At 41.0% G+C, this 144,179-nt stretch overlaps 1 protein-coding gene across 1 annotated transcript; it reads right to left on the bottom strand.

Moving 5' to 3' along the window:
• Positions 1–21,716: 21,716 nt before the first annotated feature.
• On the bottom strand, positions 21,717–121,006 carry LOC121952282 (protocadherin-16-like). The gene is made up of 29 exons (XM_042498854.1): positions 120,515–121,006; positions 103,138–103,983; positions 102,829–103,026; positions 101,788–102,561; positions 49,062–49,250; positions 46,091–46,322; positions 44,976–45,212; positions 42,872–43,924; positions 42,442–42,629; positions 41,986–42,082; positions 41,049–41,206; positions 37,690–38,127; positions 36,896–37,191; positions 36,649–36,764; positions 33,949–34,188; positions 32,808–32,933; positions 32,436–32,645; positions 31,611–31,867; positions 31,268–31,474; positions 30,755–31,151; positions 30,510–30,623; positions 30,163–30,374; positions 29,894–30,045; positions 29,260–29,390; positions 28,527–28,813; positions 27,874–28,015; positions 27,002–27,173; positions 26,507–26,916; positions 21,717–25,712 (listed from the first exon to the last, which is right to left on the bottom strand). The coding sequence occupies exons 2-29, from the start codon at positions 103,963–103,965 to the stop codon at positions 23,665–23,667; spliced, it is 9,909 nt and encodes a 3,302-aa protein (XP_042354788.1). The 5' UTR covers positions 103,966–103,983; positions 120,515–121,006; the 3' UTR covers positions 21,717–23,664.
• Between the last annotated feature and the right edge of the window lie 23,173 nt (positions 121,007–144,179).

Raw genomic sequence — 144,179 nt, forward strand, 5'->3', positions numbered from 1 at the left:
CACTGACCTGTAATACCAATTCGAGACAGCCAGTTAGACTGCACCTCAGCAAACAGAATCTCCACATAAATATACAGTAAATGTCTCTTTGGGAGATGTGGTCACCATCAACCACAAATTCACCATAATGTCTTTGTTCAGCAGATGCCTCTCCAGATCCGTGTGGACTTATGGAGTGTTTCATTCATTTTATGAATTATTTGTATGGATGAAGGAGTCTTTGTTCAGTGCCCAGCAACTCCAATCCCTTCCTTTGGTGCCTGTTATCTGAGACTCAAACAAATCTAACATCAAAAATGGACAGTGTTTGTTTAGACAAACAAAAACATGGCCTCCGTTGGCGACGGGCTGCAGCGCATGCCTGGGAGTTAGCCCTGTGATTGCATTGGCTGCAGAGTGTGACAATCTAAACCATACCATGCAGAGGGAGGCGGAGGGAGGGCAGCATGCTGGAATGACATTAGCAGATGGATGTAATTCACCGTGTAGGAGCTCCCTTGGTCGACGTTTAAAACACCGACACTTAAACGTGGATTCATCAGGTCTTTCTCGCCAGCAGCACCAGAGTTGCAGTGTTTTTTTTATCCCAGTGAGAATTTAATGGGACTTAAAATTGTGGTGTAGACTAAGTCAGATTGCCTTGGTTTATTGTGGTAACTATTCATTATGGTAGGGCCCTGTGAGCTCAGACGGTACTCAACAATTCTGTTTGTTGAACTGATTGGAATATTTAATGCTGCTGTGCTACTCTGCGGTTGTTTGCGCTGCTGGGAAGTGCACAACTTAAAAAGATGTCTTTGATAAATGCCGTCTTGCCCTCAGAGACGAGAATTTACAGCATGGCATCCAACCTCAGAAGAGTGAAGAGAGTTATCCGTTACTTAATCAAATGATGATCTTAAAGGCACTTAAATGACAGGATGATAAATTATGTCTTTGTCCCAGAAAACATGTTTTCTTTGTTCCCTGTGACTCAAACATCATAAGCAAAAAAAGTATTCAGATGTTTTTTTGGCATCTGCCTTTTGGCGCATCCCTTTATTGCCCTCTTTCTTTTCCCATATCACATATATAAATGAGTGTTCAGTATTGGAGGAGAGAGAAAGTGGCCATGACTACTGATGCAAAACACATATGTACAGATACAAACTGTATAAACATATGAAAAAATGCAGTAAATAAAATTGCCTACCACGAACTTTTTAATGAACAGGATGGAAGCCCTTTCTTTTAACTGGATAAAAATGGAAGATGAAACAGACCAGATGTCAGAAGAAAATGTTGGCATTGTATGTTTCTGCAAACCGAGAATATATATATCATATCAAAAAATTTAAAGTGACAAAAGCGTCGCCTGCCAAGTTGCAGATCACTGACAGACCATAAAACAGCAAAACCAGTTGTGTTTTTCTGACATGTCAGTGTTTTACAAGCAGCGTTTTCTGCCCCAATGGTGGGAGTCTATTGGTGACCCGTTTTTGTTATTTCCAGCAGGGATAATGCCACAAAAAGTGGTTGTGAATTCCGGAGACTGCGTTTTCTGCTGCAATGTCTAGGTTTTTCACATAGACATCACTGCATTTTCTGCCAGAATAGTGCACCAGAAAGTGGTTGCTTTTATTGAGCCATCACTCCTACTCCTGCTAGGATAGTGCAAATTTTTAAGTAAATTTATTACCAAGACATCACTGTGTTTCCAGGTGGTATTGTACCCCTAAAAACCAGGTATTTAAGCCAAACACCATATTTTCCTAACCAAGTAGGTTTTGTGCCTAAACCTAACCACACATTAATCACAGCGTTGTTGAAATGTAAAATTTCAATGGATCTGCTACATAATGGCATACAAATCTATTGTATCTGTGGTTTGCAAAAATGTATACTGCCAGCATTTTTTCTAGCAACTGGGTTGTAAGACTAAAAAAAAGATGCGCTAAAATGTAACAAAGGACATCTTTGTGTTTGAGTTTTTTCTTTAACCCGCCAACATACAGTTGCCCCTCAGTAGATTTAACTACTTGTACCTTATAATTATTCTCCTGAACAGTTACAACGGTTAAGTTACAGTATATCAAAACTTGCAGGAGGCACAGACGCTGGCCATTACGTATACACCCGTAATAACAATAACAATGCATTTTAAATGAGATGAAGGTTAAAGTTATTTCAGTACACATCAATAAAAAATAAACTCCAAGTGTCGCATATGAAAGGGAATAGATCTAGCCTTTACTGGGGACATTTTAACTCATAACACCACGGGACAGTTTTATTTGCGACCAGAGGGAGAGAGGAGGGAAAAGATACAGTACAGCCTGCTCACATTCAACTCTCTGAAGCTCCCACAAAGTAACAATAAAGAGAATCTGTGCTCCGAATAGGAGATACTGAGAAAAGACTACGAGAGAAGGATGGATAGAAAGAAAGAAAAGGGCAATAAAAGTGTTCAGGAGGGATCTTTATTTAGTTTAGGACTCAGACTCTAAAGTGAAAGCAGATGGGACTTTAGTCTGGAATAGTTTCCACTTGAAGTCTTGGACTTGTGTTTGCTCTGCTCGGCGTTTCTGAGCCCATTCCAGTTTTTCTTCAACCTGTGTTTCTGGGCCTTCAACAAGAGGTTTTGAACCACAGATAGGAACATACATACAAATCTGGCCTGCGCTTACAAGAACGTAGATATGCTCATTTGTACACAGACATTTGAGCATTCCTTGCTTTGTGTACAAAGATGTGCATAATGCTTCATAACAAAATCAGAGTCCGCTGTGTGAGGTCAGCCGAGTCGTATTGGAAAGACCCTCCTCAGTGACAGAGTGAGCGTGAGAGAAACTACAAAAGCAAAAACAATGACATATCTGGCTCGACGCTGCGGCTAAACAATGCGGGGTGAGGTTCACGAGAGGTCAGTTGACAGTGTTGCCATACTGCCACACAATAACTTACAGTAACAGCTTACAATACTGAGACAGTTTATTTTTTTTTCACTCTCAAATGACAAGAATGATGTTTGCAAAATTCATGTCTGTAATGTGAACCTGAGAAGCAAAGTCAGGCAAATAACTAACAATTGTATTTTTCTTAGTGTAAATGCACAATGCTTTGGCATCAAGCTAAACAAAGCGTGCAAGCTTATTTCGTGATCTCAGCTCACAGAAAACAAGTACCTATGATGTGTCCTCCGCCTGCATCTCCATCTGACAGGGAAGCGGCACTCCCATTCCTTAACAGGCCTGAGTGTGAAGAGCTTGTGGGTGTCTGCCGCCTTCAGTTTTGAGAAGACTGTAAAAAGATCCGTATATGTATTTATAGTTGGCTGTAAATAAAGTACAATCAGCGCCATGTTCTCCAAACACACTCAGTTTGGACCATGAGTGATAGTCTCGCTCTCCAGTTTGGCTCTTTGAAACACATTTACTGTATATGCATTATATAGACTCATGCACACACAGGCAGACACACACATCCATACATTGTGGGGAATGATTAAGCTGTTTTCAACATCTCTAGCTGTACTCTCCAGAGAGTCACTGTTTTGGTCACCTTCTCCATCACTTAGGGCTGTACTTGTGTGAGTTTTATTTTTAGCTCATGATTAATGACACAAGGTTTTCTTTTGTGCCCAGTCTCATATGCCCATTATTCAGTGGAAAACAAGAGCACAGGAATGAAGTATTTCTACTGCTGTGGGTCTGAATTCAACTCTTTTCACACACTATACAATTCACAAGGTCGGTCAACTTGGATCTGGTTCAAGCGTTAACCTCATGATACGCGTATTTCACAAATCTGAGAGTGTCCTGCCCTGAGGATTACTTTGTCCTCCACGCTCAATCTTGTTTCCATGTCAAGGTCCAGAATTTGATGCCAACCTTGGTTCTGGCTGTCCTCTGTAACTCTTTCATTTTAACAGATTCAGAAGTTAAGTAGTTTAGTTGAAGAGGAGGATTGTGAGCACTGGGAAGATCTGGAGCAATAATTCAACAAAAGACTTTTTAAGGTTTGTATCATGCTTGAATATTTGGTTTAATTATTACTTTATTTAAAAAGATTATACTCAACTTGACTCAAGCTATATCAAATTTGTATTATAACTAACATTTGAAAAAATATACAGGTACTTAAGTATTAGCCTTAGGGTGCCATTAACCATGTAATGTTCTTTGAATGTGATCATGTACAATGGAAAATAATGACTCTGCAACTATTTTGAACTCTGACCATCAAATTCATATCAGGTCATCCTTGACTCAAAGTTGATGCTTCTGCCAAATAGAAACAAATTCCCTAAATGTGTTCCTGAAATATAGCGGTCATGAGAATGAGACAGAAGAGGTCACAGTGACCTAGACTTTTGGCCTTTGTTGAACAAAATCTAATCAATTAATCCTTAAGTCCAAGTGGATGTTTGTGCCAAATATAAAGAATTTTTTAAAGGCTTTCTTGAGATATCGCATTCAGGAGAATGGGACAGACATGTGAACAGACAACCTGAAAACATAATGCGTCTGGCTACAGCTATATTGCTACAAACATGGCTAGAAATATCCTGAACTCTTGTTAAAAATACATGCTCCTGTCATTACCAATTCTCACTAAAAAAATACCTGCTTTTGTTGGTCTAGAACAGTGGTCTGCAGCCATCTACTGTTTTGCAGTTTTGCCTCTGCAGGCCATCCACCGTGCCCTCCTGATGAGAAACTCAGTTTCTACACATGAAATCTGAGCTATATCATACACATGAAACGTACAAAGGTAACATATCTGTGGTTTGCAGAAATATTCAATGCTAACATTTATTCTGGCGACTGGATTGAATAGTCATACTAGAAGTAATAGTTTGGCACATACCCCTACATGTCAAAACATAATATGTCAATTTTACAGTTTATTATTTTTTTGTACTCATTTTAGAACAGATTAAAAAAAAAACACAACATATAAAGCCATTTCGTGTTGTTAGGCAGATTTGTTGTCAAGTATTGAAACATCACATTTAAATAATGATTTTTTGCAAGTTAGACAGTGTGCAGGAGTTTTGCTCTGCTTGGAGGGCAGACTTGTGACAGAGCCAGGCCAACGATTTCTCAGCTAATATTTAATTTAACAGATATGAAAGTGGTATCGATCCTCCCATCTTGGCAAGAAAATGAGGTATATTCAAAATGGGAAATTATTGCTTTAAAGTCATCACTTTCATGGATCTACATAGGTCTCAGTCTCACTGGCTGTTGACTTAAATGCTGGAATTGCCTGATGTTGAAACACAGCTGCTCATTTAGACATTTACAACCTGCAAATATGGAAAAGAATTCATAGTAAGCAGAAAATTTTTTATGTCAAAACAGCTGAAAAAAATGAAGCTTTTTTTTGCTCTGAATGGCCTCTATAATGAAATGGAATTCTCACCTCATCCATCTTATTCCAAGACACAATCTCTAGGGCAAGTTTTTCTTCTTCTCTCTCTCTCCCTCTTCATTCATGGCTCGCTGGCCTTGACATCTTACTGTTCCTCCGAGTGACATGCCACGCTGCCAGGAATTCAGTTCATCTGAGCTATGTACAACCACAACCCATATCCTTTACAACCTGGAAGGCTCACGCCGCAGGGGCCAAGAGAAGCGAGAGAAAGAGGCGGACTGAGGTTCGGCGCTAAGCGAGGGGTGAGCGAGCCAAAGCAAAACTTGCCTCCTGTCAAAAAATCCCCCCTGTAGTTCTTCAGAAAGTGAAGGGAGACAGTGTTTTGTATTTACTGGTATGTCTACAAATAGCAACCGCAGTGCTGCTGAGTGCTGCTGTTCTGACTGCTGCTAAACAGAGTGTGCTGGAAAGAATGTCACAGGCTGGATGTTCCTCTAAAGCTGGGAACACTGCACGATAAAGACAAATGGTGCCCTGACGTGGCCATGATAATTGTTTTTCAAGATCACGGTAGGGCTTTTCTGTAGAATATAGTCGCAAGTTAACATGGAGGATCAGTAAATGTTATCTTGTAGTTTGCAAGAGTCTAAGATTCAGATCTCTGACCTTTAATAACTTAGCAGCAGATCTTCTCTTCACGATTATATCAAAACTAATGATTGTACTTAAGGATGGACAACACCTCTCCACTTCCTCACACTGTACAATAATTATGTCAAAATATCGTAGTCATCTTGCACTGGTGACATCATTTGGAGCCAGAATCCGTGCAGTAGTGTCTCAGCAGCACCAAGTTCCCACCCAAAAACCCATACGACAAATCACAAGCAGTTCCACTGATCACACGAACACCGATTGGCACACTAAGCTGTCAATCATGATGCCAAAGTTCCATATTCTCTAACCAAATGAAAAAATAAAAATCCAAAAATATCAAGAATAACAAACACATGAACACACATAAACCATATAATAACTACGTAAAATAATAGAAACCATCTTTGTGAAAAATTTGACATTCATTATTAGTTTTTAGTTTGGCCCATCTGCTGACATGGAGGGGCGGGGTTTATGATCCTTACTGGAGCCAGCCAACAGGGGGCGATCAATACTTTTTGGCTCACTTTTGGAAGCTGCCATGTCATCCATCATATTGACATCCAGATGTGCACAGTGGACAGCATGGTATTTATTATATATATACAGCGGACACCCTGACATTATTATTATAATATTGCACATAACCCATTATAAATTAGTATAAGACAATACATAATGGAGCCACCATAATGTTACCTGTTGGTTTGTGGACTCCCACTTTGAAACTTCGACTTTGGCATTTTGGCCGTCGCCATTTTAGATTTTGGGAGCCAAAAGTGACCATATTAGGACGGGATGATGGAGCTGTGGAGGAGCGAGGGTGGATCTAACTGAAAAGCCATAGACAATATATCTGCACACAGCCTGTCTCTCACAGCGGACACCCTGACCCCATGCATAAGCCTTAACAAAATAAAAAATTAGTTGCATAAAAATTAACCCCCCATACTCTTGTCATGAATGGGGAAATTACCTATAGAAACCAAACCTGTTTTTTATACTAGGCTGTAAACATGTAACATGGGAGTCTTTGGGGATTAACTTGCTTTTGGACCCAAACTCATGTTGCCATTCTGGGAAACTGCACTTTTTTGGCACTTCTGCGTTGGCTTCATTTTTCATCCCTGAAGGCTGCTGCTTGATTTTGTCCATGTCAGCATGGCCTACAAAATGGTTTAATCAAGCATAAAACAGATGCATGGACCACTGTGTATCCACTCCCCTGGCATTAAGTCATGTTTATGCTTTACTATTAACGATCTGGCCAACAAGGTCCAAATCTCTCCTGTCTTTCTAGGGGAAAGAGTTGCAGTGCAGCCATCTTTCACACTGACACTGCTGGATACAAACCTTGAAGCTCCGACCATGTTTCATCGTGTAAAGACTTTAAAATAAAATAGAGCTGAGAAGAAACCATCCAGTGTCAAGCGACTGCAGTGAATCAGAAGGAGATAATAATGGTTCAAAATATCGCCGGCAGCACAGTTACACTGACAGTGACTTGCAGAAAGTCATTTTTCTTGCCATATATTTCCTCCCTCCCTGCAGCCAACGCTTGTTTCTCCTCAATCACCAAGTGTTTTTCCACGCATGTATAAGTCAAAATGACAGTGCACTGTAAGTATCATAGAAAAGGGCTTTGGAAAGGTGCAATACCCTGATGCATATCTAAATCTCTATAAGAGTTTGAGGAGGGGAGGTGAAGGGAGGTAGCAGCAGAGGACACAGTATGGGAGGTGGCAGTGATGAGAGTGAACTCTCATGTTGAGGTTATGGAAGGAGTCTATTTTCTGGACATTTCAGGAAATGTGTGGGCCATGGGGGACACTTCGAAGATATCCACACTCCCCCATAAATCTTCATCATTCACAGCTCGCTGTGCCTGATATTTCTATCATGTGGTCTGCGACTGTCATCGGTTAAGAAGCCAAAGCAATTTTTCCAGTGTTCTACCATTCATTATAGGAGTAAACCCAAAAAACAACCATGTTCAAACATGACTCATTTTATCTGCAGCTACACCACCCACATTGACTGGGCCAGTCCGTTCAGATCTATTGACCTCTCAGGCACCTAAATGGCTGTGGAATAAGTATCACGCGATGCTTAATGCTGTCATAAATCACTAAAAGTAATCCAGGTTTTTATCAGCCAGAAAACAACATTTTTGAAAGTAGCAAACCCAAAACCTTGTCAATTTTTATGATTTCACATCCCTGTTGTGCTGCAATCCGTCTTTCTCTCGCTCCTTTCCGTGCAAGAGAGAAGAAATGCGGTTTGGTTACTCATGCGGGCCAAAACACATTGTCCTTTTTTCCTTCAGCCTGTGAGAGACACCCTGGGAGACATTTGGAGCCCTGAGACTCTGGGTTATAATCAAACACAGGAGCCACAGTATCCTGACTCAGCTACTACTACTACTGGCAGCTGCAGTGACTCAGACCTTTGAAAGGAATACTTAGCTGCCATTTACAGTAATAATTTATCATATAATTAGCATCTCGGACCACTCAGCAACCCTGCTGGCTTTCTTGAAGGTGATGCCACATTTTAGCCTATCATCAGTTTTACCTGCATCAATTCAATAATGACATAGACACAACATGTGCAAGAAACTGTGTGCTTTGATTAAACCCACCTGATGGAGTCTGGGCTCAGTGTCTATGACTCATGACCACACCTACATAAATGGATGTGGACCAGCCATCCAATTTTCAACAATTCTATTGATGTCGCCGACACAGGATATGAAAAGCAGGCCACAAAATGCTAGTAATGGTGAAATGTGAATTCTTGCCCTCTTTGTATCACGAGACAAGCACACCCAGCGCTAGGAGACTAATGCTGCAGGAGTGTGAGTTCCACGCTAGAGACAGTTTATGAGTTCACCCACACACACACAGTGACAGGGTTAACTGTATCACATCCAAAGCATTACACGGCTAACGTTACCTAATGATAATTAACAAATCGATCCATTTTGGTGCTACTGGGACAGTTTAAGAGATGCTGCTGTGATAGCTCATGCTAACCTTGCAGATGTTGAATTGGCTATGTCACTTGTCGTGTGCCCATGAGGAGGATAGATATACATATATACATACATACACACACACACATTTATGTGGTAAATACAAGATTTTGAGTGTCGATTATTCTGATATTTTCATATTTTTCAAATTTTAATGTGTCTAACTTGTTGAAAGCATAACAGTAACCGCTAAATAAATTCCCCATGCTTAAGTTACACAGAAAAAAAGTATAATGTTGAAAAGTTATGCCAATTTTCGATTGTCGTTGGCAATCCAAAATGGCCACAAAGACAGTTGCCAAACAGACCTTTGGGACAATATTTTGAATCAGGAAAATCGAAACTTATAAGTTAGAAAATGTATGAATGGCATGCATGGGGACCTCATCCTCCTACCTGAGTAAACGGATGTCTACACCATCACACTTTCAACATCTGCTGGGACAAGAAATGACTACAGTGAATCCTAAATGCTAAGTAATTAGTTATAATGACTGTCATTATAACCTATATCATTCTGAGTGAGATGTATTGTATATAAACTACATAAATAAATATTAAGTATTTGAACCACTGAAATTGGACATTTTGCTCACAAGATCAAAATTCAAATTCTAATACTGCCGATATATTATAGTGTCAGGCTGCTACTCAGTCATTCTCTGTCTTCTTAGCTGTCGACTCAGTCACAGAGCATGATGCTGCTGTAAGTTTCTCTGTCAAAAAGAAACCCAAGGAGTCAATTTATTTAAGTGCAAATAATATGGATATAAGCCATAGTGCTTAGCATTACTTTTTCCCTCCAACTTAATCTAAACAAAGTGTTGAGCAAATTTCTCTGTGCCTAGAGTTCTTAAGCGGTCCAGTGCTTTAAGCTGACATGACAAGCAGTTGGCTTGTCTCAATGATAAGCCTGATCCACGTCTCTTCTTGGCCAAAAAGCCCCATACAACTGATCTTGCTCTTACTGTAAATACTCCTTAATTCCCCATTTTTCTTCTCCACTCTGGGCACACTCATGAAGCTGAGACTTGTCCGTCTTGCAGACAGAGAGATGAGGCAGTTCTTTAACAATCAGAAACAAGAGTTTTTTGAGAGAAAGTTTGGAAACACATTCTGATCAGCAAGTGTGTCAAAACAACAATTATTCATTCTGTTATACGAGAACCGCGTTGAATTTACACCAAAATTTTCTTGCTCTTGCATGAACGTCTCTCCTTCCTGCACTGGCAAAACACCACTACCACCAAATGTAAATCGCTGCAGCAGAAGAGCTGCATATTTCATATGAGATATGGTGTTGAGAAAGACAGGAGACAACAGGAAAATGTCATGAAGAAAGTGAACAAAAATGAAGCAAGGGAGAAAAACATCTGCTCCAATAGAGACCAATTTAGTTGTAATTTTAAGAAAAGCTGAATGCAAATCATCGTAAAATCAGTTGGTCTCAAAGTTAAGCTTCATGTGGTTTGATGTGAAGCAGCATCGCTGTGGCTTTGAAGGATCGGAGAATCAAAGTTAATAAAAAGTAATGGTCTGTTATCAAAGAATATTTATTACACTTGCAAGTTATGATGATTACAGGGTGAACTACTGGCTATGTCTCTGCTAATCTTACTCTCAACTGCCTCTGTATCTGAGCACTTGCACTACAAGCCAAGCCATAAAACTGTACTTCTCACAGTCTCATGGAGAGACTCTTGCATCAGGCGGACGGGCACAAACCGGCCACATTTACAGGTTCAGAAAGAAAAAAGCTGTTTACAAATGCCAGAGAATAAATAATTAGAGAAAAATCACAAACTGAACACAAGTGTCACACTGTAAGCTGGTATACTACTGGAAACTAATTATACAAAGCTTGAATTTCTCTGAATAAATCTTGTCAGATAACAGACATGGGAGCTTAGAGTAAAATGGGAAATTAATTAAAACTTGCAGGGAACGCTGTGACTTTGGAAAGCAGCTACTTTCTGCTATTGTTTTCATTGTGTACGGCCAAGCGAACGCTCTGAGATGGCACGTCACCACTGATTAGCTCTGCTCTTATTGAATCCATCACAAACATGCGTGAGATTTTTGCTCGGGAGTAGCAGACGAATAATCTGAATGGAATGCCGGTTGTAACCCCACAAGTAAAGCTTGCCGTTATTGTTTTTATTTGAAAAACCTGCAGAGGATAATGCCTGACGTTTCCTTGACAGTGAGGGGTCAGTGACCTACACCTCCTTACAGAGCTTTGGGATATGCTTCACACACTGTGGAAAAACATCAGGTGTACACGTGATATGCAGAGCCATGGGGAAATAAACGGGCAACTGTGGTGTTTTAAAATGCTGAAAATGCTCGGTGCAGCATTATAGATTTTTTTTCCATCTAGGAAAAAGCTTGACTCGCAGTCTATCAACCTATCAATCATAAATCAGCATAATGGCCTATAATGTGAAACATGTTTCGCCTCCACCACAATCAATTTTTTGCCTTTTAAAGACTTGGTGTAGCTTCTTTTTTTGTGTTTGTAGCACTGAAAAGGAGTGGTTTTGTTGCCCAGTTGCTTTTCCTCACAGCTTATGATGTTAGTTTAACCTTTCCTGATTCAGGGCCAAGAGTGTTTTCTTAAGTTCAGTATCTCCGTCAGACCTTTGGCTCACATCTTGGACACAAATAGAGAGGGCAAAGAAGAACCGAGGCAAGAGAGGGGGAGGAAAGGGTGAGGTTTCATAACTGACTCAGAAGGATACATCAAGTGAAGAAAAAGAGGCAAGTCAGGACTCCGAACCTTATTGTGAACTTGCACTAAGCTGCTGCTGACATTCTGACAATCCTAACTGACTAACAGGCTGACAGGCAGTCGGATCACGACCAGCTCTCCTGCCGCAGTCGCCTACTGTAGAAACACAGAGCGAGAGAACCAGAGGAGAGTGAACAGAGAAAGAGGAATGGAGTCCATTAGGACTACTGCAGAGCAGGGAAGATTGAATAATCCTGGCAAACGCTCACTCACCTTCCCTCCCTTTCCTCTGTATTCTCCAACTGGGTGCCATCCACATGATCTTTGAACTCCATCTTATTGCCGTAGCTCGTAATTCATGCAAGTAAAAAATTACTAACTAGAAAGGCACCCCACCCTTTAATGGGTTGGCTGGCGACACCACAACCTGCACAGGGTTGAATGGTCCATTCAGGCCCAGAGCATGAGATCATGAATAAATGGGTTATTGCTCTTCATTCTTCACAATCAGTAAAAGCAGTGGTTGGCTGCAACTCAGGACTGTGTTGTCAAAAGAAATCTAGTTGGGGTTCTGCTGTCCCGTGTTGTACCAGCTTTTGTTACCGACCTTGCTCTAGTGGCCAATTAATTAATATGCATAAGTTTGGAGACTGTAAACAGTAAAAGTGAATCATCTCACTCAGAATGCTAGCAATTAAGAAAAGTCATAAAAGTCAGATTATCAGTAGACCATCGAAGCTTAGAATAATGGCTAATAATTTATTTAAGTTCATTATTTCAAGATCACCATGTCAGTATCTTTTCATCCTGTATAATACATGATGCTCAGATTTAGTTGAATAAACTCATTGTCCCTTCTAGACATTTTCATTATGCAGTCACTGTAAAAGTAAATGAAGAGAACATAGCAAATATGTGTTACTGCATACTGAGAAAACTGGTCTTCCTCTTACAAATGAAAAGTTAAAGAAGTATAGGGAACTCTTAGCACGACCTAAAAATAAAATCAAAACGGATAAAACATGACCCCAAGAGGGAGATCAGAGCAGATCATGACACTTCTAGCACATTTGCAGTTGTGTGCACCGTCTGCTTTGTTAGCACCATTAGCTGCTAGCTGCCAGCTCAGCCACCTTCATGCTGAGAGCCGTTTGCAGACAATCAGAAAACTGACGATAATTAGTAAGTCCACTGGATTCATGCCTCTTTTCAATTTGTGCTATTAATACTCAAAGAAATCTTTGGAAGTGAAGGTAAATTTATCGTGTAATTGCTACCTGTTGAGATACAGTTGCTAGTATGTTGTTTACTTTGCGGTATGTGAAAATATAAATGTATATTGGAATTTCCATCTATAAAGTAAAGATACTGTAGCTTGTGTGTTCCCATCCTGAAAATAAACTGGTCAAAATTTTAGCATGTTTGTCACTTTTAAGTCCATCATGTGTCCTTGATATTTCTACTCCCACATGACGCTGCTCTCATAAACCGTGCAAATGCTACAGAGTCTTAACATTTGTACATTTCAAAAAAGGTTCATACAATAGTTCATAAGCACAATTGGTAATATTTCTTGTCTTTCCTGAGGTACTTCCAGCCCTCTAAAAGCCAACAGATTGATTGACTTACCATACACTGAAATGTTTGGGCTCTCAGTAAAATATTTGACACCTGCACATGCTCACACTGAAACACTCAGAAGCTGTGGGGAAATAAGCATTTTTTTAGTTGTATTTTTTCATAAGCTCATACTTTGCAGACTGATTGCTCTGAGATGCAATCCAGAGAACAATTTGTTTTTTTAACATTTAAAAACGTGATTAATGGTGCTATTTTTAAACAATGTTCAAACAATGAACATAAAACGGTACGTCACAATGGCAATTAGAAAACTGCAACAAACTCTCAGTGGAATTATTCTCTTTAATTCTTGTAATTTCTCACTAATTAGCAATGTAGCAGAGTTCAAATACAGGCCTGTTATTTTGGCTCTTTAACACAGAATCTGATTGCATTTCTAAATCCCAACAAGCACTATGGTAAACCAAATGTTGTCTTTCTTTTCCTGTGTATACCTTTCTCCCCTCCATCTCATTCTGCTCCCTCCTGCAGTGTGAAGCGTGAGTGACACTAGTGAGACAGTCCTGTAACGCAAGGTCAGCACAAATGAGAAGCAGGCTCACACTGACTCAGCTGGCTCCTTTCTCCTGTCACTTTTTTCTAAGCTTGACGCCACAGAAAAAAAAGACCTGAAACTCACTAAAAATAGCAATTCTGAGGCCATGAGCCAAAGAGCCCGGTGACTGTTTTTCCTCCATTAATCCTATTGGTCACGCAAGTGGCAGAGCATAAAAGGGATACAGAAATCAGCTTAAATTTTTGTGAATTTGCAGTTTACCTTTTCACTGTGTGTTGAGTGATTTTTGCAACGCTTTGGGTTGACAAAACTCTTTGAAAACCACTTGGATCACAGTGATCAACTGTAAATCAAGGCTGTCTCTCAAATATGTGGACACTGTTAGTGTTAGTCTATCTACTGTCAGCAGTTCTCCTTTAAAATGTTTGTCATGGTTCTGCAACGGTTTTGAAAGAGTATGCGCTTTTGGATGAATGTGTGTAGCAGTCAAGGCACTGTCCTACCACCACGTGAAGTATGCAATGGGTCCGTTCTACGTCCTGTCAGGATCACACCGGGAGGCTCACCATCAATGGAAAGGGATCTTCTGATTGGTTCTCACTCTGTCCATAACAGCTCACCTGTTTTTGCAAGAAGGACTTTAAGTTTTTTTTTCTATATGTCTATGTGTTGGACAACAATCATACTAAAGCATAATAACCGTGTAACGCCAAGCACCACATGCTGTATAATACTCAATGATAACATGTTCAGGCCTACTTATCACACTATAGTTCAAAACTTCACATCTCAGTTCAATTTCTGAATCAACATTCAGTAGAACCAGCGTATACCATCATACACTGTAGTTCTAATAAAATAACAGCCTATACTAACCATCTGCAATAGCATCAAGCTATACTTTATCCTATATTAGGAAAAATGGTAGGCAGTACATGCTAAGAATAGCTCTGCTTATGTTTGCAAGGCTCTTACTGTAATGGAAGTAGGCATGCCAGAAACATGAAATATATCTGCCCACAATAGAATTCAAACACATTTTGGCACTCAAAATAATAATAAAATGAGCATGAAAAACAATGTTGTATTTTTCATTACCTTCTCTTTACTAACAGTGCTGTGAAATTCACTCAGCTGATCTTTAAAACAAATAAACACACATAATGCAGCTGTACTCTGCTAACTTGAGCATCAGGTTACTAATTTCAGTTGTATTAGGATTGCTAATTAACAGCTTTATGCTTTAAACACTATCAAAAATCAATAACCACAGCGCCGAGGTAATAAACGTTCTCACAACAATCAAAAAACGTGTAGGCAATGTAGCACTGCATGCGCAATTAGCAATGTTAGCATCACGCAGTTGGCTAGCTTACCGAGATAGATAGAGGTGGAAAACCGGTGTTTTCCCGAGCTCCCGGTTGCTTCTCCTTAGTTTGCCTTCTGGGTTGGTTCGTTTACTTGTTGATACATTCACTTTTATCTAATCTATTAACTTTAATTCCGTCCGTTTACTTCCTTCTCTCCCGTCGCAATCATGCGTTCTTGTTTCCTCTCTTTTCCTCAAATACACACACGCAGGATCACGCAATGACGTCGTGACCTGTCAATCAAGTTCAGCTAGGGGAGGGACCATCGTTCCTGATTGGCTGATCTTTCACGGTCTGTGAGTAAAGGGAAACTACACTGTTTTAATACATTTTTTGATTTCTTTTAACTTTGTATTGTCACTGGGTCACAAAGGCCAGCGATACAACAAGATACTCAACTTGTTTTGCCTGGGGGGTGTTTTTGCAAAATGACAAAACTAGGGGCCAGGTGCAGCAGCCCTGCACAGATCACGTGTTGTCAAGGGTATTTATAAGATTTGAGAAAATTTGAGACTTAACCCGGACCTCTGTCGGGGGTCCCAAGCACCCTCCCATGGGATTTTTTTTGATAAACAAGATCTATTTTCATGCCTTTAATGCATTCTTGCACCTGATTCATAGTGAAAGTACAAAATATTTCCAGTGTTCATCAGTTTATTTTCATTGCAAATCAGAAATGGTTGGGGTGCCACTCAGCACCCTGTCATGGGACAGATTTGGCCTACAGGCTGTAAGTTGAGTATCACTTGCATACAACTTGTGCACAAACATCGCACTGTCTCAACACACATGTATACAGGACACACATCTTACAAATAACATAGGAAAAAAATGAGAAGCTTTTCCTTTGCCAGCAGAGATAACAGACAAACAGCATGAAACTGGATCTTGGCATCAGGGGTACTGCTGAGAGCCTTTGAATGTCAGTGTGTAGAGAAGTATGTGTTCATGGTAATTTCCTGAGGTGGGGGATACCAGAGAGGGGGAACAGATTCCCTTGGGCCCAGCTGACCTTGAAGCAGACGTTGCCTTAGCCAACCTCTGCAGGTTCTGTTTGTAGCTCTGGGAATCTGTTCAAAGAGATTTTTGGGTGAAGAGGACACAATAAATGCATTGTTGAATTTAGATACTCTTATCTAACCTTACATGGAAATTTAACATTGTTGACTCAAATAAAGTGAAATGCAAAATGGACAACTTCTTAAACCTTCTTTGTGGGAAAGACATTTCAGGGATACTCTGCAGAGATTTAATACAGCACTTCAATGAAGTTGGTGGACTTGCAAGAGATAAACTCTAAACAGAATGATCAAAATCTGTGCAACAGAAGCTGAGAGATTCTGACTTTTAGTTACAATATGGGTGGAGCCTGTCTTTCCCATGACACAATTAGACTCTCCTTGGCTCCTAGATAATTTCTTTTTTTCCCCAACACATCCAATCTCTTCACGCAGGCTTTCTTCTTAAAATCTGACTTTTAAAATGTAGCCTAATAGGTTACAGATTACAAATTACCTTGTTCAAAATGTAATAAGTAATTTAACTATTTAAATCACTTCATCAGAGTAATGTAACTTATTCTATATGATTACTTTTAGATTACTTGGTTGGCTGATCAACTCATCTACAAGGTTTTGTATGCAACATTTAATATAGCAGCAAACCACCATTTTCTATGGAGAGATACAGTGGAGTAATGGCGTCCAGAACAAAGAATGAAGTCACCTTCCCTCTGTGTGTGTTGTAATCTGGGTTTCTGTCCATAGTCGTGATAGATGGTCAGGCCACACATGCATGTCAGTGCATGTGTGTGCTACAGTCTTGCTCATTTGGTGATTACCGTTGATAATGGCGACAGCATCGTCACGAAAGTCGATCACCCACCCTCTGGTCCACCCTCCACTCTCACACTGTTTGCTATTTCAACTGTTTCTGTATACAGACATACTGTATGCTCTGGATGTCATATTCAGCTCATTTATCTTATAATACTTCAAATAAAACCAGTCTTAAGTTTAAAAAGCACCCGCCAGAAATTTTCATCACTATTTCATTAGAATGAATTAAATTTAAGCATTATAAGAAGGGGATCCTCCAAGCAAAATTATTAATATCTTTCACATGCTTTCAGTCTTTTTCATAATAACATCAAACACCCAATACTGAAACACTTGCACAACAGACATTTGGCTCTCACTTTAACATCAGTTTTTCATTAATACATCTTAATGAAAAGTTTCTCTGACAGATAGCTGCTCAAAAAAGAAAAAAAACAATCCTGCAGGACCTCAAGCTCAGTTACAATTACAAATGTTACTTTTAGAGCTGTTGCTCTGCTTGGTTTCTCTCTCTCTCTCTCTCTCTTCATGCACTGACCTACATTCATGAACACTGTATCAACTGCTGTGGTGCGACAATATTTGTCTCTAACATACAGTGCATGATACTTCATACCCAACAGCCGCATGCATATTTTGTGTTTTAGTGGCTGTATATTAATAACTTTGCACTGATTGATCATTGAAGAAACTGATGGAAGTCAGAATAAAAGAGCACCTGGATGTTAACTCCAATGCGGGCCAAGTCTAATAAGATGTTTACAAGCTTGATTCCCAGAGAGTGCAGCTGCAGATTACCCAGACCCACTGGAAAGAAAACATGGTCTTTAGCAGAATGTGCTTTTTCTGAATGTTTTTCCAAGAGGGACATTTGTAGAGAATGAGTTTATCAAAGTACATAATTGTGTTTTTCCAAAGCCTTCACTTCTGCTCCAAACTTTTGCAATGACTTTTCTGGCAACTTTTATACAATTAAACAAATTCCAAAAGCAGTCAGTGAATACGATGCTGTCTTAAAAATTGAAAGTACCACAGAAATTTTGTATGTGTTTTGTATTCATGGATCTTGTATGTCGTGAGGAGTTAGAGCAGTTGTGCTCATTTCCAGGTTGTATTTTAAGTATTTGCTTTTACATGTTTACATGCCCTAATCTTCAAAAAACACTTTATTTTCCTCATGCTATCTGTGCTGGAACACCTGCATTCATCCTCTTTCTGACGTGCTCTATTTTAACACCTGTCTCCTTAAGTTCCCCTTCTGATTGTCGTGAGGTGTTGAACAGGCGGACCGAAAAGCAGGAGAATGCAGGTGACAGGAACTCTGCTAGATCACTCAAAGCAGGGAAACAGCAAACTGCAGCTCTCACAACCAAATCAAATGAAGACTAAACTGAAAACCAGGACTTAAATATAAGCTAGTGTGATGAGGGGATGAAGTGCAGGTGAGGAAAAAAGGTGGAGAAGCACAGGTGAGGGAAATAAGGTGATTAGGCAGAAGAACAGGCAGGGCGCTGATTGGCTGGGAGAAAATGAGGAGTCGGGAAAGACTGGCAAGGCTGATGCAGGGCAACTGCAAAGCAAAAACAGAAACAAAGGAGGGAAAAAACATAACACAGTGAAACCCCAAAACTAAGAAAACACAATCTTCTTAATAATAAACCAAGTAAGAGAAAACAACTACAGACTAACTAATACAGGTAATTTAAATTCTTCTTTCCATCAGGACATAGCAGACTATGACACTGATATGCTCTGATCTGTCAGCTTTTCTGGGTCTCTCGTATCTGTACTCTGACTGTAGCGGAGTGTACTTTCTTCCATGAAAAAAAAAAATCACCTGTAAAGTGTTATGAACATCCAACATAGTAACATTATGCATACATGACAAGAAATAAGGAAAACCACAATAGCTACTCTTTAAAGGAGGTTACTGACAGTTTGCGACAACTGTTTATATCTATTTTCGAGGTCTCAGCTGACTCAGAAGTTGAGCATATTAAAGCCCTGCCAAAATTGGTTTTGAATCTTAAATATTTATAACATTACATATCCCTGACTAAGTATGCATCTATAAAAGTTTAAGTTTGAAAAAGACTTGTGATTAAGACTTATTTGAAATAACCAACTGTTCCAAATTTGGCAGAAAAAAATTTGTAATTTTTGGAAAATAGTATTCAAGGGTCTGTAAAGGATCTGAAAAGCAAATAAATAAAGACTAAAGTTAAACAAGACATGGACGTTAAAGTAAGTACACTGAGTCCATCGTTTGTCTTCATAAATTTATCTTTTTGTTGACAACGCAATGCATGTATGTGTGTATATATGAAAATCAAGACAGATAACAACAGAATTAAAAAATGAAGTTGGGGACAAATAAGGAATGTCATTATTATGTTAATTATTACTTGAACACCTGATTGATAGGATGTAAGGCACTTTATTGTGTATGTCTAGTCGATCACCTCTGTCTCACTGGTTAATGTTACAATACTTCATAAACACACACGCACGCACACACGCACGCACGCACACACGCACGCACGCACACACGCACACACGCACACACACACAAATATCATAGTGTACCAACAATTTAATATTTGGCTTACAAATTCTCCAGGGGATAGAATTCTGCTCCAGACAGATTTCCCCCAGATTTTACTAAATAACCTGCCAAGTATGTGCCTGTAGGACCTGGATCTTGGCCAATATCAGCTGGGGAGATTGTTGTGGGCCATATGTGTGTCACTGTGTAGTAGCCTCTAACCATGTGCATGTGTGTGCTCGTGATTATTTGGAGTTGTGCAGGGTTAGTGAAGGAGTGGGCTGCAAAAGCAGTCTTGGGACAGTAGGCTGTAAACACAGCTGTGTGTTGAGGTGAAAGCTTTTGTTATTGGTTTTTGCAGGCAAGACTATATTTTTAATAATATGTTCCTCATCCTCTGAATTGGACATTTGATCCTTAGCTGATGTGACATGTAGGATTGTTCAATATATGACAATCAACATTCAAATATAGTTAAAATTTGCACTTCGTCATCACCTCTTATTTCACAGTACGTCTTGTGCATGTCTCAGTGGTACTGCAGGAGCTTCTGTCTCTGGCTCTTTTCTTGCACCTTGTCAAAATCCATGTGCAGCTCCTTCTGTATATAACAATAACACAGAAACACTGCACGGCTGTGTATGATGACCAAATGAGGCAGAAATCCCCAGCAGCTATGCAAACATGTCTGTGCTCCATATGAAATAAACATTTTGCAATTATTCAGCTACATCAATATCATATGCCTTTATATGAGCTAGAAGAACTGAATCCAATGATCTTGGCTGGATATCAGGTTTCTCCCAAACTGCTAAACTTTAGGATATCCTTTACGTGTATCTTGTGAAAGACAAATGCATTTTTCTACAACTTTTCCCAAGACACTTGACAGAATGAAAATGGGAACAACAACAGTGTTGTAGTACACATTATTCAGAACTGGAAATGAGAAATCAGTATAACAATTTATGGAATGTTAAAGTAAAATCAAATGTATTGTATTTTGGCTTTTTTGTTTGTCTTTGATACCAAGCTATATACATTTTGTCAAGGGGTTAAATGTACAGACTTGGGTCTATTTGATATCTGTTATGTGCATCATGAGTCATCAATAGATTTTTGTCCTAGCTGTATTTTACGTCTATATTTTATATAGTCTTTTTTTCTTTTTGACTTTCCGCTACATTTTGGCCAGATTCGCACCTGATTGGGATGCTATCACCCCTTTAAATGGCTGTTATCTGTGGTTACAAACCTTGTACATATGAATGAGTAGGGGCCTGCTACACCTACTGGTAGGTTTAAGTCCATTTAATGGCCATTTTTAGTTTGTTGGGTTTCACTTTCCTTTGATTTAGGCACAAAAACAAAAATAGATAGGTACAAAAAAAAAATCATGGTTGGACACAGATATTGGTTTAACATAGGACTGACATGTAAATCCCAAACTCCTTGGTTAATGTCCTGTGTTTGATCCATACATCACCCCCCATGTGGTATTTCTCACACAAGGAAGAAAGTTCAATAAAAGCCCTTTCTGGAGGGAAGTTTCATCTCATGGCCTGATAATGGCCTTTTCACCAAAATGGTTGGTGTGACAGGCCCCATACAAACCCATATCTTTGACACTTACTACTGTAGATAATGACCATTTAATGGTCTGATAACAGCCAAATCAGCTGGAAATCAACCAAACCTAAAGATAATGCTAATATAATGTATTAGCCTAAACAGCAGATAGGGCTACTGTTCAGTTTTACTTTCAGGTTTATATTTGCTGCTCTTGAAAGCCAGATGGTGACCATACTCAGTGTAGGTCTCTGCCTCCTGGCCGACTGCCCTCATAAGGTCTGTTGTGATTCTGCCCGAGCCAAGTCTTCCCCTCCCTTTAGTAATATCCTTGCCTAAAGACTGACGTTAACTTCAGCTCTTCAAAGTTACAACTCCCAGCTAAGATAACTGGAACACTGTTAAACTTTAATTACTTTTCAGTTCTTCCCTCAAAGCCTTGGTGTGAATTCTGAAAAAGATGAGGTCTGACGCCAGTTTGTCAAAAGAGATCAGTAGGAATTTATTTGCTTCAAATGCATGTACAGCTCTTTTTTTTTGTCTGCCACTGATCCAATGATCAGCCTCTGGCAGTCATCTAAAACTGCACTCCAAATGGAGGTCCTCCAACACAGAAATGTTTCTAAGACAGCATGATTATGAGTCGAGAACATGTTGTACTGGAGTTAGGCTCGTGGCATGTGTAGCTTTTAGATGAGCCAGTGCCAGCTTTGTATGAGGCGATTTGTAAGGTTATGTTGAACAAAGGACAGAGGTAGAAGCCATCTTTTGAAAACAAAGTGACATCCAATTGCTGTGATTACCCCTAAAGATTAAAAACAGGCTTTGAGAATAAATACATGGAAGAATGAGAAAGAAACTGTTAAAACTGGTTCTGAACAATGAGAGAAAAGAAAGAAGGTGTAGCTGATGAGTTAAACACATGGAAACCGAAAACACCTCATCATTCTGGTGACAACGTAGATGAGTGAATCATAGCAATAAAATGTACAGAACATAGAGTTAACATGGAAAATAAATACTGCAACGGTTGCTATATCCTTGTACATTCATCCGGGCTCATGCATTCAGGCATTTGCTTCTCACTTGTCAGGCTCCTGTGCAACATTTTTCCAAGTCATGTCATGAGAATCCCAGCCTATACATTGCATGTTTATTTATTTTGTGCTGAGATGAACCACTTCACAGTAAAATGCATTTGAGTTAAAATGACTGATGTTATTGATTTTAGGAAGCACTTTCTATCAAAGACACAGAGGTGATCAGCAAATTGAGTTGTCCCTGAATAACAAAGGGAGTGCTAAACTGCTGGAAAATCAGGCATTTATATAGATGACAAGTTTCCATCCAGTTGTTTTGGATTCAGGATGATCTACGATTTGACAAAAAAAAAAAAATCTTAAGGTAACAAAGCATAGTGTGAGCTGTGCTTCGTTTCCTACTGTCAAATTATGGCAGCAAGTCCTCTTTTTATATAAATAATGCTAAAAACACAAGTCTCCCTCTCACTTACATCAGAACTGTCACAAGAGTCTCTAAAAACCTAGGAGACACATACAGTACATAGCCTGCATACATACAAATATACATATATGCAAATACACAAAAAAACCTCCATGTGGAATAATGGCATTTTTGGATCTGAAATCATAATTTTATATAAAAATATATAAAAATAAAAGTAAAATCAAAAGAAGTGTCATCTCAATTAATGAGAAAAAAAAATCTCCATTGCCTTTCCATCGTGTGATGCATTGCCAGTTCAATGAATCAGTGTCTGTGTGAACACACATCTTTTGTGTGTCCATGGGATTCACACACATGTCCAGAGGCCACTTTAAAAGCAGCAACTAGATGAGTTTAATACTGGAGTGTAAAAATGTTCACGGACACAAAGAGAGGAACAAGGTCCTTAGCTCTCTGGCCAGCCAGCGAGGTAACATGAAAACTACACATCTATCTACACACTAAGGGATCTCCGACTGCAGGGCATGGTAGCTGCACATACCCATGAAGAGTCTACCTCTTAACCCCGTTAAGTTCATGGAGACCTGCGTCACTGATGACATGAAAAGGTGGGCTGGTCCTGTCAACCCAGGCACATGTTCCACTTTTGTGCATTTTTGTAACACTGTCAACCTTTGGAAGTGCTTCAAAGAATGCAAATATCCTACCAAGAGAAGGTTGAGTATGTTTTTGTGGGTGTGTCTTTATTGTCCGAAATTCACATGGCCAGACACTTGAAACAAATGTCACAATCTGGACATTTGTGAAACCTGTGTTTCATGACAAAAACCATGGTTTCTGAGAATGGCATGACACCTCCACTTTTGTTCCATGAAAAAGGAACAGCCAAAAGGCTGCCCTGTCATGCTTTGTTCAGGTTGATTCAAGTTCCTCCTTAAATAGTTTTCTAATTTTTCCATCATATTCTCATCTCGTGATCAGGACTCTGGTCCAGTGAGGGCTCCCTGGTGCTGATCATGGACGCTGAGGGCCCTTGGTTTACTCCAAAGGGAGACACAGCTGGAGATCGAGCTGCCAGGGGGGACAGCGAAGGGGAGAAGCTGGGGGACATTGCTGCTGATGAAATGGATCCCTCATGACTGATAGGGGACCTGCGGAGTGAGGCCAAGTGGGGAAATGTCCGTCCAATCACAGGGACCTTGGGGGGAACTGACATGGCCCCCGGGTGGGCCACTGATGTGATGAGTGGTGGAGGGTCAATTCTAGGTTTGGGATCTATTTTGTGCTTGGGCTGGAAGGGTTGGCGAGGGTTCTGGCTCTGCTGGGCAGTTTCATCTTTCAGCCTGGCGATCTCTGTGAAGACATTTGCCAGAGGCTGGAACTGTGGGCACCAGTTGAGCAGGTAATCCCAGTTATAGCTTCCGCGGAGTTCCTCATCACTGGCAACGATTGCCGTCAGAGAACCATCCACTGAAGGTTTACCGTCCTCAGGGAAGGCGTAATCCTTGGGGAGGGATATGTTGAGGCCGCGGCCTACCCCTAGATACCCTCCTCCTTCGTCTCTATAGACTGGGAGCTGGCCAGAGAGCAAGGTCCCACTGAGACTACCTCCCAGTTTCTTTCCTTTGAACCAGGTGCTGCCCTCCAAAGCTGCGGGCTCACAGGAGATATCAGAGAGCTGGTCAGCGTCCTGCTGAATTCCAGAGTCTGGTCCTCTGGCCGAGATGTGCTCTTGCATGGACGAGGTGATGGAAGCAACGCGAGGGTACTCATTGATCATCCTGATCTCATCATCCTCCGCTGCCTCAGCCGATCCTCTTCCACTTGAGTGTGACGGATCCAGAGAGCCTCCTCTAGTGTAGGGGCCACCACCGGCCCCACCCTGATCTCCAGCATACCCCGGCAAGGCCTGGTGGTAGATCCTCTCCCCTCCTGGTCCTGAGTTGCAATCATCTAATTTCTGTAGAGCCGTTCCTGACGCGACAGTTCTGTTCCCCGCTTCCTGGGCTTTCTTCCTCCTGCGTGACTTGACAAGGAACACCACCACAGCCATGACCACAAGCAATACAATAAAACCAAGAGACACGGCAATGATGCTTATCAGGAGAATGTTGACATCGGGGGCCAGGCCGAAGTTGGTGTTTGTGACATCAATGGAGACCTGGGCCGTTGTGGTGCGAGAAGCATCTAGAGGACTGTGAGCTTTCACTTCCAGGTTCATCAGTCTGGTTTCCCGTTTTGCCCGTCCTGAGCTGCTGCTACTGCTGCTGCCTGAACCATCCACTTTGAGGAAAATGACCCCAGTGGTTTTGTTTACATCAAAGTACTGGGAGCTGGTGGGAAGAGAATAGAGAACAATACCATCCACCCCTCCATCTTCATCATTTGCCTGGACCTGGCCAATGCTCTGACCTTTCTTAGCTCCCTCTGGAACTTCAAAGGAGAAATCAGACGATGTGAAAAGTGGATCATACTCATCCTCACCTGTGACAAACACCTGTACAGTTACGGTGGCTGAGTGATTGCCAGAATCTACTGCCACTGCTACAAAGTTAAAGGAGTTGACCTTCTCAAAGTCAAAGGGAACTTTACTTTTGATTTCTCCGGAGTTCTGATCCACAGTGAAGCTTTCTTTTCCTGCCACAGACCGCTCCACAATGTGGTACTTCAGTTGGCCAAAAACCCCTGTGTCATGGTCTATGGCATGCAAAACAGTCACAGGTGAGTTTGCTGGTTGGTTTTCTCTGATACTGGCTGTTAGGACTTCCACAGGGAAGTATGGATGATTGTCATTTATATCTTTCACTTCAACGATGACAGGAGCAAGTGCAAAGTGACCCTGTCCATCTGTGGCCTGGATGATGACAATATGTGTGGACTGGTGCTCACGGTCAAGAGCTCGCTGAAGCCGCAAGGCTCCAGTCCACTGGTCCATGGTAAACAAGTTCACCTCATCACCAGAGCTGATAGTATACTGGACCTCAGCATTGGGAGTTGAGTCTGGATCTGACAAAAAGACAACAGAGTACAAGTAATGAACTGAGAGACAAAGTAAGAGAGTAATGTTGCAAAAACTGGTAAGAACATGAAATATAAACAGTGGTGGACAGTAACAAAGTACATTTACTCAATTACTGTACATAAGTACAGTTTTTGAGTATCTGTACTTTACTTCAGTATTATTGTTTCTGGAAACATATCCCTTTGACTCCACTACATTTAAAAATACAAATATTGTACTTTTGACTCCACTACATTTCTGGGATGGCTCTTGTTACTTGTTACATTTGCTTTGAGGTCAACAGATGATTTTTTTCTTCACCATATTACCGATGGGCATACCTCAAGTCAATGATCTGTATCGTTTTCAATGTTTGCTCTGTTTACTGTTTATAACCTTTATCATGGACAAAAATTTTCCATCTAACCTGAGAAAGCATGTCAATTTGTGTTTCTATGGGCATTTCTACAGGCAGCGTATTCAACAAGCTTTTCATTGTACAGGTTCTACAAGCGAGTTGGTGGATTTAATGGGTTGTTTTAGAGTCATAAGCTTCTATACATGTATTATGACAATATACAATGCGTTGAGATTTTAAAAAATGTGCTTTTAATAATTATGTTTCTTTTTAAGCAAGTACTCCAGTACTTTAATTCAAGTAATAATTGGACTCAGAAACCTCCACATGTATTGGAGCAATATTTGACCATGATTATCTATATTTTGACTCAAGTAACAGAGTTGTGTACTTTGTCCACTATTGCATATATATAGACAAAAAGAGAAGACATTTGCCCACCTGTAGCAGTCAGTCGGATTATCTCAGTCCCAGCAGCAGCTCCCTCACTCAGTGACACAGTATATTCTGCTCTGCTGAACACAGGAGGGTTATCATTCACATCACCAATGGTTAGCACCGCAGCAACACTAGAGCTCCTCTGGGGCACACCTCGGTCTGACACCACCACAGTGAGGTTGTAAAGTGGCTTGGTTTCAAAGTCGAGCCCCTCAGCCAAAAGTAGAGTCCCAACTGTCTGAAAGCCCCGACCCTCCAGGAACCGCACGCTGCTCTCAATCTGGAATGCATTTCCTTCATTCCCATTGGCGATAGCAAAGTCGAAACCACAGTTTTCTCGAGAGAGGTCACTGTCAAAGGCCTCAAAAGTCAGAACTGTTGACCCCGGGATGGTGTCCTCCGAAACCGTAGCCCTGCAGACAAAAAACATTACATAAGTAAGGACAGCTGTTTAGGTTACGAAATAACACATTCAGAATCTAATGAATGTAGACTGACCTGTACTCTGATTGGTGAAACACAGGAGCGTTGTCATTGACGTCAGAAATTTGGACCTGGACAGTGGTGAGGGAGGAGAGCGAAGGCGAACCTCCATCACAAGCTTCAATGACAATACTGACTGACGGACGTTCAGGGTCAAACTCAGCTCTGTGATTGATGAACAGGGTTCCTGAATACAGAGGAAAGTGAGAGGAAGTCAGTGTGCTGGGGAAGTTACTTTAAAATCTTTCAAAACTGGAATATTATTCAAGAAGCTAAACTTGAGGTTTCCACACATTTTCACAGACAAAATTTCAAAACTTTTCCATCACTTTTCAAAGACCCATAAATAAGTTTCCATTTTGGAAAAGCATGTGCTTCATTGTGTCTGTGGCACTTGCCAGCATGGTTACAATACTTTTCCACACAAAAACACACGTAGGGGAGTCTCACTTCCCATAATAAAGGCTGCCACACTTTGTCACAGACATAACCTGTCTTTAAAGGAGAGGCTTGGCCAGTTTTAGTCATGGTAAATAAGAACTTTGCAAGTTGTTTATTTGTATAAAGCAGTAAATAATTTAATAACCACAATGTCGATGCTGAAACAATATACTGTCCAGCCCTAAGTCGACCACCAGCTAACTTACAGAAGACTAATTTTCCATTATGTTACATTACGTGAATGGGTATCCCTAAAAGATTACTGTAACAATTTCATTACACACAACAAAATTCCATGACTTTTCCAAATGTTCAATTAATTTTACTAATTCCATGACTTTTCCAGGCCTGGAAAATGATACTGTGAAATAATATGAATTTTCCAGGTTTTCCATGGCCATGGGAACCCTGTAAACTATGTCTGGAGAGGAGCCAAAGTTGTCTACCGTTGTTGGGGTCAATGTAGAAGCCTTCCTGGGTTGATGACGTCACTCTGTAGGTGATCTTTCCGTTTTCTCCAGAGTCCCGGTCAGTTGCTGTTACTGTAACGACTACACTTCCTGGCGGTGTATGCTCAGGCAGAGTGACCTGGAGTGCAAAGACAGTATTCGAGCATCAATGCCAAAGAAACACATAAGCCAACAACAGATCACATAAATACTGTAATAAAGGTCAACAGGCACTAAACTCACTCAGGGGAAAATTGCATCTTAAATCATAATTCCTGTTTTTCCTGAATTTGTGCTAATGTTGAGGTCATTTCCTGAGACGAAGAAGTAAATACAGGCTGATCTCTGCAAAATTTCCCTAAGGTAACAATAGGCAGTTAACTTTTATCACTCCAGTCCTGGGCAATGTACGTGTGTGTTTTTTTAAAATATGTGTGCGTCACTACAAGTACGGTTTTCTCCTTCGTCACTCCAGCAGACATGAAGTAGTCTGCTGGAGTGAAACTTAGTTCAAAACTGTTTTTGAACTAAGTTTAATTCCCTATCAAACTTTATAGGGTCTGAGAAAATCAGAAATTTAAACAACTTATTGTATATACCATGCAAAGCATTAAAAAAAAGAAATCAGGTTGATTTATGTACCAGCCTACCTGATAGAGATCATGGGTGAACGCAGGTGCATTGTCATTAATATCCTCCACTAGTATTGTAATGTTAGCCTCAGTCTGATGTTGGCTGTCTGTGGCTCTGACAGTCAGGGTGTACCACGTCTTCTCCTCAAAGTCCAGAGGGGCGGTGAGTGATACGCCTCCACTGTAGCGGTGAATCCCAAACTTGCCTGAGGCTGTTGGGTCCAGTTGCAAGGAGTAGGAGAGAGCAGGACTGGAGTCGACATCGTTACCTGTCACAAGAGTGATCTCCGTGCCAATCAACATATCTGGTAGAGAAAGAAAATGAACAAAAACAATTAACTGTATTATCTTCTTGTGGATAGAATCATTGTTTTAATAGTTTTTATGCCGTTGCTGAGCCATGATGCACAACTACACAGCGCCCAAAGGGTTTTTCTGGTGACATAATTCATTTTGTAAATGTAATATGTTTGCTGTAAACTGGCCTACATAAGATTCATAACTAGAAAGAACACAACTCCTGCAAATTAACCCTTTCAACCCTGAGCAAAGTGGCTTGATCTCTCTGAAAAAAATGGACAGAAGGCAATGAGCAACAAATTAATTAATGACCAGAAATTTCTAAATCTTCTAATATGAGAAACACACCAATTTGCTCATGGTTTAAAGGTTTAAATATTTGTGAAAGACATCTGAATTAAGTAAAAGAAAAGAGATGTCCATTCAGTTTTCAAAGGGATAAAGTACTTACTCTCTGGGATACGGACTTCCTTGGGCAAGGGAATAGTGGGACTGTTGTCATTCTGGTCAACAATGATGACTGTTAAAGTTGCTGAACCAGCCAGTCGTGGACTTCCTCTGTCAGTCGCTGTAACTACTAACCTGTGGTCGGGAAAAAATAAGAAATGGTCCAAAAAGTTGTCTTGTCTTTGATCATATGTGTAGTTCTAAAAGTTTACTTCTTATGTTGGTGATGAAAGAGAAAATGTAAAATAATGCACATCACACTTTTGGTTGCACATTCTCGTGCAAAAGAAGATTTATGGAAGCAACACAAAAAAAATAATGAATATGTTATAGTGAGCAGGGGTTGATTTACAGGATTTGAAATTACAGCTTTGATACATCTGGCATGCTCAGTCAGTTTGCACTGGTGCTTATATCATCAGCAGACTACAACCTCCTCACCAGCTATCTAAACACAAACTAGCTGAGTGAATGATTCATGGTGTGCTATACATGTTTGCCTCTGTGAATACATTAAGGATTTTTTCTGTACCACGCAGGAGCTCAAACATTTATTACAGGTAAAATATATCCATCTTCAAAATGTGTGCATAAAATGGTTCTTGTTGAGGTTAATTCAACCACAGATCTGTTCTCACTTGGTCTGGGTAAAGATCTCACGGTCCATGATGGCTGCTGTGGTGATGCTTCCTGTCATCGGGTCGATCTTGAACAAGCCGCTCATGCCTGACGACTGGATGGAATAAGTCACCTGACCATTTTGGCCCTGGTCCACATCCTCAGCCATCACCTGGGAGAGGGTGTAGGAGAGGAGAATGTAATTACACCTTTAGGAAAACTAGACCAAGCCAATTGACAGACTTTGCTTGTTTTGTTGTGCAGTTTTGGGGGGTTTTTTTGGAAATACCTGTATGATTGGCATCTCGTATCCTTGTGCTTCTCTCATGTAGGCCACATAATTCTGCAGCTGGAAGCGAGGAAGGTTGTCATTGACATCCTGCAGGATCAAATTGATCGCCATGAAAGATGTGGAGGACACAGTTTCAGCCTTCACAACTAGACGGAGTCTGGGAGTATCTTCAAAGTCCAGTCCATTGGGGCTCTGCACCATGATTTCACCTGAAGATTTGAGAGGGAAATAAGGATCACACAATCATCAAATGGCAGATTAAACTGATGTTTACATTTTTTAAAATCCACACCTCAATAACATCTATAGGACATTTAAAAAACAAGTTTTATTGTGAGTTTCACCTGTTGAGGAGCTGATGCTGAAGGCCTGCTTTCTATTCCCACTGAAGAGGCTATAGCTGATCCCCTTGCGTGTGCCGTCTGGGTGTTGAGCCTGAGCCTGAGCCACAGCTGTGCCTACATTTTTGAAGTAGAGCAGAGAAGATATTGCTCAACTGTGACAGCAGAGAGATCTTCAAAGTGTAAAGCGGGACAAATTAACAGAAATGATTATTCTAATCCCTAATAATACTTTAATAATGTCAGACCTTTTACAGCGTTCTCCTGCAAGCTCACATCTCTGGCATTCCTGGAGAAGCGAATGCCGCTGTACTCCACCTCCTTCACATAGATCACCACCACTCCCTGTGCAGACTGAGCTGGACTGCCCTGGTCCATGGCTTCCACTATCAAGGTCCTCTGAGCCTGGGTCAGACTCCCGAGCGGCTCCGTGGCCTGGATCTCCCCAGTGAGGGAGTTGATGCTGAAGCCCTTGACTGGCATAGCGAAACGGTAAAAGACAGAACCATTGGCTCCAAAGTCTTTATCCTCAGCCTTCATGGTGGCCAGAACCCGTTGGGAACGCCTGCTGGACGCTTCGATGACCAGCGGATCCTGGATGAAAAAGGGAGTGTTGTCGTTGACATCTAGGATGGTGACTGTCACCTAGAAAGAAGAGGTCACATGTGGGTTAAGTGCAAAGTCCATTGCTAATGTACTGAGCATAAAAAAACATGTTAATCATGAATTTAAGGGTTTTTTTTCTCTAACCCTTCATTCACCTGAGCAGATGCGTTCCTGGGTTCAGCAGGTGAAAGGTCAACAGCAAACACCTGGAAGCTATATGACGCCCGTTTTTCACGGTCCAGAGGTGCCGATGTGGTGATAACACCAGTGTTCTCATCTACACTGAATGCTCCGTGAGCCTCTCGGCTTAGGAAGTAAAGAACCTTTCCGTTCAAGTTATCATCTACATCCGTGGCTGACACCTATAAGAGATAAATACTGTTTTAGGATTCAGTGAGTACTAGTGACATGGGACGACTTTTGTTATAAAAGTAAGATATACACGATGCCAGGGAGACATTTAAACAGAGCATCATTTAAATTACCATTCCTACTTACCTCCAGAACTTTGGACCCCTCTGCAGCATCCTCCGACACTTCCACAGAGTAGCTACTTCTGCTGAAGACGGGACTGTTGTCATTGACATCTAGCACTTTGACTTCTACTGTGACAGTCGTGCTGAGAGCAGGGCTGCCTTGGTCCGTAGCTACGACCTCCAGAGTGTATTCAGCACTCGTCTCCCTGTCTAGGCCACGTGACGTGGACAGGGCTCCCGTACTGGTGTCGAGATGGAAGTCTCCATCAGGATCACCAGCTGGATAGAGAATTGAGAAACAAAAATCTTAAATCCAAGAATCCTCTATGGACTGAGTGATGAAAGCATTTGTGCCAACTCTGCACTTAAGTAAAAGTTTGAATTTGCTCCAGACAAATATATGGAATGTGCTATATTTGAAATAAGCCAGAAGAAGATGAGGGGCGAGCCTAGTACATGTGATCTTTCATATGGGAGGAATGAGTGCTGTCAGAAGCAATACATTGGTCCAAATGCTGCATGCACACTGTCATTACAAATTCAGATATCACCAAAACTGGTCCAAGAGAATGTAATGACTAATACAAGTTTGATTTAGCTGTAATCATTGCATACACACACATTGAGTGTCAACTGTAATAATCTGTCAGCTGTCTGTAATTTTCCACTCTACCATTTTAAGCCTTAAAATCACCAAAAATGACAAAAATTCACAGTCTCTCCCAGGATATTGTTATTTCCACATTCAACACACCCTCCAAAAGCAATTACAGCAATTGTGGTGAACATAATCGCTCTTTAAATCTATTCTAATAAAATACTTGGGTTAAACAACACTGTTTCTCACCAGTGATCCTGTACTCTAGCTCTCCACCAGGACCTGTGTCGGGGTCTGTGGCCTTGAGGAAGCAAAGCTCTACAGGGGCCTGGTTCTCTGGCACCTCCAGTCCGTACCATAGCTTTGCAAAGACTGGAGGATTGTCATTCACGTCCTGCACCTCCACACGGACTACTGCCTTCGCAAAGTTAGGAGGCAGCCCTCCATCTCTGGCATACACTGATGAGCGATGGAAAATGTTAAACCAATGAGATGTTTAATCCAAAACAAAATTTTTATCAATTGTACTTGAGGTGTTCTGTGGGTATAAATATGCTATAGCTCCATCAGTATGGTGACAACAAGGAAAATAGAGTTGTGTAAATAGTAAAATAGTAGTACCAGTGAGTGTGTAGTGATCCTGTAGCTCTGTGTCCAGTTCCCTCGTGGTGGTTATGACTCCTGTCATAGGGTTGATGATGAAGCCTTCCTCTGTCACACCACCATATGTTACTTGGCCATTAGTACCTGCATTTAAACACAAGTCACGCAAAAAAGCAAACTGCTTAACTGGCAATAAAGAAAAATAGCCTAAGTTGAATGTAAAAATGCAGTGATATTAATTAATTCAATGCACATAAAGCTGCAAACAAGTCCAAATGAAAGCTCCAGAAACATGAGGCTCTGGACGATTGCTGTAAGCACTCATATTCATTAGCATGAGGTTGTGGTTTGGATTTTAAAGTAATTTGGTTTCTCAAAACCATTTATATGTCTCTTTTGTTCTGTTCTCTGGCCTTCCTACTGGAGGCAATCAAGATTCAAGAATTGTTTTGTCATTATGCAAGCATAACACAATTGCAAATATGTATCCTTAAATGGTGCATACTATTTAAGAAAAATGAACAAATATTTTACATTTAGAATAAGGCATGCATTTAAGAGATAAGAAATATTTAATAATAGAATCTCACTAATAGACGTACAGAACACACTCAATAAAAATAAGAAAAAGTAGTTGTACAAAGTACAACTAAGGAGGGTGCAAGTATCAGCAGTAGCAGCAAAATCCAGTAAAGGTGCAGTAAGACAGATGTGGAGTTAAGTCAGTTGACTGACATGAACTGAACATTGCACGTACAGAATAATGGCAGAATTCTGTATACCAGATGTACCTTTTTATATCTTTCTCATTCTTTCTATTGTGAATTTTGGAACTTTTCTTTCTTTTGATGCCCTATAATCTTGACATTGTCCCAAATTCATCCTTCCTTGACTTCATCCATAATTCTTACTGACCAAAAAACACAACTTTGTTCCTCATATGGAATCTACAGACACTGTTTTGATATTTTGTGGAATTTTTAGTCTGGAAAATATGTGTACGACTTGTCTTTCCTGAATTATAAGACACTTATCTGGTAACATAACATCTTTTTAAAGTCTTTGTATATCCAAAAATATAGTTTGCGCCTGCAGTACTGTATGTCCCCTTATGCAGCATCCTGATCACACAGTCTTAAAATAATATATTTCAACCAACCTTGGTCGCGGTCTGTGGCAGTAACTGTCAATACAGTTGTTCCTGGCCCTTGGTTTTCCATTACCAGAGCCTCAAACTCTGTTCGCTGGAACAACGGAGCTTCATCATTCACATCGATCACCTGCACACACAGCACCTGAGATGTGGAAAGCTGAGGTATCCCATGATCCTCTGCCACAATGGTCAGATTGAAGACTTCCTGCTCTTCTCGGTCTAGTGCTTTCAGGATAGAGAGGGAGCCTGCAAGAGAGGAAAGAAAAAACACTGTAAAACTGACCTTATTTACTTCACTTGAAATGTATATCCTCGTTTGGGTTCTTTTGGTCTTGATGTGTGTGCATTTGTGTTTGGATTATTCTTGTGACTATGTAATTTTGTGTACCTGAGAAAGGCAGTATTTATATGCCTGGAAGGACCAGTAAAAACAAAACTTTTACAGCTTTGCTTTATGAGAGTTTCCACACTGAGAGGCCAGAGCCGAGCTGTCAAATTCTGGCACTTTGAACATGCATTCAAATGTACATCAGCGCTTTATGAGTGAACATGTATGATTATGTTTGTGCAGGCATGCAGGCAAACACACGCAGGGTCCAGACTACAACCTGGAACTATAGCTGCCAACTCAAATCAGCCTATGAACTCTGCTAAAATTAGCTCATTGTTTTTTTCTCTGTAAATCAAAACAGTATCTGTTAGCCTTAAAATCTGTAAGGCATTAGTTAGTGTGTGTGTATGTGTGTGTGTATGTGTGTGTGTGTTTTATGTAAATCAAGCTGGTTCACATAGAGTCTGTGAATAAGACCACCACTTCTCTGGCTTCAGTTACTCTGCTACCTTTTATGTTTACACCCCACACCCCTGTCATCACCCCAACTACATGGAGAGTCAGTCAAAGTGAGAGGAAATATGAATTGTGTGTGTACTGTTTACAGCAGTGCACAAGCTTTGCTGGCATGTGGTGCCCGAGAGACGTGTATAATTTATAAATGCCACAGCATGCCAAACACACATACACACACACACACACGCACGCACACACCGTGTGTTGACTGTTGTGTGAGTTGAGGCTCTGATGTTCCTGTGGGGTTTTCTGACTCCCATGTTTCAGCCAAACAGATGCAAAACATTTAAGGGTTCATTCTCCTCTGCAGCCCATTTAGTGATTACTGATTCAGCACCAGCCATATGATGAAAGTGTTCTTATGTTGTCTGGATAAGCTTTGCTCAGATTCACATGAAATCTTATTTAAGTTCTACTGAAGATTTTAAGGTATCTAAAAGTAAGAAATATGACAGAAAAAGTTTTTCATTTAATGCAATTCTGCAGCAATAAAAAATGGTGTCTGATATGATGTTTTACTTCTCTACTAAGTCTGACATGGCTTAAATGATAAAACAAGCTGATATAAAAAATGATTTCTTTATAGGACTGGGGACAAAATCAAACATCATGATATGCCTGTCACTAATACCACTTTTGACTGATGATATACTATCCCAGAAATAACTGTGATAAACAATATTACTGTCATTTTGAGACATTTTGAGAAACTATATATTTTTTTTCAAATAATGTACACAAGATAATATATACAAGAACAAAACAGCCTTTAAAATCAGTAAAAAACAACACTTACCATATAACGATATCACCACCATATATAGTCTCATATCACGATATTGATATTGATATTGATATATTGCCCAACATTGATATCTATGTTCTCAAATGGCATAAATAAAATGTTTGAATTTTGAAGCTACTTGTGGAGAAATGAAGGGACATATAAAACACATTAGTGGTTAATAAAACAACCAGTAAAGCGGCCATCAAGAGAAATAACAGAAAGTTCATATTGGCAGAGCCCACGTATAATTTATAAGCGATAATCAGGCTAATGATACCCTCACATCAGCCAGGAAGTTTGGTAAATGTCTTGGCAAAACAATCCTAATCTGCTATTACAGTTTTTATTAACCATAAGCTTAACACCACACAGTCTGAGAAACAAACCAGAAGTGAAATCAAGCCCCGCATATGCACCAGACACTTGACAGTAATGAAGTAAAGACTTTCTTCCATCTGGAAGCTGCATTAAGTGTCTGTCTTACGGTTCTTAATCCCATCTCAGCCGGAGCTAAGCACGCCCACACCAACCAGCTCCAGTGATGAAGAGATTACACATACACATATATAACATATCAAAGGGTGTCTTCATCCCTAGCCCAAATTAAGATCGGTTCCCATGAAGAAATACGTCAAAAAAAGAACACTGAGGCATTATTCAAGTGAAATATTGCTCTAAGGCATTGAAAGGTCGTCTAGTAAAGATGGTTATGAGGGTTATGAGTGTTTTAGCAGTTGAGACCCTGTGGACACTGCACTTCAGTGGGTAATTACGACCTTGTGGAAAGTTTTGTTCATCCAGGGGGGCTTCAACGGGTGGGATGCTGATTATCTATCAATCATGAAACCCTCTCAGAGAAAAGGCCACATACAGTACTACTCCTGCTGTGTTAAATCATTCAAAGCCAGATTGTGAATGCACAAAACGATGTGGTGAATTTTACCCTCATCATCGCTTGATGGAGTGTAAATTGGGTATTTATGGGAAATCCCCAGTCTCCACAGACCCTGTTATATTATCGGAACATTACGATATTTTTAGATGTTGTATCTCACCCTAAAATTACTCTTACCAGTATTGGGGTTGAGACTAAAGCGGCCAGCGCTGTTGCCTGCCTGGATTCTGTATGACACTCGACCGTTTTCTCCTTCATCTTCATCCCGAGCCATCACATACAAAATCACAAACCTGTCAATAAAGATACAAAAATCCAACATTAGGACATGTCAACCACTTGATATTTTTTAGGTTTTCCACCTTGGAGCCATGAGAGTAAATGCACTTGATTTTTTTTTTTAAACAGACTTCTTGCCACTCACCCTACAGGCTGATCCTCCATGACGCTGACAGCAGACGGAGAGCTAAAGACTGGAGCGTTGTCGTTTTCATCTGTCACAAAGACCCGGGCAGTGACTGAACCCCAGCGTCTCTGAGAATGATCCTCTGCTTGATCTGTGGCCCGCACCACGAGGTAGAGGGACGGTGATGACTCACGATCTAACTTCTGCCCCAGAGTCAGGACTCCACTGGAGGGGTCGAGGGTCAGGAGGTCAGGTGTGTCAGGCCAGTAGTGTTCAATGGAGTAACGCAGTTCGCTATTGGGTCCACTGCCATCCTGCATAAAAGATAAAATGGATGAATTAAACGGAAAATTGAAATTTTGATTTAGCAAAGAATAACATAAAGGAGCAAACTGCTGACAATTGTTCATTCTTGACCTTGAAACTATAAGTTTTCTCAAAAACTGGGTGTAAATGAATTATTTTAAAATGATTATTTGATAAATAGTTACACAGAAAATGTTTCTTAAACAGTTTTGATAATAAATTAATCTTTGAAATCATTTATAATCATATCTTTTAATATGATCTTCTAATATCATATCTTGTAAATATGATGGTAAAATGGCCAACTTGGGCTCTGGGAAATTGTAGTTAACTTTTTTCTCAGTTTTTGTCATTTTATGACTTAATTATAAATCTATCAGAAAAACAATCAACGGTGAAAATGACCAAAGTTTAGTCTTATTTATGGTGTTTGGTTGAAATTATATCATAAGTAACAGTCATTGATTACCATTATAACTTGTCTAAGACAGAGAATGATTTCCCACCTGATCAAGAGCCTGGAAAGTATATATGGAAGCCCCTGGTTCCATGTTCTCAGGGACCACAATGGTAACGGGGTCTTCTGTGAACTGGGGAGCATGGTCATTGCTGTCCTGCACATTGATATCCAGCTGCACCAAGTGGCTGCTGGGAAATGCCTGGGAGAAGTCCGACACCTCAATGTGCAGTGTGTACCTTGACCCCTTCTCATAGTCCAGCTCGCGCACCAGGTACACATCACCCTTTAAACGGTCTACCATGAAAGTCCCATCGCGGTCCGTCCCTCCCACAACCAGATAGGTCACCTGACCTTCCAATGTGTTGTCATGCTGGTCATGTGGGCGAACAGAGCCGATGATGGAGCCCGGGGCAGCTCCTTCGACTGTATTTAGGGTCATGGAGAGCATGTTGGGCTTAGGGTTGGACTTAGAGGAGCTGAGAACCTGAAGGAAAGAAAAGAAGAGTCAAACAAACTGCGTCAAGCAAGTAATTACTTGGAAATTTGTTTCTTTAATCATCCATGTATTTCTCCCAAAATAGTGAAAAAAATGTGAAAACAATTTAATAAATACTAATATTTCAATAAAGTATAGGAGAAAAGTGTCAAGGTGAATGCTGTGTATGTTACTGGATCTGATTTCCTTCAGAGTTCTGCAGACAATAAAGCTATATGGTTCTCCCCCCAGCCCATCCCTAAACATAGCCTTGGGCTGTAATCTGTTTCTGTTTTGTTGCTATTACTATAATAACCCTCACAGGCATTCTCATTGTGCATGAAGACATTATGTACAATCCTTCCAGTAAATATCCTGACACTGCGACTTTCTGGCTTCAAGATGAGAATCAGAATGTGTGACCTGAGACAAAATAATAAGGGTGTAATGTGAGGGAAAACTGTAAATACTCCAGTTCAAATAATGCAAAGCAATAAGTGCAGCCACCATATGTCACAGTACGGTCAGATGAGAAACAAGTGCATGCCAGGGGGGCTTTTGCCACTCCGAGCAACAGCCTCAGGGCTCGATATTGTTCTGGGACAGATCAAAGAGCTCTGAAGACAGCAAGCATAAGCAGAATTTAACAAGCTCTAGTTTCATCATCAAAAAATCCATACACACAGAATACCTTTCATTACCAAGATCTGTTGCAATGTATTGCATGTTTCTAGTGGCTTGCTGGAATGTGAACAGCAGGAATAAACCTACAAGAGGAGTGGATGCAGATAATGTGCATAATTTAACCTCACGTGCTGACTAAAAAGACTGAACCTTATGTGCAGGCAGCTGCAGTTAAAATGTACTACAAAACACATGTCAAAGAAGGGTCACCTGTTACTGATTCCAATTTTTAAAAAGCTAGAAAATGGGGTGACATGTCATTGTTCTGACGGCCAAAATTTCTGAAGCCCCATTAGTCTGAAATATGTCCCATTGGACCAAAAGCTTATTTCTCTGACAGCAATTATTCCCAAAATTTACGCCTATTGTGCCAAAGTCCTCTAAAAAATACATACTCCCTGCAGTTAGTTTCGGTTTTCCAGCTGCATTTGAGCAACCTCTCCCAGGAGTTTTCACTGATCCTTCACGGTATTTCCCAGCGGCATCTGAGCAACAACACCCAGTTGTTTTTCACCAGCCGATTCCTGCTTTTCCAGCTGCTTTTGTGCTACCAAACATGGATGTTTTTTTAGCCAAAGCATGATCTTTTCCCAACCACAACCAGCTGTTTTTTGTGCCTAAACCTAACCTTACATTCGCCAAAGCGTAAAGAGAAACATAAAGTTTCAACATATCTGCTACAAAATAATCCAGGCTACAAATATAACGTGTCCATGGTTTACAGAAACATCTTTTCCTAGTTTCTTTGGTTGTCTAATTATAGGGAGGGTGCATTTTTGGAGAAATTGGACTTTGGAGCAATGAACCTTTGTTTTTGGGATAACAGAGTGTTGGAGAAAAGGACTTTTGTTCCAGTGGGACATTTTCAGACTAATGGGGCTTTGGAACTTTGGGTTGTTGAAACAATGGCTTGGCACCCAGTTTTCTAGCTTTTAAAAAATTGGAGTCATTAACATGTGAACCTTCTTTTACATGTGATTTGTGGTGCATTTAGCTGAAGAAGTCAGAAAATGTTGGTCCAATGGGATATTTTTTGGACTAATGAGGCTCAGAATTTTGGGCCGTCAGAACAATGGGCAGTCGCCGAAAATGTAACCAGGTCCTATTTTTTCTCTGCGTTTTTTCTATTGCAGTTCCATTGCAACAAGCCAATCACCACCATATTAGGTTGAGATCTGTTTTAGACACAAATCTTTAAATGTAGGACTACAAGTTCTACAAGTTCTCGAGCGCATCCAAGTGCTTCCATTTTCTTGAATGTGATGCCTTATCACACAGCGCAAGCAACTATTATGTACTATTTGTATTTTAACCTTGGTATTACCTAATACCTGCAGTACAGATGCAAGCTAGCTAGAGTGCAGACTGTAGTACTTGTGGTGTACAACAAAATCCCTGTGTCTGATTTTACCCACAGCTATGTGAAATGTTATCTCAAAATCATTATCTGGAAATGTTACCTCATGAGAGTGTTTGAATGTGTAGTTACAGTGAGTGTGCTTGTGTGCATGCGTGTATGTATCACCGCCTGCTACCGTACAGTGGTGCATTCCCTTTCTCTCTCTGTGTGATTTGATGCAGCTGGCTCTCATCAAATCTCATCTGGGAGCATTTGATTTCAAGGTGCCTGTTTCCCCTCTGTCTAATCTCAGTGTCGCACAAGCGGGGCGCAGGCGAAATCTAAGGCAAGCACTCCCGCTGTAATTAGCATCCTTTTCCTTTCTGAAATCACATCACATAAAAACACGGAGCTCAAAGCTCCACAGTCAAAGCAAACCACCACCCTTTTCTGGCTAAATGCCTCTGTGGCAGGCTTTTTTTCTCCTGCTGTTGAATTCCTGATATTGTATGTTGATATGCAGGATTGACCCCCCTGCAGAAAGTTCACAACAATAACTCAGTCCAGACCGGCTCCCTCCTGCAGCTCAGGGTTTCTCACCTTGGGTTTTGGTTACCTCACTAACCTTTGGGGCAGGAAACACACATGCTAGATTGGATAGATGCTTTTGTTTGTACAGGCACAGGTTCAGCTTCTCTCCTTCTCATATTTATCTCTCTTCCCAATTCCTCTGACAGTTATACTGTTCACTTTGTGCACAGTTTGAGGAAATTACTCGCAGCAAGGAATGCAAAAGGACTGAGGTAATATGTAGATGTGACAGTTGTAGGTTTTAACCATCAGATTGGCCTTTGTTCCCTATTGCCCGTTGCATTAGAAAATATTAAAATCTACTGATTTTTTTTACCTGTATCCGTAGCTTGCAGGTTGAGCTGAGGCCTGGTGTGCCATGGTCAGCGGCAGTCACGGTGAAGGCGTACTCAGCGCGCTCCGCCGATCTCAGAGGGGATGCGGTTCTCAGTTCGCCACTGGTGGGGTTGAGGGTAAAACGTTCTGCTCTCGCGTCTTCGAGCGACGCAACAGTTATAAATAAAAGCTTAAATTCAATGTATGATTGAATGGTAATTATGATGAAACAGTGCAAATAAAGAGAGAAGTCATTTAAATATTCTAAGTGTTATTATATCATTTTGAATATAAAATCGAGTCATTATTTTATTTCAGATTTTTGTGTGAAATTTTGTCATAATTAGCTTGAAGTTTTGAGTAATAGTAAAAACATGCTTTGTGAGGTCACAGTTACATTGACCTTTAAACACCAAAATGTATATATTTACACAGGTATATTTTAAATTTTATATTTTATACATTTAGGGATGCTATTGTACATACTTTAGATTTTTATACATATATATATTTTATAATGTTAGAGAAGCCACATTAAGGATCTATCTATCTATCTATCTATCCATCCATCCATCCATTCATCTATCCATCTAATCAGTTCATCCTTGCGTCTAAGTGGACATCCGTGCCAAATTTGAGGAAATTCCCACAAGGCATTTTTGAAATATTCACAAGAATGAGATGAATGTGAGGTCACAGTGATCTTGACCTTTGACCAACAAAATCTAATCAGGTCATTGTTGAGTCCAAGTGAAAGTTTGTGCTAAATTTTAAGAAATTCCCTGAATGTGTTGTTGAGATATCGCCTTGATGATAATGTGACGAACGTACTGAGAGATTGAGAAAATGTAATGCCTCCAATGACAGCTGTTGCTGGTGGAAAAATGTAGCATAACAAGGCATAAAAATATGTCGCCAAGAGGATTTACAACACTCACCTGATAAAGAATAGTACACTGTCCCGTTCTCTCCCTCGTCTGGGTCCTTAGCCATCACTGTCCCTATGACTGTCCCAGATGGAAGCCCCTCCATTACCTGCAATGGAAGAGTATTTTTATTCATGTTAATGTCTTTCTTCAACATGACTTTTCTATTTACAGTAACTTCTTCATTCTTTACCTTGTCTTTGTTCCTTCTCCAGCACTATTATTGTTATGACTGTTGCTTATACATCATGAGATTTCACATTAGACCCCTCAAAAATGAAAAGCAACTTTAAGAAAACATTTTGCTTTCAAATAGTTATTAGAAAAATCAAACAATATATGAAGAGTCATTTGGCAAGAAAAGTAACAAAACATAATTTTGCTGTTATATGGAACCCTGGCTGGAGTAACGTCTCTCTATAGGGTGAGTTATGGATCTCTGCCCTGTCTAATATCCCTTCAGCTTACCTGATGGAGTAGCTCCCTGTCCGGCCTGGCATGAGTGAAACTGGGGGCGTGGTCATTTTCATCCAACACTGTGATATGAGCAGTGCCGGTGGCGCTGCGAGGAGGCGTACCCCCGTCCTGAACGACCACAACAAGCTGGTAGCTGGACTGCTGCTCTCTGTCCAGGGCGAGGCGGGTGCTGATCTCACCTACAGAGAAAGGGAAGGAGAGAGGGCTTCAGGGCGCAGTACTTGCAATAGTTGGAGAATAATTGCCATGCAAATTCTATTGACAAACAGCAAATCATTAATTGCTCACGGTAAATCATGCTGGTACTGGTGCTGCTTATGGAGTAACTACATTTCAGCCAGTGTAACACAATTACAACACACTGCTTCGAATGTTACTGCTCTCCAATTCAAATCAAAATAGCTGAGTCATGGTGTTTTACCTGTTTGTGAGTTGATTTGAAAGTGCCTGTCGGTGTGCAGCAGCCTGTAGGTGAGCCGCGCATTCAGTCCCGCATCTCTGTCTGTTGCAGACACCCTGCCGAAGCCTGTCCCTGCCAGCAGGTTCTCCCTGACTGCGAGGAACACCCTCTCCTGGCTCAGCCTTGGGGAATTGTCATTCTCGTCTGTTACCGTCACCCTGACTGTGGCACTGCCGGTCCTCCCCGCCCCTCCTGGGCCTGAAGTGGCCAGAACGGTCAATAGGTACATGTCTTTAACCTCTCGGTCCAGAGAGCTACGAACAAACAGCCAACCACTATCTGGCATGATGCCAAAACCAGCAGCGTCACCGTCAGGCCTAAGGCGGTACGAAATAGAGGATGATGAAGAGGAGCTTCCACCATTCCCAGAAGCCTCTCTGTTGAGTGCTCGAACCTGCAGGAAACGCGTGTTGAGAGGTGTGTTTTCCCGTAGTTCCACACGGTACGTCAGGGTGTCAAAGTTGGGGCCTTGTGCATCTTGCGCTTGGATGTGGACCACAAGTGTGAAAGTGGAGCTAAGCTGAGGCGCTCCACCATCCTTGGCAACCACCTGAAGGTCATAGCGTGGGACACTTTCATATGACAGACTCCCAATCAGACGTACTTCGCCACTACCGCGGTCAACACCAAACGTCCTCTGGCCACTGCTGCCTGCAGCCCCAGCAGAGACCAGGTCGAAGCTGAGCTGACCGTTATGACCAGAGTCCTTGTCGGTGGCCTGAATGCTGTAGATAACGGTCCCCATTTTGGTGATCTCAGGTAGAAGCAGGGACTCTGATGAGGAGGGGAGGAAGGTGGGGGCGTTGTCATTGACGTCTGAGATGGTTATTCGTACCCGGCTGGTTCCATATGCTGGAGGAGAGCCGGAGCGTGCCTGGATCTCCAGGTCAAGACTGGAGCAGGTCTCATGGTCCAGAGGAAGGGCGGTGCGAATGGTACCAGAGGCACTGTCCACTGTGAAGTAACCATCAGGGTCTCCAGAAGAGATGGAGTAAAAGATATCCTTAGAAACACCTATAAGGAGGACGCACAGAGAGAAAACAAAAGAAAGAATAAGACAAAGAAAAAGACAGTGACAAAGGGACTAGGGCTGTAAAATATCATAAATTAGTGTAATTCCATGTCAAAATTTTCAAGAACTTCAAAGACTTTTCCAGAACTTTCTGTGATTTTTACTAGCTCAATGACTTTTGCCAGGCTTGGACAATGAAATTGTGGAAATCCATGACTTTCCCAGCTTTTCCATGACTGTGGGAACTGTTATATACATGTATGCAATGATTCAAAACTGAGAAAGACTACAAATAATCACACTCGAGGTGCTGGAACCAGTAGCAGATCTTTGGTATTTTTGCTTGATAAATAATAATTGAAAAAAAAAACAAAAACAGAGATTCACCACTAGTATAGACGGAAAGAGTGTCAATATACTGTACAGCAGTTGATTTTCCACTCATCCTTAGCTAAATGAATACATATCCATGCATGAAAAATTCACATGACAGATCCATATCCGCTCTCAGTCAACAAGGATATGGTGTGTTTATCTCAGATAATATCTCATGTAAGTGTTAATGAAGAGCTGGAAACACTCAAAGAGTGTGAGTGGATAGAATTACTGAAAGCCTCGTACAGTTACACAGACAGAGATAAGTGTTACTCCGTCCACCGCACAAAGAAGAACACTTTATTTTGACTCCCACTCCACATTACAGCCCCCATCCAAATTCATTTCTCCATCCATAACACTGAGAGAAAAATAAAAGTCTGGCCACAGTGAAAATAATCCCCAGTGAAGCCGACGCTGTGTGATGGATGTGGTATCTTAATGGCGTGTATGCTCTCTTGCTTGCATATTTGTACAACTGCTGGAGTGAGAGGTAAGACATCATACACTCTCAGGCCCAGTAGTGCTTTTTTTATCCTGGTACTTGTCAGAAAGGTGAAACCAAGCAAATCATGTGAAGTAAATTCATAAAAGCAAGCCTGAAATTAAGGTAAAATAGACATCCACATATAGTAAAGCAAAGGGAAAAGGGGGACTTAAGAGAACAGATGTCCTAACCTGTTTTAGTAGCAGCTCGGACCACTCCCACCGCCGTCCCCCTGAGGACATCCTCAGACACAGTGAAGAAATACTGAGCCTGGTCAAACACAGGAGACGCCACCGAGCCTCCCACCACACTGATGTTGACCCTGGCATTGACCGGCGCCGTCAGACCACCGCCGTCCTCGGCTGATATCACCATGGAGATTACTGTGTTGGCTTTGCCATGGAGCGAGCGAGAGAGGGAAATCACACCTGTAGAGGAAGAAAGATAAGGAGAAAAAACAAATTACTATTATATCATTTTTGGTTTTTAAATCGCACACGTCTCGAGCTGTTGCTCAAACTACAGGCTGTACTTCTGCAACTTTGTATTGCTTGCTACCAAGAGACAGACCATCCCCCCCTCTCTTTTAACCTCAGAACGAAATCCAATCACATGGTAAAACTAGGCACTACTGATCAAATATAAATACAAATTTTGTTACTGCCTTGCCTATTTCTCACTGAAAATGTTTTCGGAACTTTTTTTTGCACTGTTGAGCTGTAATAGTGAGAGTTTGTGAACAGGAAGTGGGCACCATGCTACCACCAGAACAGTGAAAACATAGGCAGACAAAAACTCAAGTTGGTAAAACTAAGAAGCACTGATGAAATATAAATCATGATTCTGTTACTGCATGGTCTAGTTTTCGACTCATTTTAGCTTTCTGTTTGTCTGTAATACACGATCAGTTGTTACCAGCCATTGTGTCGAACAGACAAGTTTGTATTAAATCATCAACCAGCGGGAAGCCTTTATTGGTTTGGTATGATGCAGTGCATTGTTGTAGTTGTAGGTTTTCTACCTCTTGAGAAAAAGCAAATGCTGCAGCTTATTTTCTATCTTTTCTCTAATCATAAATCTCTGATTTCAAAAGTATTTGTCTTTCTACTGTCTAGATGACCTAGTTCTTTTTGAGGACCTTCTTTATATCGATGAAATACTTCTTTAAACACTCCATAGCAGACAAGTTTCACAATAGCTCATCTTTGCTTGTAAGTTATGTGTATGTGTTAGCATACACATAAAAACACACACACACACATATAGTTGCATCACATAGCTGTAGCGATGTGTTACACACACATACCTGTGTCTTTGTTGAGAGTGAAGAAACCAGAGCCTCCTGCAGGTACTGTGCGGTAGGTCACCCTGCCGTTCTCCCCAGCATCAGGGTCATTTGCAGTTACCTTGACAACAGAGGTTCCTGGGGCACTATGGGTATTGAGGCTGACCATGTAGAGGATTGGATAGAAGGTGGGCCTGTTGTCATTGATGTCTATCACTGAGACCCGCACGCGTGCTGTGGAGCTCAGGCCGCCCTAAAAAATAAAGTAATGATTTTTCATGACAATATAATGTCAGCAGGTCACATCAGCAAGCACCAATGTTGTACTAATATTCTGGACTTTTATGACACGTCTATTGAGACAAAGAGAGGCTAAATCATAAGAATAGCTATTTTAGTTAAACCACACCCTCCCTCCCTTCCTGCACTGTATATCCCCAAAGACAACATTCAATTTGTTTTCCATCCCTTGGTGAAAAGTGACAGTCCTGGACTTTCATGTTATGAAACTTCAACATTAGATTTATGTCAAAGATAAAGCAGCAGCAGAGGAACACAGAAAGATGAGTTCTCCACTGAAGATCCCTGAAATATGGAGCCAATCAACTGCTGAATGCATTTGTCAGTGAGGAGAAGAGGTTGCACTCATTACACCGTATCTGCCGGCTTCGTTTTATGAGTCCATTAAAAACATGGATAGCCGAGCCAGAGGGAACAGACACCAGCGCAACTGAGCTGGGAATGTGTTGGGGCCCGGGGGGGTGCATTGTCGGGGTAAGGTGGTAAATTATAGACCTGAATTTAATCTTTACTTAAACAATGGTAAATAGAGAAGAGCAAGTATGTACACTACCACTACTATGACTCATGATAATACATTTTAAACAATGGTTATGGTATGTTGTATTTCTTTACCTGAGCTAAGTATACACAAGAGAATGTATGCTTTATTGCACCTTGTGTGAAATTCCAATGTCTATTAAAGTGCATCCAATGTGATTGATATTTAAGATGTGCATGGCTCTACTGGGAAGAGGCTAGAGCAGAGAGTGTATAAATATGGTCAAGAAGGCATTGTATTTAAAGGGACAGTTCACCCCCAAATAAAAAGAACAGATTTTTATTTTTCCCTGTAGTGCTATTTAGCCATCTCGATTGTCTGGGTGGGAGTTGTTGAGTGTTGGAGATATCGGCCGTAGAGATGTCCACCTTCTCTTGAATATAATGGAACTAGATGGCACTCGACTTGCGGTGCTTAAATTTGAAAAACTCAACAGAAATGTCTCTTTCTTGAGACCATGACCCAGTTACTCAAGATAATCCAGTCCTTGTTGTGAGCAGTTACATGTAGGAACTTTTTTTTTGCAGAAGGAAGCGTGCATCTACTCATGGATGAGAGGCATATGACAGTGTGAGATGTAAACATTAATATTGTCATCCTTGGCCAAGTGCTCTCTAGATCCATCATATAGGAGAGAAGGCTGCCATCTCTACATCTGATATCTCCAATATTCGGGCACTCACTCCCAAGGAATCTAGACTGTTAAACAACATGTAAGAGGAAAACTATGTATTTTTTGATTTTGGGGTAAACTGTCCATTACTTTAACTTAAATGACATCCTACAGTAAAGGGGTTATTCAAATTGAATGTCTAAATGGATCTGTTTTCCTACTTCTTTACCTTTCTTCCTCCACACACCGCCTCTCTGTTTGCTCTGATTGCTTTGCCATGCTGTTGCGGTTCCTCTTGATTCTTTTGAAGACACACAGTCAAGAGACAGGACGCTGTCTTCTTCAAACATGTCCCGAATGTCTCTTTGATCAGATTTATTTGTGTGCAGCTGTACACATCTTTAATTTGCCTTCTGCTTGAAGCTTTGATCAGCAGGAGCATCACATACTCAGTGGGCAATGTGTTTGGTCATGGAGCAACATGATGAAGTGACGCTTTGACTATTGTCTAGTTCAATGTTTTGGTCTCCAACTGAAATGATTTCAGATACTGTTAATTAGACTTTGACTGTACAAAATTGCAATGGTTAAATTAATAGTTTTTGGCGAAATACACCTATTTGCTTCAATGAGGCAGATGGGAAGATTGATACTGCTCTCATATCGACTTAAACTTAAAGCTCCCACCAGCAACAAGTTAGCCTAGCTTAGCAAACAGACTGGAAACAGGGGAAAACAGCTAGCCTTTCTCTGTCTGAAAGTAACGAGTCAACCTCTAAAGCTAATTATCGATTTTAATCACCGAGTCTCACTTGTTTATATGTAGGCTACAAAAGCACAAGTATGCATGCAATAGAGTGCAGGTGTCCACTAGGTGGCCAAGCTGCAACTTGGCTCTCTTACAGTCAAGATGGTGGTTAAGATAACAAAAACGGGTTGTTTTTATTTCATCTCACATCTGTCTTAACTGTAGTGGATCATAACATATTGTGCATGAAATTAATCTGCAGATACTCTGTTTAAAAATGGGACCAAATATTCTTTAAAAGACCCGATTTCTGGAAATGCCTTTTACTCCATGCCTTTGCCACATGATTTAGTTCATCATAGACTTGTGGCTCCTACATGTCGGCAAAAAGGAGTGAGGAGTCAGCAGTCAATGACAGTGTAAAACATTCAAGGAAATGTGAATATATTAATAAACACACTCTCTTGCTCTCTCCCTGACACGAAACACACACACACATAAATGACATATTATAGTCTTACAGGGATTTGGCTACCTTTCTAGGCTAGATGTTTCCTGCTTATTTCAGTCTTTGCACTAAACAAAGCTAATCTGCAAGTAGTAGCTTCATATTTATTTTACAGATAGACTGGTAATGTATTAATCCTCTCATCTAACTCTTTGCAAGAGATAGAATAAGTAGTAGTATATTTATCAAAAGGTCAAACTATTCCTTTAAGTTTCAACTTGTCTGACACAAATTACAACCAAAGTTATTCATTGCTCTTCCCTTATAATTTAGTGTTCTTACCCCATCTGTTGCAGTGACGGTCAAGTCAAACTTGTCCAGTCCCTCATCTCGGTCCAGAGTTGTGCTGGTGCAAATCTGGCCAGTCTGCTTGTCTATGGTAAAGTGGGTCGGTGCTGCACTTCCAGAAGCAGAGCCCAGGACATAGGATATAGCGCCAAAGGAACCACGGTCCTCATCTGTGGCTGACACCTGGGGGAAAAGAGACACAAGGTAAGACATGGACGGTCCAGCGATGCCAAACGGCCCGTGAGACATGAGGATTTCAGAAAGCATCGCACCAACACACCCAGCAGGTCCCGAAATCTGCATGAACGAAAACCTACATGTGGCATAATTGTTATATACGAGCTGAGAGCCTTTCTGTTATCACAATAATGTCCCATAATACAGTCACCTCACAGACCCATACATCTGCACTTGTCATAATATCACACACCATAGCACTACTTGTTATGGTTTCCAGAGTACTATAAAAACCGAGCATCTGTGAGAGCAATTCACTTTTATAGATCACAGATATTCTGTATTTTACAAAAAAAAAGAAGGGGGGGGGGGCTTGTAGGGCGGGGGGTAGATTTTCCTTATGGTGTTTTTGAAAAACTGACAAAGGGACAGGTGGTGCAGTAACCATGGCTACAGAGGGAGAGAGCTGACAGGTAACCTTTAGGAAAAAAGAGGAGCGTTTTGACAGAGGTTGTGAGTTTAGTTCAGGGGTTAACAGAAGCACTTTAATGAATGTTGGAAGGTCAAACTGGTTTTAAACTGACATTTAAATAAGATACACAGTGACAGAGAGAGCCACTTAACCACACAACTCTAATCCGTACTCCATTTTTCTCCTACGAAGGACTTAAAACTGTTTCCACTAAAATATAAAACAGACACAGGCCCTGACCTAACCTTTGACTTTTTGTCTCATCTACCTAAAAATCCTCTTTCCCCTGCGTGCGCGGACACAGACACACATACACACGCAAACACTAAATCTATTAAAACACTAAAAAATCCCATAACACAACAAAGATTTCCTATCAAAGCAGAAAAGGGAAATGTCGCCTGTGCTCCAGGTTCCTGCCTCTGACTGGAGCTTCACACTGGTCCATAACATTGTTTTGTGGCGTTTATAGTGCTTGTTAAAAAAGCATTCTCCTTTAGATCTTGAAACCTTGAAGGCGAGCCAAAATCCAGGAGGCCTCATGACATCACTCGCTTTCTGTCATAGTGTTCCTCATGAGGCAACAGCAAGATATCCCAAGATATCGTGTTTGATTTCCAAGAAACTTTTATATAATAATCATCATAATCATTTTTGGAAAAAAGTCTTTTCATGTGGAGAATAAAAGCTGAGGTGCAAGAAGTTCCGAATTATATAATGATATTTTTCTTGAAATATTTAGACTTTTTAGCTAAATTTGACTTTATTCACTTAAAGGATGACTATTCTACATAACTTTGTTGATTGTGGGATGAATATTGTTTCATTATCTTAAAAATGCCATTGTGTTTTCCTTTTCAATAGTGTCCCCAATATCCTGTTGTATTCATTAATATAGATATATATCCACATACAGTTTAAAGTGCATTTAAGTCTGCTTTCTATACATCCATTGGTGTTGTCACAGTGTTTTCTACAGCTATTGACTTCCCAAAAAAGGATTGAAATTGAAAAAGAAAGAAATAAATTACCCGTCTCTTCTCATGCGCTTGTTGTTTGATGATTTCATCATCAAATCCTACATGTGAACTTGCCCTGGCCCCGAACCCCCCAGACCACAGGATCACCGAAGCAGACATCCGGCAATGACCCTCCTTCAGTCCCACCAACACATGTCTTCACCATTACGCTGGCTTTAGACAGACAGAAAGACATAAACACTACTACCTTGACTCACACTGTTGCTCCTATAGGACATAGAAAGATGTCAATATTAGAGCTGTCCCTTCAGGGTTTGTAGTCACGTTACCGTGGCTAGACGGCTATGGTTTCTGAGGGGTCATACTGCACTTCTTGCTTTGGTCCGTGTTTACAGCTGGGGATTTTAGATCATCTCTGCGACTTCCTACAGAGTACAGTGTTGAGACTAGCACTATCTTTTGGGATCTATGCTCATGTCTGGGTGTTCGTCATATCTTTCTGTCTGTGATGGATTAGCCACCTGTGGTGATGAGAACTGGACCAACGTTTAACACACACACAGACACTTGCAAAATGATGACCCCATCCTTTTCACTAAATCTGATTAAAGAGGCTTTAACACCCGTGACCGCCCACCTGGTCATAGGGTGACTTCATCGACACCTCTATTTTTTTCGCCCAATAAAGTCTGCTGTAGATCACAAACAAAGGCAAGGGGAAAAGTTCTTTCCTCTCAGTGAGGCAGCAGAGGAGACATCATTGGGTTTGTTAAGTTGATATAAAAATGCACAGGTTGGGAACACGGTACAGAAATATGCTTGGAAGTAGTATTTAAATGGAGTCTTGGACTGGAAAGGGCTTGCATAGAGGCCAGGAGCAAGAAGGAGAGCAGGACATTGATTCTCCACACACTGTAAAATGTAAAAACCCACAGCAGTATGGTATGGATTCTTCATGCTGGAAAAAAATATGCAAGACAAACACTAAGAAAACGCCTATCCAAGCACACTTTCATGGAAACCTTGGGAGCTATAAAATAAAAGATGTAATGATTCGGGATTTTTTGCTGTAACATACATATACACAGCACAGTAGTTTTGTGGTTACGGACTGGATTTGCAAAAGTAGAACAAAAAATATATATAGAGGGACAAAACAGGAAAAGAGACAAACCTCCAAGGCTGGAATACATGACAGTATTGTCAAGGCACAACAGTTTGAAATGTGTAGCAGAAGAAAATCATATCAGCCCTCGAGAGAAGACAGGAGCTTGTAAGGATCAACTCTGTCATCAGTACATTTCCCTCCTGTCAATCCGTCTGACAGCTCAGCACCAATGTTCAGTTTACACAGCACAGGCCAGAAGGTGGGATCAAACTGACATGTCAATTCAATACCAAAAACTCCTCTTCCAATTTGGTGCACTATCTGGCATTTACAGCACTTATCTCCACTGAAAAAAGTAGCAAAAGTTTTGAAGCCAATAAGGTAATCTAGTAAACACACACACAGTTGACATGTCTTCTTAAATCAAGAGATCTGGTGGGCCAGACGGGGGTGTTTGCCAGGGAGGAATTCATCTCCTCGCCAGAGCCTGCTCTCTGATGCATGACTGGCCAGCCAGCCTCGGCTCTGCACACCTATTCCTCATCGTACTCTCCGGAGGTTTCCAGCTGCGATAAACATACAACAACATAGCAACACATACACAGTAAGCCACTCATACCTTTCAACAGTTAAATCTCTCTGGCTCTTACGCTTGCATACAGTGCTTGTCTCCGTCATATTTGTGAGATCTTCCGCATTTGCATAGATTTTTGGATGTGACTGTAGGTGGCAGGGTGGTCTAGACACAAGGTCAAAACATTGATCCCCATGTTTTCGTAACTCTCTAGAGCATGCCACTGAACCTCTTCAGTGTGCCATTACTGTAAATTATTCTGGATGTTGCAGCCTTTACAGATTAAAAAAACACCCACATCCTATGGTGGCCATTATTTTATTAAAAGGCCATAATGGTGGTTTTGCAAGTTGACTTCCATACATTATGGGCATGAACTGAAACTAATGGTTGCCTGGAAGGTGCCTGGAGTGTGGTTCACTTTGGAAAATGGTCTGCAGTAATGCTAAGTATACACGATTTGTAGTAAATGGGCTTAAACGTACAAAACCACCAACATGGTTCTTGCCTGTAGGAGCTCTGATATCCCACCTGATGTCAAAAAAGTGTCCTATCAAAGCAACATAGCTCAAATATGTCTGGTAATAATAACTGATCTACAGACAAAGCATTTAAAGTTTATATCCACTTCTAACATGCATTATCTGACATACCAGCTGTGCAGTTTCCTTTTTGACTTTGAGGATATGTTCTGGCCTTTCAGAGCATTTATCAGCCGAAAAATCATCAAAACAAAGGCAGACTAAAAAATGCTTTAGTTAAGCATCTGCTAACCATTTGAACTTGTAATACTTGAAACATAAATTCACCCAGCATGCTTTCAGCTTAAGATTTTCAAACAGCGCTTTGATTTACCTATCATGTAGTTCACTGACCGACTCTTATGTATTTGTTAAAGGACACAGCCTAAGTCTCACAAAGCACACGTCAGCCGGGTAAGCACTATGTGAAAAACAGTCAGGAAGAGCGTGCCGAGGATTGAATTCAGCCAGGACTCATGCCTGCAGCTTTTTGTCCATAGAGAGCCATTCATCCCTGGCCAGGACAGCAGAGGAGCGATCACTCACTGGAGCATTAGCAAAGATCCAGACCTCATCATTCATTTGCCTCACTTTTCCTCACAATCACTCGCTCTTTCTGTTTCTTTGCATCTCTACCTTTCCACTTAGCCTTTCTCTATTGTATGCTCCCACTGATTCTCCTTCTGCTGATACACCCATTTTTCCCTATCTGCAGCTCAGTGCTCTCACACACACACACAAAAGTTGCTTCCCTGTGGAAACCAAAAAAATGCAGGTTTTCCTTAACCTGAAGTTTCAATTGTGATGACATCAGTCTACAGGTTGGAAAAAGAGGATGGAGTCTTGCACATTATAGTCTGCTACATCTTTAATCAGTAATAGCTGGTCTATGCTTGTTTTTTGCAGAAAACTATTTGTCATAACATAATAAAAGCTGGCAGGTAATCAATGCCATTCGCCATCTTGTTACTGTTAACTTGTGTTGTCCATTGTGCAGCGCCACTTATTGATGACACATTTTTTATTACAATGGCTCTTCTCAAAACTGTAGGCTGATTCACAACATAGTACCAAGGTGCCAAGAATCTTAAACACCAGTGGTTCAAGAAGCAGAGCTACTTCGGTTGAAAAGGGGTAAAAGAGTCATCTAACAGCGTTATTTAATGCTGCAGAGAAGAATGGATCTTCTGTCTTGGACATGGTGCAGAATTAAGGCCCAGACACAACAAACCAACAACCAAAAACTAATGGCGATGAAGGCTGACTGTTGCATCACCTCAAATTGCATGTGTCTTGTCCAAAAAAAATGCACATAAACACAAAACAATGACTACAACCAGCCGCCAGCCACCAACCAGCCAAATACACTGCACACCTGCATGAGAAGACTAACTCGCAATACCAGCAGGCTATATTTGTCATTAAAGAAAAGAAAACCAGAAGACCGACAGGATGGATTCAAGATGCTGGTTAACCTGTTGGCACATTTGCAACGTATGACACAACACAATGTCGAAAGAACAAATGATATTTACTCTGCGTTTGTGAACAGTAACACAAACAATTAGAACCGTTCCTGCTAAAGAGCTCAAAGCTAGAAACTTAATCTTACCTAATACCAGAAATTTGTTTTAATCTCAAGCCCTCCAGACTTTAGTAATTTGTTTGCCTACCTTACTTCCATTTCTTTTCTCGTGCACTGAGCTGAACTTCCAATCACAGTAATTTCTTCACTAGTGGGCTCTGTCATCTCTGATGCCATTTCAGCATGATGTATTGGACAAAAAAAAAGCCAACAGCTGACTAGTACCAACAGTGTGGGACACACCACAAAAACTTGCACAATGGATGCTCACCGACAGCCCGAAATTGACAGACAGCTGACCATCGGCCCTAGCATGTAGTGTCTAATAATACCAATAGATCAACATCTACCCCAAAGCCTTTGCGACTGTACCCTCAACATCTTATCAACCATCAGTGACCGACCGCTTTGGCATCAACTGAGATTTTATTTGCTTTAACTTCTATCCTGGATCATGTTTTTCCTCTTTTCCCCTAGTTCACCCCTTTCCCTTTCTGTCCTTCATTATCCTAATGTCTTCATCCTTTCTGCTGTTCTGCATCTCCTCTCTCCTCTCCTCTCCTCTATTCTCAGCATCTCCAGATGTGGGCGCTGGTCCAGGTGGATCCTGCTGTTCTCTGCAGTTTGTCTCTGTAAAACATCAGTTAGTGTCAGTAGGAGTCTGCGCATGGCTTTTCGGACGCAGCTGCAGCTCTGCTGCGGCTCTGGACTTTTATAGCTTCTCATGAAAGAGAGGGAGAGAGATTCTATGGGTTTCAAGAGTAAAACCTGTAAAACACAGAGAGTTGTTCCGATCTAATCTACTCTTCCACTGACTGAAGCCAGGCCCGGATGTTTATAAAGCAATCATCATCTATGAGGTCAAATAGGCCAAGAAGAAGGCTAATATTATGCCGTTCCACCATATGCAGAATTCTAGGATGTTTTTACATCTTGGAGCTTTAGTGGTATCATCATTTCATTTCGGTTACACAGCAATGATGACTGTGTACTCATGTAATGAACTGGCATTGATTCTTGATCTTGTTGACTTACTCCTTAATCATATATTTCCTCATTTAAATCATAATTTTGGTCATTTTAGAGAATTGTTTTTGTCATGTGCCTTCATGTTTTAAACTGGGAGTTGATTGCTCACCATGATTGCACGTTTCTTTCTCTATCTGACTTATTTTTGAGGGATGTGACTGCCCTCCAAGATCTCACATATTAACAAGCCTATTATTACTGATATAAATAATGGAAGAAACTATGATAATTAGACCAAAGCTGTAAAAAGAAAAAAAAAGAAAAAAAAACTTTAAAGCAGCAGCAATGACCATAAAAGAGCATGATAGATCTAGAGTTGGTGAACTAAATGCATCATTGCTGAATAATTGCACACAAGCTTGAGGTTATTTACAACAAACTGAAATCGGAGTCTGGATTTAAAGGCAATAACTGTGTTGGAGTGTCGGATCAAGCTAAAATATTCATTTAACTTTGTTGCTCAGTTTCCACTGAAACATTCCTCCTGCTCTCCTGTGAGCCACATTCCTCATATTAGGCATTCTCAAGTCTCCAAATCAATTTCTGCTTTTCTGTTGCCAATGAGTCGAGGCACTATGGGTACAATTAAGATATATGGCAGGGAAGGAGAGAAGGGAGGGGAAGGTCGGAGTGCGGGGGGAAATAGTTTGGCAAAGGAACAAAAGGCAGGGCTAATGATAACATGAGACCTTGAGATGGAGGCGAGGAGGATCGAGACTTCATCTCTTTTCTCGTTCAATCTCCATTCCTCCCTTGACCTCCCCTTTCTCTTTTAGCGTCTCCCCTCTTTTTGTCCTCTCCCTCGCTCGTTCTTTCAGCACCCTATTACGGCAAGTGCTTGTTGTCTTTCATGTGGAGTTCACGGCTGGAAATGATTAGGAACATCAAACCACTGAAGGGAAGCGAAGGGGAGGGAGGTGAAAGAGACATAGCGAAAGAGCCTCTGACTTCTATATTTGGAAGAAAAGAATGCTAATATTATTAATGAACATAATAAGGGATGATGGCCACTAGAAAGCCTCTTTCTCTTTCTGCCTCCTGCAAATGTGAATACTTATTTACGCACAGCAGGACACATTTGTAGATGTTACACCCTCAAAGCTAAACAGTAAACTATACCATAGAGCTACAGCTTTTAGCCCACAGAGTTTCACATGCAGACATGTGGTGTGTGTTAGGAAGTTTATCTTTGGGCTGCATCTCATGTTAAAGGACACAGGAGCTGTTGTTCAGGCCGAATCATGTCACATGTGTATCTGATGTTTGGAGTTTCCCATCCCTGTTTTTTTTTTCAGTTATACATGTTTACTGTGTTTTACCCTTCACATACTAAGAACACAGTAAATTTCAGTATGTAATTAGATAAGAAAATAGTTGTACAATCCCTCCTGAACTACAAATCTATAGCACTACAACCCAGCAATTATACTAAGGGTCTTATTTTACACCTGGCACAAAGCGGCACACAGCGTAGCACAACTGTTATTGCTAGTTTCAGACAGACATAGCTTTCACTTTCACAGCCAGCGCCCACATTGTGTAAAAAGCAAATCTTCTTGCGCCGATCTATGTGTCCATGGGCATGTAGGTCTTAAAATGAGGTGTGGTCTTGTGTATGTTTTGGCACTGGCCTATTTTGAGGCAGTGGAAAGCAATTGTGCCACTGACCAACATAAATCTGGTCTAACGTCAGAATGGTGCAGTTTTTCTTGCTATATAAAGGGCACATTACTCAGACAATAAAATGCGCCTACAGAAGCAGGTTCACAACACACATTCACTTTGCTTGCTCATGCAGGGACACATGCATGGGGTTCTGGGTGGGTGAAATAATATGTCGTTACTGTGAAAAATATGAATTGCATTCTCTAAAATGTGAACATAGTAGAGAGTAGAGACGAGCTGCACAGCTGCGCAGCTGCTGTCCGACTCCACAATAAGAGAGACGCTGTGTGTTTACGCATGTGGAGCAGCGTAGCTTCATTGATTACTTCAGAAGCTTAGGCTTAATTTAGTTAGAAGTTTAGTTGTGTTTCCTCTGTCTAGTTTAGAACTTAAGTTTTAGTTGTGCTGCTTAAATTTTTGCATTACTTTCAGCAGAAAACTGCTCACTTCTCCAATTTACATAATCTGCCATGTAAATAGCATTGTGCACGCTATAGGCAAATCCAGTTTTCTGATTGGTTTAATTTATGCTATGACCAGTACACGCCAATGATTAATTAAGTGTCTAAATAGAACCAATTTGTTCATTGTGCCAACTTTGCACCCAGATTATACACAATTTAACGCGCATGCATCCTAAATGCAGCTATGTCATGCACTTTAGACCATGCCCTATAGGTTGTTTAAACAAGGCCATCGGTCTGTCACCATTTATAGGTTGAGAACAAGCTGCCATCTATTTTGTGAAAACAGGTAGGGGATAAAGGAGAGGGAGTCGCTGTGCATGGAGGTTAAAAGTGAGGTCTGAGGGAGATAAAAAGCTAGTTACAGGGATGGACAGAGGGATAGAGGGAGCACAATGAGGGATGACATCACCCTACTGGCCTCTGAAGAGTGATAAGAGACGCGGGGGATTTAGCTAGTAGCGATCCTATCTTGTGCAAAGCCCTGCAATGTGGCAACCCTTAACCCGGGTGTGCATTTGTGTGTGTGCCTGTCTACTGTATGTGTGTGTTGCTGCCTTCCCGCCCCCTCTTTTTAAAGATTCTTTTCAAAGTGAATCCTGTGGACCCTGAGTGACAGCTGGTTTAATCAACGCAGAAATCTATTTTTTACTTACTGTTTAATATTTATAGCCGTTTAAACCCTGTCTCTGTCTGTGTCCGAGGCCTCAGCAAGACTCACTCTGGCTGGTGCGGCAGCTGAGGTGCATATCTGTGAAATGCCATGGATTTTATTGTGGCTATCTGCTAACAGGGAGGATAATGAGGAGCTTGGGGTCCGGCGTTAAAGTTGAAGGGTGAATGTGCACGTTCACCACCCACAGAGACGAAAAAGGCTGTCACCGTATTCACCGTCGGGGTGATTAAATGGTCATAAGTCTGCACGCAATAGAGGCGATATGGTCCATAATTATCAGAAACATCAGCTGAGAAGGAGAGTTATTTTTTTAAAGCATAATTAGAGAAATCAACTTTGCACCCTTGTAACTGATCCTTGATCAGCATTCAAATTCAACCATCTGTGAGCTTAATGAGGCTCAACGCTGCTCCATTGTTGTTGGGCAGCGCAACTCTTCTGTTTAGTGTTTTCGGAAAATATCAAAATGCTACTAAAGTGAAGTAAAAGCTGCTAAAACAGAGACACCAAAAGACAAAAAGAGGTTTTCTCCAGGCAATCTTTGATTTGCACAGTGAGGTCTGTAATATAAAGTGAGCGATGATTATCACTCTTTGTGTTCCAGTTGTAATTTAGCTCCACAGATGAAGAGAAAACAGTAATTAAGGAGCGAGAGAGCACAAAGACGGACGGGAGTGGGACCTCAGACTGTCTGAGCTGCTGGATGAGAGGATAAATGATTGAGAGAGAGTGGCCCACGGTTGCTTTGGGGACACCGCTCTGGGTTATTTTAAATCCTTTAACTTGCTAAACCGGCAGTATGTTTTTAGGGAGGATGCATCTGTGTTTCTGCTGCAGCATCTATCCCAGAATGGGAGCAGACGTGTGTGTGTGTGTATATATAAATTTTGGGCATTTCAGTGGTTTATCCAATAAAAACATGACAAAGAGAGAGAGAGAGAGCGTGTGGAATCTGTTTTGTTTTTTTTCCTTCACTGGGACACCACAGGATTTTATTTTCTCTTTGACGAGTATATGGGACTCTCGGGCTGCTGCTAAGAGTATATCATTGGGAGCAGGCGCTTGGAATTTGAGGGTGAGCATCTTGTTGATGGTTATTGTTTCCAGTTTGTGTTTTACGTTTAAAGCATGTCAAAGGAAGGGGGATAAGAGGATAAAAGAGGATAATAATGGTTCATACTGAAGCACACTATATCTGTCTACACTGCTAGCAATATTTTACTTTGTGGGTTTAACAAATTGGCAAATGTGTTATGACATGCAATCTGTGTGTGTGTGTGTGTGTTTGTGTGTGTGTGTGTGTGTGTGTGTGTGTGTGTGTGTGTGTTTCATGGAAAGACACAGTGAGCAGTTAGTTCTGATTATGGATATTGATTACTCCATCTGTGAGAGCAAAAAGCACAGAAAAGGGGAGATCAATAGGTGTGATCTGGACAATCTATCATGTAGACAGCTGCTAAAGGAGTGTAGAAAGTCAATGTCAACGTTCTCCAGAGATCAGAATGTTTCTAAATAAGATTAAGTTGTCAGCAAGACTTTGAAATCTCATCAAAGCAGACAAAAAAACAAAAAAACAATCACCTAAACCTTTGAACTGTAGTAAATCAATTTTTAAGTATATGTTATGTCAAGTATTTTCTGTTAAAACTGATGTTTTATTGTCTTTAAATAAACATTATAATATCACTACATCAGTTTAAGTTTGTCGGACATAGTTCTCTAATCTAGGGCCAATGGGAAAACGTGCCCTTTCGATAACATGTTTCAGGTTGACACACAAATAGAGATACATACAATACACCTTCTAAACATGCTACACAAAGGTGCAGGCTTATCCCTGTTGATTGCATGGTTTCGCTCCACTTAACAAAAATAGTGTCTCTAAGCCTCTGTAGCCCTCCGCCCGTTTCGTCATGCTTCCTGGATGTGATCCCTGAGGTTGTAGGACGTTTTGATCATGGCCTCATCAGTCACCATGTCAACAGTGAATTGTGACACTAGTGACAATGAGTGAGAATTAACTAACACCAGACTCCAGCCAAATAATGTAGGATTTTGGTTGTGGACAGCCGTAATGGTGGTAACCTAACCAGTCAATATTATCTTTAATTGGCTTTTAGTGATATCATGTTGTTTGCCTTTGCTTTCCAAAGTCAGAGCAAGAATTGGTTTCTATCTTTCACCCACTCTGCAGAGCACACAAGGTTTGCAACAGTATGAGACTTTCACGGTACGATAACAGTCTCAGAAGATATCATGGTCTTAAAGTTTCACGATATTACAGAATTATTATAATCAGTCCGAATGACTCATAAAAGAATGAAAATGGAAGGGTTATTTTTGGTTGAACAAATGTTTTATTACTATAATTGACACCTGAAATCTTTTTTTTTTTTTAAATTAAAGTATGTATAAAAAAGTCTCCTATTTAAAAATAACTAATATAAAGGTGACATTCTTCATCCAGTAGCATTTTTTTCTCCAATATCATAGATAAGAAAATGTACATGATATGATAACCGTCTACTTTCATATCACTGTATACTTTAAACCAGTAAAATTCTCCAAATACTTATTATGGCGACTTAATCTACAGGTTTGCCACCAAAAATCTTCTCAATAAACTGGATGTCATCTACCATACTGCCATTCACTTTGTCACAGGTGTCCCTTTCAACACTCATCACTGTAACCTGAATTCTCTATGGCCATCCCATCACTCCATACCAGTCAAAAGATCCACTGGTATCAGTTCACTGATAAAACTAACACTGGCCCCTCCATATCTCCACTCACTATTCAATATCTCCTATAGTTACTGCAGTTTCCGCTCTAGCAAATTCATTAGTATGGACATTCCTAAAGTCTGCACTTCCTTTGCTCATCACTCGTTGCATTTTGCTTCTCTAATTGGAATAAGTTGCAATAGATGTTAAACTCCACACATTCGTTACCCTTCTTCATACATCATCACAAGCGATAACTTATGATCACTGCTCTTGTTTTATGATTTGCTTCTCTGCAACACTGTTCATACTGTTGTTGTACGCACTGTACATTTTTTTTCTATTTTTTAGTGACTGGCTGGTAAAACAGTGAAGCAACCTGGGAATTTTTGGGTGTATCATTTGACTTTGGCCACTGGGGCATTTTTCTTGTGAGGTGCAGACTTGTTTGAGCGGAGAACGTAAACAGGACTCACTGAAAAGCCACAAACGTCCCCCTAACACTCCCCTCTCTCCACCAAAAGCTCAAAACATGGCAGATAAAAATGGCTGACCTCATACAAACACAAAGGTAAACTCCAAAAATCATTTGTCACTGCCACAATGATTCCTTGTATCTTACGCTCCGGGGCACTCCGTTGGTTAGGGCATTGTCATACGCTGCCAGATGGAAGCCTTTAACTCAAAGACTTATTACATTATTTATCTATTACTTTCTCTGCCTTGGGGCTAAGAGTACAATAAATCTGGCCAAACTTGAGTTAAAGGATTCTATACTGACATGTTTCCAATTCAAACTAAATCACAGCTTTATAAAGTAAATCTGATTGAAACCAAGTCCCCCTCTGTGGAGCAGCAGTCTTTTTTTAGAGATGCATACAAGGTTCCAGGCAAGTTGAAGCCTGATTTTCCCCATATAAACATTTATGTTTCAGTGTCATTTTATTTCTCAATCTGTAAACCAACACACGGCTATGTGGGAGGTTCACACTAATAAGACGGAGTGTGTTTATCATTATAAGTAAGCTAGGCTTTATTGGGGGACAGACTAAACCACGTTTTTCTGCCCTGCAGAAATGGTCTTACAAAGAGCCAATACTGATCTGACAGTATTAGTTTCAGGGATGAGGGTCATTACAGACGCATGTGTATGGCTTGTGTGTGTGTGTGTGTGTGTGTGTGTGTGTGTGAGATCAAATCAGTGTGAGTGGAAAGGGTCAAAGGTGAAGCAAACTTCCAGCTGTGCCTCTCCTTTCTTGACCCCTAGAGATGACTTTGTGTGTGTGCGTGTGTGTGTGTGTAAAACAGGTCACAAGTAATGCTGCATGAACATGACAGTACAGGAGAAAGCAACACCTGCTATCTTTGTACAAAAGTATGACTACAGGGAATCACACCACTGTGTCATGTGACTCTCTAAGGTTCAACAGGGTTAATCTCACTTTTTGTTTTGCTTTCAAGAACATCAGATCAGCACACAGAACAGATTAAACCAACTCTGTGTATGTCATCTTTCTCAGCTTTTTGTGCCTGAATCCATCCTCTGTAGTTTCTCCAAGTTGCTCCGTCTTTTGCTCCTTCTGCCTGAGGTCAGGCAGTTAGGGACGTCTGCGTCAGGGAAGTGACAATAGTAAAAGATAGCAGGAGCACCCCCTGAGCTTTGAGCTTACATCTGGTGTTGGGTTACACAGATATCTGTTGACTGCAGAGAGGTGCAGCAGCTCCAAACCAGAGGGTCCATGTGTGTGTTAATGTGTGTTTTTGTGCATAGTTTTAGTCTGCACAGTTCAACCAGTAAAGCAGAGCACATAACAGAGTGGATCTGTAATCCTATAGCGCCTGTGTATCAAAGCAGTCACATTGCCAGTAAGAATATACAGAGTATATAGTGTTATAAAAGTGGCTGTCTTAAACAGGGGTGAAACTCAGGACAGCAGAAAGACATAAACTACTAACAGGCCTGTATATGACAGCAGCTGTCATAGCTCACTCTCTCTCTCTGTTCCCGCAGAAATGCCTGTTTTCATTTTAGCAAAAACATTTCAGATATGAGAATTATTTTGCTTGAAATAAGCAGATTTGGCTCTCAGTGATTCCCTGACTTTTTCACCAGCTCCACCAGGAGGTTGACCTTTGTGGTTGATGTAAAGTTTCAATGTGCTTTTGCAGAGTCAAGCACATCTGCAGTCATCTGTGTCATTATGTCCAGTTCTGGTTGATATAATTTTCATCATCAAAGAAGTGGGAGAAGTCAGGGATTCATGAGCACTTGGATGTTTGACAGACTGACCTGGTATGTACTGGACATCAAAGATTTGCTTGTTCATTTTTGTCTCAAGAACAAGCTCACAATATACCCTGGCAAAAGCCAAAAGACTAAAGCTCTAAAAAACATGTTTTTATTTTAAAACTTCAGATCTTAAAATGAGTGTTAAAGCTTACTGGAGGAGCTGCAACAGACATGTCTTTGAACAAATCCCGCCAAACAAAAAAAAATGGTATTTGAGAAAAGGTATCGGGCATTAACTTGAATTAAGTCAAAAAGCCTTGGGTAGCTAGAAATAGAATATCCAATCTAAACTCAAATCAAGTTAGACCGAATTTTAAATCAATTTATGACATTGTCTCACTTTCAAAGACTAGGAATGCCCATTTCCATGTGACATTATTGGTGGAATGCTTCTCTGCACAATTTAAACATTTTTGGAAGGTGTTCTTTCAAGCTGCTGTTGATGCCTCCGCTGCTTCCCTCCAGATGTTTGTATTCTGAATGAACAGAACATCTGTTAAGATCTTCACCAGCTCCCAGTAATGCTGTATAACCACAAACTCATGTGCATTCATGCGTATCTGATCGTTTCTGTTCAGTCTCCAGCACTAGACATCACTGTATACGTCCTCGATCTTGGGCATTTTCTGTAGTCATGTGCACGAGGGTCAAACAACAAGCAGCAGAGATTACCGGCTGTTAATATTGGACCTCTGACTGACAATGGAGCTAAGTTGATTGTGCAGTTAGGAGTAACAGGCAGCTATGATAACTGGATTAGCCTCTCACTGACCCGGGCCTGAACCACAGCCAGAGTCAGAGATGTGTCACCTGCCCGATGTCCGTTGAGAGAAACATAGAAGGTTCTTCTGTCTGCATTAATGCTCATTACCAGCAGGGTCGACAGCAAGATGATTCTAAAACACAGTTAGCAAATTTAACGCTGAGAAGGTTAAAGTACTTTTTGCCCCATGCAAGACCCAAGTGGTCATGAACTCCAGCGGTGTGTGCTGGCAATTTAAAGACTGATAAGTACTGTTAAAACACATAATTCTTGAGAACTCTCACATGCAAAGACACACACACACACACACACACACATGCACGTATGCACTCATACTGACACATAAACTGCTGAATGGTCAGCTTGCAGTCAAAGCAATTAAATCTTAATGAATTCTATTGATTAACTTTATTCTGCTGAAGGTTCAGGAGCCGAACCCGTGTCTGCTCTACACAAACACACACGCTTACAGTATAACTAAATTCAGCTTAATTGAACCACAGAGACATAAAAAAAACCCTCCATGTGTATTTGTGGGCGAAGATGTTAGAGCCTGCGATTCCATTTTCATACACAGCCTGAGGGGGTGAAAAACTAGCTTATCCTTGTTAAATTAATTTCCTGACTCTGCATATGTGAGGTGAACACGAGGAAGTGGCGGGAAACACAGTCCTGATTCCTAAAGCACCTGTTAAATCAAAGTGCTCGTAGGACCAAAGCTTGATACCTAGAATTTTGATCGCGCTCAGAAGAGGCAGCCAAGTTCTTTTCGGGATAAACCGTTCTGTCTGAAGCAACTCTCGCTGCTTAAATCATCTTTGTCTCTCTTTGTTGTTTTTTCCTTCATTTGATCCTTTTCATCTACACTCATCAGTTCCTGGAGAGAGGATTGAAGTTAATTGTTTCTCTGAGTCGGCAATTTGTTTCTCAGCCCGTCTGATTTCAGCGCACACAAAAGACAGTCAGTGTGGACAGTGATGGCTTGGCCAAACAGCAGGGAGCCTATCAGATTAAAGCAAGCACCGGAGACCTCATAAAAACCCCAAAACACGCTTGGTAAACCAGGTTGTCAGTGATGTAGAGGATCCATTAAAGATACATTGGTGCACGCAGAGGTACAACACATGTGCGCAGTCTGCCTTCCCATTATCATCCCATCCTCCACGGCTAGCTCAGCCAACTGGAATTTCCAAGAAAAACAGGTTGGCCAGGCATGATGCAGCCCCGGGGTCAGAGACACGGCCAACTCCTGCAGGGAGCAAATCAGGCAGGGGATGAAGAAAAGGGGAAAGGGAGAGAATGTGAGGGAGAAAAGGGTTGCACACCTACAGACGTGTGGAAAGAAGTCTTAAATCAGCTGCACGTCCGCACTTCATCAGTCAGCTCCCTGGGAAATGACTTCTCAACACAAAGACCCACAGCAAGCCTCGTACGGCACGGTAGTAGCTCCAAAAAACAAACACTGCAGACATGAACTGGGCAGACGAGGCCTGAGCTGCAGATTGCTCCATTGTCTCCAATAAAAAAAGTAGAAAAGCACACCACAGGTATTCAACGGAATGTTGAATGCTTCGACAGTCACTTTATCTGAGTGTTGGGAAACTGGAAATCTTAATTGCTTGAACAGAGGCGAAGAAGCAGAGATAAGCTGGAATGAAGATTAATTTAAAGCTGAATAGCCTCCACATAGAGATTTTAGCTTCAAAGATAGAAAATAATGAGACTCCAGTGATTAATTGGGGGGGGCTTTTCTATCTTCATCACTCCATCGTTTTCTGCTATCTCTGCTGCTTTCGTTCACTGTGCTGAATCATTACAACATGACGTCACTGGAGCAAAGACACAAAGAAAAGCACTGCACTTATTACCTCATACAGAAAGTTTTGGCTAATTTATGTTCACAGTTGAGTAGAAAATTGTAAAAGTTTTACAATGTCTCCGGCAGAGCAAAGCAGATGCTATTTTCCAACATTTCCAATGCAGTCAACGTCCCAGCGGACGTGATGAGCCGCACTCTGCTGTGTAAATCATGATGCACCTGTCATTGCCTTTGCAGAGAGAAAGAAAGAAGGAGGTGTAAACAGAAGTCGGGGCTGAAAGGGATGAAAGAGAGATTCCACTAATGGGTTTGATACTGAGAGATGAGGTGAAAGTGCTTGGTACAGTATGCGAAGGGAATGGTGGAGAGGATAAAAAGAAGTGTGTGTGAGGAAAGGTGGATAGCAAGGGAGGGGGAGAGGAACTAATGTGGTGTTTTGGAGATGTGTAGCAGAGGGTTCAGGAAGGCAAAGGCGAGGGGATAGAGAGAAAGTCAAAGAGAACAGATGTGAATTAACACTTCGCCAAATAAAGATGACGACAGAACCGTATATGCGGTTTCATTCGAAGTGACAAAAAATAGTCATCGTTAGATGTCTATTTCGGTGTCATTTTTCATGCATTGAGTAGGGGAGGACAGGCGATGAGAGGTTTAGCCGGGAGTTAGCGGGGAGATTAGTTTAAAGTCACGGGGTAAACAGACCTCCAACACAGTAAGCCAAGGGGTTCAAGGTAGGAGGCGCTGGCTAAGATGCACTAAGCCACACGGTAATGGGAAATGATGGGGTCCCAGCTATCACATGGCTGGTCACACCAAGGCTGCGAGGGGGCGGTGGACCGGGGGTGGCACAGATTATTACCCAGATCAAAGCCACGTTTGAGTGGATTTGGGTTTCAGAAATGGGAGGAGAACAAGAGACCAGAGCGGAAGATGAAGGGAGGGCAGAGATCTAAAGATACAGTAAACAGTATTTCAAAGAGGTTAAAGTCATTACACGCCTCAAACACATATTATTAAGGCTTAAATAGACTACTTTTCTCCTGTAACTAAACCACTAATACAGCATTCACTATTTCTTTCAACGTGCACCTGCTATGACAGATTTGTACCCCCCCTCCCCTTTTTCCCAACCCCCACTTTAATTCACTGCTGCCAAAAGCAGCTTCTGCCCACGCTTCCTCTCGGTTTGCTTACCCTTTAATGTATTTACTTGACCTCCAAGAGGCATCCACACGATGGTGTTTTTCTCACCCTGAAACCCCCCCTCTCGGCTCAGATAGCAGCATCGTACCTTAGCCAGCAAGCAAAGCTCACCATCACCAGGGTCACATTTAGCCCAGCTCAGCACTAACAAAGGAGAATGAGAGAGGGGCAACTGATACAACTGCAAAAACAAAAGTTGGATAAGATACAAAGGCAGAAAGATCGGGATGGAGGGATAAAAATGACGGTAAACAAGGCTTGGGGGTGGGAGGGGAAAAGGAGGTCCCTGTTGTCTTTAAAATGGTATTGGTTTTCTCTTTCATTACAGACACTGTGTTGACTCTGCACACTGCTTTTCCCCCTGTGGATTAACTACACTGCCTTGACACACACATACACGCAATGAATTGCTAACTTTATATACATACTGAAACATGCATGAGAGTATATGTGCAAACTATATGGCAATTACAAAGAAAAACATCAGTGGGTCGACCGGTTCCACTTGGTAGCAAACCTCCAGCATGCAGAGATTTGCCTCCATGTGACAAAATGTAAATATTCCTCCTGTGTCTTTTATGAGTGAAGCATGGAAGGTGATTGCACTGAAGGAAAAAGACAGCAGCTTCTTGGACGATGTAGAAACAAAATGCCCCTGTACATTTCTATCTCAAACACATTGCTCCCAGAGGGGCCAGTCAAAACAGGCCTGTCAAACCCAGTTAGCAAGCCACTATAGACGCACAATGGTGCCTTGTGTGTGGGGGCCAACCAAAACTCCTTGTTGGCCCTTTTCTGCACTGGCAGGGTATTTCCCATTAAAACAGCTTCCTTTTTCCTACCTCAATTTCCCCTCTTATCACTTCCTCCTCTCCTATGTGAGTCCCTTTTTTTCGATTCTTGTCACCTCAATCTCATCTCCATGGCCTCTCTCTGTCTCTTAATGTCTCCTGTCTCCGTTTTTATTGACAATTTGTCCTCACTGGCTTGAGCTCTTCAGGCCACGTGTGCAATATTCTTTGCTGAGAGTAAAACCTGCAAAGCCAGGGTAATTGCCTGTTTAACTGCAATGATTTGTTTTCCCTTTTTCCTATTCTCTCTTTTATTTAAATTGGTTGCAATCCAACACAACTTTGGAGTTACGTCCAAATCCATCTTCATGCACGCCTTTGCATTACAGGTATGTGCATTTTTTGATTTGCATTTCTTTCCTGTTTTCAGTTTTGGTTACAGTTTACTGTCCGTTACTTCACAGACAGGGCGTGTCACATTCATTTCTGGGTGTTTTTTCGCTGCAGTCCACTCTCATTTTGGTTTTGACCAAGGAAGAGAACCCAAAAATATTTCTGGTTGATTTTTATTTTATTTCAGTTACTTTAGGGTGCACTGTGCTTCCTCTGCTGTACATTCATTCAGCAGTGGTGGCACCGCATGGCTGGAAAGTACCCAGCTTCAGTGTCGCTGTCCTCAAAGAGAACATGCAACAGCACAATTGGGATTTCGTGAACTTGTGTGTGTACCTTAATCTTAATCTAAACATTTAAGTGTGTTATGTTTCTGAGCTGTAACCAGCTCCGACAGTGGAAACGGGATAGTGATGTGGTTTGTAAATGGACCACAAACCAAAATTGACTCCAACCCCTGCTGTTCCAAAAAGAGAAGACACACACACACACACACACACACACACATGCAGCACATACACATACTTTAAACAATGGATTTTTAGTGATGAACAGATGGAAATGTTCAGATTTATTCAGGATTTTCCACAAATATCAGCTTCATTTTTATGTATTCTTCACATAATTCTGGTTAGACAAACATCCTGCAGTAGCTCGAGTAATACAGTTGCTACAGTTGTTGTTGCCCATGGCTAAAAATTGAAGACCTTGATCCATTTGAGCTATTTATTTTATTCTAATGGTGACAGTGGTCATAAACTTCAATATGGAAGTCCATTTCCACCAGTGTGATAAAAAATAATAATACTGTAAGCTGTTATAATGAGAAAGTCATTATTTGAAAATACTACATTTTTATTTTTAAAGTTTCTCATTGTTTTGAGACACAAAGTCATTATTTTTGAGAGTTTCTCATTATTTTGAAATAATAAGTCATTATTTTGAGACAGTTTCCTTAATATTTGCAGCAGTGAGATAAAAAAAAGATACTGTAAGTCATTATATTAAGAACCTTTCTCAAAATAATGACAAAGTATCTCAAAACATCTCAAAACAATGACTATTTGTTTAAGCATTTGGATAATAAGTCATTATGTGATACCAAGTCAGTAATTTTGAGAACCGTCCTCATTATGTGTCTTGTCATTATATTGAGACTGCTTCTTTGAAATACTAAATCATTATTTTGCGAAGGTCTGTCATTTTTGTGAAAGCTTCTCAATATATTTGAGCTACTGGGTAATTATTTTTCAAAAGTTTCTTATCATTTCTAGATCCAAAGTCATTACTTTTAGAAAGTTTGTCTCTTATTTTAAGATACTAAGTCATTTTGAGGGAGTTTTTCACTTTACTGACCTAATTTTTTTTTTAATGTCATTGGCAGAAATTAGCTTCTATACTTTGATCTATATGACACTAATAAGGTTGTGAAATGTCTTGGATTTACTTTGATGAAGCACACGACCCATCACTTGTGCGGCTGATGCCATTACTAATATGAAAATCTACGTGTGACATCATCTGGCTCTAATGGACGAAAGAACAGCCAAAAAACCCTTTCAGAGCAGGAAAAACCCTGTTAAGCCTTCATTCCTTTCTCACTCCTATCCCTGCCAGGTCTCCTTATCCCCAGTGTTTTTAATCTTTGTTTTCTCTCTTTTGTCTTTTGCTTCCCACTCTCCTCCTCCCTCATTCTCTCCATTCTCCAGTCAGTGCCAGCCTCCGCTCCCTTTGTTCTCCACTAGGTGTGGCCGATGACAGAAGGCTAGGGGGCAGTAAACTCGGGCTTTGCTCTAACACTGCTTCACTGATTCGCCACTTTGATGCTCTCGCTAATCTCCAGCACTCACTGTGGCACATACTGGCACAGAGCTACACAATCTGTGACTACACATACACACACACACAGGCCTGAGCACACACAACGGCTATGAACAAAGGATAAGGATGCAAACAGACTCGGGCTACAGAGTGTACAGTAAGATTAAACACGATCACAGAGACATACACAGAGTTCTAAAGCGGACTCTTGCAAACTTACACACACGTCAGAACAATTTCTGTACAAAACAATGGAGCAAAATCTGATCTTTCCATCAGCATAATGCATATGGGCAACTCATATTTAGGCTTACAACAGCAGATCGCCAGCTGCAATGCGTCTTCCATTAAAGAACTGGCTCCATCAGTAGATACTGTTTTTCCCCTCGCTCAGTGTTTCGCCAGAACAGCGAAATGAGCAGTGTCAGGTTCAGAAAACAAAGAATGAAGAAAGGCTGAGCGGAGCAACACACACCCAGGCGAAGCTGATTACCTCGCTTAAAGTTACTCATCATCATTGTGTCTGATTGCGAACATTTATACAGACTGAAGCAGTTGACTTCTCTCCCTCAAGTGCTCCTCTACTTAACAGTATACAAAAGAAAGGATTATGTACTTAAAGTCTGTTTACAAAAGATAAAATAAATATGTGTTATGAGTTTGTCACAACACAGAGAATTGTGTTATTAACCCACGAGCCAAACTTGAATGATCAAAAAAAAAAGTATATGAAAATAGGTTTCAAAATCACAGCAGCAGCACAATTGAATCAGTGTTCCTACAGCTTCCAGACAAATTAAATTTAATAATTTTTAAGACTTTTTAATGTCACTCACGGTGAAATTTAAGAACAATTTTATATTAACCTAAACCGAAACAATAAAAAACATGAACTGCCAACAATTTCACATAGAGTTAACAACAATTTTGCCCAAATGTTTATTGTAACAATGCAATGTCACAAAAAGCAGTACACAACATCCTCCTTCTACTTTTGAAAGATTGATTTCCGACATTTTAATACCAATTACGGCCTTACTTTTAGATCAATGAATTCAATGCCTTTTAAGATTTTTTAAGGATCCGCAGGAACCCTGTGAATCACTTTATCACCATTCAAGTTAGCTGAGCGCTAAACTGGAGGTAGCCACTTAGCCGCTGAAAGTCTGGTGCACGGGCTCTAAGAACAGCACAGTGCGAAAGCCTTTTCAGATCATCAAGATAATTTTATATGCAACAGTCAACAACTATTTTGGCTTCAAGCGTCCCTGTCCAACTTTTAAAGAACTGAATAGGTGCCCGCCTCCAACACTTTATCCACTTCTTTTCAAGCACACACACACCCTGAGCCAGAGAATCAGCTGGTGCGAAGCGACAGCCTCTAGATAGCTGTTGACCCAGTGGCACAGTAACATTTTAGGCCTGCCCAAAAAATCCTTGACACAAATACTGCGAAAAACAGTTTAATGGTCTAACTCTACAGTGCAGCATTGTACAGTTCACAGTCTAACATCACATCTTTAGAAAGAAATATAAGGTTTTACTTTACCCAGAATTTGAAAAGTTCTATAGCAAATATCTGGAGTTTGCAAATACTTGCACCCTTTTTTGCAAATATATGACTCACATTATTGTGATTAATGGAACAGTTGCTTGAGCCCAAGCACCGAACACACTGGTTTTAATGGATGATGAGGAAAATGTGTCACAGCAGTAACGGGAAATGTATTTTTCTGAACCAGAAACTTTGAACACATCATGAGTCACAATTTCTCTGCCAGTGAACACAAAAAGTGTCATCTCATGACATCCTTAATTCAAGTCTTAACGCTCTAATGTGCTCTTTGGCAGGCAGGTTGTTGTTGGATTCTCTGTCCACAATCATTGCAACAGCAGAATGTAAAGTAGAGGCTTTTACCTTTAAATTACAAAAGTCAAAAGAGCCTTAAGGTTTTTGCCTACGAAGCTGTCCTATTCTATAGTATAATATTATAGAAACAGCCAAATTGAATCCACTCTCTGTCATACTATTTTGGTAACAGGCCCTTTACTTGATTCTGATGATACACAACCAAGCCACATGTTCTAAATATAATGAAATAATTCTACATTTACATTATGCCAAACTTTATGATTACATATGATGGACGCTGAAATCAGCCTGGAAGATTACACACAATCAGTGCATCATTGCTACATGGCCCTACGCGAATGTTTTCATTAGACGCGGTCCCCGAGGCAAGATGAAATGTACGACAAAAGAAAGTTCCAGGCAACAATAAGCCATTCCTGCTTAACATCTAAGTCTTTGTCATCACCCCTGGGTTCAGTTTGCTCCATATCCTTGGCATGGGAGTGAGTGTTGGATGAAGAGCAGGACTAGATTAACTTGTCAGCAATGTGTTAGTTAGGTCTGTCTCATTCTGACCTGCCTGCATCATGTCCCGTAGCACAGAGCTCGTCTTTGCGGCCTTCAACACAGCTGCTGTAAACAAGGCTCTGGGCCAGGTGTATCAGGCCACTTCCCAGTCAAACCATACAGTGGGATTCAGCCTTACTGGCATGACTTAATTCAACAATGAAGAAACGCAGCTAAGTAGAGCACCATGGTTTTGTCATTGTTGAGTATTCTTGAATGCTTCCCTTACATGGGCTTTGAAATGAGACCATAGATTAGAGAGAGAGAGCTATTAAGAGTTGGACGAGAAGATTCATGTCTTCTTCTGGACGCGCTGGACCACCCGAGCAGCAGCCTTAGATCCACGAAAACATGAAGATGGTTAATAGTTCCTGTGAAAGCCCTTCCTGAGATCACCACTCTGCACACACATAACCACAACCAAGCAAATCAGTGATCAGTATTGATTTTACAGCTTGTAAGGGGCTTCTATAGGCAATTAGATATTGAAATTTTATTAATTTATTTTCATTCATTAGATCCTAAAAACCGTATGAAGTCACATATAAATTTTAACACCTCAGTACCTGTGCAATACCTAAATTTACTTTAAAAGAGAAGAAATGGTCTTTATCTTCTCCCTATTTATCTGTTTTCCATAAATAGCTGACCTAGATTGCTGAATTCAACATTGCTGCATGCCATTTAAATGTGTGATACAGGAGAAATTGTTGCAAAATAAGTGTAACATCTGAATTTTATGGTGAAGTCCATGACGATGACCAGATACACTCTGAGGGCTGAACGAGGGCATGAGTTCATGTTTTCCTACAGTTTATGGAAGAACTTATTCATGTTGTATGAAATCCCTGAATTTAATTTCTAAAATGAAATTTGCCTCGCCTGATCCTTCAACTTTTACCCTGTCCTTGATTACTTGGTTGCTTAGGGCTGAATTTCCAATCTCTCCTCCACCGGACACTGTGGTGTGAGACGCTATTAGAACCGAGACAGGAAGTGATGCGATAAACCAGGAAGTTGCCACTATTGTTAGGACTGAAAACGGAAGTTCTGCTTGGAGCGATATGCTCAGGAACTGGACTTCTATGCAGAAATCACACAAGAAAGCACCAAACACAGACGCAAACCTTCACACAGTCTTTCTCAGCGTGTCACTATGGGTTATATTTCTCCAAGAAATTCCCATTCATATTTTGCCTTTGAGTACACATCCAAAGTTTGTACTGCAGTTGCTTTTAGATGTATTTGATTGATGAATAAATGAAAACAATGCTGCCACAACGGCCATGACAGAGCTATTATTTGACATCCCTTGAGCTTTGTAATGCAAGAAGGTGGAAACACTGAGGTCATAACTTCACATACTGATACACAAAGCCAAACATGAGTTTGTCATCAGAGTCACACAGTTTAAAGTGCTATGAAGCTCTAAAAAAAGTATGACTCACATAAAAAGTACAAAAAGATGATCATGTATCGAGATGGATCCCTTGAAAAGGAAACAGGAATAACACATTTATCTTGTGAGTTGTGTGTGTTTGTTTTTTTTTTCAATGATCTGTGTCTTGGTGATCAACATTTTTGAACAGTGAGTAACGGGGCTATGGATATTTGGTAGACTTTGATCCTGTAATTGTGAACTTGGGCAGATTATGAGACAATGGACCATAGCCTCTTCTACACAGACATTGTGTAGGAGAGGTTATGCCTCTTTTGGTTGTTGTTTTGAATCTTTTTGTGGTTTTTGTGTCTCTCTGGTCTCTCTTTGTCATTTTGTCTCTTTTAAGGTCCTTTTGTGTCTCTTTGACAACATTTTTTTTTTACCTTTTTGTCCTCATTTTGTTGCAGTTTTTTGCAATCTTTTTGGTTATGTTTGTGTCTTCCAGGTAATGTTTTTGACTTTTTGAAGTCATTTTGTGTCTCTTTGAGGTCATTTTTTTGTCTTTTTGTAGTCATTTTTTGTGTCTTTTAGGTCATTCTCTGTGTCTTTTAGGTCATTCTCTGTCTTATTCGCAGTCATTTTGTCTCCCTTTGAGGTCATTTTGAGTCTCGCAGTTCTTTTGCATTTCTTTGTTTTCTTTTGGACTATCTTCCTGGTCAGTACATGTTGATTTAAATGACATTTTGCAGGTGAAGGCCAGAGGACACTTTGGGTCCCTGCATGGGCCTGGTAGGCCTGTTCAGTAATCCATGTATGATAAGGGAGGGAACCCGCTGATCATCTGGTCTATTTACAAACTGGATTTTTCATTTTTTCACACAATGCAATAATTCTTTGAAGCACACATGTAGACAAAACAAGTATATCTTTGTTCACTTTTCTTGAAAGCTCAAGATCCAGGGTGACAACCCCGGCAGTTATTCTCGTGTGACTCAACAATCGCTACAGTTTGCTGACACGCATTTCACACCTCTCCTCCACAGATTCAATTAGACCTTTTTACAGTATCGCCTCAGGAGGAACACGCACATCAACCTTACTCCGCTTTTCAGCACACCCCTCCTCCTCCTCTCATCCCTCCTGTTACGCACATAAAATGATTGGTGACAGCATTTTTTTTCCTTCATATCCATGTTGCAAAGCAACGATTTTCACATCAGAGCTAGGCTTTAGAGTCTCAAATTCTCTCACACAGACAGAGACAGACATGTAGAAAATATAACTGGCATACACAGCTTGGAGTCTTTAAACGGCTTTAAGCGAGCCAATGTGAAGCTGAGCATGTTCCTTTTGTGTCTCTCCCTCTTTGCTCTGCAATTTCTATTCACCTCATTATGAACAGGGACAAAAAGGATGCTAGTCAATCAAAAGGTGATTAAACAGGAATTTAGCATGCTACCCACAGCGACAGACAAACTGTGTGAGTGCACATGTGTGTGAAAATGTATAAATGTACAAGTGAGCGCCCGACAGTGACAGCCAGACTGTACAAGGCGTCAGGGATTAGGTAGGAAAACCAATCTCGACCAGCCATGACCAAAGCTCTGTGAAATAATAAAGAAAAAAAAGCTTTGCAGACAGAGGCTGAGACAAAATAAGTTTCATTGGTTCATTATGGGAACCGACTCACTGGAGAACACATCTGGATTCCTCATACAGCCTTAATCAAACAGCTGGCCGCGAGTAATACTGGTTCAGAGGAAGACTACAAGGTTAATGCACAATACGCAGTGGGAGGCTTTGTGTGTGTGCTTTCATGAGCATCTTGTTTAGCCTCAAATTGCAATGAGGCTAATTGTGTAAAAAATGATGTATCAATTGTGGTGACACTCATAGGCCCCCTGATGTGGTTGTCTTGTTACTATGGCAACACGGAGACACAGTCCCTCACAGAAGCCATGGGAGAGAACTGGGTCAGATATTATTAGGGAATATATTACATTTCCTTTGTTTTGTTTGTTTCATTTTGCTCAGGTGGTTTTAACACTAATAAGAAATGTGTGTGTTTGATTCATTCATAGATATTTTGGTACAATTAAAAACACACCTGATATCATTTCAGTGGCCTTGATGTGATAATCTTTGAATCTCATACTACAACAAACATGTATTTCAACATTATTAGCAACAGATATTTTATATTCAGGGCCGCTTTCCTGGTGTGTGAACTTATCTTTCCCTCCTGATCAATGCAGCTGTTTTTTTATTGCTTGATTCCTCATGTTCTTGTTATCCAAGGACACAGGGAAGGTGCTACATAATATAAAGGCAACCTTGTGTTTACTTGCATCCCTGCTTCTCTATGAGCGCCATATCCCCTTGGGAAAATGCTTTGATTGCTCTGTTGATAGCACAATATACAACATCACCTCACTGCCTGTGATATTCTTGGGCTCGTCAGTCATTTATTCAGAAGAACAACAAGGTTGTTTGAGGAACTTACAGTTTTGAAACTTCCGAATCAAAGGGCCTTTCTCTGCACGGGGCTTACAAGCAAAAAGGGATGAGATATGGAACAGAAAATGTAACACAACTTTGATTTTCATCAGAGGATTTTTGAATTTTGGAACAAACAATCCTTCCCATGTAAAGACTAAGCTCTGTTTTCCTGCCATCAGGGCACAACAAGGAGGCTTAACTTTCTTGACAGAAAACTCTCTTTTCAAAACACTAAAAGTCTACCTCCTCATATCAGCTCAGGCAACACAAGAGCCAAGAGGAGCTGGCTGATTCGTCAACAGAGTTGGGGAGTGAGAGGCGTCTTTGAAGCACAAACAATTCCAGGTAATGACTTCCAGAGTGGTTAAGTTCAGAGAGATGGTTACCTTGCCAAGGTTAGAGTTACACACTGGGATGCAGATGCACTCTGAATAATACAGACAGATGCTAGAGCAAGTGGAGACGTAGTATAAACATTCAGGGTTGGTGCTTTGATGACTTGAGTCTAGTTTTGGGAGGGTGGTCTCCTAAACTGCCTCTTCATACCAGCACATGATCAATAGGCCTGTAAATGTTTTAGCACTGGCGCTACAAGGGGCATAAAATATTGAAGCGACAGACTGAAACACTACCTCACGCGATGAGGGAGGGATTGTATGCGTGCAGAGGGGGTGGGGGTAACACTAGAGAGCAAGTCAGCATTATAAACTACCCTATCAGTCACTCTACACCAGTGTTTGTATGAAGAGAGAAACAGAGACAGGGGAAAGAGATTGTAAATGTCAGAGCAATTTAGCCCCAAACTCTTTCTCAATTAGTTTACATGGATCCTTATAATGGCGAGCGATTGGTATTCGGATAAGAACATAAAGCGTATTTCATTGTCACTATCTCATCAGTTATACTGGTCTAAGTCATAGGCAACTACAGGTTACCACAAGAACATGTCATCTGTCCTCACATGGCAGAAATACACACAAACATAGGAGATTTTGTATTTACATTAAAACCCTTACATAGCTCAAACTCTGGCTCCCCATTCAGCAACTGCTGACATGAGAGATTACCTTTAACCACTCCTCTTCCACTGTCCCGCATTCACTTACAAACGCTCCACTCAGGCTCCACATGATTTACTCGAATGTATATACACAAGATGAACTCAAACCCAAACATGGTGGTGCTCATATACTGACTGTACGAACCACACGCACACTTCAGGTAAATTCTAATGCAACCAATTTTGAGAAAGCAGAGCTGACCTCAGGTCACTGTGGGTGTTAAATGACAACCAAGCATGAGTGACTGGAGGCTGGGCTCAGCCATGAGTCCAACTTTATGACAGAAGTAACATGATAGTCTCTGTTTATGACAGAGGAAACTACTCAGTAGGAGGCTGGGAGATGAGGAGATTATAAATTGACTGTTTCAAGGAAAATTCTGGTTTATTAAAACTTGGATCTTTCATAGTTCCAGGCATCATTTCTATTGGTTATGATAACATTTTACCAAGCAGTTTCTAGAAAATGCTGACACGGCAACAACAGAGTCTAACAGGGCAAGAAACAACCCCAGATTTTTTGTATAGGGATGGCCAGATGTGGCCACCAAAAATCTTGGGGTTTGGGCAGGGGGGTCACCAAAACCAAAAGCCATGATTTCTATTATGCTGTTGGAGTTTGTAGGATAGGAGACAATGTTACGGAGGCACATTCTGATATACGTTGGTTTCTTATTTTACAGTTAATATTACTAAAATACAATGATACCGCTTCAGCTGACGTTTTGATAATGTTTTTCATGTTATGTATTTATATATGTTAGGTTGATTATATGTTGATTAGAAGAAATTATTTCCTGGGAACAAACCTTCTTAAGCTTGGGAAAAAATGTATATGTACCCATAAAGCCCATTTTCATTCAGATATTTTGAGGTGCGAGTTCAGGAGACCCCTTTGAAAATGGCCATGCTAGTTGTTCCCTCACCAATTCAGCCTAACTTTTGAGTGATATTTATCCCCTTTCCTGACGAGCTATGTCAACATGGTTAGTATCAATGGATGCCTTAAGTTGTCTGATTTCTTCAGATATCACAAGCTTTTTTTGCTTGCCTAAAGAATGAGCACACCACAGCCTCTTAAAGACAGTAACGTTTGCCTTCAGTTACCTTTGCCACAGGCGGTCACTGAGCGGGCCAGCAAAATTATCAGGGTGGCCATGGCTGCCCCTGGTCCCCTTTTGGGGTTGCCACTGAACATGACAGGGTTTCAATACCCCAGGTTAGCCAATCTTCTTATAGAAAGAAAACAAAGTGAGCAATTTAACCATAATATAATACTGGAGCTGTATTAAGCCTTTGAAATCTGGAGTGCCATCACTTTTCTTGTGCTGCTTTCAGATGCCTTTCACAAGTATTTAAACCTTTGAATCCATAGCAAATTGGTGTGATTTTTCCCCAAAAAATATGAGAAAAAGGGCAATTTTGTAAGGAAATTGTGAGTTAGTAAATCTAGAAAATTATTTTGAAAAAACAAGGAAAAAATGTTTAGGTAAAAATAAAAAATACAAAAAATAGGGAAAACTATATTATGTTTTTGTTTTTTTAAAAACTAATTTTCCAGTAATCTTCTTTTTACTAATATCTTGCTAATTTTTAGGTCATTTTTTCTTTCGTTGCTTATTTCCCTCTTCATATGTTTTTGAAAGGTATTGAGCCAACTTGTTCAGGTTTCAAAGGGTTAAACAAGATGTCTCCTTCAACCCTGATGAATTTTAGGGGAAGTGACTGAATGAGCAAAGACATCAATGTGTGAATCCCCTTTTGCTGCTCATGTCCAAGTCCACATTCCACATTTCCCAATCTACGGACTTTGCTGCAACCCTCTTAACCTGCGCGACCCTGTGACGACCTCCAGCAGGGACCAGAAACACAAGCACATGTTCATCTTCTCACAGCATGTCAGACACTTAATCTTAAGTGTCAAAATCCCAGTTCTACTTGTGAATTTCCTTTGTCTTTTTGCATATTTTTGACACCCTCTGTTGGCATCAGAGCAGTTGTCAATGTGCAGCATTTTCACTGTAACACTGATGACACATGAGAGCCAACAGAACTTTAGAGAGTAAAAAATTCACCGATGCCAATCCCTGACATCCTTTGCGAAATGAGTTTACACAGGACGTATGGCCAAGAAACCTAATCAGCGCACAAATTACCATGTAATGTTCCAATCCAAGAAAAAGAGCAAACAGGAGTTTAAAACTTTTTCCAGTAAATGGCAGCATTATGTAACAGAGGTTTGTCTCAAAGGTCTGAGTCGCCCTCACTCTCCTTCCGCATCTGTGTGTGTACATTATGTGTGAGAGACAGGGCTGACAGATGGCTTACGGTCCAAAATCACCACCTCGCGTGAGTAGCAGGCCTCAGACCCAGCTCTAACCCCAGTCTCTGCCCTGGGCCCAGGCCTTAACCCAATCAGGGGAATGGATAAACCAGACAAACATATGTGCACATTTACATACATCTGCTCAATCTATCCCTTGGGGGAAAGAGGATTGAAAGGATGTGACGGACAGACAAATAGATTGACATGAGGGGTTGAACTAACCAAAACTAAAAAAAAAACTGGGGAAATAAATTCAGAAGCACAAGTTTTCTACCATCCCTAGATCAAAGTCCTCTCATTTCCTTGTCCCTGTCCCCTTGTGTATCCTCCATGTCCCTGCAGCAGTCCCTTGCAGCCAATTCATACTAGTAATTAAACTAATTTCCTCACAGCTGACTCACCCTGGAGGTGGTCAGTATTAAACGCTATGCCAGATGGAGAATACAGCGCTGAGATCATTGTTGATAATTCACTTTTTCCCACCATTCAATACACGAACAGTAACACTGAGTGATGGAACATGTGGGATTGTTCGTGTGGCTGCGAGTGATTGCTTCCAAGTGTGAGAGTGAAAAAGCAAAAAGAAGAAAATGGGACAAAGATGACCCAAAATATTCGGCTACTTATCACAAATTGTTTTTTTTTTTTTTACTTGAAAGGAACATTTTCTCATTGAAAAATAAATCACTGGTGACTAGTTTAAATCGTGATGAGTGGAAAAATGAATGTCATGTATGGGAATGATTAGCATAAGAGTGAAACAGCAGCATTATAAAACGGGTGCCACTGCAGATATGCAGCACCCTTAGTTGATATGCAGCCGACATCCATGCTACACTGCCAACTTTACCGTGACCAAAATGATCTAAGGAGATGGAGTGGGAGTAAGAAGGGATGAGGGTGCGCGGGTTGAGGAAAGGAGGGTGAGGTGACTTGAGTGATTATTGTAGCTGTAATTTATCAGGACATTGGAGTGAGGTCGAGGGGGGCACTGAAGTTAAAAACAGGGAGGGGCGGGTTACATGAGATTCTGACCTCAACCTCAGAGACCCTGCAGGGAAACACGACACAGACCCGTGTGTGTACTCAGAGTCCCTGAGGTTTACTGCATGTATAAACACACCACATACTGTACTGTATATGGTGGTTATTGAACTCATGCATGTGTATGTGTGGCTCACTGCACAGGTACGATAGGACAGAAAAAGTGGAAGAGAAGAGCACAGAGAGGAAAAAAAACAGACCCATACACACTGACAGAGTGTGGACTATTTGAAACCTGTCCCCAGTAAATCACAGTAATAGTTCTCTTTGAAAATTCCCATAAGAGAGGACCAGCAGAGGGACGCTGCTGGCCACCTTAATAGCACAGATTGAATCTCTATAGCTGGACTATAAACGGACTTCTCTGTGTTTCCATAGGTCTGCTATAGCCTGCATCTCACATTACCTCTGTCCTGGCTCTGTGGTCTGCTGGCTAACCAAACCTGACTCCTACCTCCTATGTCTCTCCTTGTGGTGTTCAGCTGAGAACAGTGGTTTACATACTGGGGTCCAAAGACCACGAGGGTAGCTTGAGGGGCCACAGAGGGGGCCACAATCAGATGAGGAAAAGTTTATCATCTATGTTTCAGTCCCTGGAGGTTAGAACAATGTAGAAAGATGGTTTGGAGTACAACTACTGCTTTTATCTCTAAACCTGATTTCCATTCATCTCATTGCCAGTCATGTGACACACTTGGGCCCCCAAACACAAAATTTACAAAAGATATGGCTGTAAAACTTTTTTCTTTTAAGTCAAGAAATCACTCTTTATAGCATCAAAAGTTGTGCCATTAGGTCTGAGAAAAACAAAAATGAATGTGGTCATATCAGTATAATATTTTGTGCAGAGATTTCAGCTCAGCTCTAATGTGCGGGTTCTATGGGCCCAAATGTGTAAAATCTGAACAACGCTGTACACACACATAAGTCACTTTCATTGGAATGAATGGGGCGCCCTATAGAGGGACGGAGGTATGACGTTTTTTTTGTAGGCAGACTCGGAAGTAAACATTGCCCTGGTTCCCTCGACAAAAAGCCATTGGGATTTTTTAACTGGATTTTGGATTATTGCAGAAAATAAGCTCTGTGGTAAACACAAGTTCATGAAACTTACATGTTCAGTGAGATAATCTTCACAAATAAACAACACTTTTATCATTTTTGAAGGGCAAATGTAATCGCCAGAAGAAAAAGCTAATGTTAGACTATAAGTAAACTACACTACGGTTTCGTGACTTCATCGTCTATACAACAAGGCTAAAAAGCCATGTTTGCCATGATGACATTTTGTAGTCTCACTTAGCTTCTTGTCAGCAAATACCTTTTAAAAGACAAGTAAAAGCTTCACAATTCTGGAGTGTGGTCCTTACTGACAAACTTTATGTCATAAAAAAAACGTGAATATCTTTTACGCTTGTGTTAACCACATACTGTACCTTGTTTCAGACACCTAACCAAAAACCCATTCAAAAACCCCACTCATTACTAATCATACTAACTCATTTTTCATGTTTTAGGACACATCTCTACATCTCAAGCCAAGGACCAAGACAAAAACTGGGATTAAAATACAAAATTAAAAGTAGGCTACCTTCAGTAGTTGAATGAGAAATCACAAACGGTAAAATCAGTTCCACATGGAATGAGCTGCTGTATAAAAATGACACTCGCAGCACATGACTGAAGACCATTTATCTATCCATCTGCCTCTGTCTATTTACTATTTTTTCCTTGCTTGCTAGCCACATTTTGATCAGATAAATATGGTGCCAAAAACAAAGTAGTCTCCATAGTGTTCCATAAATGCTGACTGTGATGTTTGCTCAAATTTAAAGCAAACTCCATCTATCTGATATCAGCATGGTATTTTATACCCTACATTCTATGTCACAACCAATACAGGATTTGATTTGACACTAAATCTGGCAACTCCTACCTGTCAGTCAAACTTTTCTCTGCATTCTTTCACATATTTCTTTTCACATACTCCAGTGTGTCCCTGTTTGTCCAACATGAATATGAATTTGGGTGGAAGTTGCGGCTAAGCCTGAGGATGGAGCTGTCAGCTGTAATTCTGTCACAGGTGTCGGGATGTAAATGTACCTTTGTCTCTCGCACCTGAGAAACCTCAGTACATCTGACACAGTCATCCTGTTTTGCCCAGCTGAGCCCAACCCCTGGCTTAGTGCGGGGACACAGGGAGAAACCCCACCCCTTGTCTACTGGAGGTTTCCAAAAGTAGGAGAGACTGATGGCTAAACCAGGCACTATGTTTACGCCCCTGATCCAGCACTCAGATACCCAGTCGCTCCATCGCTCCACCCGACAGCGGAATCCGAAGTAGTTTGTCTCGGCCTGGGGACAACCTCGACAGACAAAGGAGTCTGAACTGTGGCATTTTTGGTTCCGCAGTTAAGCCACTCCATAAGCCAGCTGTCAGCCATGAAATGAGAGTGTGTTTTTTTATATGTGCATACTCTTGCCAAGGTGACCTCCGAATGAACGCGATTAAACAAGCTTCTATATTTGTGAGCCTGTATGTATGTGTGTGTCTGTACGTGTGTGTAAAGGTCACTAGTGTCGGTGTAGGGGTTTGGAGGGGAGGGTGCACAGAGAGCGCATACATACAGAAATGAGTGAATGACTGATTTATTAGGTGTATAATTGCCTCTATCTTGGCTGTAGATCTCTGTTGGATGTTCTGTGTGTGTGTTTTTGTGTGTGTGTGTGTGTGTGTGTGTGTGTGTGTGTGTGTGTGTGTGTTTGTGTGTTTGTGTGTGTGTGTGTGTGTGTGTGTGTGTTAAGAGTGGGCAACGTGAAACACAGCAGGATTAATGGAACACTCAGCACGCTAACTCCATGCAGACCACCAGCATTGCGTTAACCTCTTATACTGAGATATTGAGATAGAAAGGCCGTGAAATCGTCTGCATAGCTGAATATCGTCCTGTTTGCCAGTCCACCTGCACGCCTGTCCATCTCATTTTCATCTCAGTTCTTCTTCTTCTCTTTTATGAGCGTAAGAGCATGCTTTTTTTCTTGGTTGAATATTTTAAAAGCTCAAAGTTAGATTTTCTTCTTGAAGTGGATTTTAGCTTTTATCCTGCATCTCCTTTCTACCCACCCTCCCCTGAAGACTCAGGCATAATTTTATCTGTTACCGCGGTGACTCAATGTATCTCATTTAGGATTTCAGCCAAATGCTCTCTGGTGTATATCATGCCTCGCTGATGTAAGTCGAAGGAGAGAGAAGCAGAGCTCAAACACGCACACACATACACTCTCAGACGCCCAGCGAGCTGTGCCAGAAGAAGTCTTATTCATCAAACCTAACCTTGTGAAAATGTGGACCTGACTACACTCCTCTAAATCACTGGGATGAAATGGCAGGGGGAAGAAGAAGCCAAATCACTTTATTACACGGTGCACAGGCCGTGTGGTGTTGGAGCCATGACTGAAACCAAAAAGAGATGATGTGAAAAAGGGCGGTTGGGAAAATAGAAAGCTCTCCTCCAAAAATAGGAGAACCTGTTTTGTTTTTAGAATGAATGTAAATCTAACTGAAGGCTTAAACTCAGTTGCTCAGATGAAAAATCACCGCTTGCCAGTTTCTATGATTTATCTGTCTTGTTTAAACACAAGATTTTCTTTAACTCCTTGCAAAATTGTTCCCATAGAGAACCTACACCTGCTTCAAAAATACTAAATGAGCCACTGATTGGACTTCAAGCCAAGGTTCAAGTCCTTGCTCTATTGAATCCTAAACCAATAAAGACGGCTCTGAATTCGAAGCCTTAATTATGTGTCTTCAGGCCGTGCAGCAGGAGGACATTAATTAAGCTAAATGATCCTTCCTCTACAAAACATCTCACAGCATTCATCAAGGAACGAGCAGGAGAAATGCTCCCGTGGCGTGAAATATACATGTGCATTGTATGGAGCTGCGGGCAGCCCGGACAGCACTACGGGGTTCGTATCCACTCCACTACGAGAGCGAGGCAGCTGGAAGAAAAAGGCCAGACTAAAGTGTAAAATGGAGGATGTGTGATTGGACTGAGAACAAGACGTCTGCTGGGCAAATAAATATAAAAGAATAATCACCCGCAGGAAAAAAAAGAGGAGAAAGAAAGAAAGCGCCCACTCTATTCTGTGTTGCAGTTTTCCATTTTGGAGGCAGGTCCATCCCTCCTCCTCCTCCTTCATATTTCACAGACAGGGCTGGGATGGATGGGGCTTTCTAGTGGCACTCTGGGATTAGAAACACACACATACACATAACATCTACATGTTCATGGGCACTACACATGCTTAAACACACACACACACACACACACACACACACACACACACACACACACAAACATACACACACACACACACACACACACACAAGCAAGAGCCTGTGAGGTGATTGTTACCAGATGGGGGGGGGGTCGTCCATCCAGGCTCACTGTGATGGACAAAAGATTGCATGGACTTTTCTTCATCCTCTCCTCACTGTGTGCATGCACATATGTGTGTGTGTGAAAGAAAGCATATCAAAGTGTGTGTGTGTGTGGGGGGGGGGGGGGCTCGTGTCTTCAATGAATAAGGGCTAAAACCCCCCATTTTTCCATTGACTGAGCTGGCAGCTGGCGTATGTGTGTCCCATTCAAATAGAGTGACATGTTTAATTTGACAATTAAGAAAACAAAGGATCCCATTTAGAGCCTCAGTCGGAGGCTGTGTACACTGTGTGTGTAACTGTGTGTGCTTGTCAAGATTCTCCGCCGAAGTGAAAGAGACAGACGGGGAAGTATCGTGGATGCAGGAACCCAAAAAGCCGGAGCAAACCTGAACCGTCAGTTTAGATAAGCAAGAAAAAGAAAAGGAGCTGTGAGGAAAAGCAGGCAAGAACAGAATGAACTTGAACAAGAATTTACTTTTCTGCTAATTCAAACCACTCTGCCTGACCTACTGCTGTGCCAGTCAATCTGGCTCATGTGTGGAGTATTTACAGTTGCGGGTTAAGCATTACCTCAGTTTACCTCAAAGCAGCGGCAGACCACAGGGATTTAAAGGTGATGCAAATAAAACCCGCACATGGTGTCTCTTTTCAGCTGGCGGAGGATCGTTAACCTCACATTAAGTCACACTTTAGGTGTTGGAAAAGCAGGCTTATGCACATGTATACACACATATTATTTTTCTTGCAAATGTGCTTGAAATTATGCTGCACAAACAAAAAAATGTCCAACATGGGAAGAACGGTGCCACTTAGAGTCTGTTTCCTAGGAAAAATATAAAGAAGTTTATGTTTTTTGGCCTAAAAAATCTAACTTTGTACCCACTTATAGGGGACTATGGGAGCTGCTGACCCTTTGAAACCTGAGCAAATGCTTGATAAAATTTTTTTAAAAAACATGGTAAGAGGCAAAGAGCAACTTATTAAGAAATGGTCCAAAAATAAGCAAGAAATTAATAAAAAGCTACAAAAAAATGCTATTAAAAGGTGTCTGACTGCAGCACAATAAAACAGATGTCCATGGTGTTAAAGAGTTAAAGAAGGTACAATTTCAGCACACATTGTTTTTACAAACTGCGCTGATTGGGAGTAATTGCCTTTGGGTACCTTAGGTATGACCCAAGCAGCATCACTTCAGGCAGTTTGTGGCTATTTTAACATGCGTTCTGTGTTTTCTCTCTGATACATTTGTAACTGATTCCTCTTGAAGTCTCCTTTCATTTTAATTTCTAATAACCTTTGGATTTTACTGTCAGAATAAACAAACTGTATTCCATATTAGTTCAATGATCAGCGCTTATCATAAGATACAGACGGCACTCCCCATAATCCACCCCACTCTCCCCTCTCTTCCTTCCATGTGGTCCTGAGAGTCCTGTTACCATGGCTACCACTGAACGAACGATGGCTCCAACCCCTTTGAAAGCCATCACGCTTCCCCCCACCACACACACACACGCACGCATACACATGCTATCTGTATGAAGTAATGGCGATCATCCTTCACATGGGTGAGTGTTCATATGAAGACTGTCTGCCTGCTCCTCTCTGTGCCTAGTTACAATAACATGACCCCACTCTCCCCCTGACAGCAGTGAAAAATACCTATGGATGGAAGATTCCTCACCAGCACACACACAGACACACACACACACACACACACACACACACACACAGAGAGAGAGAGAGAGTCTGGTCGTTCTAATTTGCAAAGACAGCCATTATCCTGTGATCAATAGCATTTCTCATGCAGCCTTGTGGCATTTTGTGATACCATTCTCAGTCTGCATGTTGTAGAAGATAATGTCTTGCTAACAATGGAGAGAATGACTGGCTGCTGAAAGGTATAGAGCCATTCCTCTCCTTTTACTCTGAACCCTGCTGTAGACGACCTGCATGGCTGGTCTGCCCAATACCCGTCAGCTCCTCATCCAATCCTCCACTGCATTGCTCTATTTTTTTCGTATTACTACTGCATGTGTAAATGTGTTTGCAAGCAAGGAACGAAAGGCTTCTTTCAAGGGCGTACTCAGACAGATAGAGGTGAAGTCACACAAACCCAGAAACACACTCACACACAGGAGAGTGAGTGGTGATGAATTGGCTCTGCCCCATCTCCCCTGGCCCCCCTTTCTACATCTCTCATCGTCATGGTAACCATCAGCACCTCCGCCGCATCCTGCATTTACGCTTTCACACCACCATCATGGAGCCATCCTTTTTATCACTCTCCTCTTTTTTCCTTTTTCCTTTTTATACCCTCACTCACTGTCTAAAATGTGCTGAGTCCTGCTCTTTCCACAGCTCTGCATGTCTTTACCATGAATCATCCATATATTCAGCACCTCCAGCATTTCATTGTAAAATATTGAGATGTTCAAGCAAGAGCACAAGTTCCTTGTATAAAATCCTTGGTCTTTTTTGTATATGGTTATAAATGATTAAATGTCTGCATGTGATTTAGTGAGGCAACCCCCAAGCAAAGTGTGCAAAGAGGCTGCATTTAATTCGATGGTCAACAGCATCTACATGGCACACTGACCTTGCCTCTGTCTACTATGGCATTAGGCTTTATCACATTGAAAATTATGCAATGAATTAAAGCATGTAGGGCCACCAGGGTGCACTGCAATATATAATATATTGTTTACAGAATTATAGAAAATAAATACTAGCAGTTTTAATGACAAATCTTAATGAAAAACCAACCAGAAATGCAAGAAATCTGACAGTAGCATTCAATAGATTTTTGATCTCAATTCGACAAACCTGGCTTAAAAAAGGTTAAGTAATGTTTTTCCCTAATCATTCATTAAAAAATTATGAATAAATAACAAGTGTCTTGGTTTAATTTCTGCATCTAATTTTCAGATGAGCAGACAAAGGAAACCAGCCAAAAGAAGAACTTTTTTTTCTTTCCAAATGGATCAACAGAAATTAAAAGCTGCATATATCAGAAAAAAAAACAAAACTTTTTAATAATGCCATTTACTACAAAAAAAGGCTTAACACAATACAGGTAAATACAATTGCATTATATGGTAGGGTACCAAACAGCCATGACCAGCCTCTTGCAATTCATTACCGTCATTGCATGCCTCATTACAACCTACAGTGTATAGTGTACATTGCATTACACGTTATGCACAAACTAAGCAGTATCATCTGTTCTGCACTTCCTATGATCTCAGTTTCTCCATCTGTATGACTTGAAAGAACCATTCCTTAGATAAGAAACAAAGGCTTTGGAGGAGAAAATACCATTCGATGGATCCACATTAGCTCTAGTATCCGGTATTAGAGCAGCAGATCCGGCACTCCAAGATTCTTGCAATCAAGCAGCTCTATAATCGTCCCCTGGAGCGGGGCAGTAAATACTCTCAACAGCCCGCCAGTGGTGGGGGTGTTTAACAGTGTGCACAAGTCTGTGTGTTTGTGGGGAAGCATGTCTTCATGTCTGTGTGTGAACACAACTTGACGACATCAGAAAGCACTTCCAATTTTTTTCTTAATTGATATTCCCTTACACAGAGCAGGACGCTGGCCAAGATACCAGTGTCTGCCGTGACTAGAGTCACAGAGAGATTGTGCATCAACGACAGAACAAGGTTCCTCCATTAACAATCCAGGCTGACACAGACCTGAGACGAATGGTTTGTGAGATCATTAGCTGGCAGACACGACTACAGGCTGTCTCTGTTTACACTGTCTCTTCCACACAGCATACAAAAGATACAACACTTGATTCACCTGAAGACTTTGTTGTAAGCTGCCACAACCGCCATTCAAAATACAAACTTTTACATTCGAATGCTACACATGACGTTTTAGAGGGTCTTTTGTATTGCATGTATATTGTTCACAGCAAGTAGCATTTTTGACTTGGCGATGCATCACTTGTGATTGGCCTTAAATTTATATATAAATTTGTATATCTATCTATGAATATCAATGAGGTTTAGTTGGTGTTGAAAAGAATACTTCAAATGAATTACTAGACCAAATCCCCTCCTTACAAAGCCTTGTTTATTAGGATATGGAAATAATTTTTCCTTTCTTCTGGGTGAACACTGGGCTGTACCAAATGTCTTTTTTTTCTTATTTTTGAATAAAGCTGTAAAGGTCTATTCTCATATTTTATGACATCATCACAATAAAATATAATTTAAAAAATCCTCAAACACAAATCCTTAATTGGAATAAAGTGATTTGTCAGATTAACTATGTTTTTCTTTTTTAGAATAATTTAAAATAAACTTTCATTAATGACTAGAACTTTAAGTTTAATCAACACAAGTAGGCAGCAGAAGACATTAAATAATGATGAAATAGTGACTGCGCCTTTAGGCTTATAGCTGCATCATGCTTTGACATAAATGGCAATAAAATAAATCAGAAATTTCAAATGGATGTGTTTACTTCTCTTTTTTTTTAAACTCAAAATCATTACAGTCCAGTGCAGAGGTTCTGTGTGACTGACACTCACTCGCTGTGCAAAGGAAGGCGACCATAACCGCGGTGATAATGATGAAATGTCTGGATCACCACTGGAATCTAATTCTACAAGTAGTAAAATATTAAAAATGTGACCTTGACATTTAATCTGCATCAAAAATAATGGATTGAACAGAAAAAAAAAGAAAAAAAAACAACCTTCTCAGCATTCGGATGTGGTTTTATAACCTTATGAATGAAGCTTCAAAACTTCGAACTATTCGGTATAGCTCTGTTGAACTTGAATGAGTATGATATCAGATTCAATGAGCAATGTGTCTTTTTTCATCTTCCAACCAACCAACTGCTCCCACTTTCCACAACAGTCCCGCTCTGCTGAGCCATGATGTGAAAACATTAAGCTGTGGTGAGTGACAGCAACTCGGGCACCAGATGCTGACATTCAAAGATGGCTGGTGCGACTCCCTCCCCGTTGTCAGTTCCTTTGATGCTTTAAGTAGAAGCACAGCATTGTCTTTAAGCAATGGGAGCCGATTGATCCAAAAACTCAGTCTCAGAGTTGTGACAGCGATGCATCTCTGTCAGCTCTTTACGGTGACATACGCCCTGTCTGTATTTCCCACGTTTGAGCACTTTGACTCAAGAGCATCATCTAGTAGCACTTTTATTGCTAAATTTTGCGAGATGGACATGTTATTCCAAAACCAGGAGATTTATTCCAAGTAGTATAAAGAACTTCCTAAACTGCACACTGCGCACCAGGGTGTGTTAGGCCGCAGTAAATCTGATCCAAAACCACAGAGCTGAATTTGGTCCACATGCACCAGAAATGTTGGTTCTCCTAAATTGACATTAAATCTGACACATCCTTACTCTAAAAGTTAAATCACTTGCAACAGCGAGACAGAACGCAGGCCAAATCAGATGATTTACCTAACCTCAGCCAACACCTATTGCCCAGGCCAAATGCCTGTAAATGTACTCAGTGTGAGGTTAACACAACACAAGGCGACTACTGTTTCATGTCAGAGAGATACATCTTGGAGTCCTTACACGACTCCAACACAAACACCTTGTGCATGATCTGACTGCAAGACATGTAAGAGAAAAAAAACCTTTCTGTCATAGTCCTTAGAGGAGCTTTGACCAAATTGCAGGGTGGGAATACTGAAAGGCACAGTGACAGAGAAGATGGAGAATCCCTTTCCCTTAATAATGAGTTACAGTATGGTTGGTAAGGAAGAGATGGACCACCGTGAAGTAGCTGACAGTTGCTTGAAGCAACATTTTGAATGACCAGAGTAGGAAACATGCGCGCCTTGTCAAGAATGTTTAAACTTTAGACCTTAGAGAAATAATCGAAGTCATTATTGATGAACGGCAAACTCAGCGGCGTGTATTTATAGGTATTAGTGTTAATGTCAGTGGAGCTTTACAAATATTACAGCAGGAGTTCCTTCAAAAGGACATTATACTGGAGCTATTTAAATGATTGACCCGGGTCCAATAGGTATAAATCTGGAGAAAAGAAAGACAAGACTGCAATAAGCACAGTGGTAGCTTCTAAAAAGTCCAACCCACACTGAGCTGGTTGTCATTTTAAAAGGAAAAAACACACTGAGGTTTATTCCTCATCTCCAGGCTGCTTATTAAATTAATATTCTGCTTAGCCGGCATGAACGGGTTCACTGAGTCCAGAAGGCTACGGTTCAGAGCGTGTCTGAAGATGGGACTGCTTCTGTTGAATAAAGGAGATTAAGATCAAGAAAGAAAGTTAATAATCAAGCACTATAATCAGTTTTTCTTATGTGCCTTGATTTTATGTTCCAACATTTTTATCACCTTTCTGATCATGTCTCCATTATTGTCGTCACTCTTTTATTCATTCCCGTCTCGCCGCAACTTGCAGCTCAAGATTTGTACAGTTCAATGAAACAAATCACAACAGTTGCCCATGCAAACAGTAAAGTTATTTCCACTCCTGTAGTCCTTCCAACCCTGTCTGACACACCGCAGCCAGCAACCACAAACACACATGTATGCTCACATGCACAGAGGCCCACAGTGGAAATAAGTCTCAGACTTTTCTGTGGTTTTTATCCCTTAAGCTCATGCACCAGGGTTTCATCCTGTGCTTCTGTTCTTCTCTGTGCATTTATTTAGCTTTATACATCTGCATGAGGGGTGAGCGATATGGCCAAAATCCTTTAGAACTGTATTTTTATATCATGACAACAGTATGTGTCAGAATACAGTAACTGTTCTGTAAATTTAATTAAGAAATGGTTTAAAGTAACCATACTGTTACTTCATTACATTTGATTTTTTTCTTCTTTTATTTGGAAACTTTTATTCACACGAGATAACACTTGACTTAAGACAAAATGCAAAATGCGGTAAAATTTGAATTATTTAATATGGAAGCTTTAAGGTTCCTGAGAACAAATTTTCAAGTGTTTCAGGTTTCTGTATGAACAACTTCACTCTCCTCCTACATGTCTGCCTGGATCATGTTACCTTCCTAGGCAGCTGGGTTTACAAGATCGTGCAAGTTATCCTGGGATCATGCGGGGAGCCAGCCCTGATTTGCTACAGAGCCACCCCTGAATAGCTCCTGCAATTGAAATGGTATTGCTAAATTGTCCAACCCTAATACGTCCATTGTTGTTTAATTACAAATGTGCATAATATACTGCAAAATGCCTCACTTAAGCCCATGTGCAGTACAGCTCAGTGAAACCAGACAGCAATCAGAAAAAGAGGGAGAAGTGGAGATCAACGGAGAGTAGAGAGGGAAGGTGAGAAGTAGTAAGAGATTCTCTTGTAAAAGATTCCACTCTGGGGGGAATGGAAACTTTGGTTCACTCTTCTGGTGTTGCTCTAACCTTTAATAGACAACTCATGGTGAGAACTATCCTTATAAAAGCTGAAGTCTAAAGCAAAGACAATATGAGGTGCACGCATGACAGAAGTGCATCTGGGAGATGTAAAGAAAGTGAGAAACGTGATGTGGACCATATTGAGTATAAAATGCTTTTTGTTAGCCGTTGCCATTTCTCTGATCTCACATAGAGCAGCGGTATTGTTTAATACTGTGTCTTTTGGCAGCGCAAATGCAATACTATATCTGGAATACTAACGTTTCCCCCTCCGCCTCTCTTAGCATCACTCCACGTTTGAGTTCCTGAGGTGAGAAGAAAGTCGAAGAGGACAAGTCAGATGATTAAATGGATGATTCATTTGAGAAAACAAATATCTGTAGCTGCACAGTCTTTGACCCCTGAGAGGAAAATAAATAGTGTGGAGAGAGCTGGGACAGACACAACACCAGAGGAGCGGAGTCAGCCAGATAACAGCTCCGAGGCTTCTGCTACAACACTCACAAACACCCACACGCACAGACATCAACTGAAAGTCATGCCCAAGACTCCTGCGGAAAATAACAACTAAGAAAAATGAATTAAAATGACTTGACACAAACGCAAAATGTCTTGGTCACACCCAACTGTGACTTCAAATGGTAACCTCTATCTCTCTGTAAAGCCGAATGACAGAATCTGATACACTGGGAAACAAGCGCCTTCACCGCCCTTCACCCCTAACTTATCGACCACCTGCTGTCCCAAACTGCAGAACCTCTCCCAAAGCAAATACGATCTAGAGAAACACAGGAAGCATACTAATTTACACCAACTTAACTCAACATGTCATGAAATTAGATTAGTGTGACCAAATGAACTGTGGAGAGCCCCAGCATCACCTGCCGCTCGCGTGTGGCGTGTGTGTGTATGCACTGTGTGCCGTCTGTTTGTGTGCAAGCATTCAAGCATGTGCGTGTGTGACTGTGTGACTTTGTTCCTTTCACTCTCAAACTCCAGTGTAGGAGTGAGAAGCTATAAGGGATGAGACAGTGACAAAATGGAGGCCCAGACAGAGATAGAGAGGACGTCTGGATGGCAGATAAGTTTGAAAAGAAACACAATGCAAAAGCAGCCCAGGAGAGCTGGAATAGAGAGATAGGCTGGGGAGAAGAGACAGATAGATGTGTGTGTGTGTGTGAGAATGGCTGCAGTTTTGACTGTGTTTTATATGGAGGATCCTGTGCCTGCAGCTGTTTGATATCTGTGTGTTCAACAGACTAGGGAAGTTATCTCAACAGTGTTCTTTACAAAGTCGAAAGTGTTCACCTTGTCAGTTTCAGACTGTGGAAAGAAACGTGCCGTATTAAAGACTTTAATTAACAAAAGTCTTCTCTATACAATTGTTTCCATTATTATCTAGTATAATTTGCTGATAATCAGCATCTCTGGTTTCATCTGCAGGTTTAAGCCCAGAACAGCCCATAATATTACTTTGGTTAGGTCTATTTAGTCGATAAATTGATGATAAAAATGGATAATCTTTAGGATTAGGATATTTGCTTGGAAATAAGAAGATATAGGAATATATCACCTTGAGCTATGGGAATTTTTCTGACATTGCTCAAACTACTGTCTGCAGGCCAATAATAGCCAACTAGAAATGTTTTGTGTGGACCTGAACATAATATAAAATTTACTCAATATATATTTAATAATCCATGTTTCATTTTAATAGTTTCTCTTTCAATAACCAACATTTAATCAAGCAGAAATCTCTGGGACTGAAAAATTAGACCAACTCTGAAGTGCCAAAAACTGCAGTACCTTGAATTGCCATTTGAGGCTGGCTCCAGAAACAAGTCAATCCCCACAGACTCCCACATAAAAATGCCCAATTTGATCTCTAGGGATCAGATCCATCCCTAGCTCCTCCACACGCTCTACCATCTCATCCAAATATGGTCAGTTTTGGCTCCAAAAAGAAAGACAACAACTGCTGAAATGCCAAAATCAAGGCTTTAAAACAGCAGACCACAAATCAATGGGTGATTTTAAGGTAGCTGTTTATTATTTTATGCTGTCTACGCATTTAGTAAACCAATTTGCTACTGCTTCTAAGCAAGCGTAAGGTGGCTATGAATGACCACTTGAAGAAAGCTACAGGTTGCATGTCAACTAAGGGCACCTTGCAAGTGTCACAAGAATTGCATTTGGTCTTCAATGTCAGTGCTGTTAGCTAAAGTTGGAGAGTTTGAAATGTGTGGGGGTATTTTTACCTATGCTGCCTTCAGTCACATGCTATCTCCCTAAATTGTCTCCCTTAGTCATCAAAACTTTAAAAACTCCTGGACTAAATTATTTATTTCTAATAAAAAGCTCAGTCAAACTTCCATTAAAAGTAAAACTGGTGCATTAATACTTGGGTTGTGTTGTATTGGCATATTATTCTTAAAAAAGGTTTCCACTGATGAAGAAAAAGAGAAATAGAGAAATACTTTCCATTCTTGATAGTCTCCTTCACTGATGGGAGATTGATTCTTCTAAAATAGCAGAGGAAAAGACAAAGTTGGGACCAGAGCAGAAGCCATGAGGGTAAAAGCCCATGAGACATGAGGTAAAAAGTAAAGGGGAAAAAAAGAATGGAAATTGAGATACTCACTAACAGATGAGATGAAGAAATGGAATAGAAAGCAGTCAGACTGGAGAGAGAGACAGAGAGAAAGAGACTGAGAGAAGAAAACCCTCACTGCCATATGGTACGGAGTATTGGGCTTAATGAGGCGTGAGGCCATCCTCTCCACAGAGGCATTGGCCAGTCAGATCACACATGAATGAACACTCTGATAGGTTTAAAACACAGCATATGCCAACAGCTAGTGATATGGAACCAAACTACTGCTTCTGAAGGGAAAAAAGAAAGAAAAAGGAATGATTTACCCAGCCCGGGCCAGAATCCAACACCCACCAAAGAGCAGAAAAATGCTCTTGCAAAAAAGAAATCTGTCTGATAAGAGTTAAATGTTTTGACGCTGATTGCTACTAAAAAATATTACAGCCACTGTAAAAAAAAAAAAAAGCGAGATCTGATGATGCCACTAAATGATAAGACAGGAGATCACCAAAGTTATTACAATTCATCCTGTGGAGGACATGATATCAAATTTCAGGGCAATCCATCCTATAGTTGTTGAGACATTTCAATCACAAAAGGGGTCTCCAACGAATGATTTGATTCTCTAACTTTCAAAGGGCAGCCTTATTTAGAAGTATGCTATATATAGAATTTATTTACATTGCAAACTAGTCAATCGAAACAGTGGTAGACATGCAACTCCCATATTCTGCGAAGTTAAAGTACTGTTTTTGTCAAATTTGATGGCTTTAGTTTCCCATCAGAAAGGGCTGTCTGATGGCACAGTGAGGCCGTGAAATTACTCGAAATATAGCATACACTTCCACTAATATTTGTTCTTTAGGTGGGCCTTATTATTTGGCTAAAAAAACCCCATTGAGGCAGCGTTTGCTCAGCACCGTTTCATTTTATGTAGGCCCCACAAGGGTTTTCTACCCAGAAGTTACTGCAAACAAAAACTGTGATTCGGTCTATAGTTGTAGTTGATATTTTAGTCTGGATGAAAGTGATGGATTGACAACTCAACCCCCTAACAAACAGGAGACGCCATCTCTAAAGCCAGGCTGCTGGTATGGACAAAATGGGGAAAATCTTGAGGATTGCAACCTTGATATTTCAAAAAAAAAAAAAAAAAAAAAACACAGAACCATAAGTTCAGGTCTTCTAAGAAAGACATGACTACTACAAGTTAATAAATACAGCCCACCTCATTATGTAGAAAATTCGGGGCATGAGCGTAAAAAACAGGATGGATTTGGTTGCTGGCATTTGAGCTTCCAGTAGCAAACAGGTGATAAATTCACAGGGAGTGTTGATGGATGTTATGAGAATAGTTCGCATAGCAGACACACCATCCTGATCCCTCGTCACACACATCCTGTCAACATGGCTGGCAGCTGAGAGATGTATGAGTCGGTGGGAGAGAGCGGGAGAAAGAGACAGAAATACAGAACCTGAGAGTGAGCGTGTCAGAACGGGGGCCAGCTGTTAACAGCATGAAACGATTCACCAAAGTTTTGCTCTCGCTGGTGTCTTTTTTGTGTGTGAACCCGACCATTTGTCGGCACTGATCACTTGTTAGATGCAACTGAGGCATGCAGTGACAAGTGATCGCTACGACCTGCAGCCTTCTCGCTCAACTATTGATCCTCGCAAATTAAACACACTGACAGATTAATTAAAACACAAAAGATAAAGTTTCAACAGAGCGGGGTCGTATTTAAGCGCGGCCGCCACTGTTCGAGAACAATCATTGAGGGAAGACATCAAGCGGACAATAAATTTAATCCCCCCCACCCTGCATTTTCAAGCTTAATAGAAACTAAAGTGTGTGTGTTGTGATTCTGGGCAAGAGGAAAGTGTAAGAGCTCCAAGTGGAAGCCGTAGTTTGGCCTGGCTCTGGTTTCTGCAACGTCGTATTCAGTGCGACACCAGCAAAGACTGGTTAGAGGAGGCTTTAAAAGAACACCTTCCTGTTTTCTGTGTGTCATAAAATTTCTTTTCTCTATTAGTTTATCAAATGTGATTCGTCTCAGTGTGTGTGTGTGTGTGTGTGTGTGTGTATGTTTTAAATTTGATTAGTCTTTCCTTATAGAGCCACATAGAGTTTAGCCACAGGGTCCCAGACTTTGGACTTCACACCAAAAGGGCTGATTGCTTTGACAGGCAGACTTGCTGTGTTTATTTAAGTGGTTTTGCGGGAAGTTCAGGAGGACTAACTCCACCTGTCAAAAGAAACCTGTCTCCTTCCCGTTTCTTTGTTTTTGCTCTATTTCAGTCACCTTCACACCACACTCAAACTCACATGTTCTTGTGAGACTCTCTACTTGTTTTACCTGACTATCCACAAGGCCTGCTCAGTAGGTGAGTCTGTCTGTCCATCAAAAAACAGCGGTAAGATATCACCATATTTAACCAAAAAATGAAAATGAAGTGGCCATCAGGTCTCAATTTCCCCTTGATCAGCAGTTTGGTGCATGACAGAGTATGTCAGGTCCATCCTTTCAGGAATTCACAGGTTGTTTTGGGGGATTGTTATGGCCTGAAATGTCTGATTTCACAGCAGCATTAAAATAACTGTGATGCATGTTGCAACATTTTCAGGTGTTTTTTGCAATTAAATTGCAGGGACAAGTGAAATTTGCAAAAAAATAATTAGGATTCTTCCTTGGATTTATCTCATTCTCTGACATAAATAGCCCTTAGTCATGTGATGATAACCGTTAGCCGTGTCACTCTTAAGTGAATCTGCCACAGGCACTGAGTTCACACTGTCACAGCAGCAATCTCATGATACATGAAAAGAGAGAGAGAGAGTGGGGCAAGTTCACTGAGAGAATCAATATGCAGCATGTAATTCTAAAAGGAAATTTGATTTTATAGAGTTTAAATAATATAATCTTACTGACTTCACAAGGATTGCCTGAGTTTGCGTTAATTGTTGCAATCGCAACATCCCGGAAGGGCTGTCAGATTCCACCCCCTGAGTTTAATCGCTCCTTTGTGCTAGTGCCACCCTCATGACAGTATTGTTTCCACAGTGCAAGCAAGACTGTACAAATAGCAAAAGTATGTTTGTCAGTATGTTTCTCATTCTGTCCAGCCTTTTGCACTGTGGAGCTTAAAGTAATTTGCAGCCTCCATGGGCCCCTGGTGTGGCCTCCAGGTTTTACTCACGTCCCAGCTTACTTCCCTCTCTTATTTCTTTTTGATTCTGATAATTCTTCATTTTTTAAGCACAGTGTCAACCTGTTCTCAACCAGCAAAAAGTGTAGCGCTATTATACTGTTGTACTGCAATGCCAGCGCGCCATTCTCTACGGTTTTGTACATCTCCCAGCTGAGTACATCTGTGCGTCTGGTGAGATGATTGAGTGTTGTTTAACAGGCTTGACCAGGAAACCACATGCTGGACATCACAGGGGAAATGCATCACCTGCTGAAAGTGAGTTCTTGGCTTCAGTACAATACAAAATAAGTACACATACACAGATGTATGACTCACAGGCAAACACATGCAGACAAACTTTTGCTTTCTGTTTTGTTGTCTTACTCTCAGCTATTTCAGCTATTTCCTTCCCACTTTTATTCGGGTCCTTTTATAATTTCTACTTTTATTCCACGTGGGCTTTTTTTGATTCTTAACGCAATTTTTTCCACTAGCTTGCATCTCATCTGTGGATGTCTACTGCATTTGAGCATGCATGTCACTATGTGTGCGATCAACAGTGGCTTACCAGCAGTCAGGTCATGCTGAAAGTGAGCATGTCATTGGATCTGACAGAAACTCTGCAAGGCACAACCCATACAGGAAGGAAAATATGCTTCAACTCTGAAAAATACACATTATACCCAAGAAAACTAGCAATTGACCCCGTGGCATTAGCACTCACTGAAACAGGCCCCACACAGATCAGATGAGATCAGCAACTTTTTTTTCATGCAAATAAGAGTTTTGGTACAATGAAAATGCCCCACACTTAAATAGGCTTGTCACTTTTCATCACCAGCCACAATTCACGCTGTTCTCATGACCCGTACCTTCCCAGGATATGAACCTGATTCAGATGGATGTGCTGTGCATACAGACACACACACATACACACACGGAGGCACCATAACCTCTCCTGCCTGGGAAATACTTTAAGGAAGCGGGGGAAGAGGAAAGCAGGGAAACCAAGAAATAAATAACTCCTTTGTGTCGCGGCTACATAAACAGTGCAGCACATTACAGATTACTATGGTAGTCCAACTGATAAGAAACTTCCTACACACCATTGCTGCATGTATGTGTGTGTGAGTGGACAGAAATCAGGAGACATCATGAGAAAGATTTAAAGAAAGAGAAACAGAACGAATGAGTAAGAAAAACAAAGACAGAGAGTATGGAAAGAAAGAAAAAATGGAAATGTTGGCAGAAAAGAGTAACTACCCCTTACCTTTTGTACATATGTGGTCCGTTCGATCCAACACGTCTTCTGATAACTTATTTCCTTGTTTGGATATTAAACATTTGCTGATTTTCTCCCATTTTTACACAAAATTCAAACCGCGCCCGCCAGCCCAGTATAATAACGTGATTGCTATCTATTGTAAATATTGGTACAATACTGAGAACATTCTGCCTTCGTCTCGACTCTGTTAGGAACGTGACAAAACCTCACAACCTGATTGCGGGTGCCAAATAACATCACACAAAAATGTAAACTGGGCCTACTGGACCAGCTGACCCAATTCTTCACTTTGTCACTATCTTGACAGCGTGAAATACCGAAAAGCTCCACAATCTTGACAATTAGTTGGCAAGCGAAAGGAGAAAATACAGAACAAATCTGGAATGACATCCATTAAGGTATAAAGTCAGGTCTAACATAATTTGTGTGTGTGTGTGTGTGTGTGTGTGTGTGTGTCCTGTCTGAGTGGCCACATATTCCATTGGCCCACAGAAAAAGTTTACTCCAACTACCATTATCCTGCAAATCACTGCCCCTGTGGGGAGACTCTCGCCCGGGGAATCTTGGCTCGGTTTCGAGCGAGCCTTGAGGAACGTGCCGGAATGAGCAAATCAAGCCTTATTCACTCACTCTGGCATCAAAACCACCCGGGATGTCTGGCATGGGATTACGCCTGCACCTACTGCCAGAATAACTGCCGGCTAGGATTAGAAAAACGACTAACAGTTGATTACAACTGTTGCAACAACTGGAATCGAGGTCCAGGGGGTTCATTTAGTTGGTTGAGGGATATAATAATTCAACAGAGCAGCCTAATTAGGAGCAAATTACAGGGTTCAATAATTCAGCAACGTGCAGGCTGCATCTGTGATTGTAAAGACACCTCAGGAATAAATCACGTTAAGGCTGTAATTATCCATATCGCTTTATTTCTTTTCTAAATCCTTCCACAGGTCAATTCACCTCCTTTTTAATTCATTTGCATCTCATATCACTTCCCTCATCTGCTGTCTTCCCTAAGGAGCATGCCCATATGCCAGTTTCCACAGAGTACCAACCATCCATCCTCCCCAAATATATGTTAAACGAGCCTGCAAGAATGTGAAATTCAACTACTGCTACTTATCTAATTCCAGTTCGGTTGGTATGATTAGAGGCTCAAAGCCTTTTATTGGAGCCACTACACTTTTAAGTTCTAGCAGCAGGCTTTTTAAAAAATGCTGAGAAACAGAAACACTTCTTTTTCTTCTCATCCGCTTCACGGCAGAGGGGCAAAACCAACCTGTAAAAACAGTCGGTCTAAACGGTGCATGATGCCAAGTTAAGATCTTGCTGGAAGACAAACAGCCAGTCATCCTTTTTTCATTTCTCGGGAGAGGACCTCCTTATACATAAGAGCTGCTAGAATCGAGATAAAAGCAAGACAGTCAAGCTGCCGCAACATACCAGGGGCTCACCCTGTGCTGATGGCTTGGTTGCCATGGCAACCATATGAGGTGAGAGAGAGGACATACCAGCACAAGAGTAAATCTCCTCGCAGTAGTTTCAGGAATGCAGGTGAAGTCTGCCTCCTTGTCTTTCTCTCTCTGTTTCTTATTTCTTCCACCTTTATAAATCTTTTTACCACTAAATGAACATGCTGAATGGGTTCACTTCTCAGTTTTTATGAATTACATCACAATGATTCTGAGTGCACCATCCTTTTCTGAAATAGGACTTTGAACCTGCTTCGCACTTCAGACATGACTTTGATTTCCAGACTCATTTATATTGATGTATAAATCAGGCTTTTGCCAGGGGAGTAATCAGAGCAAGCTTAGGGGGAGAGTGTGAGTGAAAAGCGAGAGTGAATAAAGAGATGAGAGTACGACGGAGACAGTGAATACTTGGTTTTGGCTGCATAAGTAGGACAACAGTGTTACGGCCAACACAGTGCAAGATTGAGCACCATGAGAATTATTAACGGCAGGTCTCCTACAAAATAAGGAGTCAAAGAGATAAAAGAAGGCAGAAGAGAAAACTTTCTTACCTCTAAAAAGCAGGTCCCAGCTGGAGTGTTCTCCTTGATGGAGGCATTGTAAAAGTTATTGGAGAACACAGGTGTGTTATCATTAACATCCTGCAGCACAATGTCCACCTTCGCTGTGGATGACAATGGCGGGCGGCCATTATCCACCGCTACAACGGTCACACTAGGTGCTGGCTCTGATTCGAAATCCAGAGCCGTCGCTGTGGTAATGATACCCGTGACTGGGTCAATGGAAAACCAATCAGAGTGGGAGTTCTTGCCCTTGAGGAGTCTATATCGGACGTCTCCATTGGGGCCCTGGTCCTTGTCCCTGGCGGTGACTTGGAGAACAAAGGAGCCAGGATAGACAACCTCAGGAATGGTCTGTCTGTAGGCCTGCTGGTCGAACAGAGGGGGGTTGTCATTGACATCAGTCACCTGGATGGTGAAAGATGACTCCGCCCTGAGGGGAGGCGTGCCCGAGTCTGTGGCCATAACCCTGAGGTCATACGAGTCTCGTTCTTCTCTGTCCAAGACCTGGTCAACATATATCAGGTAGATGATGCTGTCCTTGGTTGTAAGAGCAAACTTCCCATCACCCCCCTCCAGGGAAACATTCACGTTAGCGTACTCTCCATAGTCTGGGTCTGTGACTGATATCCGAGCAACGTACTGGCCTGGTTGTGCCCCTTCGGAGATCCTTGGAGAGCCATCCTCACTGAGGAAGATGATGGTCATGGTGGGCTGGTTGTCATTGTAGTCCCGGACATGAATGGTAACGAACGCGTTGGTCACCTAAGATGATGGTGCAAGAATTATGTTAGTTTAAAAAAAGACCTTATCTTGGGCTTTTCCATTCTGCCACTGTAGAACGTGAAGGGAGACCCACTCAATATGTGGACATAAATAGCTCATTTTAAGGTAACAAGAAAGCGATTTTAAATTGCAGGGAATTATCCACTAAATAAAACATACTTGTTAAATGATATTTAATTTCTGGTAATATATCCCCCTAAATCCTACACACTAGACCTTTAATGCACTGTAATGTAATGCAATTACCTCAGGGTGGCTGGCGTTATCCCTGGCCTGGACCACCAGTTCATGGACCCTCTTCAGTTCATAATCCAGGGGCCTATTCAGAGTGATGACCCCAGACTTAATATCCATGACAAAGAAGCGGTCAGGGTCACTCTGACGCCGGTTGATTTCATATAGGACCAGACCATTATCACCCTCATCCTCATCTGTTGCAAACACCTGAAAAGATGAGGTGAAGATGAAGGTCAAACACAAATTTAGATGAACTTTGAATCTGGATTTATTAGTAATGAATCACTATCCAAACAAAGACAAAAATTTTGAGCTAACCTGTAGGATGCTGCTGCCTTGTGGAAGACTCTCAGAGATAATAGCGTGATATCTGCTCTGATTGAAGACTGGTGCATGATCGTTGATGTCGGTCACAGTCACTTCCAGGGTCATGGAGCCCATCCTTCTTGGAGAGCCCCCATCAAAGGCCTCCAGGACCAGGGTGTACAGTGATCGTTTCTCCCTGTCCAGCGGTCCATTGACCACCAGGTCTAGATACAGCACCTTGTTAGCAGCTCTCTTGGTCTCCAATCTGAATGCCTGCCCCACGTTGCCCTCTCGAATAGCGTAGCCTTGGGTAGTCAGCTGGTCCTTGTCTGCATCTGTTGCAGGCTCCAGGGAAAACCTTGTCCCCACTGCTGTGTGCTCGGGAATCTTAAGAGCTGCTTTCTTTTTAGGGAACACAGGTGCATGGTCGTTGATGTCATTGACAGTGATCGACACCTCGACAGTGACTCCCGTCATTGTCACGGCAATAAAGCTATAGTGGTCCCTCTGTTCGCGGTCCAGACGGCGTGCGGTGGTGATGATGCCTGTGGTTTCATCGATGTTGAGATCGCTGCTAACGCCTGTGCCCTCATGGTCTGAGATGAAGTAAAGACCTCCGGTTTCACCAGGTGGTAACCCAGCACTGATGTCACCAACAATTGTCCCTGCCGGTTGCTCCTCATCCAGCTGGAGCTCCAGAGCTCCAAGGACAGTTGTAGACTGAACAAGAACAAGGACAATGTATAAATAAAAGAGAGGCTCCTGTCGCCAGAGACTTGAACACACACAGGGTCCGCTGACCCAGGCCCTCCGTTTTGACCCTTTACTTGTTATCGGCATGGCTGGGCTCTGCTACACCTGGGAGACAGAAAAACAGAGAAAGAGAGAAAGAAAAAAATATCAGCCAGAGAAAAGATGTATTTCTACAAGCACAGATATATTTTATGAACTGTGAATTGAGAAATTGAACATCTATTTTCATTCCCTATTTGAAAACACTGAAAAATCACTTGCTCCCCTAGCACAAAATGAAAACAAATTGTTCTTTTTCTAAAGTGTGCATTCTAAATCCTTGCATGACAATGTGCTAACACTTTTACAATCCCAAATCTATATTAAAGACACTGCCTGATGAATTTCAGCTTCCCCCCCATTAAATGGACGTATATATAACATTTTGAAAAGAAGGACTTTCCAGCTGGATCATGAAGATTTGAAAGAGCATGAAAATGGAAGTCTAAATCTGTCCAGGATCCACACTGGCTTAACCACATTGAGGACAGAATCATAAACTATATTTATCTCAAGGATAACAACTTTTATTCTTTGGGTGAGAACATTTTAAAGTGTCCAGAGCCGTCACGCACTGAAATCCCAAGGGAAAACACTGAAACGGGCATCTAGATCCTTTGTAAGATTTTTATTTAATGATAGAAAATGCTTACACACACACACACACACACACACACACACACACACACACACACACACACACACACACATACACACACACTTACAAAGACATGGAATGCATGGGAAAGTAAGTCTTTATGGGGAAGTATGAGTCTCATTTAAGACTGTAAGCTTAGCCTCTATGTTGCCGAAACTCTAAATCATGCACAAATCCATAAAGATAATATCCTCCTCATGCTTATGCTATATCAATCTTATCGGTCATATGCTTGATCTAATCATGAACAGATCCACATACTGTAACTGTCCACAAAGGAATGCATCAGTCCAGGATCAAACTCTTTTTGCCAAAAAATCTATATGTTCCTAGTGTGCCAGAAGCATGGATATGCCTCATGAGTCATCACATGGAAAATTGACTGCGAGAAAGGCAATCACAAGAGTTTAAAGGCTATCTAAAACTCACCTGACACTGTTCAAGTTATCCTGCAGCAAACCCACCATCTGGTACTTCCAGCAAGTTAAAACAAACACCAATAATTATTTGCAAATGGTATTTGACCCAGGTTTGACACACATACTTTTGTACACTGACATAAAACTCTCGAAATACAAATTTAACCTGTATGGCCGCTCCAAACTCTCGTGAGATAGATGCTCATTTTACCCCTTGATGAGGTCTACAAATATTTAGATTATGTTCAAAATGAGACCAATTGTTTATGCATGTTCCTCTCGTATTTACAAGGGATGATTTATTGAGCGTATAACTCTGCAAAACATCCTGTAATGAGGAGGACCATCCAGGCCTAACGTAACTCATTCATCACACTTGGAAAACCAGAGGGATGCTACTTTTATAATCTTGTACATCGAGCACCTAAACACTCTGGAATGTGAATGACTTTGGCTCCTATTAGCTAATGTTTGGTACAAATGACCAAACTATACATGTGTGATGCAGGCAAAGGGCCAGTAGAATAAGAGAGGTTACTTGTCAGTGGAGGTTTTTGGACTTTGCTGGCTAACCATATTTGCCCAGACAATGACTCCCCCAGTGCATGTATAGTCTGGACAGTTAACTCTAGGAATGTCTTCTAACTCTAGCGAGAAAGCCAGCCTGCTGCCAGCTGCAGTATCGGCACATAGATTGAATTGGAGCATTCACACTCCCACGTACAAAAAGATCATTGACTGACCTTCTGGAAGGCCTATGGAAAGGCTGAATACCATGCTATATAGGGAGAAGATGAGAGGCACCTTCTTTAGAATAGATATAAAATATGAAATAGTTCATTGGAGTAAGGTAGCCACCAGTAACAGGTTTAAATTCACTCATTCAGTCATGGTAATGGCGACACCATAGAAATTATGAATATGGCCATCATGACATCACCCATTGGCTCATGAAATCCTGTTCTGAAGCTTGAGTTTTGGCATTTTGGCCATTTATATCTTGGATTTCTGAAATCAGAAGGTGACTATAATTGTAAAAATTTAAACAGTAATTATATAAAAATTCATCTCCAGTACAAATCTCATGAATGGAGAATTTAGCTATAGAGACAAAAACTGTTTTTAGCCACCATGTTTATTTCTGCTGTAAAGTTGAGCATTTTAATGTGGGTGTTTATGGGAATTAAACAAGTGGCAACCTCCGCAGCTGAAAAATGAAGCCAACAGTAAAGTACCAAATACTACAGTTCTTTAAATGGGGACTTTAGGCTGGCTCCAGAAGCAAGTCGGATGCCCAATCTTTTTTTTTTTTTTAAAGATATTTTTGGGTGTTTTTGCCTTTAATTGATAGGACAGTACAAGAGTGAAAGGGGGAAAGAGAGAGGGGATGGCATGCAGCAAAGGGCGGAGGCTGGAGTTGAACCCGTGGCTGCTGTAGCGCGGACACAGCCTGTACACATGGGGTGCCTGCTCTGCTCTAGCATGTTACAAAAAACATTGATTTTAGTCACTTTAGCTAATTACCCTGTTCAAGACAACTGTACAGGGGGTTAATTTTTTTTAACTTTTTTTTTTTTAGCGTTTACATTCTATTTAGGCTAATAGTTTTGCATATTTAATCGCTTTGAGTGACAGGCTGTCTGCTGATAGTGTCCACAGCTACTCAGCTTCTTCTGGCTCCAAAAAAACAAGATGGCAAGGGCCAAAATGCCAAACTCTTGGCTTCAAAGCAAGAGTCCACAAACCAATGAGTGGCGTCATGGTAGTTATGTCCATTACTTTTACAATCTATGGGACTGACTCACTCTTGGAGCCAGCCTTGAGTGGCTATTTGAGGAAATGCAGTTTTTGACACTTCTACGCTGGCTTCATTTTTCAGCTCCTGAGTTTCCACACACAGAAATGCTGAAATACTTGCTTGCCTTTGCATTTAATATAAAAAGTTTCTTTTCATTTTCTTCTCAAGGCTGTAGTCTGAATAAGTCTTTGAGGGTATAAAAAATGTCTTTCTGCACAAGTAACACAAATCATTATTCAAAACAAGCTTTGAAGCCATTTAAATAATGCTACACTGTTTTGTTATTCATTTTAGATTTACAGGGCTCCTGACAGACTATTTAGAGTTTCCATAGCATATAAAGCAAATACTTTTTTATCACATGAATCCGCTTGCTATCATTCAACCCCCCAGTCTTTCTGCCGACCCTGACCTCCCGTGGTAGTTTATGAGGCCTCTAAGGAGGAGAGATTAATAAGGACTATAGCTCCACTGGGACAGGGAGAGGGACACTGATACTGGCCCCACTGGTACGGTCGCCGACCTCTACATCTGGTCTAGACGGCTGCTCTGGACAGTTGCTGCTCTCCTACGCAAAGAGGCAAGCAAAGCTGAGACTGCGCTTAGTCTGCATACACGCCTTTCTTTTGTTTTGTTTGCCATGTGTCAAAGTATTCGTGACTGTTTGTGTCTGTGGGACTGTCTGTCTTGAATAAGCACAGGAAGAAAAGAAGAAAAAAAGAGAAGTTGAAAGAGGTGGTCTCAGAGAGACAATCAGGGGTGTGATGATGAAAGAAACCTTTTACTGCTTGGAGGGAAACTCTGCGTCAGAGACTTCGGAGACCCTGCTGTGATGAAATGAAGCCATGGTACTCTACAGTACCATAATGCAGCCAGTGGGAACACCAGGGAGGACCAAAAAAAGAACAAGAGAGATGGAAAGAGGGGATTTAGGACACAATAGAACAAGTTCTGAGGCGTGATTACAGTTTGCTTTGGCTTCACTGCCTTGTTGTCTTTAGGGACCGCGGAGCTGTGTAGGAGAAACTTATTATCGAAGTCAGAAAAGTGTACTCCAAAGTGTGCGAGTGCGTATGTGTGTCTTTTTACATCCTCTCTCCCTCACTGCTACAGTTGAGTGTCAGTGGAAGGTTATATTGATGAACAGGTCACACGGCTGCAATCTGTCACTGTCAATGAGCAGTCGGCGGATGACATCATCTCCCTTTTGACGAGTGCTGTAATACACTTGTGTTTACACTGGAAAACACGAGCTGATGAGGAATGGAGAGAGCAAAGGGCTAAAATATAGCTCATGCTGAAAGGATACTGGCTCTAACAGATGGCTGGTGGAAAAGAAAGCCACCTGATTCACTCCCTCTAGTGGCAGTCTTTATAACATTCTGCTAATTATGATAAATGGCTGCATGAATTGAGGTGTGTCTAATTTCTTCTCAAATGCAAAAACAATGTACATAAAAGAGGTAAAATACAACAAAGAACAAGTTTCAACCTGTCTGTGTGACTGCGTGGGTCTTTACACATCTGTGTCTTTGTTCGCCTGCTCAACACATGTTCATGCAAGCAGTGACATCATCTCTATGCGACCACATTGACAGGCAGGGCAGACCCGGAGGGCTCCATGCAGTCTCAGCCGCATTATATCTGGCATTGCACCCCCATAATCTGCCTCTGCTGTGTGCAAGCCTCAAAGCCTCAAATACATGGGCCTCCACTCTTAAGTGCTGTTACCATATAATAGAAAACCATAGTGTTTTCTATAGGATGTGACCATTTAAAGCGATACAGTGTGTGTTTGAGGATGTGCGTGAGTGTGTTCACACTATCTCAGTTGTGAGGAATAGCTTTCCCTCATGCCGGGCCAATTCTTAACAGGCCTCTCTATCACCCTATCCCTCCCGTGTCCGTCCCTCCTCCTTCCCTCAGTCCGTCCCCTCCTAATGGATTTTGCAGATCTAGTTGGGCATGCCATAGCTGCCCGTAGGCCAAGCTAAACAGGACCAAAAGTCACAAAGTTCCAAGTAAAAAAAAAAAAAAAAAAAAAAGGCCACTCTGTACCGCCTCTATCTCGGCCATGTTTCTCGTGCTTTGATGGAACAGCGCAGGATTGCATTCAGCTAGTTCCTTAGCGGTTAAGAGGTCTGGCATTGCTTGTAGATAGTTGGCAGCAACTCATTCAGCCCTGCAACAGCTTCTGTGTCACCCAGAACAAACATTGGCTAAGTGCTGTGATTGACAGTAAAGTCAGACGGGGGAAGAATAAAGGAAAAGGCTGTCAAAATGAAATACACAAGATGATGTCAGAAATACAGTATGCCTGCCATAAAGACAGACACTGGATACCACCTTGCCTTTGCATATTAAAAACCCCAACTACGAAAATCAGATTTATGGAGGAACATCTTGCAACAGTTTTCTTGCAATCCACATCATGTATTTGCTCTATTAAAACTGCACCGATTAATTGATTAGTCAATAAGCTGTCAACTATAAAATTAGACGCCAACTAATTGCATTATCGATTTATCACTCTGAGTCATTTTCAAGAAGAAAAAAAGTCAAAATTATCTGATTCCATCACCATAAATGTGAATTTATGACAGTAAACTGAATGTCTTTGGGCAAATCTTGGGCTTTGGCCCAAAATCGGTATTTTTCACTCTTTTCTGACTTTTTATAGACCAAACAATTAAAAAAATAAATAATCAACAGATTAATAGCTAATGAAACTAATTGTTGGTTGCAGCCCTATGCTTTATATGGTGTTAAAATAATAGAGTTTTGTAGTTATGGTGCCATTGGAAAGCGTAAAAAAGAAATTTCTGACAGCTCGAAGCAATGGCACAATTACAAAGCGACTAAAGCAACATCAGCTTGTTAAATGACTGAGAATAAAAGGTTAGGTTGTGGTGAAACAGGCTGCAGCGATGAAAAGCTCTGTGAGACCAGGAAGGGAGGGCTGAGAGTCTGTTTGGGGGAAGAGGATGGAGGAATGCTTTGCATCTCAGTTTTCATGTCGTTTGGGTTGTGTGTGTTTAGGGGGACGACAACTATGACCCCTGTCTCCCCTTTAGTCGCCTTTCCCCGGATCTCTGGATATAGACGTCCCATTTCAAAACCCCAGCTGTCACCAGCACTGTGAGCATGTGTGTTGTGTGTGTGTGTGTGTGTGTGTGTGTGTGTGTGTGTGTGTGTGTGTGTATATTTAAGTCTCCCTCTATGCACATATACCTATGTTTCCTCAATTTCACTTTTTCTTCCATTCCAGACTACATCCAGACTACACTAAAGATGGATATCAATTTCAATTTATTTCCATAGCTGACTCAATCAAAACGGAACCCACAGTATCGTAGCACCGACCCCTCAGACAGCCAGACGTCCGCTGTCTGGACTTTTACACACACACACACACACACACTTACATATTAAAATATACATGCACGTGTTGCACCAAGGCATAATCAATATTAATAATACTATGTGCCGGGAGACTTCATGACTGCGTCGCACAATCGGGTTACCTCACCCAGGGGGAGGTCTGAAGCCGTAAAAGCTCTCACAACTGGTGAAACCCAACCTACGTATCTGGTTTGTGGAGAGTGGTACAATCTAAGTAAGTAAGTTTGAATTAATTATTATGGCTACTCTGAGCTGTGGCTTCACTGGTTGATCTGATACAGAGTGACAACTTATCCAGCCACAAATACATGCTATAAAAGGGAAATGTGAAACAGAAGTCTGTAAAACTGATATGAGATTCCAAATGTATCCAGTTGATCTATTATATTATCATGTGTCTTATGGTATATTGTTTTCAAATGTGATCATTATTCACATCTTAAAGTTTGTCTCTTATTTTTTCTTATCTTATTATCTATAAGATATTACAAACGCAGAGAAACCAAACTGTACCATTTCCCCCAGTTTACCTCAACACTGTGAAAGCCTTTGTTTTTAACTCTGACCATGAAATGCTGCTCTGGAGTTTTATTTTATGAGTTATTTCCTACATAAATGTCCATGTCAGTGACATCAGTGAGGCTGCAGAGATCAGGAGGGGGGGACCACGTCATCGCAGAGACTAGTCTGTTCACAGTGAGAGCGAGCCTCTGCGCCAAGAGCCTACTGAGAGTTTCAAGTCCACTCTTTGTTTTCATACTGCAGTTTTTGTTCTATTCTGAAGAGCAGAATAGAAAAGAATATCCTAAATGACACAAGTCTTATTCTTTGAAGAAGGAAGTGAATGTCACTTGTGTGTGGATTATTTTTGTTCTAATCCAAAGGTATTTGAACAGTGAGATATATTTTCATGGTTTGGCTCCATGCTCTCATTTGGATGTGAAATGATGCGGTGAAAATGAGGTTTAAGTGCTGACTTGCTGTATAAGTTTTGTTTTATTCTCAGTAATACAAGAGCAGCCCCAGTTTATCATTATGTGTCCTCGTGTTGGGATCAGTGATATTCAAGATCATTCAATAAATTCATTTTTGGTATGTTTCATTCCATTATTAGCCTCCAAGAAAACCATCAAGTGCTCCTTACAGACATTGTGTAGCTATCATAATTTATTAGTGAGGTATATTTGATTAATTCATTTTGTAGTGTAGCACTATTTCAAGTCTTGCCTGGTTGAAGTTGTCAATTCAGTCTCAATTCACTGTGCTGCTGCTGATAGTCATGTCACACTTACATTTTTGCATTTCTCCACTAACATTCTTACTCTATTCCACTGGGATATTAGTTAGAGAAAAACAACTGCAAAAGATTTTGAAACTTTGCAGAAACAGCATGACAATTCAAAGCTGGTGTGATGACTCAGATTTGTTTATTTACCCACACAGAGGATGTCAAGCTAGAATACAGTCACACACACACTTACAAACTGCACTAGGTCCCCTGTGACAAAACGTCCTAGATTTTACTGCCCGACAGGCCAGAAGGAGAAAGAGAACGACACAGTAGGAGTTGGGAGGAGGAAAGGAAAGAGTGGAACTAGGGATGCAGAAGAAAAGTTTGATTCTGACTGAGGTTTCCCTAAAAACAACACTGCCACGGTGACAGAGACAGAAACATAAAGAAGTTAACCATAGTCTGAGTGAGCGCTGAATCACACACATGCATGCAGAGGACTCACACGCACCCACATAAATAATGTACCCTCTGGACCATCCGTGAAGGCATGGAGCAAGTGAAAACACAGCCGGAGGTGATTCACTAACCTCTCAACCTTCAAGGCCACACTGACAAGTGAACGTGCACTTCTCTGATGAGTGTGTGGGCCTGTGTGTATGAAAAAAAAATTAGAGGGTGGGTGGAAATTCAAAGACTATGAGGACAAGAGAGATTGGGATAATAATACAAAACAAAGAGCACAAAGTCAGCAGAGTCAAAAAACAAAACAAAAAAGATTTGCGTGGCGAGATCTCCCTAAAGGTGAAGTAGCAGCTGCCATCTACCATAATTCATTGCCCCTCTCCATCAGACCACGTTTATTATCCCACAAGGGCAAGCTGTTCAGTCAAACCAAGTCCATGGCTCTGTCGAACATTAATACCTCACTGGTGAAACTGAGATAAATAACAGTATACTGTCTCAAAAAAACTGTTTCTTTGTTTATGATTTGCATTTTGAGTTCTTTCTGAAAAAGAACACCAATTTAGTCCTCTGTTGTAAAAAGAAGAAGAGTGGCTGGATGTATTTAAACATCAGGAAATAATCTTAACTGTTGAATGTGGAAGACATGAAAATCATTTGGCAGTATATTGTTCCACAAGCATGCTATGCATCACACACAGAGATATTTCTTTGCTTGTCATTTGGATCATTTCTGTGTAGTGAGTATTTGTATTATTGTGTAATTGGACAGCGTGCATGTCCACTGAACATAATCATCCAGTCCATGTATATTTATTCAGGATTTATTTGTTTGCACTAATTGTACAGTTTACAGCCCATGGAACACTTTAATTATATACAGACATTCAATATATAACATTAGTTTTGCTTTTTTATATATAACATTTAAATACACCTGCTCTTTTACATACTTGAGTACATAATAGTCGTGTCTATGTTTTACCTTTATTTGTCCAACTCTGTTTTCTTTGTTCCTTGTTGTTTTGTCTATTTATGTGTAACTACACTGAGAGCAGTGCAAAAAACAAAAACAAAAAAAGTAAAAAGTATGTGTTTGCATGCTTGGCCGATAAATGTGATTCTGATTCTGATGTGTGAGTATGTTTTTGGGTGTAAAGTAAAATGTTTTCATGTGATGGCGCTAGAGATTAAATGTGAGTGTTAATGTGATGTGAATGCTATGCAAATCACTGGAGAGTTCATTTAAATTTCAAATTGCGATATTTGCTAAATGATTGATCAAATTAATTGATTTCTGTCCATGATTGTGTAGTACTGATACCCACACACACTTGAGGTTATCCTCACCTCAGATGCCTAACTCCAACCGGTAACCTAACTTTAACCCAGTCATAAATCAAAACCTAAAACTTTAAAAAATAATGTTCAACTGTGTGGGGACTGCTATGGGGCCACATACAAGGTCAGTCCCCACGTGGCAATATGGACACAGTCCCCACAATGTAATTACAACATTCCGACACACACACACACACACACACACACACACACACACACACACACACAATATAATGTCAGAAGAATCACAGCATTTGTTAACGAACAAAATGAGGAAAAGTTTAAAGACATAACATTCAGCTGATAGCCAAAACAGGATCAGGAGAAGGGAAACCAAAGATCTATCTTGTAATGTAAAAACACACACACACACACACACACACACACACACGCACATGCACACACACACACACACGCAACACACGGGCAAGCACACACTTTAATCTTTTTCCCCGTTCCACCCAATGAAATAATCAGAAGCATGGCCTAACAGCAAACCAGCAGAAAGTCATATTAGGTCACGTTATTGTATCAGAAAACACACAAACATTAATCAAAGTGATAAAATGTTTTGTGGAAGACTCTGCCAGCTAACAGAGGGTGAAAAGAGGTCACACAGTATCTTCCTAAGAGAAGTGCAACAGGCTTAATTTCTGTGGGAGAGAATGGGAGTTTGGCTCTACTTTGGCTGACAGATCTGGGAAATTATCAAAATGTGTAATTACTCATCTTCAGCTCAGAATATGGGACAGAGATTTAGTTTATTAGTTATTAAATTCTCCATCAACTCTCAGGCTTGTGGCGCGCCGACAGCTGTTCTCCAAGAGAATGCCTTCGTATCATGTTACGCCATTATATTTCTTGTGGTAAGCCTGGGAATTAAGTCTGTCTGTCTTTGTTTTAATTTGCTTTACAGAGTAAAACAGACATCAATGCTTGTCAGTTAATAATATTGGAATGAAATCATGATAAAAAAGACAGAGATGGCTTTTGAGGTTCCAAATTAAAAATTAACTTTGGGGCTGATCAATAGCGCTTCGAGTGTCTGACAGAAATTTCAGTGGCAAACAACACAGAATAACATTTTTGATCCTCCAAAAGGCCACTGCTTTCAATCTCTAAGTTGTCAAGAAACAAAAAAAACTTTTCTCAGGCCAACTTTTTTCTTTTCCCTCCTTTTCTCTCACACCACCCACACACATCCAGCCTCTGAATCCCTTAACTTGCATAACACGTTGCACTACCTGAGCTGCGGCGCCCTACATGCAGCTCTCAGCTCGGTGCAAGTGTTTGAAGTTACCAGAAGCTCAGATCATCGCACTTACTTCATTAAAAACACATGAGAATCTACACAGACAAGATCTCTCTTCCTCTCTCTGCTCGGCCCGCTTGCCTCAGAGCTTAGACGCTTCTCATCCATCATCACGCTCCCACATGGGCAAAAGTTACCGCGTTTCATTCGTCTTCCCCTAGAGCTATTCCCACATACATCTCTTCATGTGACTAATGAAATTAATATATCACTTAATTCAGAAACGTGCACCTATAATTCAGATGCCTGCGCCAGTCGCCCCCTCAGTGGGAAAAGATCGATAAAGAGGTCTGAGCAGAAATATCTCTGCTGGCATCTGAAAGATCACAGTGGAACAACTTATCAATTAGTCGATTAGTGTACAGACAGAGAATTCATAAACAGTTAAGACATTTATCAAGCAAAAATGCCAAACACCTGCTGGTTTTTGACCTTTTAATAGACTAAACAGTTAGCCACAAAATAATTGAAAGATTTAGTGCTGATAGAAGTAGTCATGAGAAGCACCCCTGATGAGATATCGGCATTAATCACAAGTTTAAGTTTATCCAATTGCGTGTGTACTCGCAGGCTCAGAAGCAAACTCACTTCTTCCATCCATTTACTCCAAAAATGAGAAACCCAGAGTTCCGACAATCTAGCCACACTTTGGCACTCGGGAGCCAATGTCACAGCTCCAACCCACGTTGGAGAAGCACAGGATGGGGAAACTCGAGACAACACCAGGCTTTAGAGGACTTCCATGTGCAGCTTCCTCCAGGAATATAACAGCCCATTTCCAGTAGTCATTATCCCAGATCCAAAACTAAAGGCCTGGTCTAGTTATGCCGGCCAGTTTGGATTAACGTCTTTTGTTGAATTTGAAGATTACACTATGGCAAGTCAAGACATTTGAAACTTGGTATTTTTGGAGAGCAGTGGAACGAGTTCAAAAGCAGCACCTACTGTCCTGCACTGAGAGGCATTTTTAGCCAGTGTCTGTAGTCTTTCCAATTCAGCTGACCTGGTCATTACACTAACAGGATCAGCCTGGACTAGGACTATGAATAACGACAAAGGCGGGCACTTCAGAACTGGGCCTCAGAACAAACAAAAATGGGACTGCACCATCTGAAAACTCCAGCTAGTCAATCACTCTGTGTCTGACAGGAGAGTCCGGTCATGTCCTTTGATTGGTTGAGGCGGTCATACAGTAATATGTTCTCCAGATCAGCAGATAGATGGGTCTTCATACTGTAAGCAGGAAGGTAAGATGTGTATTTCCTCAGGGAAAAGTCTACAGTCAGAAAATAAGCCTCAGTTGAAGCTAAAAGATGAGGTATGACTCAGGACGATAATGTATCAGGGTCTGATTCATTTTGCCAGAGTTTATTAAATGTAAACCCGTTTCCACGACCACACATTGCAACTCGTACCTCATAATTCAAACATTATCATCCAAAGTTATAGCAGCAAGAATGAAGAATGAAATAAGCAAGTATAGTAAATGATGAGAAAGTGGGAACATGTTTTTAAGGGTGGCCAACAAAAACAAAATTGTGAGATTACAATCTGATGCTTTTATCTTGAAGTTTTGATACTTACTGAAGAAATTCCACCAATGCATCTATAAGCAAGAGTTACTGAAACCAACCTGATACAGCCACATTTCAATTTGTGATTTTAGGAACAACTTCCTCTGCATGCAAGCACACACAGAGCTCAAATTTTACACTGTAATTAAATGTCACGATTATAATCACGGCAAGATGGCAGACTAGTGATTGTAGCTGCCATGGCAACCATGAGGCCCTGAGGGTACAGTTAATGAAATGTGGAGCAATCAGCAAAGGGGGATTCCTTATCAATGGGAATCTTATTTTCTGACTCTACTACTCAAGCTAATAATAACTGCCTGGCCCTCCTGTGGATGGATGATGCAAACAGAAGCGGCTTTCCAGGAAACCGAAGCTACTCCATCACGCAATGCTGCAGCTTAGCACTGGTTTCAGTTCACATGGCTGCCTAATAAACATAAATTACATGAAATCCCCTCAATATTGAGTCTCTGGTTTATGCTATGACTAAGATGGTGGTCTGAGAAGTAAATAAAGACACCAACACAAACCCCAGGCATCAGCAAAGTGTACTGAGTGAAAGATGGAGGGTAAATAATTCCACTGGCTACTTGTGGAGCCAGGCAGGGGGAAACGATCCTTAGTTTTTTGTTGGCTGTCATCTGCTAACCATTCAACACTGTGTTCAGTGTGTGTTGTATTTCTATACTTGTGAGGACAAATGGCAAATTTGCCTCTCTTTGTTTTTAAGGTGTTAATTTAGCCCTTCAGCGCTTTTAAACCTGAGAAAATTGGCTTGATATCTTTCAACAACATGGAAAGAAGGCAATGGGCAAAATTACCTGCCCAATTGTTGTGTGTGTAATTTTCTGGGCATTTCTAGTCACGTTGCTTGTTGCATTTTTTTTCCCATGTTTTCGAAAGAAATCAAATTTCTTAGGTCTCATAGGTTTAAATGTGTGTGAAAAGTGTCTGAATGCAGCACAACAAAACTGATGTCATCCACGTTTTAAAGCATTAAGCATTTTGGTATTAGGAGTTAGGATTTGGGTCTGGTTAGCAAATATAAGAATATAATCTAGTGAGGTAAACTTAGACTTGTAGATGAACACATAATTTGTCTGTATGCTTCCTTGTGTGTGTGAGTGTGTGTGTGAAAGAGAGAGAGGGAGTCTCTGAGTCACTTTCCGACATTTGTACTCAGACGCAGATATCCCATGCACAGAGAAACAAAACCCAGGAAAAAACAGTTCTGGGATACAATTAGACAGATTTTTGCTTGAGCTGCAACATTTGGGTGGGAAGATGCTTTCTGTTTTTCCCCCTCACTCTTCCTCTGCTGGCAGCACTCCATGATTTGAGTTGATGAGCTGAAGCAGATATTACATCGAATCCATCCCTCACTACAGTTTTTTCTGCAATATTGCAAGTGTGTGTGGTGTCTTTGTATTCTTAATTAACAATTCAGACAACTGTGAGAAAGGATAGAATAAAATCATGTAATAAATCTTGGCGAAAAAAGACAAAATCTTCTTCTAGTGTGGGTTTTGTGGGAGCCACAAAGAGGACAACGGTGTATACAGTACAAGCAGGATTTCAGTGTCAATGTGGGTGGCGAATGCGCAATTTGATTACACTGTATATCTCCAATGTTTAAAGTACACTCTCAAGATTACTTGAGATTTGAAGAATAAAGCCTCAACTTGGACATTCCCTGAAGTAATACCATTAGAGTAAACAAAAAAGTATCCTTTAAGACTGTGGGAAGTGGTATTATATTTCATTTTGAAAAAAGGCAAAAATGATCAAAGCTTAAAGCAGAGATTTAACTATATTTCCCTGCATGCCAGCATGATTCAGAAGAGGCTTTTCTAAAACTACGAGTAGATGCACATGCGAAAACCAAGCCAAGTTTGATGCCATGTTGCTGCAAAATGCACAAACAAACCGATACACAACGGATAGAATGGGGGTTGGAGGGTAACGGGTACAATTCAGTCACCTTCCCCCAAAAATTGTAATATAGTCGTCTGTAGTAGATGCTGTTGTCGAGGGTACTCATCTATTAAGAAGACAGCCCTTAAAAGAATCAGGCCCGACCCTGACAGAGTCAGTATCATACTCATCCATTCAGCTGCACATGAAGAGCAAGGTAAACAGCTGACTGTTTACATTGTTGATAAGCTCTACAGAAAGACTTGACACTGGACTAAATGAATAGGCCTCTCTGCCTTGACATGCTTGCTACAAAACAGTAGAAACTCAGGTCGTTATGGGAATAACATGAATGAACCACTCAGCTAATAAATCAGGAAGAATCTTTCACAAGAGGGTCAAGGGTCAAGGTGGACTCTTCAACTGCCATTTCACTGTTAAAGGTCCAGTGTGTAGGATTTAGTGGCATCTAGCAGTGAGGTTGCAGAACTGAAACTTGTCCATTGTGCCAAATGTGCAGGATAACTACGGAGCCCGACAGGACTGCATGAAAATGCAAAACTGCAAAAACACCAACAAGCCCTGTCTCCAGCCAGTGGTTGGTTTGTCCTTTCTAAGATACTGTAGAAACATGGTGGACTCCGTGGAAGCAGACACGATCTGTATGTGGATATAAATGGCTCATTCTAAGGTAAAAAAAAAGATATGATTCTTATTTTCAGGTGGTTAAAAACTAGAACTGCCCTTTGAAAATCAGAGATTCAAGTAATCAGTCCAAGACCTCTCAGAAGGCAGAAATGTTGGGCATTTGCGACCCATCACTGGCACCATTACTTTACATAACTATATACTGAATGCTGCTGTCACTCTGAACGCCAAGCTGAGCCCTGTTCAAACTTAAAAACCTTGTATGGGAATCAAACCTAATCTCATAATATGCATATTGAACTGACAAACCTGATTAAACCGATATCACTGACTTTGATACAGCCCTATTAAAAACTAATGAAAACATAGTCGTGAATAGCCTATACCATTTCTGTTAGTAGATGTCCCTAAATCCTGCAAATTAGATCATCAAATAGTTGTCTACGCTCAAACTTAGAAATCATGTTTTCATAATTGCATCCTCTAAAAAAATCTTCTTCATGACTTCAACAATCAGACCAAGACAAAACTCTAGAAAATTCTCAACTGACAACAATTGTGAAAAGTATCCAGAGTTTGGCCCAGTCCTGCTCCTGTATACAAGCTCGACTAAGCAGCCGATGTGAGTAATTATAAGTTGTTTGTACAAACATAAGCTCTACTCAGTTGAAGCCGCACCAACAGATATCCATATGGTTCCTGTTAGAAAATGTCTTGCTGCACGCCTCATCACTCTGCAAGAAACCAAAATCTTACTGGTTACATGCAGTACCAGAGGCTGAGGCCAGTGTGCTGCAGAGCTGGAGCACATGAGACCATGTAAGTGGATAGTGTAATAATGCAAAGATCCGTATCCCTCCTAACAGCGGAGAACCGGGAGCTGCGGATGCCAGCAGACACCAGATATGACTGGAATAACTATTGTGGTTTGGTACTTAAATATGCCCCTACGATCCTGTTTTTAGCTTTTGGCCGTGCAAACATATATGGACAGACGTAGCTGCTATAAATACACTTCATGATAAAAAAAAAAAATGTCAAAGTATTTCCTAGATATTCAAACTAACTAGAATCCTCTTAGACTTCTTATTTTTTATATTTAACATATTATACAGACTTAAGTGTCTGCTAAAATAGTCCCACTGCCATTTTCTGCTTCTGTTCTAATAATCACACATAAAATTGGAAACCTACACCATCTTCAGCAGAGCAGGCACTGCTGCAGCTAATGATTTTAGTGCCTTGCTTAAAGGCACACAGCATTGCTTTGAATTCTCTCCACTAGTGATGCCTCACAGACAGTCTCTTTAGATTCTGTCACATCATTTAGTCTCCCCAGAAAAAAGTATGCTGGCCCATTTTATGTGCTTCGTGGTGTTTCCCTTTAAGTGGTCCTGTCCTCCCTCCAAAACAAAGTGTAGGAAACCCTGAAGAGGAAACCACTGACTTACTGTCATCAAATAGTTCCATAAGACACAATGAGCCTATACCCTGGCCCACTAGAATAACCTCCCTTTTATGTTTAGCATATATTTTACACTCTGCTCTTTTTTTCAAGCTTGCTGTTTGGCTGGTTTGGCTGTGAATGGTAATCAATAATCAATATGCTGCATCATCAGGATCCATTGATCTTCTTGTACTATTGTAGCCTCTAGTATGGTCTCCCCACATTTCAGTTAGCCTGACCAGCTACCAGCTCATGCAAGGTGCAGATGCAGGGTGCACCCATCTGCATGGAGAACCCAGAAAAGCTCATTTCTCTACCTTCATCTCTTTCTGATCACATGCATCAGTGACCACAGAGGGTGAGAATAAAAGGACCTGTCACTTACATTCATCTGACCCACTCCGCAGCTCTGGATGTGCGCTCTGGATCCCCCCTCCAAAACTGATTAGTATGCAAACGGGTTTCCAATTCACCGACAGACAATCCACCAGGACAAAATCTTGAATGGAGCCGAGCTGGCCAGCTGGACCGGGCTTTTTTTGTTTGTTTGTTTTCACATAATATCCACAAAAAAATGACAGTTGAGCCAATTCCACAGATTTTCTTATCCGGTAGGTTTTACTCCTCCAGTGAAGGGTCTTTTTTTGGCGTGTCGGTTCCCGTGTCAGGTGAGCGCGTTTGGATCAGCTGGGAAGCTCTTCGGTTTCTTTGCAGTGTGCAGAAGAAAAGAGCCGTCTGTGGCCCTGCAGTGCTCTGCCCGCTCTCTCGCTGATGTTAAACGTTTCTCTCCTCTTTTTCTCTCTCTCAGCATCCAGTCACTCAGACACGGCGCGTGTGTGTGTGTGTATGTGCTGAGCCAGAGCCGCTTCAGGGCACCGTGCACCTCACCGACTGAAAGCCGACTCCTCCGCCACAAGGCCCAGCCCCCCTACTCTCCTCCCCCTCCTCCTCCTCTTCCTCCTCCTCCCTACACTGACTTGGGTTGCTAATTTATTCGGGTAGCTACACAAAAGGGGGGACAGGGGAGAGGGAGGCTGTGGAGTACATTGGGGAGTGAGAGGAGAGAGGAGATCGGAGAGCAGACTTTGGTGCCCCCCAGCTCCGTTCAGTGGAAGTATTCTCTGAGACAAAGAAGCGCACCATGCGCCATCAAAAGAGGGGTTCAGCTCAGCATGGCACATTATGTATGAAAATGAGTCATTATTAACAGCAGCATTTCTGTTTCCCCTCTTAGTATGGTATGATTTAAAAGGACACCACACACATTTCACAAAACCATATCAGTCCATACAAGTCCATATGAACATTCAAGCAATTTTGTCTTTTATCTCAAGATAGATTATATATATATATATATATATATATATATATATATATGTGTTTATTTAATGTGTTATTCCTATCTACACAGAGTCCCAGCTAATGAAGGACGCTCCCACAACATTGGTTAACGTTACCTACAAGTTGCAATAATGTTTTAAAGAAAACCTTTTAATCTAATATTCAAAGACTGTTTTAAGGATGTTTATCATTTCAAATAATTTCCCTATAGGGTTAAATGCTGACTAAGATGTAACTTTATAACTGAGATCAGAGAATGTCCTTTCATAAAATGTCCCCACAATGTTACATGAGAACAGAGGAACAACATTATCAAAGCAACATTCAGAAAATGTTATTGAGGACTGAGATGACAGACCTTTTTATGAAAATGTAATGTAATGTGATATGTTAACAATTAAAAAATAAAATAAAGTTTTGATATTTATAGAGAATGTTACCCTAACTCTTAGAAGAACGTTCTGGAAACTAAAAGAAAACTTGCCACTGAAAACGTTTCTGAAACATTGCAATGGTTGATGTACTATGTGGTACTCGAAACAAAACATATAGTGTGGTAATGTTTAATGAAAGTATGAAAATGGCCTGCACTGTTGTTTCAAAAAGTTTGTCAACTGCACATTTCACAACACAGGCTTATATTATTATTTTTCATTTATCATTTAAAGGACAACAACATGGGGCGCCTCATGGCTCAGTGGTTAGAGCGGGCGCCCCATGTACAGAGGCTGTGTCCTCGCCAAAGCGGCTGCGGGTTTTAATTCCGGCCTCAGCCCTTTGCTGCATGTTGTCCCCTCTCTCTTTCTCTTCCTTTCACGCTTAAGTTGTCCTATAAAATAAAGGCAAAAAAGCCAAAAAAAATTATCTTTAAGAAAAACAAAATAAGGACAACAACATTCAGAGCATATGTATGATGCAGATGTTGTTTCAGGTTGTCTGGCTTTGAAGATAGAGGTGGCTAAGCAGGTGGCTAGCAGCTAAAGGTGCTAACAGTGCAAACAACAGCAATGGTGCTGGAACAATATCAGCATGAGGGGAGGGCCATAATACTTCAGCAAAGAAACCATTCCACCACCGTGGATCGTATTGGAGATGTCATTGGTATCCACCTTATGAGCAAAGTACAAAGCAGTGGCCATTAGCTTGCCAGTGGGAAACACATAGAGGGTCTCACATGCACATACATCTATGATCGGCCAGACCATCAAGAACAGAGAAGCTCGGATTAAAACACACACAGGGAGCAGACTTCATTCTCTGCTTTGGGCATCATTACTTTTATATCCTCATATAGCAAATAGTGGTTTGCTGCCATATTAATGCTCTGATTGCTGCAAATAGCTCCTTTAAAACTGTGGTATGTTGAAACACTAAAATAAATACAGATGTATTTGAGTTATTTAAAGTAGCCTCAAGTTAGATTTAAGCTATTCCATTTAAAGCTTTTCAATAATAGGGTTTTATGGATGTAAAAGATTATAACCTGAGAGAGGAAGCAGTAGAGAAGGCTTAGCTGAGGCACAGACACACACACACCCTTTAGACTGCTAGCATCAGCAAGATGGGAGTCATCCATCACCCCCGGATTTTAGGTCAAACCTCCACCTGCATCGCTGAGGCACAACAAGGGAGGCGGTGTGCAGGAAAGAGAGATGGCGTGGAGGTGGGAGGTGTGAACATGAAGAGGGGTCTGTGGGTGGAGTGTTGGAGACTGTGGCCAAGGACAGCAATCAATCCATCCCCTCTTGCTTTTGGAGAATACTTACTCAATGAGAGTGTATGTTGCAGTCATTCCTTCCTTTAACGCTAAGTGTCTACCTATATTGACCGTGAAATGATGGCCAGACACTGTGGATTAATGCTCATTTAACTCAACGGGAGACCCGTTACATCAACGACTGCTTGGTTAGCTGTGGATGCAAAAAGCAATGGTCTATGAAAGGCAAACAAACATGTCCCTGTTTCCCCACATTGTGACAGTGGTCACTTGGGGATTGAGCCATCAGTCATGGTAGTATTAGTGTCATATGGTACCTCTTAAAATTAACAAAGTATAAAATAAAATCCCAGAGGAATAACAAAGGGTTTCAAGCGCACCTACATACTGTTTTTCAAAAGTTAAATGGGCCCGCACACTAAAAATAAAATATATCTCATGCTCTTCTTGTGATTATATTAAATTGTGATTAAAATTTTATTTTATTGTTTCATCACAGTTGCACCTTTTCACTAATGGGAAAAAAATATGTTTCATTAAGTAGAGAGTCACAATCTGAGGTAAATTTGAATGTTTTATTTTGTGTGTTATACTGTATCTCATTTTTTTACTTTAAATAATCCATTGCCTGTACAATTTGACCCTCTCGTTTATTAACAGCCACAAATACACTATTATAACAATATGATGTTTTTCTCTTCATTTTATAAGTTGTTAAAAGTCAGTTAAGTATTTGCCCTCCTTAACACATGTTATCATTGCAAGTTAGACGTTATTTTTTCAGGAGGATGGCATGTGTTAGATAAGATTACCACTGAATACAATTTGTAATCTAACTCCCATTCTCATCCTTTGGTTCTGACCTCCTGACTGAACCCCAGGCCCCAGAAACTACGCTTGCATTTCTAAGAAAACATACCAAGAAGTTAACATGAAAGATGCGATTTATAGTAGGAAATGATCGACCAGTTGATCGTGCTTTACTACCCCTGTTAGCTGTGAGTTATGAGGACTATGCATGTCTTTTGGAAGTATTTGCTGCATGTGAAAAGGCCTGGCTGGGTGGAAAGACATGAGCTAAAAAGTCCTTATCGTAAGTGTCAAACAATGTGAAAAATGAACACAGAAGTTAGTTACCTTTCTTTGTTTCTTGATATACTTCTCACCAGAATAAATAAATACATCTTTTCCAGGTGAAACAAGTCCCCAGCTTCCTTTCTTCTATTTCTGACATCTCTCGTCCATCCTTGTCATTTTAGAGTCAGCATTTTTTCTTGTGTCTTTGTGTGTGTGCAATTCTGCTGTCTGTGTTTGTGTGTATGAGTGAATTTATTCAGCATCAATCTTCTTGTGTGAACACTTGCCACAGATTTGCTATTACACAGCTTTAACTATTAGCAGATGGCCGAAGAGTGACACTTTTGGTCGGGCTCCCCACGACGGAGGAGACCAGATCGAGATTTATATTGCTGCCGCACACATTCATAAATGCTAAAATCTCTCTGCCTCTCCATCGCATACAAACACACACATACACACTCACATGTGCACAAACAGACATAGATCACGATCATGGCGAGCTGTCAAAAGATTTCTTTGGCTTCCGTGTCTATCCTGTTTGTCAGTTCCTCCCTCTAACCTCAAAAACCAGAGCCTGACCATGATAACTTTGGTCCACATTTCAAAACTTTAACACACCTCCAAGATCTATAGCCTGCCAAGTCTTAGATAAGTCTTGTATGTATCCCAATTCCATGTATTCATAACGGAACATGATTAAACCAGCAGCCACAACTTTCCAGAGACCCGTTAGAAATGACTTAATTTGGCCTTATGAGCGTCATCTGATATTATATACAGATTTTAATTACCTTAGACCCACAATACGATGACTGTAAACATAATATAGAAATAAGTGTGACATGGTGGTTAGCTAGAAGCTGTGGGGTCAATTGGAAATGCGTCGTTAGGAGCTAATGGAGGGGCCTGTCTATATTGGCTGTATGATTGGACTTGTTGGCCCGGTCTCTCTCTCGCTCCTATACAAACACCCACAGTTGACCGCAGGACTGTGATGGGAATCAAAGCAGCAAATTAGCCAAATTGGCATGTTTGCATGTGCAGTGGCCTGAAACTAATTTTTAGATTTCATCACTTAAAAAAAAGCTGGTGAGTATTGTAACATAACAAGTATTCTTCCTCTGAGTGAAATCCTTTTGGAAAATATGTCTAAAATAATTCTTTGACCGAGCAACATAATATCCCAGCTCTGTATATCCTGGCAGCTCTGTCCCAAAAACGGGCTTAATGTGTCTCTTTCCACCATGTTTTATTTCATTCAACTGTTATCACTTCATCTCCCTGGATTCAGTTCGTTTCCTGATGCAGAAGTTTATATCTACAGTTCTGCACATACATTCACTTTCTTATTTTTGTCACTTGACTCTGTCTCTTTCTCGTTCGACCATACGCATGACCCTGTGTCCATGCAGGTGTCTACCCCGGCGATCTGATCCACCTTTCCTGTGCGGCAGGATGGGATGAGGTCACAGCTCCACTCAGTGACTCTGTGCCAAGAAAGGAAGGAGTGGTGGCTTAATCAGACCTTCCTTTCCCATGGCCAAAATATGACTCTCCCGCCTTCATGTAGGTTTCATTCAAAAAGAGTTCAGTAACTCTTCAGAGCAAAGAAAACTTGTTATTCACAGTCCAATGTTTAAAGTATAAATCAGAAATAATCTGTTTGTTGTTGGTTATTTTTTCAAATTTGAAACAAATCTCACAAAAAGACTAAAATGAACAATTAAATGACTGCTGCTCCATAGACCTGTCACGTCCAAAAATGATTAAAACACATACACTTTTTCACTGGGAGACATGTTCATTCAGTCTAATGAACATGGACAGTGTAACCCACTTTGAATCAGTTCTGCATATATTGTTCTGCTGCTGAAAATACTCACAAGCACAAATATGTATCAGTACGCAACTGAAAACAGTCCCCAACTAAAGCACTATTTACTCCTATTTGCTCTAAATGTGATAAATATACAGTGCTTAGCTTTTTTAGGAAACTATTAAGATATTTTTTGAAAGTAAACAGCATTTGTGAGCCTGTAGGCATTTTGCCACAGTAACTAATCACTATCTTAAGCTCTTTCTCTGCATCACTGGGACGCTGCATTAACACAATACCTGCAGAAAGCATCCTTCTCTGGTCTCCCTCATGAGAATATCACATTATGCCACTTCTTCCCTTAATTTAATTGCAGATCACAGACCAACGTTAAAAGTTTCATACCGCCATTATTGTGGAGCATTTAGTGTCTGTGTAAGATGCAACAGGCTTTCCACCAAGTCCAAGCTAAACCCATCTGCGTCATCATGAGACGCTCAGAGCAACTGACTCAGTTTAAAGAGCACGAAAGTCCACTTAGGGTGGGTGGGAGGTGAGATGGAAGGGTCTAACAAACACCAGACTCTGACCCTCGAGAGATGTGTCTGAGACCAACAAACAACATTGGTTGCGGGTTTTGTGTTACTCGAAGCTGGATGTTTTTTGGCGACATCTGCAATCTTTCTCTAACCTTAATCAAGTAGCTTTGTTGCCTAAACTTAGCTGCTGCCCCCGTTTTACCACCGACTCCTTCTGTGTCAAAATATAGGGCAAAAGGCTGGCCCCTGCATCATTTTGGTAATGTGCAGGGCTTCTGATCAAGCAGCAAAATATCACAAGCAGGGATTAGATTTTGTTGGACAGTCAGAAAGTACGGAGAGATGGGTTACCACATTGTTGTTTTTAGTCTTTGTCACTTTTTAGATCTTGGACATTACAAAACTACTTTAAAATATTGTTGTTCAGTATCTTCACCTCTACGTTATAACGCAATGGACACTTTCACTTTTCGCTTTTTTCTTTTTTCTCATGTGCCTCCCTTTGCCCCTGGCAACAAATAGAGTTGTATTTGTCTTCATCTGTGCCTGCAGGGTATTCTTGGGGAGATTATTATAGCTTACTTTACTCTGAGGCCAGCCTGCCTACCATGCAACCACACACCGGCCCAATGACTTTGGCTCTTCTTTCAAAGCTACTACGATGTTCATTTCTGCAGATGTCACTGAAAGGGGACCAAGAGTTAAGCATATGTAAGATGTACTGAATGAAGATCTCTGGGAGAATTGGTTTTGTTCTATGACCAGAGGTAAAAAAAAAAAAAAATCCCCAAAAAATCTGTGCTTCCATTTTGTTGGGTGTTGGCACCACATTTCCTGTTGGCTATGTATGGTTTCCTCTGGGTCTTTTTAGCCATTTCAGTGATTTTTACATGTGCATTGTTTAGGCGAGTAGTCTGTGCGTGTGCAGCTTTTGGACTATTTTAGGGAGAGGAGAGGATAAATAGACGAGGGGATGACAGAGCAGGAAAAGGGCATTGTTATTAGCAGCTCAGAGAGCTAGTATTTCCTGAGAGCTTTGCAAAATGATATCACACAAAGTGCTCCACAGAAATGGAAATGGAAATTATGTCTGAATTTGTGATATCATCATGGCAGCCACTCACCCCTAAAGTACCTGCTATATACAGTGCTTTCCAAAATCCATCATTAAATCCTCTTTTCACTCAGTGAAGATTTCTGCTAATTCTGAGCTTCGTACTTCAGCCTTATCTTGAATTACGTCATCTCCACAATGTGCTTAGAGTTGAAAGAAATGTTAAAACCCATCTCTCTCTGTGACTGAACCGTTACAACTTCAGAGGCTCGACTTCAGAGGTTGGCCTGCTTCCACTTGGCAAACTCCACCTGAGCACGGCCTCCCAGCATTAGCTGAACATTTGCTGAGAATCTTATCTTATATGCTCAAGCATGAAGGTCGTAACTTTTTTCTTATCGTGCAGTGATCTGGAGGTAAAGAGTGAAAACAGGAAAGCAGCAGTCCAGGTTTAACACCACAGTTGTATCGAGCCTTTCTCTCGCTGTATCTTTACATGCAGGCCGATATCAGAGAGGGAGATTAAACAGTTCCTCTGACGAGCTTCCAGGTTTTGTACAATGGAGGAAATTTGTGGGTCACAATCCATCTGAGGTTTTCTCCTTTTGTTGGGAAGATGATTGCACTAATTTCTCCCATATCTCTCTCGTGAATGTAACTATCCTGTTTTTTTCTGTTTCACAGTGAAAACAAGACATTTTCACAGTTCTATACAGTAATCTTAATGGTTCTTGTTGAAGAATCCACTAAAGAATGCAAATCTTAATTTTGCAACATGGAAATAATTTTAGCAGCCATGGAAGCTGTGTTCTGTTTGTGTTTTTGCCCTTATCACTGTCCATCTTATAACCTGGGACTCTTTTTTGTGACAACACCTTTAATAACCCTCGGCTCCCCTCCTTTTCCTCTCTATTCATTACTATCTCAATCTCTTTTTCTGCAAGACTCAGACGTCACATCAACACAGTACCTGCAGACAGCCCCCTCCTCTTCTGCACTCTTGTCACACTCTTCCCCTCCTCGCTAATTTATCTCTTTATGACACCTCCCTTCCTCCCGCTATCAGAATGTTTTATTGTTGCAAAGCAAAGACCCTAAGAAGGCAGGTCCACTAAATCAGAACGGCCTCGATTTAAGAACTGAGATTGTTTAGATTCTGCGGAAACTATTTAGCTGCTGGCTGACGGGCTGCTATAAAACCTTGGCCACCATGAAACATGAACTTAATGGGACTAAAAATGAAGTGTTCTGTAATTGCGAAACTATTGTTGTGCAGATGTGTTTATGTTATACTGATGAAAATGTAAAACCTACTGAATGTACAACAAGTCAGTCAGTCATTTTCTGTAACCGCTTCTCCTCGTAAGGGTCGCGGGGGGGCTGGAGCCAATCCCAGCTGTCATCGGGCAGAAGGCGGGGTACACCCCGGATAGATCGCCAGACTATCGCAGGGCCGACGCATACTGACAGAGAACCATACACGCTCACAGTCACACCTAAGTGCAATTTAGAGTCACCAATCAACCTGAGCTGCATGTCTTTGGACTGTGGGAGGAAGCCGGAGACCCTGGAGAGAACCCACGCAGACACGGGGAGAACATGCAAATTCCACACAGAAGGGCCCCCACCTGTACAACAAGTATACCAGCTATTAACCCATTGAAACCTGAGCAAATTGGCTTGATTTTTTGGGGAAGAATGCAATGAGCTGCAAAAAGAAGACAAAATTATCCAAAAAAAAAAGAAAATTTGTAAAATTTAAAAAAAAGAAAAAGAAGAAAGGATTAATTTAAAAATAAAAATTAAATGGCCTGGGAAAAAAAGCGCTTAAAATTATAATAATTCTGTAACATAATCTTAAATATGTAATAATGATGATTAGTTACGAAATGTACTTTTCCCAACCTTTCTTCTTTTCCCTCAACAATTCCCCTAGCTTTTTTTTTTTTTTTTTTTTAAAGACACAATTTCCCAGAGTTTGTGAAACTTCTCTTACCGAGTTGCTTACTGCCTTTCCTTCATATTTTTAGTTTTTTAATGTCACCAATTTGCTCATGGTTCAAAATGTTTGAATACTTGTGAAAGGCATTTCAAAGCAGCAAAAGAAAAGTGATGTCGCTCCAGGTTTCAAAGAGTTAAACAGTGCTGTCAGTGCTAATAGAGGAATATTCCATATGAATAAAATGAGTGAAAGCTGAAATGTCAGTGTTACTAAAAACTCTTATATGTGTGCAGAACGTGGACAATCAGCTACAGCAGCTATAGAATACTAGAGTACTCTCATACTGGTTCATTACACTCAGTGAATAGCTGCTGAAAGGCTTCTGTACCCCACAGTGTGCTTCTAATACAAGCGTCTAGCAAACAGGAAGTAGCCAAAGCTGAGAACTTCCTGTATAAGCCCATCTACTGGCCAGCTTCTGCACTATGGGCACAGGAGGTTCCTGAATGTGTGTTCAGTGTGTGTGTGTGTGTGTTTGTGTGTGTGTGTGTGTGCCATTCAGCATTCCATCCCCTCTGCTTCCTTCCCTGCTCCTGGCCCGCTGATGCTCGGCATCGTGGGAAAAAGTGAGTCGCACCTCCGCACACCACCCTCGCTCACTCACCACAGGCATAAAGCAGCAGAGATGGGGACAGATTTAGTGGGTGTTGCAAGCCACATGTGTTGCCGTGTGGACCTGTGCCACCATGATTCCGTATTTAGAGAGAATCGATACCGAGTCTGTGTGGAGGCGGGGGAGGACATGTAAACAGATATAAAGAAGGATGTTCTTTTACTCACAGCTGGCTTGTTAAATTGCCTGTTTTTACTAATGTATCTATTTATATATTTAGTCATTCGACATTAAAACAAATGTATTGCAGAAAGGATTTCTAGTGAAGGATAATTTGTGTCCTTTTCTAAATGTCATAGCACAGCTCAAGCACATGATAAGTAGTGACATTCTCATATATGTGACATGATCATATAATAATTACAATATTTACATCACATTACAATGTGCATATTTTTATGGGTGTGTGTCTCTGTGTGCATGCTTGCACAAGGTCTTTATGAGTATGTATGCAAGTCTATCTATGTGTATCTGTTCCTCTGTCTGTATGTACATATGTATCTGTGCATGTGTATGTGCACAAGTGCATGATTGGAGATCAGTGATCACAGGTTTGGTTTTGTTTCAGCCAGTGTTTCAACTTTTCATTAAACCATAGACTGTATAACTAATGGACTTACCTTCGCACGACATCGCCCATTGGTTTGTGGACTCCCAATATGAAGCCTTGAGTTCACGATCGTGGGTTTTTGGAGCCAGAAGTGACCATATTTGGATGAGAGTGTGGAACTGTGGAGGAACAAGGGGTGGATCTGAATGAGAAAAACAGTTGTCATGAATGTTGAAATTAGCTAAAGAGACCGAAACCATTTTTTCCTACCAGGCTGTAAAATTTTTTGGGGGGCATTTTTACTCTGTTTTGCAGTTTTGTGGCTATTCTATGGACTGCAGTTTTTGGCACTAGCATTGGCTTCATTTTTTAGAGGTTGCTATTTGCTTACATGTTTATGAATGAATTGGCTAATGTTTTTTTATGTCCATTAGCAGGGCAATCAAAAAATGCATTCCTTTTGCTAAAAAAGTAGAAACTAAAAGTACTTCTTGCCACCCTGCAGTTGCCATTTGCTCTCCTGTGCCTATTCTATTTTTTGTCTTTGCAGCATTCAGACAATGTCTTTCTTTGCATGTCGAATCGTTCTTTACATACTGAAGGTCAAATGCTCTATATCACATTAACACCCCCAAAACAAACAAGACATTCCAAAGTATCTTCCATTGTTCTATCAAGCCTAGTTCCCCCCAAATAAAATTTGCAGCTTTATGTGACAACACTTACTCTTTTGTTTATGTATATGCGTGTGTGGTGCGTGTGTTATGGGACGTCTCAGCCTTGGCTCGGCCTGTAAAAGTGTGTGTCACAGACTTTAGAGGAAGAGGAAGATGAGAGGGGTCAAGTGCGTTGGGGGAGATAAGTCCCTCACGTTGCCCTTCTGGATCAGCTGCTTCCTGTTTACTGTTGCACTGAAGTGTTGTCCCATGAAGATAACAAGGCTTTGACCTTTGACTCTGACGGAACAGAAGCACATCCTGCGGCGGATGCCATATTGTTCAGCGCCTCGTCACACCTCATCACGTAACCAAGGTGACCTGCCCCTTACTCACATTTGAACAGTTTGTACGTCATAGTGGATCATAGTGCACTGTTTGATTGAATGGCTTTTATTTAGGCGTTTGCCTTACCGCAGCTCGACATTGCTTGAGTGCAGGCAGGATAATGAAAAAATGGTGAACTTTTTATGTTACGTTGACACCGACCCACTTTTTTTTTGCCAAAGGCAGCTAGCAGCAAATCTAGCACCCCATTCCAAACACTACAACAAATTCAGGAATTGTTAAATCATATTAAATCCCCAAACATTTGCTAATAAATTGGCACAGCTTATTTGAATTTGTGCAGTTTGCTTGCCTTAGGATTTTAAATTTTTCCCACACACTGAATGAAATAGAATCTGGCTTCAACACACAGTGCAAAAAAGTATCCCAAAAGCAAAATCTGTTATTTTTTCAATAAAGTTCAGGGTATAAGTTTACGTTAAGACAGAAGGAGTTGATAGATTATATTCGATGTTTTATGATACAGTGTTCTTGAAACTTTTCTATCTTCTTGGAATCAGAGAGCGGGAACTAAAGGCTACTTTGAGTCTGGAAATTGGTCAAGAAAAACTCCAAAATCGGCTCAGTAACTCTCACAGCTGTCTGCAGCTGGAGCCAGGGCAGGAGCTGGAGAATTTTCTGCATCCCTCCTCGAGTGTGATTTATGTCCACGACAGTCTTCTCCAACTGCTTCCACTTTGTTTGGTTGTTTGTTTTTTTGGAAGAGTTTAAGATTTCTTTTCCAATAAATTGCTGGCTGTTCAAGATAAGGCAATGGTGGTTTCTTAACCAGTGCCACACACATAGTACAGGTCACAATATGTTTACATTGTAGAGGGTTGTGTGAGCTTTCAGAAGGATTAGGGTCAGGAGATGGAAAGGCTCCAACAAAGCTCACATTTTTTCATAGGTTTTAGCAAGTTTGGCAAGGTGACAAAAGTATACAGAGACTTGGAGAAAGATGAAGAGCCACACTGAAGTTAAGCTGAAGCCACAACAGGATAAAGCAGAGGAGCTCAGGTTCTGCACAGGGGTATTTTTTATGAGAACCGATCACTGGGTGCAAGTTTAAAAGTATATTTTATCTCTTTTGGACTACGGAAAGGACTCCCTGCTCTCTCAACTGCTGCAGCCACAAAGCTTGCGTGATATGACAAAATAAAAACCCACAAATGGCCATTCCAACAGTCTAAATAACAAGCAGAGATTGATTTATTTTGGTTCCAATTCCCCCTCAGCTCTGCAGAGTGTCTCTATTGGAGCATTCAAGGCATGACAATCACTAAACAGGCGGTTATTCATCTCTACTTCTCCTCCAATACAGACATTTGACCTGTGTGTGTCCCTCAGCATGTGACCTGGACCGTGTCGTCTGCATCATCCAAGGTCTCCTTTTACTAAATGGTACATGAATAGAGAGACAAGCACAGTTTTGTGGGCACATTTACAGCAGACAGTCCCTGGTGCATAGTAAACATGGTAAACAAGGTTATGTCCAGACTCCATACTGATAAGAGACGGAGACGGACAGGAGCCACTGATGATGTGATGTGTATGTTTTTCAAATTAAGTCTTATGCCAGCCGGCACTGAACTTAATTTGAAGGTTAGTGTTCTTTATCTCTTTTTTTCTTACTCAACTGGAAATATAAAAAAGCAAAGTATATACACACACTCTAATAATCATCAATACTTCACCCCCAAATGACCATCTATATATCAATTACTCACCTTGTGTTATGCTGATTTTGTAAAGAAAACTTTGTTTTTCTTGCACGCCTCCTCTGTGAACGAGAGGAAAAAAAAAAAAGAGAAAATTCTTGCTGAACTGAAGTCATAGCAGTCCATGTTCAGCATGTCCATCCACAGCAAAACTATATCAAAACATCTGTTAGTAAAATCTCACATAATGTGTGCAGTATAATACAAGTCTTATTTATCCATATGTATGCTCAGTACTTCCCAAAAAGACAGCCCTTTCCAAAAGAGAACTGATCTAAAAGTATAAACTTATCTATGCCATCTTAAGAGCCAGACTCATTTACTTTGCTAAACATGGGAGCTGCTGATCTGCTGATCAAATTCCGAACAACGGTTAGCTTGAAAAAAATGTCGTATTGGACCAAAAACCCACTTCTCCACCAGCCCATTATCCCAAAAACAAATGCCCATTGCTCCAAAGTCCCATTTCTCTGAAAAATACACACTCCCTACAATTAGTTTCAGTTTCCCAGCAGTATTTGAGCCACCAAACCCAAGGTGTTTTTACTGACCTGTCACTGCTTTATGAACCACTTTTTTGTCACTGAATGTAGATATCTATCTATATAATGATCTTTTCATAACCACAACCAAGTGGTTTTTGTGCATTAACCTAAGCTCATGTTCACCACAGTGTTGTTGACAATGTAATGTATCTGAGGTTTACAGACACATACAATGCAAAAAAATTCTGGAGATTAGGTTGTATAACTGACTATCTCTGGGAAAACAGGGCTTTGGAGAAATGAAGGTTTGTTTCTGGAATAACAATGGGATTTCAGTCCAATGGGCCATTTTTCAGACTAACGGGGCTTCAGAATTTTGGGCTGTCAGAAAAATGGGCAGTCCCCAATTGTTTGTGTTATCCTGTGACTTTACTGAATAGGTTTCACGGGGGGCAGGTGAGAAAAACATTTTCTACGCGAATTCATTGTAACACAGTGAGTAGTTGTTATGCAAATGGTTGTTTGGAGAATAAAGTATCTCTTTAATGTGACAGTGCAAGACATTATAGTGCCTCTAAGAGACTGGTCTAATTCATGAAATCAGTAAGCATATTTGTGACATCATGAGTAAAAACTGCACCAAGCTCATGCCGTGCTCATGTTTTGACCGCCGAGTCTGTCCTCAGGTTTTAACTCTCTCGTCCCCTGGCAGCTTGGCAGTCAGCAAGACCCAAATATTTACTGTGCCTCGTCTGCCATCTAAATACCCTTTCTACATGACATATTTATTCAATTATGCTTCACTTCACAAAGACAAAAGGAGCACCGCCACGTCCAAGTTGTGAGCATTTTTCCACCAACAACTGTGGAGTCCCGATGGCTTTGATTCAAAACAGACGGAGAGAAACTTTGGATGCATGTGTGACATTTGTTAAATACTTGCTGTAAACCGTTTTGACTGGTGAGGAAATCATAAACACTACTTTTGCACGACTCAAGGTCCAGGTATTGGCCGCTTGGAGACGACCGTGTGATGAGGTGTTTGTTGGAAGCAGGCTTTTGGCTTTACAAAGAGCACTGTATGAGCTACCAGTGATTACCTACCACCAGAGAGGTATTCACTAATTTACAGCTGTATTTCTCTTTTATTGAACATTTGGTTTTTTAGCACGCAAAAAGTTCATGAATAGTCAAGTCACAACACAAAATAGCAAGTATAGATGATTGCAAATGCTCTAAAATATTTTCTCACAACTATAGAGTGAAGGGAAAAAAAGATCAGGCAGTACACTGCTGCAATATTTGCAACAACTATTATTAGTACAATATTTCTTTTAAATAACAGCAAATGAGATCACTATGAATGTCCAAAGAAGCCAACAATGGCAGCTAATTTTTCATTTTGTTCCCAGCATGCCTACTTCCATATGAGCTTGCAACATAATACATACGGTTACATGGTTCAGCAAATGTGAAAAACTGCTTTAAAAGATCACTTTGACATCTTGGCAGGAAGGCCGTTTGATCAGATTTGTGTTGTAGGACAAGAGGAGTGGTTTTAGTTCCACCTCTTATCTGTTTAAATCACTGCACTGCATTCTTATACTTAGTTATACAGTGTTTGATAAGTGCATAACGTTTCACAGGAACTACAGAGCACAATGGGATCTGCTTGCTCTGGTGTTGGCACGCAACACTGTGAAAAAAAGTGTTAATTTGGTTAAATTCCTCTCCGGCTCTGTAAAATAGGTCCTCCTTTGTGTGTGTGTGATCGACATTTTGTTTATTTTGAGTGCTTTGGAAGAAATCCACCCATTTCTCAGTCCCCTTCCATGAAAACTTTACGAGGCAGTCTTCATTTCCACGTCCTCTGCATTGCAGTAACGGTGCCTATCAGGCAGACAGTGTGCTGCCTGTCACCTCTGAGTAGGCTGACATCATTATGACTTCATTTCGCCTGCTCTCTGGTTTTCAAAGTCACTCAAAGTCAGAGAGCTCTGTAAACCTGGATGCCCGAGGGGGCTGACATTTGTTCTACAACCCACGTGATCCCAGCTGGCACCCTTCTCCTTTTTTTTAAATTTTGTTTTGTTCTTTTCCCTCTCTGACGCTCCCTTCCTTTCTCAACCTAATTGTTGCTTTTCTTTCTCAGTTTGCCTCAGAGGCACGACTTAATGCTTTCTTCTGAAATATCACCGTGCTTTGCCGAGGCAGTCTGTTTCATGTTGGTGAAGTGTGTCGGGTGCAGGGATTTAGGGATATTGAGGTTGTGGCAAGGGGGTTGTGTTCATCTCTCTTCCAGGCAACCACTGTTTTATTCCCAAATTTTCCATGCATTAGGCAGTTATTATTTAACTACTGCAGCTTTCATATACACATGCACACCATCATGCCATAGAGGCGGTTGTGCGTAGGGCTTACGGGGACAGAGCGGTCACTGTGTTTCCCATCATTCTCTGCACACACAGATAGCCCTAAATGGAAAAGCAAGGTGGTGGTGTGTGTGTGCAAAACCACAACCAGAAAATCTGCTGCACCGCTTAGGATACCCACCGGCCGTCCACATCACAGTGACCACTGATTTCGAAGCTCTGTAATCACCGTACACAGGGCTATTTTAGTGCAATCTGACTATGGATTAGACAGCAAATTGCCAGGGATAGTGAGCGTTTCCATGGAGAGGGTGGAAGTTGCTTGTAAGAAATAATAAACAGACTTAGATTAAGATTAGATGTGACGGTCTGAGAGCGGTGGCAGCTGGAGGAGTGTGTGTTTGTGTGTGTGATGTCCCAGTGTATGCATTTATTCAAAAAGGGAGAACAAAGAGGGTTTATGTGGGAAAGAGCGTTGGAAGCAAAGAAAACTTTTTAAAATTCATCCCTACGCTTAATCACCTCCATTTGTGCATGACTTCTTCCTCATCCACTATTAATCAGTTGGGTGTAATGACAAGCTGACATCGCCATAAATGTTTGTCTTCAGTCAAGCTCACACATATGTGACCCACAAACTTGTCCCAAAGTCGAATTCATTGCAGAGTTTGCGGTTGCAACTGTCATAAAACTCAGCTCAGCCCAACAATTAGTTTCTTTAATGAATAAAAATATGAAAACTCTGTCAGAATCTCCCCAGTCTCCATCGTGTATCTATTAAATGTGAGTCCCATCAACTGGCAGACTGCTGAGAGACTGGCATGCACACACAGTATGCGCCAGCCACATATGCATACACACACCACAGGAATACATAGACAGCACTTTTAGAGAATCAGGAAAATAAACTATTAAAAAATGCTTACACACGCAAACATAAAATACTTAGTGATGATTTGAATTGGAATCCTCAACATGCATTCCTTGACACTACCACATTACTTTTAACCAGTGGTGAAGGAAGCATTTACATGCTTTGTTTAGGGTGAATATTGGTAAAGTGGGACACTTTCTCATCATTTACCTCCTGTGTCATTTTTAATTATGATGTAAATGTGTTAGTCTTTTATATAATTCTAAATAGCCTTAAAACTCTACAATACTACAGAAGAAGAACGAAACATTAAACTAAAACACACATTAACCCCAAACCAAATTTTTTCAGGGGCTACCGTCAAACTGGGTCACACAAATCTATTGCTTTTTAGAACATAAAAGTACTAATTTCACACTAAAAAATACAATGTTACTATTAGAGATCCTGCATTGAAAATGTTATTTGAAGGGATACTTCTCTCCATCTAACCAGGGCTTAGATATCCCTCCTCCCCCAGTGGCAAAACTATAGGCTGTACTTTTGTGTTTCCATATTGTATAGAGCTGGTTCAAGAGACCTACCTGCCCCTGTGGATCTGAATGATGAAGTTGGGAGATCTGAAAGAAGCCTGACAAGGCCTGTATGAATGGTGGACCCAAGGCATAGAAAAGCAAGGATTAATGATCAAAAGTTTAACTGGAAAAAAACTCTCATGCCTGAACATAAAAACATGATCAACTGACAAACTGACAAGACTGGCGTGAGAAACGGGAGATTATACACTGTCATACCTGATTAGTGGATGAGCTACAGGTGTGCAGGGTAATTGGCAGCAGGCAGGCAGAGAGTCAGCCGGACACAAACACAGACACAGGTACACAAAAACAGGGAACCACGCAGGGACATAAGGGAGGGGAAAACAGGGTGTGTGTGTGTGTGTGTGTGTGTGTGTGTGTGTGTGTGTGTGTGTGTGTGTGTGTGTGTGTGTGTGTCTACCACAGTAGTCAACATAGCTAGCTACCACCACACCAGTATTAGTTACCAAACATTAGACCTTAACTTAGCTAATGTTAGTTTTTCCGCAGTGTTATGTGCCAGGTTACATCTCATTCTTGTGTGTTTGCTAGCAGTAGCAAGCGAAAGAGGGCCCACTATGTCAATCCCTGGGGAAAGGCATGCCTTTGAACACTTGCTTGCTTAATACACAAGAAAAGGGTAATAACGTTTAATATGGTTTAATATGAGCCATGGTACATCAATCTAGCCTTAAAAATGACTAAGATATGAGTAATCCCACAGACAATGTTTTTCACATTGTTACTGACAAGGTATGTGCAACTGCAGTTGCCGTTTACACAAATGAGCCCATACACAAAAAAACATAGATTCCAAGTAATATTTGTGCTATTTGGTGGATTCTAGAAACTTTAATGATTAGATATATATATACTTAACAGGAAGCATTTGGAAACTTTTTTGTTTTTCTTAAGACCACTTTCTAAGTTGTCTTCTCTCCCATATTTCCATGTGAAGTGTAATGCAGTAAAAGTAGAAAGTGGCATGTGATGAAAATTCTCAAGTAAAGTATAAGTACTACAATTTTTTTTTTAAGAACAGCATTAGTAAAAACACAAAGTTATATTCAACCCCTGTTTCCTATTCACCACACGTAGCCCTCCTCACAGCTTTAGCACAATGTTTCAACAAAAACAATTGAAAAAGACACACATCTTTTTCTGCTTTTGTGTGGAATGTTTCTTAAATTGTGATGAAATTGTTTTACATGATGGATATATTAAGTCTGCTGTTTTGCCCTGAAATTATACAAAGGCATGTCAGAGCTCATTTAGAAGACAAGAGATCCAGAGTGCTGGTAAACGCAGAAAGCCTGTATGCAGATGGTATGTAAATCATGCCAAAGAGAAAGAATCTGCTCTGGCTCTATCAATGATAGTAGAGTAAATTATTGAAGGAGTAACATCACTGAGCAATGAATCATCTCGGCAGCAACTGGGTCAGTGCTGAAAGAGTCAATGCATTAAGTTGCTCTCATGAGATCATCCGCTGAGTTTGTTTTTGTTACTGATCAGCTTCCAGGAAAAAAAAATCAAATACTAGGATTCACAAGAGAAACTCTTTGTGTTTTTTTTTTTAAATAAAAGTAATTACAATGTTCAGTTCTCTTTTGGAATCAAAAGTGGGACACCTGACAGCCAAAGTCTCACTTTTCCTCCTTCTCACATCTCTCTCAGACTGGTCGTCAAATTTATGTGTTCATGGTTTTGTCCACACGCTGTTGCCTTAGGTGATTGCTGAGTGCTGCCATTCACTTTATCGCATTTCCCAGCAGCCAGTTTGGCCTCTGATGCTAGCTACACACACACTCACCTGTGCACCAACTGGTTAATTTCCTGCACATCAGAGAAAGAGCTGGGGAGGGTCAACAACAAAGACAGGAAAGAGTTTGAAAAATGGACGGCTTTGATAGTTATGAGCTTATTGTGCTGCGCTAAGCACTCTTTCTACGTGTGTATGAGTGTGTGTGAAGGGAAATATGGACGCCATGTGGGGTTGAAGGTGTGAGAGGAAGCCTAACAGGCCGTCTCATTTGTGCACCGCTGCAATAGGCGTGCACAGGCTTTGATGACTGTTGGGGCACCTCGCAGTGTGCGCCAGGTGTTCAGTGCGACCATAAAAGAACCTACTGACACTGAACACAGGAGCTCTTGTTTATACTAATAGAATAATGGGATAATATTTCACTGTGCATTACAGCCAGGGGTTTAAATAATATGAAACACTTCCCTGAAAGCTACAGATTCCCTGTGAAGATCTGCCAGGCATTCGTGCTTTTTATTCCGCCGCTGTGATGATTGTGGCCCAATAAAGATGGCAGGGGGCTGTGATTTTAACGAGACCCTTCGTATGGCTTGTGGCTCCTCTTGTTCTTTCATTCTGTCCATCTGTCACACCGCTGAACACGCCAGCATTGTTCTGCTCTGGCTAATGCTAAAGGTCTGTCGCCCTCTGATGTGGTGCTTCTCTGAGGGCGATTTTAACAGTGGTCCAACGGGAGATTGGAGGAAAGGAGCAAAAGAGAAGATTTCAGATTGTACTTGACAGGAGGCAAGTGAGCAGTGAGTCCAGAAAACCTTAAGGGATTTCAACAGAAACAGACCAAAAAACCCATTGCTTTCTGTGCGGCTGCATTCTATGTGTGTGTGTGTGTGTGCGTGTGAATGTTAATATACGGCAGTTTTATTTGGATACAGCCTCTCATCTCTGTTAGTGTGAGAGAGCCTCATTTGGAGCTGATTCTGTAGAGCAAATATAACCTCCCCAAGGACACTGTGATCAGTCCCAGGCTACAGGGAAGATTTGGGTTTCTTCAGCGATTTTAATTTGCAGGTGGTTTTCATTTTAGTGACAGTATCATCTTCAGATTCTTCGTCCTCTTCAGCTGTCTGGCCCCTGCACCCTGAACCACTCGCTTTTTCTGTGTTACCTAACTCTCATGTCCCCGCTTGCACTCTCCAAACTTTTTCCCCACGTCTCGACTTTTCTCTCTAAGTCACTGCGCTAAAAAGAGGCACTGTTTTGCAGACAGTCATGAGTCATTTAAAATAAAAACATTCAAGGGCTTTGTCACCCAATTGACGCCAAATGTAGCAACATCAAGAAATCATTATGACCATAACTTTTAAAAGAGCAGTGTGTATGATTAAGTGGCATCTTGCGATAAGAATTGCAAATTGCAACCATCTGTTACTTCTCCCATGTGCAAGGCATGAACTCCCGGTTAGAATTCCTGCTGTGTTCATTGTTCAGGAGGTTTTACCCGGGAGCCAAATTACCCACAGGTCTCTTTCTCTCCGAGACAAATGAGCCAGGTGATTTAATCCAGTATAAACACTGTGATAGTGTGACAAATCTGCTGATAGAAGGTTGAGACAGAGCCAAGTCATCACTGTTACACTGCTGCATTTTTCCAGTTGGAAAATATCTTACTGTTCAGATCTCTTTCTTTTCTGGCATTATATCTTTATTGTGTTGGGTGGGAAATGTCAACACATCTCTAATGAGGTTTGTCACATACGTTATTTCTGCACAATTTAATCAGTAGCATTTCATTAACTCACTGTCATTCAGTGCTTTCTCATCAACCTTTTTGTCTTTCTGCCATTTTTGCCTCTTAAAAGCCTCTTAAAAGTCCTACTCCTATACTCAAAAGAGTTTCTCACCTTAGGAGCTCTTTTAAGGACTAAGATGCTTTGTAAATAACTTATCTTTACCAGGATCTAGTCTTCACTTGAAGCAAAAATTCTTGTTCTTGGAGCAACTTATTTTTACTCAAAAAAACGTAGCCAATCCAGCCCCTGGTGTTTTAAACTAATAAAAAATACTAAATAAAGCAATTTCACATTACAAATCAGTGTTTTTCTATGCATGTTCATCATTAAGGTGCTGCCGTCTATGGTAGCCGGCATGGAAATGCAAAAACACTTAGCCTATCTAGAATCAGCATTTGCTTCGTCCATTCAGGGCTACTGTAAAACATAATGGTGCAATATGGCAGACTCCATGGATGAGGACCTGCTCCCTATGTAGATGTAAGCGACTCACTCTAAGGTAACACAAACACAATGATTCTTCTTTTCAGATGTTTACGGACTAAAGAAAACATAATAATTATTCCATTTCTGCCAGTGTGTCCCTCTAAATCCTACACACCCCACGTTTAAATGCTTTTATTATCGCCGTAGGTGGTTCTACTGGTGAGACATTTGCAGCTGATACCAGTGCCCAGAAGTCATTCAAATGTTGTGCCTTCAGGTCTGAATTCAATGAACCCTTGTGAATCGGGTCAAGAATCAAAGCTCAAAAGGGCTCCTCTCTCCTGGAGCATGACTAAGCAATAGTTTCTTACAATGGCAGATGGAAGGATTTTAAAAGACCCTCAGCAAAATCTCGATGGCTTTCCACTGTGTTTATCTTCTTCAGCAAAGCAAAGACGAAAACTCTCAACCAGAAGAAATAAAGATGCTCTTTGCAAAGGGAAGCAGTTTATGGAAAATGTGGTCATAATTTTAAGAAACACTCACAGTAAGTGGCCACTGCCGCGGGATAGAAGCTGCAAATCATCTTGACTATGGCCCTATTTTGTTCATGACGATTACACAAGAATCAAATCAAAGAATTATGTCAACAATGATTTATTGGTGTTTATATGTTCTGTATGTGTCACCTGTGAGGCAGCCTTTGCAAGTGATTAGGTCTGACATACTGAAACATGAGATATAAAAGGCAACGACGCAGTTCTGCAGTTAGGCCCCAAAACTGTCAGAACACACACTGACAAATCCGCCAGAGTCTTCTCATCCTCAGTCATTGATAAAATTAAGCCGCAGCCTCGTGCTGGGACACAGTGAAGTGCATGACTTCAAAAATGAACTCAAGAAAATTGGCACATTTAAAAGCATTGTTCCAATTTTGGCAAGCATAATAACATTTCTGTATATTGATCCATGGAGTAGTTACTGCTGCATGTTGACAGACTCAAGCTCTCTTTTCTTCGTCCTTTCTAACTGTATCATTTTCTTATTGTGTGCAGGACCAAAGGGGTCTGGAGAGGCTCATCATCTGGATTCAAATTCCTGGTCCAGACGTATTATGGAGATAACAGGACTGTTTGTATGATCAACAATTCCAATAAATATCTTCACAGATATAACACAATGAAACGCATATGATCAGAGAAAGCACAACATTTTGTTTTTGTTTTCTAGGTTCCAACATATTGGAGCAAGCAGATGGCTTGTGAAACCAGACAGTCTGGGTTTCTTTGTCAGTGGATCAAAGACTTTTTATCTCAACAAAAGCTCCACTTTCAAGCCAAGTATCAAGGAGAGTTTTCAGGTTTTGAATATGCTTTTGGTTTTCACCGAGTTTTTCATTTGAACAGTTTAGAGGCACATCTTTTGTTGACTGAAAATGTCATCAAATTCAGAGTTTTCATTAAACAAAATATTAAAAGTGACAGTTCACCCCAAAATTTAAAAATACTTATTTTTCCTCTTACTTGTAGTGCTGTTTTTCAATGGCAGTTTCTTTGGTGTGAGCTGCTGAGTGTTGGAGATATTGGCTGTCCAGATGTCTGCCTTGTCCTTAATATAATGGAACTACACTCTGTCTGTGGTGTTGACAGCACCAAAAAAAAAAAAAACATTTGAAAAACTCAACAGTGTTGCTTTCCAGAAATCATGACCTGGTTACTCAAGATTATCTACAGACCCTGTTGTAAGCAGTTTCATGTGGGAACTATTTTCTTTCTACCAAACTACATCCACCAGCCGTATTACTGCAAAGACTGACGTGCGCATCAACTACTGGACAAAAAGCTCATGTTTGTGACAGTGCATGATGTACACATAAATGGCGTCCTCCTCGGCTGAGCTTTAATGTTATTAGCTCAGTGGTGATAGGTGAGCTAGTAGACGATACATGCTTTCCCCTGTGTAGTGATACATTTGGTCAGTGTTATTTGACTGTAAGCAAATACTTTCTACATGAAACTGCTCACAGCAAGGTCTATGGATTATCTTGAGTAACCAGGTCATGATTTCTGGAAAGAGACATTAGTGTTGACTTTTCCAAATGAATTTTTTGGCACTTTGAACACCACAAGCTGTATGCAATCTAGTTCCATTATATTGGAGAGAATGTAGACATCTCTACCACTGATATCACATGACTTGGCAACTCACAACAAAACAATCTATGTGGGTTCATAAATAGCACTACTTTTCAAAGGAAAAATTTGTATTTTGTATTATGGGGTGA

The sequence above is a fragment of the Plectropomus leopardus genome, chromosome 13 (genome assembly GCF_008729295.1).
Source record: "Plectropomus leopardus isolate mb chromosome 13, YSFRI_Pleo_2.0, whole genome shotgun sequence".
In the NCBI taxonomy this organism is placed as follows: Eukaryota; Metazoa; Chordata; class Actinopteri; order Perciformes; family Serranidae; genus Plectropomus; species Plectropomus leopardus.

Excerpts from the sequence above, each read along its gene's own strand:
- LOC121952282 (XM_042498854.1), bottom strand. The coding sequence starts at position 103,965 with ATGCCGATAACAAGTAAAGGGTCAAAACGGAGGGCCTGGGTCAGCGGA. Across the intron at positions 42,630-42,871 it reads TCAAATCAACTCACAAACAG|GTGAGATCAGCACCCGCCTC; the intron begins GTAAAACACCAT and ends CTTTCTCTGTAG. Across the intron at positions 30,046-30,162 it reads ACGAGATGCCAATCATACAG|GTGATGGCTGAGGATGTGGA; the intron begins GTATTTCCAAAA and ends ACCCTCTCCCAG.